The sequence below is a fragment of the Podarcis liolepis genome, assembly GCF_965112155.1.
Source record: "Podarcis liolepis genome assembly, chromosome: 3".
Classification (NCBI taxonomy): domain Eukaryota; kingdom Metazoa; phylum Chordata; class Lepidosauria; order Squamata; family Lacertidae; genus Podarcis; species Podarcis liolepis.
Window position 1 is genome coordinate 124120351 of NC_139557.1, and position 118857 is coordinate 124239207.

The following is a 118857-nucleotide window of genomic DNA, read 5'->3' on the forward strand; positions in this document are numbered from 1 at the left end:
GGGTTTATTGTACCTTGACTCTGTGTCTCCAGGCTTGCCTTATCTGGTGGGATCATCTTCTGAGGCTTTCCTTCGTGTGCCTCCTCAAGAAGTCCGGAGGGTGGCAACACAAGAGCAGGGCCTTTTCTGCAGTGGCTCCCCGTCTGTGGAATGCTCTCCCCAGGGGAGTTTGCCTGGCGCCTTCATTATACACCTTTAGGCACCAGCAAAAATGTTCCTTTCTAACCAGGCCTTTGGTTGATCTCATATATATCCTATGTCCTTTTAAAATGTGGGGTTTTGGGGGGGGCAGTTATTGGGGTGTTGTTTTTTATTCTGATTACATATATTGTGGTTTTTATGTTGATATTTTCTGTGAACCGCCTTGAGACCTCTGGGTATAGGGCGGTAGATAAACCCAATTAATAAATAATAATAATAATAATAACAATAATTTATGATTTATACCCTCGCATCTAGCTAGGTTTCCCCAGCCACTCTGGGCACGGCTCCCAACAGAATATTAAAAATGCAATAAAAGATCAAACATTAAAAACTTCCCCAAACAGGGCTCCCAACCTGTTAAGAAAGAAAACCCACATCTGTCAGTTTCAGTTTCTTGTCTTTCCAGTTTTAAATTCTTTAACTGCCTATCAACCTCGTTCAGAGCTCTGTTCATCCACATTTTGCAGACGCCATACATTACTCATCTTATTCTATTATCCGTTTATAACTCCCATTAATGCAATTGTGGGCAGGGTTAGGGGTGTGAATCCTCTGTTGTCATGAGTTTGAAGGGGAAAATGCAAATGTTGGAATTAAACAGCAATGGAACGTGGCAAGTATGTCTGTAACAATTCAACTTAGAGCTTAAATGTATGCAAAACAACCCTTCACAGCAGCAGCAATTAGTGATAGCACAATTAGTGATAGCACAATTTATGCAGCTTTGCACTTGTAATAGGACAGGAAACCGTTGCCGCCAGTGCTGTGACCCTGGAAGGTCTCTGTTCAGACTTTCATTGCTTTCAAAGCACAGAATCATAGAAGTGTCGAGTTGGAAGGGTTCTCTAGTCCAACCCCCTGCAATGGAGGAATCTGTCAGGAGCTCGTCCTACTCTCGAGTAGGACCCTGGCAAAGACACATGCCCGACTGGCATGTTCCCTCCCTCCTGGTCGATCGTTCGGGAGCTTCAAAAGCTTTCTTCTGCCTGAACATCACAGCGTCCGATGCCAACAGACATCGGCACACTTAGGGATCCGCAGAGTTTGCGCATCATGCGCAACAGACCTCAGCAACTCAGCATTTTGGCTAATCTACTTTAAAGGTAAAGGGACCCCTGACCATTCGGTCCCATCGTGGCCGACTCTGGGGTTGCGGCGCTCATCTCGCTTTATTGGCCAAGGGAGCCGGCGTACAACTTCCAGGTCATGTGGCCAGCAGGACTAAGCCGCTTCTGGCGAACCAGAGCAGCACACGGAAACGCCGTTTACCTTCCCGCCGGAGCGGTACCTATTTATCTACTTGCACTTTGTGCTTTCAAACTGCTAGGTTGGCAGGAGCTGGGACCGAGCAACGGGAGCTCACCGCGTCATTGCGGGGATTCGAACCGCCGACCTTCTGATCGGCAAGTCCTAGGCCCTGTGGTTTAATCCACAGCGCCACTCGCAAATACATGCCTGTAAATAATGCTTACACATGTCTCTGTCCGCCACTTCCCTTGTAAGAAGATTTATTCACTCTGCTGATAGAGAATGCCAAGTCTGTAAAGGTATCTGAGATTTGTGTCTCTGTTTGATGCTGCTCCAAGGGAGAGCGGCTGCCGGCCAGCGGCTGGAGCCAACTGGGGGCCTGCCTGATGCCCCCATCTCCCGGGCAGTATCCCAACACATCCTTCTCCTTCTCTCTCCCCCCAGAGTGTGACGCCCGGCAGTGGGAGATGATGGCGTTTGGCTACAGCCGGACTTGCCGCTGTCTCCCTGGCTACCAGTACAGCGACAGAGACTGCTCTCGCTTCCAGGGGTGTGGGGGTTTCTTCCAGGCTGCGGCCTCCCTGGTCTTCACACCCCCTTGCGACTGCCTCCGCTGGACCTCCGAAGACCCCGGCTACTGCCTGCCGCTGCTGGAGGCAGCCACAGGTACGCAAAAGCCCACCTGCTGTGGCATCGGCACACTGCAATGCGCCCTGGCTGGGGCAACCCTCGGGTCTGGGACAGGGAACATAGGACCCCATTGTTTTAGATATATATAATTTTATTAGTTTTTTAACATACCATTTCCAACAATAATTAAATATACTTTTATATCTTATTCAATTTTTTGACTTCCATCAGTCTGAAAATTTTCCAATCTAATCTCATCGTAAGCATTTCTTACTTTCCCTATTACATTTAAAACTCATAACCAATATCTCTACCTTTTTCTACTTTGTATATTTCTCCTTACAAAACCTCTTGTAGCCCTACTAGCGTAATTTGTTGGTTACAATTGCTCTTCAAATAGTTCATATACTTCTTCCAATCTTCTGTAAATCTCTGGTCCTGCAGGTTTCAAATCCTTCCTGTCATTTTGTCCAATTCTGCATAGTCCATTAATTTTGTCTGCTATTCTTCTTTCGTCGGAATTTCTTCTTGTTTCCATTTCTGGGCTAACAATACCCTTGCTGCGCAGGACCCCATTGTTAAAACAGCGGCACCAGCTTCCCCCTCACTACCTAGCCAGGTTCATGAAACAGACCCTTTGGTGTCAACGGCCTGGTCCGGTGGAACTCCCTGCCACTGAGAATTCAACAGGCACCTTCTGTGCCAGCTTTTAAATCCCTGCCGAGAACCTCTCTAGAGCCAGTGTGGTGTAGTGGTTAAGAGCGGTGGACTCGTAATCTGGGGAACCGGATTCGCTTCCCTGCTCCTCCACATGCAGCTGCTGGGTGACCTTGGGCCAGTCCCACTTTTCTGAAGTCTCTCAGCCCCACTCACCTCACAGAGTGTTTGTTGTGGGGGAGGAAGGGAAAGGAGAATGTTAGCCACTTTGAGACTCCTTTGGGTAGTGATAAAGCGGGATGTCAAATCCAAACTCCTCCTCTCTATTCCACCGGGGCCTCTGTGGGCAGTACATCCTTCCACAATGCTTAACCGATGTCCCTTCTTCACTTTTAAATGGTTTTAACTTTTTTAAAAACTTTTTTTTTATTCCACTGCCTGTTTTTTTATCGTTGTAAACCACTGTGATATATTTCTGTGATACAGTGGTACATAAACAACTTTATAAATAACTAAATAAGTGCCTCAGATATGGTTAGATTTTTTTCTTTGCTTTTGTTGTTAAGGCTGGTTTTAGCGTTATGCTTTGTGTTTATTTGTAAGCGGCTTTGAGTTGTTGTGGCAAGAAAAAAGGGACTAATAAAATGGATAATTAATAATAATAGTAATATATATATACACATGCACACACATTTTTATTGGTTTTTTTACATATCATTTCCAACAATCATTTAACATAACCTTATACAATACAATATTTTAGACTTCCATCAACCACCTCTGATGCTTTTCTGTTCTTTATTACTTATTCCACAGTTCTTAATTTCTCTATTACTCTTAATTACCATTAACTAATAGTTCTCTTCATAGTCTTTCTTGCAATACTTCAAATAGTCCTCCTTACAGAACTTCTTGCAGTCCCACTAGCGTAATCTGTTCTTTACAATTGCTTTTCAAATAGTTTGTATATTTACTCCAGTCTTCTAAGAATCTCTGGTCCAATAATAATGGTAATTAAAGGGGAGGGGGAAAGGGACAGAATGCTTCTTTCCCTCTCTTAACCCCCCCCATCCCTGGGAGGTGGGCTAGGCTGAGAGAGGCAGGGACTGGCCCAGCGTTGCCCAATGGAAGCTCCTTGGCCGAGTGGGAGGATTCGAACTCGGGTCTCTCCTAGTCCGACACTCTAACAGCCGCACCACACTGACATCCCATCCCTTCCAGTTGCAGACAGCCAGCAGCTGCCTCCGGAAGTGGCCTCTGGCGGGGCTGACCAAGACCTGACCCTCTCCTTCAGCCTGAAGGATGGAGCCACGGAGGTGAAGTTCTACCTTCTCAGCTCTCAGGGAGCCAAGGAAATCTTCAACGGGACGCAAGTGACTCTGATGCAGAACGGATCTGAGGTGGAGCTGAGGCTCTCCTCCGTCTCCCCGGACTGGGCTGGTGCAGTATTGCTCTCTCTAAGGAAGGAATGATTTCGGTCTAAATATGTGTCTGTGCATGGGCGTAGCCGGGGGGGCAAGGGGGCAGCTCCCCCCCCCCCCATAATCAATAAAAAATCAATACAGTGGTACCTTGGTTCTAAACATAATCCGTTCCGGAAGTCCATTCCAAAACCAAGGCGCGCTTTCCCATAGAAAGTACAGTGGTACCTCTAGTTAGGAACGCAATCCGTTTCCGGGTGCGAACAGTCCGTAAGTAGAGTGCGCTACTGCGCGTGTGTGAAGTGTGATGCAGCGCTTCTGCGCATGTGCGCAGAGGAAAGAGCTGATCATTGTCCTTTGTTCCAGTCCGTGCTGAATCCACTCCCATATGCAAGTTCTTTGTGATCTTGATGGTCTTCGGTCTAGGACCATCAGGGTTGGCATAGCAACTGGGCAGGGCTCCTGTGGATGTGCTGGTATGCTCAAGGGATTATGGCCGTTGAAATATACTCAGAGTCGCAAAGTGATTTCATGCTCTTTATTCAGCTCATAGTGGTGAGGAGGAATGAAAGTCCCCTCAAAGTATCTGCTTTATATACATTATTTACACAATGGGCTGCACATGATTGGCTAATTCCGGTCTTCTCCTGTAGGCCAATCAGGTTGTGGGTTCACTTCCATCTAGAGCTGGATTGGGTGGTTCCTGCCAACCAATCATACTGCTGCATTGTTCTAGGACCAATCAGACTGCTGCATTCTGAATCCTATTGTTCTAGGACCAATCAGACTGCTGCATTCTGAATCCTATTGTTCTAGGACCAATCAGACTGCTGCAATTTGGATCCTATTGTTCTAGGACCAATCAGACTGCTGCAATTTGGATCCTATTGTTCTAGGACCAATCAGACTGCTGCATTCTGAATCCTATTGTTCTAGGACCAATCAGACTGCTGCAATTTGGATCCTATTCAACTCAGTACATAACACTTGTCCTGTATCCGATGTATGGTTGATTTTCTATGAATTTATAACAGAAGCGTAGCGTATGTCGTGTGTGAGTGTGTGTGTTGAGTTTGTACAAACGGAATGATTGGGGGGGGTGTTTCCTGCAACACAAGAGCTGCAGTTCCTGCACTGCCTGGGGTTGGACTAGATGCCCTTTGGGGAGCCCCCCTTCCAACTCTGCAGTTCTCGGATTCTGGCTCCCAGTTCTGACACGTGTCTCCTACAGGAAAATACATCTGCCGCTACTTGTATGAAAACGCCATGCACGAGCTGACCAAGGAGGTGATTGTTCCCCTCGGGGCGACAGACCTCGTCCAGACGCGGTCACAGCTCTCCATGAACTGCAGCTCCCCGGAGGGACTGACTCTGCAGTGCTGCGTCCGGAACAGAGGAGGAGAGCTGAGAGCGTCCTGGAACCCGGGTGCCCCAGACCCAGGTGGGCGAGGGGAGGGCAGGGAGCGGCTGGTGAGGCCCATCAGCCTGGGATGGGCATTCTGCGCAGCCGTTTTATTTAAATTTCAATTCAAATTAAACTGCATTTTAAATTGGGTTTTTTCCCCCTCCCTCTCCCCCCCCATTATGTTTTTACTGTGATTTTATTTTATTGGTGTTAGCCGCCCTGAGCCCAGCTCTGGCTGGGGAGGGTGGGGTATAAATAAAATAATAATAATAATAATAATAATAATAATAATAATAATAATAATAATAATATATTAATATTATTATAATTATTATTATTTCATAAAATTAATGCGCAGCTTGATGGTAAACAAACAACGACAAAAACTCAAAGTGGTTTCCAAAAGCATAAAACAAGAAAAAATATGCAATGCTTGTAAACATACAAAAATGAAAAGACTAAAACGGATTAAGATGAACAACTTTCTCAGCGTCTGGGAAGGCTAGCTGAAACAAAGATCTTTTCAGACCCCTGCTTGAACTCTATAGGCAAGGAGTTCCAAAGTGCAGGTGCTGCCACACTAAACAACTAAATTCTTGCGAGGGGGAAAGAGGTCTAAGGTGGCGCTGGAAGTAGCGCCAGTTCTGCTGATCGCAGGGGGTCTTGTGGGTGCGTGTAGGGTGAAGCAACCTCGCAAGGAGGGTGTTAAGATAGCAGAGGGGGCCCTCCTGGTAGTTCTTCCCCCCTCGTGCATTAATGTGTGTGGCCCAGATGAGGGCCTTCTCGGTGGTGGCCCCCAAATTGTGGAACTCACTCCCCACAGAGTTGCCAGCCAGCTGCCCAGCAAGCAGTACCTGAGCGCAGCAGAAACTTTCGCCACTTGGGATTGCCAGCATTTGTTGTTGTTGAGTCGTTTAGTCGTGTCCGCCTCTTCGTGACCCCCTGGACCAGAGCACACCAGGCCCTCCTGTCTTCCACTGCCTCCCGCAGTTTAGTCAGACTCATGCTGGTAGCTTCGAGAACAGTGGCGTAGCGTGGGGGGTGCAGGGGGGGCCGGCTGCACCGGGCGCAACATCTGGGGGTTAGGGTTAGGGGGCGCAAATCCACGGCTTAGGGGACGCAAATTACTTGCCTTGCCCCGGGTGCTGACAACCCACGCTACGCCACTGTTCGAGAACGCTGTCCCACCATCTCGTCCTCCGTCGTCCCCTTCTCCTTGTGCCCTCCATCTTTCCTAGCATCAGGGTCTTTTCCAGGGAGTCTTCTCTTCTCATGAGGTGGCCAAAGTCTTGGAGCCTCAGCTTCACGATCTGTCCTTCCAGTGAGCACTCAGGGCTGATTTCCTTCAGAAATGGAGAGGTTGGATCTTCTTGCAGTCCATGGGACTCTCAAGAGTCTCCTCCAGCACCAGAATTCAAAAGCATCCATTCTTGGGCGATCAGCCTTCTTTATGGTCCAGCTCTCACTTCCATACATCACTACTGGAAAAACCAGAGCTTTAACTATACGGACCTTTGTCGGCAAGGTGATGTCTCTGCTTTTTAAGATTCCTGGCCCTTAAGATCCATCTAAAGATTAAACTATATCAGAGTAACCTACTATCTTTATGTACCGAGGATGCCTGATGAAGCAACTGGCCTATGTTTCAGAAGGCTTATCCATGCCTGTCAGGTGTAGAGAACGCAAATGGCAGAGGTGCAGAGGTTTGTGGGATTCAATCAGAAACTATTGTCAATGAATCAAACCCAGTCAACACCATGCTTTCATAGTGGACACAGTGGCTTGCTCCATATTTCATAATTCCCCATAGCAATCCCACCTGACCCCCACACTCTGGATATTTGCACCCCTACATTCCCCGCCAGATCTTTCCCTTCCTTCTTCCCTCCTCCCTGCCCTGAGCATCTGACCCCTTCTCTCTCCGCAGTTCGCCTGGGGGGCAACGGAGACCCGCTCTGCCACTTCCTCGCCCTGAGTTCCTGCCCCAGCGGTGACACCGCCTACCAGTGCACTTTTGAAAGCGACCACCTGGGAACCGTGCAGACCACAGTGTCGGTGGGCCCGATTCAAGGTAACGGGGAGACAGGGGAACTGGTGGACACAGAGTCTGCGCATTTCTGGCACTCCTTTGAGAGCTGGACGTGTTCCATGAAGGCTGTTTCTGCCTGTGCATGTGTGCTTCTTGTGTCGCAGCCGGAGATCGCTTCTGCCCCGGCGAGAACTCTACAGGCAGGTGGGATGCCACGAAGGCAGGGCAGGTGGCTGAGCTCCTGTGTCCCGAGGGGACCAATGGAAAGATGCTCCGGTCGTGCTCTCCTGGAGGGACCTGGGAAAATGTCCAGGACAGCTGCACGGATCACCGACTGCTGTCTGGGTTGCACGAGGCCCAGGTAACGGGTGGGTTCTTCTGGGCTTCTCTCTCTCTCTCTCTCTCTCTCTCTCTCTCTCTCTCTCTCTCTCCACTCATACCTATATACAACCTATATACAGTCTATATACAGTTTATATACCATCATACCTTGGGTTTCAGCCGCTTCAGGTTGCGTTTTTTTGGGTTACGGACCACCGAAACCTGGAAGTACCAGAACGGGTTACTTCCGGGTTTTGGCGGTTGCACATGCGCAGAAGCTCTAAATTGCACTTTGTGCATGTGTAGAAGCGCCAAATTGCAACCCGTGCATGCACAGACGTGGGTTGCAAACACTGCGGAGCCCCGTTCGCATCTAGAAGCAAACGTAACCTGCGTCTGCGCGTGCGTGGGTCACGTTTTGGCGCTTCTGCGCATGTGCGTGGTGTCATTTTGAGCATCTGCGCATGCGCAAGCGGCGAAACCCAGAAGTAACGAGCTCCGTTACTTCCGGTTGCTACGGAGCGCAACTCGAATGCGCTCATCACGAAGCACATTCAACCCGAGGTATGACTGTACTTGATTTTCCTGGTTCCTGATCTTTCCCGTCAGTCTCGCCATCTCTGCATATTCCATAAATTTGGTCTGCCATCATTATGGGCCAAATTCTTGTACCTGTTCCCATGTTAATTCTGCTATCAATGGGAAATGATATCGATACAATACGATATCTTTATTGTCATTGTCCCATACAGAACAATGAAATTGAAAAATCTACATAAGACATTCAAAAACCCCTAAAAACTCTGAAACCCCATTTTAAAATACAATATACTCCTATAGAGACTCCTTATACTGCTTCCCAATGTTGAGCCTAAAGGGTTGGTTTTACGTTTTATGGCAGCCGTGAGACAAATAGTTGCTTCAAACTGGGGTGGAAACGCGCCCCCCCCCATGGGAACTTGGACCCAAAATATGTGGCATCTAGCACTTAAATGCTTAACTCAATAATAACAAAGAAAGACATGTTTCACTCTGTACGGTCTTGATCTATATCGTTCATCAACCCTAATCTCCTCTCTGTCTCAGTCACAACAGCAACTATGGAGAAATAATTTTAACACTGTAGACTGGAGTACACCCTGCGGACGTAAATTTAATTAACAATATTAAGAATGTGAGCTTAATCTGTAATGTAAAAGATTTCCCAAGTCTGTTTTGATGCCATGTGGATGATTAATTTTTTTATGCCTGATGTCTTAATTATGTTTTTTAGATATGCTGTAAGCCGCCCAGAGTGGCTGGGGAAACCCAGCCAGATGGGCGTTGTGTAAATATTATTATTATTATTATTATTATTATTATTATTATTATTATTATTATTATTATTATTACTACTGCATACAAGGCTTTAAACATCTGGATATGCATTTGTCCTGTTTGTCAACAGTTTATGGTTGGTAATTATTTTTTACATTTTTCAGTAGAGCTTGTAATAAAATGAAAAAATAAAACCTCAAAGTGATTTCCGTGTGATAGCCCATCAGATATTTAAAGATGTCTCTCATTATCTCCTGTCAGCCTTCTCTTCTCCAGGCAAAACATCCACAACTCCTTCAATAAGGCTCGGTTTGCAGAACTTTTATGTTCTTGACCGCCCAACTCTGCACATGTTCCATCATGTATTTTTTAACAGCCAGTGGGTAGATAGATAGATAATTTATTACAGTCGGAGACCAGCTCAGCCAGTGGGTATTGTGAATCCAGTGGCAATGAGTTCCCTAGGAAGCCACCTTCGGTCTAATATTCTCCCTGCTCTGTTTGTGTGCAGCTGCTCCAGGCAGGGCTGGGCAGCCCCCAAACCGAGGTTCCTTGGATGATAGACTGGCTGAAGGCGGAGTCGGAGTCCGGGAACATCCAGGGCAAAAACCCCCGGGACCTCCTGGCTGTGCTCGACACGATGGACATCATCTCGGAGGTGGCTCTGGGAGCCCAGATGCGCCTGGAGAGCAGCGTTGTGTCTGTGAGTAGCAGCACCCAGGGAGGGAAGGACTTCAGGGCGGGATTCCTTCAAAGCACTCTGCATGGGGCTTATCCTGGGGCTGGATCCGGAAGCTGGAATTAGTGCAGGATGCTTCAGCACAATTGCTGGCAGGAGGGAGGCCTTGTCGGCATCGCAACCCCTGTCCTCAGGGATCTGTCTCGCCGGAGTGGGGCATGCTCTGGTTATCTCCTGCTTGGACTACTGCCATGCGCTCTACGTGGGGCTACCTTGGAAGGTGACCTGGAAACTCCAATTAATCCAGAATGCGGCAGCTAGACTGGGGACTGGGAGCGGCCGCCGGGACCACATAACACCAGTCCTGAAAGACCTGCATTGGCTTCTCAATATTCTCTGGCTGGCCTCTGTTATTTTCTCCTATCAACAGGGAACCTATGCAAGGACTCTATATGGGCTCTTGGATACCCCATAAGGGAAAAGAGCAATTTTTGTTTACAACATGACCACCTCTCACTGCAAGACTTGGCCACCGGCCAGGGATTGTTTAGCTGCAACGCCTGCATTGCTGGGGTTGGGCTAGATGACCCTCAAGGGTCCCTTCCAACTCTTCTACAATTCTAACCATGACCCAGGTTAATGAGGAAATCCCTCCTTCTGCTTTCAGAATTTGCTGGCTGCTGCCAACACAATGCTTGACGTAGACCCGGGGCCGGAGTGGTCTGCAGTGGAAGCCCTGAGCCCGTCGGCCGCTTCCAGGCTCCTGCAGTCCATTGAGAACCTCGCCAGCCTCCTCCTGCCGCCCTCAGGCAGCCCCTACAACTTGACGCTCCCCAACCTTGAGCTCCAGAGCGTCCAGATGGGCCCTGAGTTTGAGGACTTCAACAAGGGCTTTGACACGGACCCCCCTCTCCGCGTCCACATTGAGGAGGAGGAGTTGTTGCGCTGCGGGCAGAATGTCACCGTCACCAGCCTGGTGCTGAAGAAGCTGGGCGGAATCCTGCCAGGCAGCCGTGGTGCCAAGGCCAGGCTGGGCAGCTTAGTGATGTCCAACTCCGTCACGGCTTCCAACGGGAGCGTCTCGCAGGTGGAGGTGGAGATGACCTTTGGCCACTGGAACGGCACCGGCGAAGGGCAGGAGGAGGAAGACGAGGAGGAGAGGGTGGCGCAGTGTGTGTTCTGGGACCACAGCCTGCACGGCAGGGTCGGCGGCTGGTCAGCCGAGGGGTGCCAGACCTCCGGCGCCGAAAGCGCCACCAAGTGCACCTGCCGCCACCTGACTTCCTTCTCCATTCTCATGTCTGCCCATCCTGTGCCAGACAGCTTCGCCCTGACTTTCCTGGGCACCTTCGGGGTCTGCGCCTCAATCCTGGCTCTCATCGCCACCCTCGCCATCTACTACCTCGTTTGGACTTCGGTGGTGAAGAACAAGGTGAGAGACAAGCAGGCTGTGCCGTTCCGAAATTTAGAGTTGGGGGGGAAAGGCAAGGCCGGACTTAGGTTTCATGTGGCCCCAAGCTCCTGAAGGTAATGGGGCCCTTTCTATGTCCAGCTGTCCTTTGCCAACAACAAATTGTCCCTGTTTTTTGTGCTGAATATATGCTCTATGGTTATTTATGGACCTCATAGGTATCTCAAGCCATTTGCACATGTCGCCCTGCAACCAGTCCATGCAGAATGTCGGCACCCTATATATAGAAAGGAGCAAACCAGGGATATTTTAGGGAGCAGGCGAGCAGGCGGGGCCCATGACTTGCATCAGGCTTAGGCAACCTTCGGCCCTCCAGATGTTTTGGACTACAATTCACATCATCCCTGACCACTGTTAGCTACAAAAATCTAAAAACATATCAAAGATAATCATTATAAACTCTAACAGAATTAAAACAATATAAAAAAACACACCTATTAAAATACAGACAATAAAAAACAGCACAGCACTATTAAAGTTTCCTTCATTGGAGGTTTTTAAACTGAGGTTGGAGGGCCACCTACCAGGGATTCTTCAGCTGTGTGGTTCCCGCGTTGTGGGGTTGGGCTACATGACCTTTGGGGTTCCCTCCCAACTTTACAAACCTGTGATTCTAGGGCCCCCTGAGGCCTGCCTGGCTGCCTCTCACCCTGACCAGCCTTCTCCCGTTCCCCAGGTGGCTTACTTCCGCTACACCACGCTGGTCAACATCGCCCTGTCTCTGCTGATGGCCAGCTTCTGGTTCCTGGGTGCCTCTCGCCTGGCGTCCGACCCCGAGAGCAAGCTGTGCGTGGCGGCCGCCTTCTTCACCCACTTCTGCTACCTGGCCATGTTCTTCTGGATGCTGGTCCAGGGCCTGATGCTCTTCCATCAGCTGGTCTTCGTCTTCCACCAGCTGAGCACCCGCTCCGCCCTGCCCACCATGGTCTCTTTGGGCTACCTGTGCCCCTTCGCCATCGCCGTGGCCACGGTGGCCGCCTTCCTGCCCCGGGGGGGCTACCTCCACCAGGCCGTCTGCTGGCTCTCCTCCCGCAGCAAAGCCATCTACGCCTTTTCCGTGCCCGTCCTGGCCGTCGTGTCGGCCAACGCGCTCATCCTCTTCGTGGTGCTGCTGAAACTCATGAGGCCCTCGGTGTCCGAGGGGCCGCAGGGAGAGGAGTGGAAGGCTCTGGTCAGCATCTTCAAGGCCCTGCTCATCCTCACGCCCGCCTTCGGGCTGACGTGGGGGCTGGGCGTCATCACCATGACCTCGGAGGCCTCGCAATTCACGCATTACATGTTTACCATCCTCAATTCGCTCCAGGTGGGTGTGGAGCAGGGCCAAGGTAATTGTGTGTGTGTGTGTGTTTGTGTAACTGGGAGTCAGAGAGCTGCCACACAGGTTGGCTCAGAAGCAAGGTAACTGGGAGGTAAAGGTAAAGGGACCCCTGACCGTTAGGTCCAGTCGCAGCCGATTCTGGCCAAACTAACAGAATTACCGTATTTTTTGCACCATAACACTCACTTTTTTCCTCCTAGAAAGTAAGGGGAAATGTCTGTGCGTGTTATGGAGGGAATGCCTACGGGTGGCATGCCTACGGATTTTCCTCCTCTAAAAACTACATGCGTGTTATGGTCAGGTGCGTGTTATAGAGCGAAAAATACGGTAATTTTAATAGGGACAAATGCAAGGTTCTGCAATTAGGCAAGAAGAACACCTGGCTTGACAACAGCACATGTGAAAAGAATCTCGGGGTGTTAGTAGACCACAAGCTGAACACAAGCCAACCGTGTGATGCAGCAGCAAAAAAGGAGAATGCTATTCTAGGCTACATCGAGTCTAGTCTCCAGATCAAGAGAAGTCATAGTCCCACTTTATTCTATCTTGGTCAGACCCCCACCTAGAATACTGTGTCCAGTTCTGGGTGCCACCATTTCAGAAGGATATTGACAAGCTGGAAGGTGGGCAGAGGAGGGAGACCAAGAGGATGAAGTCTCTGGAAACCAGGCCTGATGAGGAGCAGTTGAAGGAGCTGGGTAAATTTGGCCAGGGTAAGATGAGACTGAGATGAGACAGGACAGGGGTAGCCAATTCCCAAGAGACTGCGATCTACTCGCAGAGTTAAAAACTGGTTCACGTTAAAAAAAAAATTGGAATGAGGAAAGACTTGTTTTGGGGTGGGTGTATCTTCAAATATCCCAGAGGGCAGACTCTGAAGTACCATATTTTTCGCTCCATAAGATGCACTTTTTTCTTCCTTAAAAGTAAGGGGAAATGTCTGTGCGCCTTATGGAGCCGAATTGCCCAGGGGCGAAAAGCAGATCATGGTGTGTTTTTTTTGAAAGAGGGAAGTGGGTGTTGAAAGGAAGCAGCTGATCGGCAAGCAATCAGGAGGGAGATAAGGGATGCTAGCAGTAAAGTAGGATGCCTGGGAGGGGGGAGGTAAAGACAGCAAACTTGCAAGGAGAGGAGACAGGAAGACTAAAGAAATGAGGAGAGAAATTAGAACAAAAGGAGGAGCAGAAAACCAGCTCCAGCTAAGGAAAAGACACTAAGGCAAACAAGAGGGAAGGGGGTGTTGAAAGGAAGCAGCTTTCTTTTGGCAAGTGCCCATCGGCAAGTGATGGGGAGGGAGATAATGGACGCTAGAGATAAAGGAGGCTGCCTGAGAGCGGGGAGGTAAAAGCCCATGGATCCTCAGGATTTTTACATTTTACATTGGGTCACCCCAAATTCACCATCAGATCACATAGAATGTCCATGGCTACAGCCTGCACCCAAGAAACTACGCATCCACTGTTTCGTGGGGCCGCAATGGCGCAAAAACGTAGTTACAAAGCACGGATCCACATGGATCCTCAGGATTTTTGCATTGGTCTACCCCAAACTCACCGTCAAATCACATGTCTGTGGCCACAGCATGAACCACAAAAATCATACATCCACAGTTTCGTTCAGAATATTTTTTTTCTTGTTTTCCTTCTCTAAAAACTAGGTGCGTCTTATGGAGCGAAAAGTACGGTATTTTGTTCAAGACCGCTGTAGGGTCTTCACTAAGCAACATTTTTCTCTGTTACAGGGGGTCTTCATTCTGATTTTTGGCTGCCTCATGGACAAGAAGGTAAGCAGCACCCCCTCCCCAAATTGGCAGTGTTTTGCTTTGTTTCTTTCCAACCAGGAGGGTCTCAGGGACCTGGAGTGGGGGGTGATGTGGAGGCTGTTCCAAGCACAAAGGTATGAGGGGCTTTTCACTGCATCGCCCACAGGAGAGAAGGATCTTTGCCAGTCCAAGCACCGGTCATTGAGACCCACAATGGGGGTGGGAGATGCACTTAGGGGGAAAAGCTTCTTCTACATCAGGCATAGGCAAACTCGGCCCTCCAGATGTTTTGGGACTACAACTCCCATCATCCCTAGCTAACAGGACCAGTGGTCAGGGATGATGAGAGTTGTAGTCCCAAAACATCTGGAGGGCCGAGTTTGCCTATGCCTGGTCTACATCTCTGGGGCAGGGGCTGCGACCCACAAGTGGTTTCTTCAGGCCGCTTGAACACCACCTTTGAACACCACCCAGCTGACTTTGCTCCTTTTTTAAAGAACATTGTGGCTGATCATTCACTCCCCAGGGCAGGTGAGAACTTACAATCACAAAAAAGGTGATGGAAACTGTCGCTTCGGACCGATGACCCCCCAGGACAGGACATGCAAATGGAGAGGTGAAAGGGATGCTGGTTCATGCTGCAAAAACACCCTAGCAGAGGGTGTTCATGGCCAGGACTGTCACATGTTACTCCGATGGCCGCAGGTGTCACTGTCTGTTTCTTGCAGGTGAGGGGAGCGCTTTGCAAGCGTCTGTGCAAGTCACCTGCAGCTCAGGTAAGCAAGGTCCCAGCTGTTCCTCCATTTCCCTGCCTTCGCACCACCGGCTTTGCTGGGAATGAACTGCCTTTCACCTGGTGTCCAAGCTTGGAGGCCATGGATCCTTTGCTGAGGCCCTTTGCTTTGGCCTCCTATTTATCCAGAATCTGCTTACCTGCCCCTTGCAGCCGGCTCCCCCTCTGGAGAAGCCTCAAGGGCTTCTTCTCACCACAACCCTTTCCTACAGCTTTTCCAGAGGCCCAGCTCCATCAAAAACCTTGCCAGCACGGAAAGAGCTTCTTCACGCAGTTCATAAACTGTGGAACTCCCTGCCACAGGAGACAGGGACACCCACCAACTTGGATGGCTTGAAAAGAGGATGAGACAAATTCATGGAGGAGGACAGGGCTATTGATGGCTAATAATAATAATAATAATAATAATAATAATAATAATAATAATAATTTATTTATATCCCGCCCTCCCCAGCCAAAGCCGGGCTCAGAGCAGCTAACAACAATAAAAGTAACACAGCATTCTAAAATCAATTCATTCTAAAATCAATTCAGAATCAAATTAATGGCAACCATTGGGCTAGAGTTCTGTGAGGATTGCCGAAGGAGGGGGTCAAACTGTGCCCTGGCCAAAGGCCTGGTGGAACAGCTCTGTCTTGCAGGCCCTGCAGAAAGATGTCAAGTCCCGCAGGGCCCTAGTCTCTTGGGACAGAGTGTTCCACCAGATCGGGGCCACAGCCGAAAAAGCCCTGGCTCTGGTTGAGGCCAGCCTAACCTCCCTGTGGCCCGGGACCTCCAAAATGTTTTTGTTTGAAGACCATAAGGTCCTCCGCAGGGCATACCAGGAGAGGCGGTCCCGTAGGTACGAGGGTCCTAGGCCGCATAGGGCTTTAAAGGTTAAAACCAGCACCTTAAACCTGATCCTGTACTCCACCGGGAGCCAGTGCAGCTGGTATAGCACTGGGTGAATGTGATCTCGCAGCGAAGACCCCGTAAGGAGTCTCGTCGCGGCATTCTGCACCCGCTGGAGTTTCTGGGTCAGTCTCAAGGGCAGCTCCATGTAGAGCGAGTTACAGTAGTCAAGGTGGAGGTGACCGTCGCATGGATCACAGTGGCCAGATGGCTCTGCTCTGCCTCCATAACCAGAGGCAGCGATGCTTCTGAAACCGTTTCTGGAAGCCACGGGAAGGGAGAGCGATGCTCTTGTGCTCGGATCCTGCTTCCCATATGGTCAGCCACCAGGATACTGGACTAGAGGGGCCATTGGCCGGATGTATCAGGCTCTTCCTATGCTCTTACAGAACCTCCAAGTCCAGATGCAGTCTATCCGTCTTCATTTTTTTACGGGAATTTGGCTGGACTAGATGGCCCCATGGCCCGAGCCATCAGGTTCTTCTTCGGTCCTTAGGCTATGCTCCTTGCTGCTGGGTGAAGCGGCTTCTCTCTCCCCTGGGCTTGGGGGGGGGGTGAGGGAAGGCAGGGGAGCCAGAGCAGGGTCTCCCCACTGCTTCCTGGGATGCTGCCAGGTGGAATCCAGGGGCAACAGTAAAATGGTAGGGCCGGTTTACTCACCCTCCTGTCTCTCCCAATTGGGTCCACAGACCAAGAGCGAAACACTGGACTCCAAACTCAGCAACTGAGAGGCTGGAAGTCGCACAGGTAAGCAAGAAAGTGGGGGGGGGGGGATCTCCTCTGGCCAACCAAAACGTTAAGGGTGGCCGATTAGGTCCAGTCATGACCGACTCTGGGGTTGCGGCGCTCATCTCGCTTTACTGGCCGAGGGAGCCGGCGTACAGCTTCCGGGTCATGTGGCCAGCAGGACTAAGCCGCTTCTGGCGAACCTGAGCAGCGCACGGAAACGCCATTTACCTTCCCGCCGGAGTGGTACCTATTTATCTACTTGCACTTTGACGTGCTTTTGAACTGCTAGGTTGGCAGGAGCAGGGACCGGGCAACGGGAGCTCACCCCGTCGCGGGGATTTGAACCGCTGACCTTCTGATCGGCAAGCCCTAGGCTCTGTGGTTTAACCCACAGCACCACACATAACTTGCAAATCACAAATCTCAATAGTTGTCGTCCCTCGAGTTTGGGGGCCCAGTACAAAGCTTTGGGGGCCCTTTTTGTATTGTAAACAAGATGCCTGGCTTTGGGTGTAGGGTGGAAAGTTAGAGAGCAAAGCTGGCTTGGAGGACAGAAGAGGGTTGTGTATTGTGTGTGTTTTGAAATTAAGATAAATTCTTGTCATTTTCCAGCCCCACAGCTTTGGGCAGTAGAAACTGGCTCTCGGCTTGCCACCCTCCTCCTCCCTGCCCAGTCAAAAACATATTGCAGCTTTTGAAAACCAGCAGCAAAAGTTCCTTTTATGAAATGTGGGAAGCCAGTTTTGCCACCCACTTTTGCCTTCAGCCATGAGCACCATGCCAGCAGCGGGACTTCAGAAGGACAACACAGGATCAGGCCTTTTCTGCAGTTTGTGGAGCGCTCTGCCCCAGGAGGCTCGCTTGGCCTCTTCATTATACACCTTCAGGTGCCAGGTGAAAATGTTCTCTTTCAACCAGGCCTTGGGGTGACTGACATCCGATATCCTTTTAAATGTGTTTTGTGCATGGAGGGGGAGTTATTCTTATATATTTTGTATTTTTTATCATGCATTTTTACGTTGTGAACCTGAGATCTACGGAGGAAGGCAGTGTATAAGTTTAATAACTTTAAAGAGCAAGCTGGTGTTAAAAGCAGGTGCTGTATAGTGGTTAGCGTGTTGGACTTGGGCTGTGAAGCTCATGGGGTGACCTTGGGCTGGTCACTGCCTCGCAGGGTTGTTGTGGGGATTAAATTAGGAGGGGGGAACCTGCCATGTGCGCCACCTTCAGCTCCTTGGAGAAAAAATAGGGGGATAGAAATGTAATGAATGAATGAATGAATGAATGAATAAAGGAATAACACTGTAAGCGCTTACAAGAATCATAGAGTTGGAAGAGACCACAAGGGCCACCGAGTCCAACCCCCTGCCAAGCAGGAAACACCATCAGAGCACTCCTGACATATGGTTGTCAAGCCTCTGCTTAAAGACCTCCAAAGTAGGAGACTCCACCACACTCCTTGGCAGCAAATTCCACTGTTGAACAGCTCTCACTGTCAGGAAGTTCTTCCTAATGTTGAGGTGGAATCTTCTTTCTTGTAGTTTGGATCCATTGCTCTGTGTCCGCTTCTCTGGAGCAGCAGAAAACAACCTTTCTCCCTCCTCTATGTGACATCCTTTTCTATATTTGAACATGGCTATCATATCACCCCTTAACCTCCTCTTCTCCAGGCTAAACATGCCCAGCTCCCTTAGCCGTTCCTCATAAGGCATCGTTTCCAGGCCTTTGACCATTTTGGTTGCCCTCCTCTGGACACGTTCCAGTTTGCCAGTGTCCTTCTTGAACTGTGGTGCCCAGAACTGGACACAGTACTCCAGGTGAGGTCTGACCAGAGCAGAATACAGTGGCACTATTACTTCCCTTGATCTAGATGCTATACTCCTATTGATGCAGCCCAGAATTGCATTGGCTTTTTTAGCTGCCGCGTCACACTGTTGGCTCATGTTAAATGATGGTAGAGAACAGCTGAACCCCCGTGGATGGAATGGTGGGGTATAATAATGGCTGAAGCAAACAGACCCCCCCCCCCGTGAGCCGATATCACCCTGCAGGAGCCAAGAGACCTGATCTCTGAGGAATCCCCATTGTAATGTTGGTAGTGGTAGTGGTGGTGGTGGGGGGTCTGTTGCAGGCTGCCTGCCCCCTCAAGGACTGTGGAAAGAACTGGAGAGAATAAGAGACACACTCGCCATCCCCACCTTGTATCTCTCATTTATTAAGGCACAGGTGTGGAGACACAAACGCTCCACCTTTGTTAACAGTCCACTTCCTTCGTGCTGAGCCCTCGCCCCTTGGGGAAAATTAAATATCCCAGTTGACTGCAGTTCAGATCGAAACACTATTGAAAAACGGCAACAGGCTTAACTTTAAAAACCGAACCATTCATTTCTGGACTTACTGCTGCTTTCGGAAGTCAGAGCACTCCAAATCTTTAAGGTGTTCTCATGCAAGAATGCAAGAGGGAGGTGTCCTGCATTTCAGAAGATAAAGTGCAGAAGGCCCCTCTATGGACTAGGCAGAACTTCCAAGGGTCCAACTGCTACTAGAAAATATGTACAAAGGCCATTGGGCGTCCTTTCGAGGAAGGACCAGGGAGGGATTCTGGCATGAGCGCATTGAAGCGGGACGGCTGTGTCACAAAGGGCGAGAGGAAGACAGCCCTGGATGGGGTTACTGTGGGTAACGCTCCACGATCATCGCGTGGCCCTGCAGGCAGAAGAGGAACAGGAAAGGGTTTATTCATTAAGGGACCTGCAGGTGGGGGAACAAACTTCTCCCCTCCCACAGAGAGGCAGGAAGGAGGAAGGGGATGGGATTTCTGGGAAAGGAGGACAGCAAAGGCTGCTATTTAGCAAGACCCTGCAAGGGCTGAGATGCCAACGGCAAGGCAGGCAGGTGGCAGTCCCACTGGGAGGGCGTGGTGGTGCTCCTTGGGCTTACCTGTCCTCCAGCGGCGCATGCGGCCACTAGGCCGTACTGCCCTCCTTCCTTCTTCAGCCTGTGGGCAGCGGTCATGACCAAGCGGCAGCCGGTGGCCCCAAAGGGGTGTCCCAGGGACAGCGACCCGCCCCAGTTGTTGAACTTCTCCAGAGGGGGAGCGCCGACCTGCAAGCAGAAGGCAAGAGAAAAGTAGGGCCCTGAGTGCGAGTTACCAAACTCACCACCAATGTGGGGAAGGATCAAGGGGGGTCCTTCCAGGTCAGCCACATCAAGACCGCCAAAGGAGCAAACGGACCCAGATCTGGCAAGCCGTGGGGGCAGTGAGAAGGGAGAGAAAGCCCTGGCCTTGAAAACCGGGGATTGAGTTCAGGGGTTCCCCAAACTGTGGTCTTCAGGCCCCCAGTGGCCTGCCAGTTTCGTTCAGGGGGTGCACGGGGTGACAGTGAAGCGCATGTTCAATTTGAATTCCATTGAATTCACTGCGTAATACAATGAAATAAATAAAAGAAGCAAAAAAACTACATTAAAAATCACACAGCTTTGAGCACTGTGCATTTCCAACTGGTCCTTGGGGAAAGATTTGGGAGCCACTGATCCAGCTCCAATCATCGTCTCCTCAATAATATTAATAATAATAATAATTTTTTATTTATACCCCACCCATCTGGCTGGGTTTCCCCAGCCACTCTTCAGCAATGTTGCCTCTGCCCTAGGCCCTTTCTATTTTGCAGGCAAGGCAAAAAGGTAAAAGGTAAAGGGACCCCTGACCATTAGGTCCAGTCGTGGCCGACTCTGGGGTTGCGACGCTCATCTCGCTTTACTGGCTGAGGGAGCCAGCGTAAAGCTTATGGGTCATGTGGCCAGCAGGACTAAGCCGCTTCTGGTGAACCAGAGCAGCGCACGGAAACGCTGTTTACCTTCCCGCCGGAGTGGTGCCTATTTATCTACTTGCACTTTGACGTGCTTTCGAACTGCTAGGTAGGCAGGAGCAGGGACCGAGGAACGGGAGCTCACCCCATCGCGGGGATTCGAACCGCCAACCTTCCGATCGGCAAGTCCTAGGCTCTGTGGTTTAACCCACAGGCAAGGCAAAGGGGAGGCTATAAAGGAGGAGGACGCACATTCACAGCAACTGCCAACATCGGCCCCTTACCTTAGACTTCCTGCCCATGTAGTTCTGGGCAAACCAATCCGAATCCATCGCTTTCATATTAGCTAGAATCTGCCCCTGGGAGGGAAAAGGGAGAGGAAGGATGATGCTCTGGGGCAGCAACAGCAGATAGAGTCCTAGAACTGCAGAAGTGTTAAAATCGAGATGTGGAAAATATGGATACAAGGAGAAGCATGGCTAAGATGTGGAGATATGCTTCAGAGATACAGACCATGGGGAGCTCCAAAAAATTAATAATTATAATTTGGACTATAATTTGGTCTTTTTTTAGTTTTTTATTTTAATTGGAGTATTATGATTGGACATATTAATTGGATGTTTTTTATTGGAAAATCAATAAAAATGATTTTTTTAAAAAAAAGAACCCTAGAACTGTAGGCTCGGAAGGGACCCCCAAGGGCCATCTAGTCCAGCCCCCTGCAAGGTAGGAATCCCTGTCACGCAACCTCTATTTAAAAGCCTCAAAGGAAGGAGGGTCCAACATTGGAGACCACTGGTCCAGGTCCCACCCTTTGAATCTGGAGACAGCAAGCTTGTTCAGTCTTGTACACGGCAGCCCATGGCTATCCTATGGCCTCTCAGCCTCCCCTCTCCAGAAATACTTACTGCAAAGGCCTCGTGGAATTCAAACACATCGATGTCTGCCATTGTTAAGCCGGCCCTCTCCAGGACTTTGGGCGTCGCATAGGTTGGCCTGGGAGGGGAGCAGAACGGAGAGCGGCGTTCAGAGTGGCTGTGTATGCAGAAAGAGCTGCCTGCCTGGGGAGGCGGCTTGCAGGGGCCAGCCCGGGGGGCTGCTGCCTGTCTCACCAGCACCCAGAAAGCCCTTCTGGGTTGAATTTGCACCCCATCCTCTGATAAGATGCTCAGGGCTATTTTTAGTTGCTTAAGGCCTACAAGACACAATACAGTCATACCTCGGGTTGAAGTAGCTTCAGGTTGAGCGTTTTCGGGTTGCGCTCCATGGAGACCCGGAAGTAACAGAGCGCGTTACTTCCAGGTTTCGCCACTTGAGCATGCGCTCAAAATGACGCCGTGCGCATGCGCGGAAGCGGCAAATCGCAACCCACGCATGCGCAGACACGGGTTGCGTTTGTTTCAGGATGCGAACGGGGCTCTGGAATGGATCCCGTTCGCATCCAGAGGTACCACTGTACGGAGATGGGGGCAGGTGGGCAGGAGGAATCGTGACACCCTAACCAGAACCACTCCAAAGTGCAATAAGGTTTTATGCAGTTCCTCTGAGCTGCCAGGACTCAGGCTTGGCCCCCTCTCTCAAGGCCTCGGTTCCAAAATCCAGGCACCCAAACTGGGGCGCGGGTGTTGCTGGCAAACTGGTATTTCTTGCAACTAATCAGAATTCACCTGTTCCAACTTGGCCGCCTCCCCTGAATGACTCTGGGATGGGGCTGATGTCAACCACACGAGTCCCACCCCACAGAAAGAGTAGACGGGGCTTGGCATGCATGCCCAAGAGTCAAAGAGATGGGTGGCCCCTGCCTTGCCTGCCTCGGGCCCCTGCTACTTGCAGGACCTGAAAACTGCCCAACCCCAATCACCCCAGGAATATCAGAACTGCCCACTGAGAGCCAGCGTGGCCTAATGGTTAGAGGAGGCACCCCAAACTCAGCCCTCCAGCTGTTTCAGGACTACAAGCCCCATCATTCCTAGCTGACAAGACCTGTGGTCAGGGATGATGGGAATTGTACAGGTGAAACTCGGAAAATTAGAATATTGTGATGACATGGCTCCCCAAATCAACACAGACTGTGGAAACTTCACACTGGACTTCAAGCATCTGGCATTGTGTGCCTCCCCATTCTTCCTCCAGACTCTGGGTCCTTGGTTTCCAAATGAGATGCAAAAGCTGCTCTCATCAGAAACGAGATTTGGGGAGCCACGCCACGCCGCATTGAGGCAGTAATGAATGCAAAAGGAGCCCAAACCAAGTACTGAGTACATATGCATGCTTCTCAGAGCTCCAATATTGCTCTATTTGCAGTCCTTGTTTTGCTGATTTCATTTAATATTCTAATTTTCTGAGATTGTGAATTTGGGGTTTTCACCAGCTGTACGCTATAATATCACAATTATAACAGATAAAGGCTTGACATATCTCGCTTTGCATGTCATGAGCCTATCTCATATATTAGTTTCACCTTTTAAGTTGAAGTACTGAAATAAATGAACTTTTCCACAATATTCTAATTTTCCGAGTTTCACCTGTAGTCCCAAAACAGCTGGAGGGCAGAGTTTGGGGGTGGCTGGGTTAGAGTGTTGGACTAGGACCTGGGAGATCTGGGTTCAAATCTGCACTCAGCCATGAGGCTCACAGGGTGACCTGGGTCCAGTCGCTGCCTTCTCTCAGCCTAACCCGCCTCACAGGGCTGTTGTGGTGCATTAAACGAGGAAGAGGAGAACCATGCACATCGCCTTTAGCTCCTTGGAGAAAAAAGTTGGAATATAGGTATAGGTAAAGGGACCCCTGACCATTAGGTCCAGTCGTGGCCGACTCTGGGGTTGTGGCGCTCATCTCGCTTTATTGGCCAAGGGAGCCGGCGTACAGCTTCTGGGTCATGTGGCCAGCAGGACTAAGCCGTTTCTGGCGAACCAGAGCAGTGCACGGAAACGTCGTTGACCTTCCCGCCAGAGCGGTACCTATTTATCTACTTGCATTTTGACGTGCTTTGAAACTGCTAGGTGGGCAGGAGCAGGGACCGAGCAACGGGAGCTCACCCCGTCGCGGGGATTCGAACCGCTAACCTTCTGATTGGCAAGCCCTAGGTTCTGTGGTTTAACCCACAGCGCCACCTGCGTCCCATAAACACAACAAATAAACAGGAAGCTTTGGGAGAGGGCAGTAGTGCCTGCGTGTGGATGGAAAGGCAGCCTCAGGTCTTTCGAGAAAGAGGAAGAACCATTTGCAACATACCCCAGCAGGAGCTGGTCCTTTGGGTCCTGGGAGACGTACACAAAATCCCTGCGGGAGAAAAGCAAATAAGTTGGGGGTTCTTGGAGGGAGGAGACAGAGGAGGGAAAGGCCTGCCACAATTTCAAAAGGGATGGTGTGGAAAAGCAGAAGATGGATTCCCACGTAGTACCTGAGGTAGGCCTTTGGTTTGTACCCCATCGCTAAAGCCTTCTCTTCGGACATCAGCAGCACCGCCGAGGCCCCGTCAGTCTGGGGGAAAGGAGCCAAGAATATTCTGTCAGCAGAGAGCAGGGACCGCCCCCCCCCCACAATCTGCTGTCTCTGTATTCAGCTGCACTACAAATGAATTGTAGAATTGGAAGGGAGCCCTAAGGGTCATCCAGCCCCACCCCCTGCAATGCAGGAATCACAATCGGGAAAAGGACGTTGCATTTGAGTGAGTTTCAACCTCAGGAATTCAAAAGGAAGGCTTAAAATTCACTATCATTCTATGACATGTCGAGATCAAAGCCTCCTTCTCCAAGAGGCAGCCAGCCTGCATCTGTGGTGCCAGGGAAGGGGAGAGACAGCTGTTTATTTGGGAGGGGGGTATTGATACATAGGGCCTAATGCAGGAGGGGTGGGGGGGGGGAGAAAGCGGAGGTGGTCTTTCTGCTGTTGTTGGGCCATAACTCCCATCCCCCTTAACCACTGGCCATCCCGGCCGGAGCTGATGAGAGATTACGCTCCGTTCATGTTCAATGCCAAGCAATGGGCTGGCAGCAGGCAAGTGAGCGCCAGGCACTGGCAGTCTCTCCTCCCATCCCACTGGCCCCCTGGGGACAGGCCAAAAGAGGGACGCTGTATGTCTGTACAGAGCCAATTGTAGTTTGCTGGCAAACCAGAAGTAAGACCTCTCTCTCTCTTTGCAAAGTCAAATTCCTTTACCTCTTTTAGCCCTATCTATCTATCGATCGATCGATCTAAAAGGGACGTGGGTGGCGCTGTGGTCTAAACAACTGAGCCTAGGGCTTACTGATCAGAAGGTCATCGATTCGAATCCCCACGACGGGGTGAGCTCCCGTTGCTCAGTCCCTGGTCCTGCCAACCTTAGTCCTGCTGGCCACATGACCCAGAAGCTGTCTGTGGACAAACGCCGGGTCCCTTGGCCTACAGAGTGAGATGAGTGCGCAACCCCAGAGTCGTCCGTGACTGACTGGACCTAACGGTCAGGGGTACCTCTATCTATCTATCTATCTATCTATCTATCTATCTATCTATCTATCTATCATCTATTTTAAATCATATAAATACAGATCAGCTAAAACTTGGGCCACAGAGTGCTCTAAGGATGCAAGAAGAGCCTTTAGCTGGATCAGGCCCAGGGGGCCCCATCCTGCCCAACAACCTGTTCGCAGAGGAGCTGACCAGATGCCTGTGGGAAACCTGCGGGCAGGATTCAAACGCAAGACCGCTCTTGCCTCTGGGTATTCAGAAGCATCGCTGCCTCCAACTCTGGTCGATGATTCCAGTGATTCTAGCACAGCTGAAAATCCCTTGTTCAAATCATGCTGCGTGTGGTGCCTTACCAGGAAAGAAGAGTTGGCGGCTGTGACTGTCCCGTAGGGCTTGACAAAGGCAGCTTTCAGCCTCCCCATCTGCTCCATCGATGACGGGCGGACTCCGTTGTCCCGCACAACCGTGTCCCTGCCTGGCAGAACCAAGAAGAAGAAGAGTTTGGATTTGATATCCTGCTTTATCACTACCCTAAGGAGTCTCAAAGCGGCTCACATTCTCCTTTCCCTTCCTCCCCCACAACAAACACTCTGTGAGGTGAGTGAGGCTGAGAGACTTCAAAGAAGTGTGACTGGCCCAAGGTCACCCAGCAGCTGCAGGTGGAAGAGCAGAGACGCGAACCCGGTTCACCAGATTACGAGTCTACCGCTCTTAACCACTACACCACACTGGCTCTCAAGGATTTTTAGAGCCCTGCAGCGTCCCAAGATTTGGCTAGCTATTTTCAAACCAGTATATAAGCTTCAGGCTTCCTCATTTAAGCCCAAGGATTCCCCCACCTCAGCAACCTTTCCCATACCTACAGGCCCTCTCTTCCCTATCCCCACCCCACCCAATTTGCTCCTAGAAGCCCTTCCTTTCGCTAGGAATTTCTGCCTTTTCCTGGGGTCACAGCAGCCAAAGTGGTACACCCAGATTCAGGATCAAAGTTGGCCAAATGATAGAAGCCCCCCTCCTGTGACAACCAAGCAGCCAAGCCAATCACTGTCAGAGGTGTCAACCCCATCACTGAAAACCTCTTAAGGTAAAGGTAAAGGGACAACTGACCATTAGGTCCAGTTGTGGCCGACTCTGGGGTTGCGGCGCTCATCTCGCTTCCAGGTCATGTGGCCAGCATGACTAAGCTGCTTCTGGCGAACCAGAGCAGCGCACGGAAACGCCGTTTACCTTCCCGCCGGAGCGGTACCTATTTATCTACTTGCACTTTGACGTGCTTTCGAACTGCTAGGTTGGCAGGAGCAGGGACCGAGTAACAGGCACTCACCCCGTTGTGGGGATTCGAACTGCTGACCTTCTGATCGGCAAGTCCTAGGCTCAGTGGTTTAGACCACAGCGCCACCCGCGTCCCTAGAAAACCTCTTAGCTCGCTGCTATATGGACATGAGCCCAGATACAAAGGGTAACGCTTTCTTTTAAAGCAAATAAACCCAAATTTCTTTAAGAAGGTGGCAGGAGTGAGGGGGAAACAGGAAGCTTCTGTCCAGGGATGAGGCTATTTGGCTTGTGACACTGAGAAACAAGCTGGTGCCCAAAAGCTTTCGCCAAAGGCTGCAGGCTAGTTTGGGGTCTGCTGAACTGACTTGCTACGACCTTCCCAGGAGAAATCATCCTGTGGGTTTGCTTATATTACCTCATCAGGTTAAAACGCAAAATTTAAAAAGAACTTTTAAGCAAAAAGAAAAAGGGGGAATCAAGCTACCCATGTGATAGTAGTTTTTGAACAAATTAATGCTAGGCATTGGTGTGGTGCTTGAGGTTCAGCTTCAAGACTGCGATTTTATGTTGCAGCAGCTCACAAGTAGATGAATAAAAGCTGCCCGTTGATTCACATCAGGGAATTGGGTGTACTCTGGTGAGAGCTACTGTGGCCTAGTGGTTAAAGTGTAGGACCAGGGCGAGGGAGAACAGGGTTCAAGTCTCAACTCAGCCATGAAGCTCCCTGGATGGCTTGGAAGCCCGTCCCTGCCTCTCTGCCTAAGCTACCTCACAGGCTTGCTGTGGGGATGGAATAGGGAGAACTTTGCATGAGCTTCTTGGAGAAAAAGGTGGAAAGCACATGGAATAAATGCGATGCCTCGCTCCATCACAACACCCACCACGTCAAAACGTCTGTGGCTCTCTGAGCAGGTTTGGAGGGGGCACTGCTCTTGCTGTGGTCCTTAAACGTCCCTGCCCAGGGCAAGAGAATGGCAAAAGTGCTTCTTCCCATTTGGGGGCAGCTGAGCAAGGGAGAGATATTTAAGATCCAGGTTTTCGGTTGTTGACGGGAAGACGACACGGACCTAGAGAACCAAGGAAGGCTGGAGAGGAAGGGAGGGAAGTCTCCAGCACAGTGGCTCCCATAGTGGGTGGAACAGCGCCCCAGGGCGGGGGTTTCCTAAGGGACACCAAGAGTCAAGGGCTTGGCAGGGGGCAGGAGGTGTAAATGACTCTCAGACTCTGAAAGGCTGGTATCACTAGATCAAGTTGATCCATTTTGTTGAATAAATCAAACTAAATAGTGTTAAGGGCCTTCTCAGTAGTGGCACCCACCCTGTGGAACGCCCTCCCACCAGATGCCAAAGAGAAAAATAACTACCAAACTTTTGGAAGACATCTGAAGGCAGCCCTGATTAGGGAAGCTTTTAATGTTTAACAGATCACTGTATTTTAATATTTTGTTGGAAGCCGCCCAGAGTAGCTGGGGAAACCAGATGGGCGGGGTATAAATAATAAATATATTATTATTATTATTATTATTATTATTATTATTATTATTACTACTACTACTACTACTACTACTACTACTACTATTATTATTATTAGGGTTTTAAATAAATGATGCAATTCATTGTTATTGTTTTGAATGTTATTGTGTTATCTTCCTTAGTGGGCCATGCAAACCACGATTCTTACTAATGTTTTTTATGGGGTAGGGGGCAGTGGGGATGAGTCTATGGAGCCAAGGGGGCAGTGGCCCCCAAACGTTTGGGAAACGCTGCTCTAGCGCCTGGGTGTGGCTGGAAAGGAGCTGGGCTTCCCCCTCCTGCAGCAGATAATTCTTCCCCCCTCCCTGTCCACAAGTTCCCAAGCGACGCCCCACGAATTGCCCAGGGGTTCCTCCCAACAGGACCCCCACCGCAGTACCTGGCACTTTGAAGGACACGAGGTCAGTGAGGAGCCCTTCGTCCTGGGCCTTCTTGGCCAGGCTGTGGGAGCGCAGGGCATACTCGTCCTGCTCCAAGCGCGTGATGGCAAAGGCGGCTGCCAGGCGGTCTGCTGAGTGGCCCATCGTCTCGCTGGTGGAGAACTCGGCCACGGCTGGGAGCTGGTGGGAGCCAGAGAGGGCTGGGTGAAAATCAGGAACTGCTATTCAGAAGCATCACTGCCTCTGACGGTGGACACTGTCGAAAGCCCTCTCCTCTATGAATGTATAACCCTCTTTTAAAGGCAAGTTGGTGGCCATCACTGCCCCCTGTAGTTCCATGGTTTAACTACAGTATTTTTCGCTCTATAACACGCACCTGACCATAACACGCACATCATTTTTAGAGGAAGAAAACAAGGGAAAAAACATTCTGAATGAAACAGTGGATGTATCATTTTTGTGCTTCATGCTGTGGCCACAGACATGTGATCTGATGGTGAATTTGGGCTGACCCAATGCAAAGATCCTGAGGATCCATGCTTTGTAACCACGTTTTTGCACCATTGCAGCCCCAGACAACAGTGGGTGCGTGATTTTTTTTGGGGGGGGCAGGCTGTAGCCATGGACATGCTATGTTCTCTGGTGGTGAATTTGGGGGTGACCCAATGCAAAGATCCTGAGGATCCATGTGGATCCATGCTTTTTAACCACATTCTTGCACCATTGCAGCCCCAGGCAACAGTGGGTGCATGATTTTGGGGGGGCAGGCTGTAGCCATGGACATGCTATGTGCTCTGATGGTGAATTTGGGGTGACCCAATGCAAAGATCCTGAGGATCCATGTGGATCCATGCTTTTTAACCACATTTTAAGTGGGGAGGGAAGGAAAAACACAGAAGGGACAAGGAGCACGAGAGGGGTGTGCAGAGAAGCAGCTGGCTAAGAATGCAGGAGAGGGGTATAACGGGAGGGAGGAAAGGAAGGCAAAAGTCCCCCCCCCCAGCCAGCCAGCTCTCTCTCTCTCTCTCTCTCTCTCTCCCACCTGCATGTTTTCAGCAACACCGGAGCACAGAGAGGAAGGAACGACACTCTGCTTTCCCCTCTGCTTGCCTGGAGGGGAGGGGCTTTCCCTGCTCTTTGTTCTGTTTGAGCAAACACAGCAACGAAACAGAAAGGGGTGGGCAGTAAGACCCTGAGGCAGAATGCAGGAAAGCAGCAGCTTCCTCTTTTCAGGTTTCCCTTCTCTGTGAAGCGCGATTTGATTTTTGCCTGATTTTTCGGCTCCAGGGACCACACATTCGCTCAATAACACGCACAGACATTTCCCCTTCCTTTTTAGGAGAAAAAAATCTGCATGTTATAGAGAGAAAAATATGGTATATGTGAAGAAGGACTTGGTCTGCCCTGAATTCTCCAACACTCAGCTTCTTTTGCAGCTTCTTGGTTTCCTTGAGTGCTGGGAACTGAACACGAGACTAACGGTTGTTTTAGGAGCTGAATACATGAAGAACACAGGACAGAGACACTCAACTGTCCCACCGTACGAGCCACCAGCCAGCCTGATGTCACTTGGTTTGTCCTCTTTTTCTCCTCACCGAACAAGCAAGAGGAGAGAGAAATGGGGTTAGCCTTGTTCATTGTTTTTACCTCTGGAGCAAAGTAATCAGGACGGATCCTGGAGATCAGGGACAGCCTCTGGCCCAAGCTTTTTGCCCTGGTGAGTCCAAGCATCGTCTTCCTCATTTTCCGGCTGTGTCTGATGGGGACGTCGGACATCAGCTCAACGCCACCAGCCACCACCGCGTCCATCTGGCCAGATGCAATGAGACCGACTCCTGCAGAGATTGGGAAGGAGGCGCCCAGGAGTTACACTTCCCAGGGGAGAAAAGGCAGCATCGCCTCCTGCGTGAGGAATGCCCTCCTTGCCACTGCCCTTGGGTGCCTGCCCAGGGGGAGCTCCCACTCGCCAAGGAATGGCCAGGCGCTCCGTTTAAGCTCCTGAGTGTCCTTTGCACCCCTATGTTACCACAGCAGGGCAGCAGGTGGCCGTGGTCTGAGGGAAATGGCCTCATGGCCTCTTTACGCAGACTCTAGCCCAATCCGTCTAGAACAGCGGTTCTCAACCTGTGGGTCCCCAGATGTTGTTGGACTAATAATAATAATAATAATAATAATAATTTATTATTTATACCCCACCCATCTGGCTGGGCCTCCCCAGCCACTCTGGGCGGCTTCCATAAAAACCAAAAATACAGTAAAATATCACACGTTAAAAACTTCCCTGAACAGGGCTGCCTTCAGATGTCTTCTGAATGTCAGGTAGTTGTTTATCGCTTTGACATCTGCTGGAAGGGCGTTCCACAGGGCGGGCGCCACCACCGAGAAGGCCCTCTGCCTGGTTCCCTGTAGCTTTGCTTCTCGCAATGAGGGAACCGCCAGAAGGCCCTCGGCGCTGGACCTCAGCGTTCGGGCAAAATGATGGGGGTGGAGACTGAGCTAGCTAGGGGTGATGGGAGTTGTAGTTCAACAACATCTGGGGACCCACAGGTTGAGAAAGGCTGGTCTAGAGCATTTACAGAAAGGTTATCAGCCTTCCAGATTTAGAACACCTGAAGCAACACATTCGCCAATTCTTACTTGAAATCTTTGCTCAACGGCCACCATTTCCATCCATTTTTACCGAGCGCAGTGTCTACTGCAACTGCGAAAATTTATTGCCCTCTAGCTGCTCCCATTGTAAGTGGAGGGGGGTGTTTCTATGGGCTGTTTCGAACCTTCTTCCTTCCGTGCTCACCCTCCTTGGTCAACCTGCTCCTTTGTCTTGCTTAGATCTCACCCATTTGCTGTCCTAAGTGGGACAGCAGCAAGAACCTGCCAGACACCCCTTCTGCATAGGACCAGGCACAGTGGTCCCCAAACTTTTTCAGACTGCTGCCCCCTTGGCTCCATAAACTCACTCCAGTGCACCTACCCTACCCTATGAAAAGCATACAGTGGTACCTCGCAGGACGAATGCATCGGAAGACGAAAAACTCACAAGACGAAAGAGTTTTTCGTTTTTTGAGTTGCTTCGCAAGACGAATTTCCCTATGGGCTTGCTTCGCAAGATGAAAACGTCTTGCAAGTTTGTTTCCTTTTTCTTAAAAGCGCTTGAAGAGGTGCAGTTGCAACTTGACCGTGCTTCGCAAGCCGAAAAATTCGCAAGACGAAAAAACTCGCAGCACGAATTAATTTCGTCTTCCGAGGCACCACTGTAATTCAGAACTCTGCTCTGCACAACCCTCTGATGAAGATGATAAAACAAGAAAATTCATAACATTAACCATCCATTGCACAATTACTCAAAATCCAATGAAAACTATTTAGTTTAATTGATTCAACAAAAGGGAAGACCTTGATCCAGTGAAACCCACCATTGCCAACAGCTGGCCGTCTTGTGATGACTCAGAATCGTAAATACAAACGAACGTGACCAAAGGAAATAAAATTGAAAGCGATAAGAACGGTAAAACTTAAACTACGAAGCAAGGAAGCTGTTCCGCTCTGGGCTCCAGCCTGGTCAGTTGTAAATAAGAGATCAAGGCGCTAAGAGGGGTCCACTCCAGTGCCCCCCTGCCCCCCGCTTGCCTCTTAGCCTTCCCCTAGGTAATCCTACTGGCCCCAGGGGGTGGTACCACCCACCTGGGAACCACTGACCAGGCACGTGTCCAGTCATCAATCCACAAGAAGGTACAGTGCTGCTTACCAGAGAGAGGGGAATTTTTGGCTTTTGCCAACATGTGTTCAAACATTAACAGTTTTTTAAAAATAAAAAATGTGCTTCCGGGTGGCGCCATTGGTAATGGCCGCTCCCCTCTGATCTGGAGGGAAGATCTACCCACCCTGGAAGAATGGCAGATGAAGGTGATTGACTACATGGAATTGGCAGAAATGACTGGCAGAATCCGAGACCAGGGAGAAGAGTCGGTGAAAGAAGATTGGAAGAAATTTAAAGACTATTTACAGAAATATTGTAAAATTAATGAATGTTAGAAGGATGTTGGATAGAAACTAAGTGGTTTCCAGCTGTAATGCTTTAAGAGACATGGGGGAAAAAAAGGTTTTACAAATGGGTAAAAGTTTAATGGTAAGGATTTGCTGAACTAACAAATTGAACTGGAATACAAAGAAGGGAGGTATGAGGAGGTCCGGGGAAATAAGTGTAAGGAAGTTATGTTATCGAAAATTAATGTGTGTTTTTAACTGTTTTTTATTTTGTATGTTTATTTTTATTTTTTTGTTATACCTTAAAAACTTTCAATAATTATCTTTTTTTAAAAAAAATGTGCTTTTTGAAAGAAGAGGCTGCTGTTTCTGGACAGAGCAGAGAGCAATGAACTCCCGCTTAGGAGACCCGGGGCAATGCCTTGCTTCCTGCTGGAGAAGCGTGCTACAGGTTCTTTGCAACTCTACAGCCAGTTGCTGCATGCCCCCTTGTTCTTCAACCGTGCCCCCCCCCCGACAATGCTGGTACCTGTTGTCATCGCCTGGTTTGAAGAGATGCATGCCATGGTGACCGTGTGGGCAGGTGTCTTGTCAGAGAAGCCAGCTCCCAGGGCAGCCTACAGAGAGGAACACAATGCAGAAAGCTTATCAAACAGAGTGCTGAGAAAGAGCTTTATCTTTACAACACTTCCTGCGGTGGGAAGCAGGCTGTGACTTGTGTATCAGATGACTTTGCAGAAATCTCGTGAGGGGCAGCTGGGTCTTGCCAAAGGCCACTTGACATAGTATGTGGCTGTGGAATTGGCAGAAATGACTGGCAGAATCCGAGACCAGGGAGAAGAGTCGGTGGAAGAAGATTGGAGGAAATTTAAAGACTACTTACAGAAATATTGCAAAATTAAGGAATGTTAGAATGATGTTGGATTGAAGTTAAGTGGTTTCTAGCTGTAATGGTTTAAAAGAATATGGAAAAACTGGATTTTTAATAGGTAAAAATTTAATGTTATAATATATTAAGATTAAACATCAGGATAATAAGGAGGGAAAAGAATTGCTGAACTAATAAATTGAACTGGAACACAAAAAAGGGAGGTATGAGGAGGTCCGGGAAACAAGTAAATGAAAGATAAGTGATGTAAAGATGGAATTATTTTTAACTGTTTTTTATTTCCTATTTTTTCTTTTTTCTTTTTCATTATGTAATATTGTGAAAACTTTAATAAATATTTATTTTTTAAAAAAAGACATAGTATGTGGCTGAGCAGGGAGGCGAATCTGCTCTTTGGGTCTGTACAGACAACCACTTGCTAGCACAAGAAGCCTGCAGAAACTATGATTCTGTTGCTATTCAAAAGTAGGGTAGTGGCCAATGAAAACATTTGTCCCCTTAGCACACATTCTGGAGTCTCTGCTTGTTCACTGGGAGCACTCACCTAATTGCGCTTTAAGATTTAAGCATTTCAGAAGAGACTGGTCTGAGGGTGAAGACAAAATATCCACAAAATGTGACAAGTTATGTACGCTGAGATCCAGTGGCGCAGGACTAGGACCTGGGAGACGAAGGTTCAAATCCTTGCTTGGCCATGAAGGTCACTGGCTGACCCTTTGGAGCCAGACACTGCCTCCCAGCCTAACCGACCTCTCAGACCTGCTGTGGGGATTGAATGAGGAGGGGAAGAACCATGGATGCCACTTTGAGCTCCTGGGAGTAAAAGATGGGGTACAAACGCAATAAAATGAATAAGATAACATGTAATTGCCACCCTGGGCTCCTTCAAGAGGAAGGGCAGGGTATAAAGTGAATAAATAAATCCTGTTTTTACTCCATACATTTAAATCAAGCTGACAGAAGGGGAAACTCAACATTTGTCAGGAGAAAAATATTAAGATTGACTGTATCAAGTTGATGGACAATGCCAAAATGGCAAAAAATGACCAGAAGAATCAGAAATCAGGAAGACCAAAACTTTAATAAGGAATGGGGGAAATTTATAATTTGTCTTAAAAACAATTGTAAACAGTTAAAGCCGTTAGGACTGGAATAACACTTTTATTTTAATGGTGAATTTTGGACATAATGGAGAGGTAAAATATTTGAATTGTTATAAAAGATACAGGAGGAAATAATTAATAATAGGACCCAGAAAGTGGATCCTTGGAATCTTGTTTTTATGTTGCATGTTGGATATGTGACTGTATGATTTGAAAACCACATAAACAAATTTACAAAAAACAAAAAAGATTGACTGCATCACCAATGTTTGCATTTCTCTTGAAAAAGAAGTTGCATGAATGGTTAATACGTCATGGCGCTCAGCCTAATGACAATTATGACCAGGGCTTCATAATCTCTGGATAAAGGATAACTTGGGGACGAGGGCTGGGGAAAGCCCATCTCTAATGTTTGATGTATTACAGTATTTTAATATTTTTTTGGAAGCCGCCCAGAGTGGCTGGGGAAGCCCAGCCAGATGGGCGTGGTATAAATAATAAATTATTATTATTATTATTATCTACCAGAGAGGAGGAGAAGAAGAAGAAGAGGAGGAGTTTGGACTTGATACCCTCCCTTTCAGGAGTCTCAAAGCGGCTAACAATCTCCTTTTCCCTTCCTCCCCCACAACAAACACTTTGTGAGGTGAGTGGGGCTGAGAGACTTCAGAAAAGTGTGACGAGCCCAAGGTCACCCAGCAGCTGCATGTGGAGGAGCGGAGACACGAACCCCATTCACCAGATTACGAGTCCACCGCTCTTAACCACTACACCATGCTGGCTGGTCTAGTGGGAAACTGTTGCTAGCCAGAGTCCGTAGAGCCCTTGGCTAGGTGAGCCAATGGCCTGGCTGAGGATTTCCACGGGGCTGGACCCGATGACCCTTTGGCTCCCTTCCAACACTACAAATTCTGTGATGCTACAGGATAAGACAGCCCCCGCCATGTGTCCATGACACAGGAGGAAAACACCTGAGTCATGGAGGCTTGGATACACATTGCCACAGAATGCTGCTCCTGAGACACAGCCAAGTGGGTGAAAGTTCAGGACAGAGCTGGAAGTTAAAATTAAAAACAAGGGCTGGACTGAGCAGAACGTGAGATGGGAGCCAGCAGACTGCGGCAAACGAAGCAGGATCCTGGAGAAGCACTGCCAGGCTACACAGCGTCCGATGGCACTGGGCTTTCCCTGCCAGACAGCCGCACAAAGTGTTGCTTGGCCTTAGAGAGCAGGTGCAGATACTGCAAGACGTTCTGGCCACGGTCAGAAACCAGGGATCATTTGCACGCAAAACAAAGTCATTGGTGGAGGATTGCCAAGGGTTGCTGATAAATAAATACTGACAATTTCCAATGTTTGCAATCTACACGTACGCAGACAGGCGCACTGGCAACATCAAATATTTTGTAAAATGAACAGGGATCTCAGCTGGCAAGTTCAAAGTCTGCTGATACGGGCTCTCTTTTAGGGGAGGGGTCATGGCTCAGTGGCAGAGGGTCTGCCTTGCAAGCAAAAGGTCCCAGCCTCTCCAGGTAAGGTGGGGAGAGACTCTAGCCTGAAACCCTGGAGAGCCACTGCTGCCTGTCCGTGTAGACAATACTGAGGCAGATGGAGCAAGGACTTGTTATTAGGCAGCTTCCAGGGAATGAACAGGTTGACACCCACCATAGAATCCTAGAGTTGGAAGAGACCACAAGGGCCATCGAGTCCAACCCCCTGCCAAGCAGGAAACACCATCAGAGCACTCCTGACATATGGTTGTCAAGCCTCTGCTTAAAGACCTCCAAAGTCGGAGACTCCACCACACTCCTTGGCAGCAAATTCCACTGTCAAACTGCTCTTACTGTCAGGAAGTTCTTCCTAATGTTTAGGTGGAATCTTCTTTCTTGTAGTTTGGATCCATTGCTCCGTGTCCGCTTCTCTGGAGCAGCAGAAAACAACCTTTCTCCCTCCTCCCGTTCCTCATAAGGCATCGTTTCCAGGCCTTTGACCATTTTGGTTGCCCTCCTCTGGACACGTTCCAGAGAACCATGTTCCAGAGAACGTGTTCCAGAGAACCATGATTTGCCCATTCATAAAACACACAACTGGTATTCAAGCGACCGCAGAGAGATGTTCTGCTGTGTAGCTGCCTAGCGCGTCTTTCAATAATTTAACATACCTCTCTAGCTACATTGCTGGTTTTCACCTCCTGGATAACGGTGCCAAACACAATGTAGTCCACAACGTCCTTGGGCACATCAGTCCGGTTCAGCAAGCCTCTGCGGGAAAAAGTCAGAGAGGGGAAAAATCAGTGGTAGGCAGGCCAAACCAAGAGCATTTCCCTCTGGGTGGTTATTTCACATTAGCTGGGAAGCAGCTGGGTTTAGAAGATGAACCTGCTTTAGGGTTGCTATACGTTTGAATTTTCCGGACATATCCAGCATCTGGCCAGAAATCAGTAAAATGTCTGGGGAAATCCAGATGTATGGCTGCCCATGTTGGCAGTGCCATTTTCCATAAAAAGATCTCAAAAACGGCAATTTGCAATTTTGCCGAAAAAGCTCAACAGCTTTGCACTGTTTGAAATATGGACTGCAAGAAGATCCAACCTATCCATTCTTAAGGAAATCAGCCCTGAGTGCTCCCTGGAAGGACAGATCCTGAAGCTGAGGCTCCAAGACTTTGGCCACCTCAGGAGAAGAGAAGACTCCCTGGAAAAGACCCTGATGTTGGGAAAGAGGGAGGGCACAAGGAGAAGGGGACGACAGAGGACAAAATGGTGGGACAGTGTTCTTGAAGCTACCAGCATGAGTTTGACCAAGCTGCGGGAGGCAGTGGAAGACAGGAGGGCCTGGTGTGCTCTGGTCCAGGGGGTCACGAAGAGGAGGACACAACTAAACGACTAAACAACAACAACAACCTGTTTGCTCAGCAACAACACAGCAGCAGAGATCCAGATGCTGTGTACACTCAGATCCACAGCTTTCATAGCAGCCATGTTGCCCCACTAGAATATTTGTTTTATCACTCCAAGTAAATCTAGAGTGTAACTCCTGCCATTCAGGGGGAAAAAACTATCCAATTGTTGTTGTTGTTTTACCCATTAACTCACTACTTACTTTAGTGCCGCTCTGGCCAAGTCATGTGGCATCAAGTCTGCATACCTGACGATTAGAGAGGAAAGGAAAACATTAAGGTCTGAGCAATGCAATGATTTTATTTTATTTTATTTTGCTCAGTGCAGGGTGAACAGATCAATCAAATCTTTATTACGGTCACAGACCAGCATAAGTAGGGTGGGGTACAATCATTTAAAATGTGCAAAACATTCTGGAAAGCTAAAATTATTAAAACAGAAGGTATATATAAAAGACTATAAGAATCTAAAAGAAGCTAAAAGATTCTAACAGAAGGGTTAGGAACGGATGTGGAAGGGCATGAAAGGTTTGTATACAAAAGGATATGACTATCAATTTACAAAGCACTCTAATATGGGTGTTAGTTAAATCTAGTTTGTGGCACAGGTCATGAACAGAGAAAAATGATGTGACCAGCAACCTTTTAATGTTGACTTTTAATCGGCAAAATAATATAACCAATCAATAACTAATTATAAGTAATTCTACATTGCTACGAGTGCTGCTTTGGATCATAAGGCTGGCCCATGAAAATATACTGAATTACTTAATGGAAGAAAAGTCCACTGCAAAAGTGGACATTGCCTGGTAAATCTCGGCAATGCCGCATAACTTTTCAGCCACTCACTGCTCTATGGATGGGCACAGGACAATGGTATCTGCCTCCTCGAGTCTCTTATTTAGATGCCAGGATAGTAAGCACATCATCTGCAGTTAACTTTAAATTAATTTTATTAACCATAAGCTGTACAGGCATTTTCTCCGTCAACACCAGGTTTCCCCTGAGACTTTATAAGTTCTTTACAAGTCCCCAGACTTTACAAGGAAGGATTTAATGCTTACGAGGTTCCTGACTGCAGAAATGGAATGCGAACCCCGTCCACCACCACAATATTCTTCACCCCATTTTTAGCCAAGGTTTTTTTAGTCTTGGGCTGAGCTGTGGAAAGAGAATGATAAATGACTACTGACTGAGGCAATGCAGATCAAGAGCAACATTTCTGTTATTAAAAGGCAAGGAAGAATGCATGGATTTTTGAGTGAGAGTCCTTTTTGAGTTTAAGCCAGGAAGGGGGAACTGTGGGCACTTCAGAGACTGCTGGCTTCTAGTTCCCACCATCCCTGACCACTGCCCGTGCCTGCTGGGGCGGATTGAAGCCCAATCCAACAAGACCTGGAGGCCGACTAGTTCTCCATCCCTGATTTCAGTCAAAACCTGAGTTTAATTCCCCATCACAGTCACCATTCAGTCTGAGAAGCATTCAAGAGTGTGTGTTCAGCTATGCCCAATCTATTGGCAAAACATACTCCTGAAACAACATACACAAAGTTTCATGAACACTGAAAAGTGCTAATCCTTATAACCTACTCCCAAATGCTGAAAAGTTGAAGGAATTGAGTATAAAGAAAGAAATAACTTTTACGGACAAGGTTGCTAACATAACAATAAATGGCCTATTAGATATTGGGGCAATCTTGGATCCCCAAACAGCAAATGCAATTTAAAGCCAGGCAAACAGGGACACCCAGTTTCTATTGCATAAAGAGGGTCTCACTTCGCAAGGTGACGTTCTGTGCCAGAACACCAGCTTTTGTGAATTCCGCACAGGTATGTTTTGCAGTGAGCAGAAAATGTTCGCAGAAACAAGACAAAATCAAAGTCTAAAGTGCACCTCGGGTGTGGGTAGTGCATGCCTAACCCAATTCAGTGGAAGAAGACACTAAGTAAAGAGACTTGGAGACCTGGTTGTAAAGAGGACCCAAGGTTATCTTATTGAGAGCCTTGAGACTCTCTTCCCAAGAACCTGCAATCAGTCTCATTAAACTGTTATTCCAGTTTGACCACTCCCTTACAAGATTCCTGTACATCACTGGGAGTGCCGGCCTGAGATCACGGAGAGTTGCAACTAGATCCCTAACAATTTTGTAATAATGTAAAAGGCAAAACAAGAAACTATTGCTGGAGCTAGAAAGGATTTCTCTCTGAGTTTGTTGCTGTTGTTTTAAGAAGACAAATCAGAATCAACTGAGAGCTGCAATGCACTTACAGTCATACCTCGGGTTACAGCCGCTTCAGGTTGCATTTTTTCGGGTTACAGACCGCCGAAACTCGGAAGTACCAGAACGGATTACTTCCGGGTTTTGGCAGTCACACATGCACAAAATCGTGCTTTGCGCATGCTGAATCGCAATCCGTGCATGCGCAGATTCACTGACGCGGGCTGCGAACGCTGCGGGTTGCGAACGTGCATCCCGCACGGATCACGTTCGCAGCCTGAGCATCCACTGTACTTGAAATCAACCAGTGGAATTTCTTTCCAAGTTTGACAGGGGATCTGTATAATCCTAAGCCTCCAACACACTCCCAAGCTAGTTGCAAGACTACACCAGCCCTGAAGTTGATGTACTTTATTCCCCAGCCACTGCCTGCCATCCATGGGTGGGAATTAAAAACCAAACCCCAGACCACAGCAGGAAAAGAAGAAAATGTCCCTTCTCTGGCCAGCATGAGCTGGCAGGGCTTACGAAGGACAATTTCTCCAACAGAGCATCTTCACCTCCACCTTAGGGTTGCTCTACTGGTGATGTTATTGGTTTACCTGCTGTCTGTAACTGGGGCGAACAGCTGAGGGATCTTACAGCTGGAAGAAAAGCAGAACAAAATCCAAGTTAGGAACAAAGCAACAGCACCAGAGATTATCTCAATTACCAAAGATCAAAGAGACTCTAATGTTTAGGATGAACAGTGGCAGGAATACAGCTGCAGCTTGTCTTTGGACTCCATTTGGATGACAGCGCTTTCAAGTTCAGATCACTTCCAAATGTGCAACTGGCCTATTGTGCAATTGATTGTCCTGGTTTACAGACAAAGCAATCTGGCACAGATGTTCAGATGATGAGGCATTAACACAAAAGGAATCATTTAGGCAGGGCCACTGGCATCCTAGTTTACTTATAGTGCAAGTTTTCTATGGCAGATTGTGCCCAAAGCAGCTTGAAATAAACATGAAGTATAAAAACAGAGCGACATATTTAGACACAATTGCAAGACGCTGCAAAAGTTTCAAATAAGATAAATGATTCATGCTGTCAATGTTACAGTTAGTTACAATCCACTATGACTAATCTTTTAATATTTGTACAAATTTGGTGCCTAACCGGAAGCAGCTGAACTTACCTAATCGAGCAGCCCATGGTGAGATAGCAGGAAGCGTTCTGGCAGAGCAGGTCAGCATGGATGTCATTTTGGAATCTGAAATGGGGGGGGGGGGGGTTAGACAGCCAGTGATTTATCTTGCTTGGCTTGTTAGAAACATTCATGTTGGTCAGCCAATTCAGCTCACATGCCCAGTCCAGGAAAGTCAAGGTCATCACTCCCCACCCCCCACCCCACTTGCTTTCCAAAGCCACTGCCAAGTCTTCGGAAAGATCACTGGGCAAGCAGAAACCACAACCTGAGACACAATGATGTGGTTCTTTCTCTACAGTGCAAAGATGCAAAACCGATTAAATGACTGCAGATTCCCCCCCCCCCCGTATTTTATGGAAACTTTTTGCAGCAATGTTGCCCAAGGGGCAAAGTAGCCCTATGTCTTTGGTAAAACCAGAGAGTTTGCAACCCCAGTAAACAGAGTTTTCTACTGCTGTGTCTCTGTCTTTATTTGTTTTGAATCTCTGCCTGAACAGGCACTTAGCATGTTTAAGAAATGACAAAGGATAGCTTTACACATCAGGTTAAGACTGTAAAGAGCCTATGTTGTTTAACACTGTGCTCAAAGCATTCTCTCTCCATTCCAAGACAAGAAATTCAGCTTTATTAAAAGTCAAATACCTCAACAAAGAATTCTTACACGTGTTCGGCTCATAACCATGTTGCTCAACCCATTCATTTCCCTAATCTTTCATTCCAGGAACCAACCTCCCCAGCTCCATGTTACAAACAAGTTAGCCTTCGGAGGCGGGAGGGCAGGTCTGTTTTTTTAGAATCATAGAATCATAGAGTTGGAAGAGACCACAAGGGCCGTCGAGTCCAACCCCCTGCCAAGCAGGAAACACCATCAGAGCACTCCTGACATATGGTTGTCAAGCCTCTGCTTAAAGACCTCCAAAGTAGGAGACTCCACCACACTCCTTGGCAGCAAATTCCACTGTCGAACAGCTCTTACTGTCAAATTCCACTGTCAGCTCTTACTGGCAAATTCCACTGTCGAACAGCTCTTACTGTCGAACAGCTTTTGGAGACCAGCATGACTCCTATTTAGGAAGTATATGCTGCACTGAAGAATTTAGGGGCCTGTTTTCACTAAGGCGAATATTGGTCCACAATACATCCGATATTAAAGGTTTTGTAAAGGAACAGGTTCCTCTCAATGCTGCACCAAGCTCCCTCCTTGCAGGTGGGTCCCTAAAATGGTTCTGGGACCACACCATCCCTCTGAACCAAATCCCACCCCACACTAGGTAATACCTAAACCTAGACTACCCCCATTAAGGTCTTCGGGAAAAGGCTATCGCTTAGTGGTAGAGCATATTCTTTGGATGTATAAGGGCCCAGCATAATATTAACAAAATGAACAGCTTCTTCTTGGCCTCCAGCATCTGCCATCAGCACAAAGCCCTCCCTTGCTCTCCATAAGAGCCATAGTATCCACCAAGTTTCAAAACTGGAAAATATACTACCTGTAAAGAAAATATGCAACCAAATAACAACAACCACACACAGCACACCACAAGCCCAGGTAGTTTCATAACATGTGAGGCTGGAGCAGTGTAGAGACTGGACTACAAATTACAAAATTACAAATTACAAATCCCTGGTCTGAATTTCATCCGGCCATGGGGCCGTAGTTAAGTAAGCCACTCCCTCTCCCAAGAGTGTAACATGGGGAAAACAACAATTGCTACCTCACAGGGCTGTTGTAAGTATGGCAATAGGACCATGTACATTAAGCACTTTGAATGTTCTAAAGAGGCTATGAAGTATTATGCACTGTAGTAATGATAGGACACTCTCTGTCCTTTCCTCGTTGTCAAAGTTTGTAATAATAATTTTATTATCTATACCCCTCCCACCTGGCTGGGGTTCCACTTTCCTCGGCCACTCTGGGTGGCTTCCAGCACATAAAAAAACATAATAAAGGATCATATATCAAAAAATTCCTGATACAGGGCTGCCTTCAGAAGCCTTTGGAAAGTTGAGTATCTCTTTGACATCTGGTGGGAGGGCGTTCCACAGGGCAGGTGCCACTACCGAGAAGGCCTTCTGCCTGGTTCCCTGTAACTTGGCTTCTCGCAGGAAGGAAACCGCCAGAAGGCCCTCAGCGCTGGACCTCAGTGTCCGGGCTGAGTGATGGGGGTGGAGACGCTCCTTCAGATATACAGGACCGAGGCCATTTAGGGCTTTAAAGGTCAGCAGCAACACTTTGAATTGTGCTCGGAAATGTACTGGGAGCCAATGCAGGTCTTTCAGGACTGGTGTAGTGGAAGCTTTTAAGGAACCAGGGCAGGGCTTTGTCAACCAGAATATAAATACAGTGGTACCTCTGGTTACATACTTAATTCATTCCAGAGGTCTGTTCTTAACCTGAAACTGTTCTTAACCTGAAGTACCACTTTAGCTAATGGGGCCTCCTGCTGCTGACGCGCCGCCAGAGCACAATTTCTGTTCTCATCCTGAAGGAAAGTTCTTAACCTGAAGCACTATTTCTGGTTACAGATAGGTAGCCGTGTTGGTCTGCCATAGTCAAAATAAAAAAATTTCCTTCCAGTAGCACCTTAAAGACCAACTAAGTCAGTTCTTGGTATGAGCTTTCGTGTGCATGCACACTTCTTCAGATACACAGAACTAACTTAGTTGGTCTTTAAGGTGCTACTGGAAGGAAATTTTTTTATTTTCACTAATTCTGGGTTAGCGGAGTCTGTAACCTGAAGCGTCTGTAACCCGAGGTATCACTGTACTAAAAAAAAAAAGGATCTTAAAGGCTACCAAGGCATGCCTCTGGTATCCCCGGTCAGCAGAGGGCTACTGCCCCCAGGCCCTGCTTGTGGGCTTGCCATGAGGGAACCTGGCCGGCCACGGCAAGAACAAGAGGCTTGCCTGGATGAGCCCCCGGGGTTTGGCCTGATCCAGCAGCTGCAGGGTCTCTTCTTAGGGCCTCCATTCTGACGCCAGGAGTTTTCGTACTGCTCTGACTGAGCTCACTTCCCTTCCATCTTCCATACAAAACCCCCCACCCCACTTCCTTCAGCCCAACAACACAGGGTGTGTGTGTGTGTGTGTGTGTGTGTGTGTGGTTGCGTCAGTCATGTGACTGCCGCCCCTGGTAATCCCTGGGGAGCCATAAATCCTCCCCGATCCCCTTGATCTCATCCCGCCTTTCATTCCAAAGGAGCTCCAGGGTCCGAACACGGCTCTCTCTCTCCTCCCCCCCACTACAACAGCCCTGTGAGGTATCCTGGAGCTGTAGAGTCGGAAGGGGCACCCAGGGGTCATCTAGTCCGACCCCCTGCGGTGCAATGCATGGGGCTGAAGCTAAGGGAGGCAGAGGGCGGCTCAATGTCACCCCCCCCCCCAGAGAGCGGCCTCCAGGCCTGGTCCCCCTCCCCCCTCCATCCCACCAAGGCCCATGGCTCTAACCACTGGGTCACACAGCCACCGCCCCCCCCCACCGCCCTCCAACCCCAGTCAGGACTCGAACCCGGCGCCCCACGGAGCTCGGAGAGCGAGGGGGACAACCGGCGGCCCTTCTCCTCCTCCTCCTCACCTGACGCGGCCGGCAGCCTCCTTCGCCCCTCCGACTCTCTCCCTCAGGCGTCGCCACGCCCCCTCCGAGCGCGCCCCGGCCAGGAAAGCCCCTTCCGCCCTCCGCCGTCGCCCCTGGGGCTGTCCCAGCTCCGCCTGACGCCGCGCGACGCTTCCCCCGGCCCATTCCGCGGAGGAAAAAAACCCCGCGAGGAAAGGGCGAAGCGTATCTTCGCGGGAGGCAAATATCCATGTGAGGAGGAGGGTCGGGGGCGGCCGCGAGGGTGGCGTTTTCCATCAGGCATCGCCGAGGGCACCCCTTGTCGTAGTCAAGAAGCGCCGGGGCGTCGCGGGAGGCCCCTCCCCGCCCCCTGGGCTCCCGTCCTCGCGCCCGCCTCGCTCGCTCTCGCTCGACCTCCGCGCTCGGCCAAGATGGCGGCTGCTGTCCGGGCCATCGGGAGCCTCACGCGCTTCACGCCCGCCCTCAAGTACTGCCGGGCCCGGGGCTGCCGCTCAGGTGAGGCGGGGGGGGAGGGGAGAAGGGGGCGCCCGGACCTCGTTTCCCGGGGGGGGGAGGGGAAGGGGACCCCCCCGGGCCCCGCTCCCCTCCGGACCCCGTTCTCGGCCCCTGCTGCTGCTGAGAGGAAGGGGGTCCCCTGAAGGTCATCTGCACCTCCCCAGCCCTTCCAGGGCCATAGCTGCCAACTTCCCCCCCTTTCTAAGGGAAATTCCCTTATTCCGAATAGGATTCCTCGCAAGAAAAGGGGAAAGTAAAGGTACTTAGAAAATATATTAATAAAGAATATATCCTCTCCTGCCACCCTGAACACCCCCACATTGGGGTCTGTCCCCACTCTAGAATCTTATGATGCTATCCCAGGGCATAGCTGTCAACTTTCCTCCTTTCTTAAGGGAAATTCCCTTATTCCGAGTAGGATTCCTCGCAAGAAAAGGGAAAAGTTGACAGCTATGATTGTGGCCTCTTTACTCTTTTAAGAGGGATTCAAGGGAACTTACCAGGAACTATACAATTCAATCAGAGACAGACTGAATTGTGTAATAGTGAGAGGCTCACACGAGCCTGCAGCCAGCTATCTGCTGTGCATGCAAAAAGGGGAATGTAGACTCTGCTAAGAAAAGGAACTTGCTAGCGCAAGTTAGGAAGGATATTAATAAAGAATATATCCTCTCCTGCCACCCTGAACACCCCCACATTGGGGTCTGTCCCCACTCTAGAATCTTATGATGCTATCCCAGGGCATAGCTGCCAACTTTCCCCCCTTTTTAAAGGGAAATGCCCTTATTCTGAATAGGATTCCTCGCAAGAAAAGGGAAAGGTTGACAGCTATGCTTGTGGCGTCTTTATTCTTTTAACAGGAATTCAAGAGAACTTACCAGGAACTATACAGACTGAATTGTATAATAGTGAGAGGCTCGCACGAGCCTGCAACCAGCTATCTGCTGTGCATGTCAAAAGGGGAATGTAAACTCTGCTCAGTAAAGGGACTTGCTAATGCAAGTTAGGAAAGATATTAATAAAGGATATATATCCTCTCCTGCCACCCTGAACACCCCCACATTGGGGTCTGTCCCCACTCTAGAATCTTATGATGCTATCCCAGGGCATAGCTGTCAACATTTACCTTTTTTAAGGGGAAATTCCCTTATTCCAAATAGGGTTCCTCACAAGAAAAGGGAAAAGTTGATAGCTAGACCTTCCACCCTCTTCCCTCCCCCCCCCCCGGGGCCTTGTCTGGGCTCCTCGCTTCCGCAACCACTGGCCGCCCAAAGGTCTCTCCAGCTGCCCCTTCTCTTTTTCCCCTTGCACTTCCCTTAATGGAATCCTTTTAAAAAAAATATTAAAGATTTTGTTGATTTACAGAAATATGTGCAATGTCTCTCCCCCCCCCCCCCGTAACATTTTTTACAGATCAGTTTCATTTGTTGAGACAGTAGGAAGAGAAGGGGGAAAGGGGGGGGAGATGGGTGGGGGTGGGGTCAGGTGGCGATGTTTCCATTTTACTTAATATATGTGGGATTTGGTGTCACCGTTGCTTGTGCAGGTTCTTTGCTGTTCGCTTGTGTTCCTTTGGTGGTGAGAGAGGTTGGGGTTGGCCCAGGGTGTGGTTGTTCATTTGTGGTTGGCTGTGGTGATCTTTGTTTTCATGTGTGAGTGGGGTGGGTGGGTGTTTTGGATCAGGTTAGCCATATTGATTTGTATGCCATTGGTGGATTTTTGTTATTGTCTTGTTGGGCTGTGTATGTGATAAAGGGGAGACATACCGGGGTGAAGGCGTCGTCTTCTATTTGTCCCCGTGTCAGTTTCAGTTTATTGGTTAATTTTTCTAGTAGGGCTGTTTCCCATACTACTTGGTACCATTGGTCCATGCTTACTCCCCCCTATGGAATCCTTGAACGGTAGAGTTGGAAGGGACCCCCCCTCAAACGTCATCTGGTCCAAACCCCCCCCCCCCCGTGATGGGTCAGTGCACCTGGCTGCTAACCAGAAATTTGCTGGTTCTGGCCCACCAGGATGCTTGCCTTGCAAGGGGTTGGACTAGATGACCCTCGAGGTGCCCTTCTAACTCTGCAATTCTGTGAATGCAGGAATCTCAGCTCAAGCCCCCGTGGCAGATGGCCACCCAACCTCTGCTTTAAAACGTCCAAGGAAAGAGAGCCCTCCGCTTTTCAAGGTAGACCATTCCAATGTCAAAACAGCTCTGACTGTCAGAAGGTTCTTCCTAAGGTTTAGTCGGAATCTCCTTTCTTGCAGCTGGAATTTGAGTCCTACCCTCCAGAGCAGGAGAAAGCAAGCTTGCTCCCATCTTCCATGGAACAGCCCTTGAGCTATTTGGAGATGTCTATCCTATATCTCAGTCTCCTCTTTTGATTATTTTACAAAAGTTATACACCGCTTGATTGTAAAAAAACCAAACAAACAGCTCAGAGTGGTTTACAAAAAGATAAAACAGTAAAATCAAGGAAAATATTACAACCCAGCTTTAAAAAATAGAAAAGCTAAAATACTATAACAGATTAGGATGACCTCAACTTTCTAAGCATCTGGATAGGCTTGCGAAAACAGTACAGGGAGGGTGTCTGCTTGATCTCAATCGGCAGGGAGTTCCTAAGAGTGACTGTTCCAAAAGCAGAGGTGGTGAGCCTGTCAGCTGTGGGCAAAACTGGGCACCCTAATATGTTGCTGAGCTGAGAGGTTGAAACCTCTCAGCTCAGCACCGTGATGTGGTGACTGACTTTGCCAGGCCTTGCATATGTGCGTGAGAGTGACCTTTGGCCATTGGAGGATTGGCCAACCCTTAAGTAGTAATAATAATAATTTATTATTTATACCCCGCCCATCTGGTTTGTCCTGTGGGTCAAAATCCTTGGCTTCTCCCATTCTAAAGAATTTGGGGACTCAGAGGGAACTGGGAGACCCTGAATTTATGCTAGCGCTGCAGGATTATGGGACATGTAGAAGTGCCTCACTGTTGTATCAGACTAGAGTGCATTCTGGTCCAGCATCCTGTTTCTAATAACAGCCAGCCAGATGCTTTTGGGGAGCCCATAAGCAGTTGTGTAGCTTGGTCAGGCAAAGCAGGTATATAATCCAGCTTTCCATACCCAGCTGTGATCAGCCAGATTCTACTGGAGAAAAGCATGAAGACAACAACTCCCTTCTCTGCCAGTCGAGTAGCTGATACTTGGAACTGCACTTTCTCTTGACAAAAAAGATTAAATTCAGTTACAGCAGAGTGTTTCCCTGACAGACATTCCTTCGCACCCTGCTTGTGAACACCCCCATGGCACTTAAGGGGAGTGCATAGTGTTCTTGGACCAGAGGGAGCTTTTGGCTTGATTCCCAAAAGTGCATGTTTTAGGATTGCTTCTTTTGGGAAAATGAAATAGACAGTATTTGCCTTGCATCAGAAAAACAGCATAGTGGGTGCCTGTCTAGGCTTCCGGGGGAGATCATTTCATCACTGAGACACCTCCATGTGTCCTTCAAAATTGGTCTTGATTGTATGGGCAGGGTCAGGTTGCTTCCTTTCTAAATTTCATCCTTTTGTTATCTGAACATGCTGGGCATCTTCCAGGCCTTGGTTAACTGCAAATTGAAGGACATTTTTTAATCCTGTTAAATGTGTGCTGTCTCCCAGGTTTCCTCTGTACCCAGGCCTGTATGTTTTTTTGTTGCAGTTGGATTTAAAGCCATCTCCTCCTAAAGTGCAACTTTAAAAACACACAAAAACCCCAACCTTCTGCAGAGTTTCTTCTAAATGGCAGTACAGTCGTACTTTGCATCTCGAACGACTTGCAAGACGAATGTTTTGGCTCCCAAATGCAGCAAATCCGGAAGTGATTGTTCCGGTTTGCAAATGTTCTTTCAAACCCGAACATCCGTCACGGTTTCCGATTGGCTGCAGGAGCTTCCTGCAGCCAATCGGAAGCCACACCTTGGTTTCTGAACTGTTTTGGAAGTTGAACGAACTTCCGGAACGGATTCCGTTCAACTTCCAGGGTACCACTGTACAAGAAATATTTGGTCCTGCATGGGGAAGGCCCTTGTTCTCCAGGGTTTGTATTTCTGGGAGAGGGAAGTTTCTGGAAAACAAGGTGGGGAGGAGGGTTGATGTAGTCATACCGAACGCTGTGTTGCAACATAACATTTGGCGATTGCCATGAAATGGCCTGCAGTCTGGAGCCTCTTAGTTCATTGTCAGGTTGTGGCAAGCTCAGAAGCTGCTCTGGGCTTGAGCTGAATGGCGTTTGCTCGTATGAGATGACTGATCCTCTTTCCTGCTATCTCGCATGTTGATAAGCAACCAGAGAAGCAGTAAGCGTTAGGAACCCTAAAAACAGTATAAGGCTTCTTTGTATTGTGTCACGGAAAAGGTCTGATTTTAAAATATTCACTTTAAGGGTGGCAAGGGCACTTACCATTATTGGGCCTGCCTAAAGGCTCACCCCCACTGTTGCTTGACCTGTATTTTGACCATATTGTGTCCCGAAAAGTTCCCCAGGGTCCGACAGCTTTTCTCAGTGTTGCCCAGCTCTGCCTTACGGAAATCCGAAATTGCTTGCTGAATTGAAGATCTGTTAAACAAAATCTATCTTTGGATTTTCTGTGTATCTGAGAAGATCCACTTCAGTGGGCAAGACTGTCCAGGGACACAACAAAGAGGAAAGTTTTTGGACCCCGGGGGAATTAATCTGTACAGAAAATATGATTAAATATTATCAAAATTTGGGTCGAGCAAAAGTGTGGATGAGGCCTTTGCTTGGTTTTTGTGATGCTCGCTCGAGCGCCTGGGCAAGAAAGGGGCAGGTCTTTCACATCCCAATAAGCATTTGTGAGCAGTGCATTTTCATCTGCACAGAATATGTGAAACATAACTCCGACAGATAACTCTGGCATCTTTCTGAGCTGGCTCTGCTCTCAAGATAGCAGGAGCCCTCCAGCCCCCCCAGAAGAGACTCCCTCGCAATTTCATCAGGTGCCGTGTCCAACCTACAAAGTGCCTGCATTTATGGGCATGGCAGGATGTGGGTGAAAGGTCCTTTCCCTTCCACTCTGGAAATGTGGGCCAAAGGACATGGCGCACCTCCAGCTTTGGGGCTGGGTCACGAGACCGGCTTGCGCAAGGCAGCATATTTGGCCTCTGATGTGGTGGCTCCCCCTCCCCTCAGATGGACTTGGGACCCTCTGGAACGGGCTGCCGTGTCTTGTTAACACAATGGATAGATCAGATCAAGTTTCAGAGTTTCACTTAATAATTAGCAATGCTCAGACTTCCAGGTGTATGTTGGGAAGCCATGCTTGGAAAAGGCTCATAGCAGACACTGTGAAACGCCAAACGTTCCATGCTGGCTTGTGTAAACACGTGCAAAGCGATGTTAAGTTTTCAAGTTTTCTGAAGAAGTGTGCATGCACACGAAAGCTCATACCAAGAACTAACTTAGTTGGTCTTTAAGGTGCTACTGGAAGGAATTTTTTTATTTTAAGTTTTCAAGTCCTTTAAACCAGGGTGGATAAAAATCCATTGGATTTTTTAAAATTTAAACCAGAGTTTTAAAAAAATAAAATGCTTTTGGAGGAAAAATCTTTCTAAAGATAGTTTTCTACTTAAGTTACATTATAGTCCAAAGGCTATTCATCAGGAAATAAGGGTTTGTTTTAAGTTTTTCACATGTGCTAAAACTCATTCTAAGTTTTTTTAAAAAAAACCTTTAACCACATCAGTTAACAAACATGGATACATATGCTATAATGTTATAGTTTTAGTTAGAGAAATTGTTTAAATTGTTACTAAGGAAATTATTATTTTTCTCCTTCTAATAAAGTACAGCTGAAAAGTTGTCCAAATATAAACAATAATTTCACAATTATCTGTTGATATATTTCTAATAGTATAACCAAATCAGTCATTTTTGATATAACTGTAAAAGCTACTCTGAAAATTTATTATTCCAGAAATGAAACCTTCATCTGGTTGTAAATATTAAGATGATACCAGCAAGAATGAGTCTTTCTGTAAAAAAAATGATTTAAATCAAGTCTTACTGACCAGTGATTTAAATCGAGTCTTACTGACTAGTGATGTACATTGATTTGATTTACAGTGGTGCCTCGCAAGACGAAAAGAATCCGTTCTGTGATTCTCTTCGTCCAGCGGTTTTTTCGTCTTGCGAAGTAAGCCCATTGACGGATTAGCGCTATTAGCGGCTTTTAGCGGCTTATCTGCTGATCGGATCAGCTGATAAGCGGTTTAGCGGCTTAGAAAAAAGGGGGGGAACCCGCAGGAACTCGCAAGACATTGTCATCTTGCGAAGCAAGCCCATAGGAAATTCGTCTAGCGAAGCGCCTCCAAAACGGAAAACTCTTTCGTCTAGCGAGTTTTCCGTCTTGCGAGGCATTCGTCTTGCGGGGCACCACTGTAAATCAAATCCACCCTGCTTTCAACTGAGCCTCATCACTCAGAAAGAGACTTTGCCTGAAGGCACCCGCAGGGATGGCAAATGTTCTGATTTATTTGCTGGTCCAAATTAACTCTGGAAATCTCTCTCTGTCTCAGGTTACGCCTGCCGAAACCTCAGCACATCCTCCCCTGTTAAGTGTAAGTCACTTCTTGGGTCTGGTGGGGGTTGGTGGCGATGGCGGGGGTTCTGCCCTGGTTGAAAGAAATCTGGCAGAGAAGGCAAATTTGCTGGGGGGCGGTGTTTCCACCCTGGTAGTAAAAACAAAGAGACCGTAGTGACTTCAGTGTATTGGTGGGGGGGGGGACCTTTTTGCCTCCAGGATCAACCTTGCAGGCCTAATTTGACAGGTGGATGGGGGCACCCACATGTCGTCACACAACGCTGTCATGGTGTCACATGATTGACAGGTGGGTGCAGCCCCCCACCTCTCAAAATCCCCTCCATGGCCTTGCAAAGCACCCTTTGGAGCAATCGCCACCTCTCCTATTTTAAATAGCGCTTTGCTCTGCTTCTCCATTAAGTGGGTTTGTGCCAGCAGTGACACATGATGATCTTTCCCTCTTCTGTCTCTCTGGGGAGCTGGGTGGCAGCAGCAACAGTGAGGTCCAAAGGAGGTGATAACGAGAGAGGCTGGCACCCATGACATCCAGATTTGCCCATGAGCCTAAAATGGTTGGTGGCCCCTGTCCTAAGTTTTGCTGAAGTCCTGCATGGAGAAATAATAAATATAGAATCACAGAATCTTAGAGTAGGGAGGGACCCCGAGGGTCATCTAGTCCAACCCCCTGCAATACAGGAATCTCAGCTAAAGCATCCAAGACAGATGGCCATCCAACCTCTGTTTAAAAACCTCCAAGGAAGGAGAGTCCATCACCTCCCAAGGGAGTCCGTTCCACTGCCAAACAGCTCTTACAATCAGAAGGTTTTTCCGAATGTTTAGTCGGAATCTCCTTTCTTGCAACTTGAAGCCATTGTTTCAAGGAGAAAACAAGCATGCTCCATCCTCTATGGGACAGTCCTTGAGATATTTGAAGATGGCTCTCATATCTCCTCTCAGTCTCCTCTTTCCCAGGCTAAGCATACCCAGCTCCTTCAACCACTCCTCATAAGGCTTGATCCCCTTGGTTGCCCTCTTCTGCACACCTTCCAGCTTGTCAACATCTTAAACTGTGGTGCCCAGAATTGGACACAGTATTCCATGTGTGGTCTGACCAAGGCAGAATAGGTTGGGACTATTCCTTCATTTGACCTGGACACTAGACTTCTGTTGATGCAGCCTAGAATAGCATTAGCTTTTTTTGCTGCTGCATCACACGGTTGACTCATTGCTCAGCTCGTGGTCCACCAAGACCCCTAGATCAGCCTTACTCAACCTGTGGGTCCCCAGATGTTGTGGAACTACAACTCCCATCACCCCTACCTAGCAAGGCCAGAACTCAGGGATGATGGGAGTTGTAGTCCAACAACATCTGGGGACCCACAGGTTGAGAACTGCTGCCTTAGATCCTTTTCACATGTCCTGCTAGTAGGCCAGGTTTCCCCTCATCCTATATTTGTGCATCTGGTTCTTCCTGCCTAAGTACAGAACCTGACATTTTGACATTTGCCCCTATTGAAATGTCCCTATAAATCTCTCTTTTCCCCCGCTCCAGCAAGAAGCCATGTTAACTATGACATCAAAGGAGATGTTGCTGTCGTGCGCTTTAACTCTCCAAATTCCAAGGTAGGTGTTCCTGTCGCTTCCCTGTGGGCTGAAGCGGTTTAAACTGTGCAGAGAGGTTTAAAGGGGTGCCTGGGAGTCATGGAGATAGAAAGGAGGGAGATGGTATGCCAGACCAAATAGAAGGGTGTGCTGCCGGCTGCTTACGAGTACATTTCAAATCTTCAAGATATTTGGCATGCCACCGCCCTCCCGATGCTGTTCCATGTTGGCGAGGACTAGCAAGGGTCGTTCTCCTTCCAGAGTGGGAGCTTTCCCTTTGCCCGCCTTGGCTTCAGCTTGCCTGTTCATTTCCCACAGGTCAACACCCTCTCCAGGCAGCTGCAAGATGACTTTTCCGCCGTAATGAACGAAATCTGGGCCAACGAGGCCGTCAGTAGCGCCGTCCTGATCTCGTCGAAACCCGGCTGCTTCATTGCTGGCGCAGACATCAAGTAAGTTCCACCGGGGCGGGAAGAGGGGTCCTGTTGGGTGAAGAAATGGGCAAACCGGTCGCGTGCTTCGGGGCAGCCTTTGCCCGCTTGCTGCCCTCCAGATGTGCTGGGCTCCCATCAGCCACAGCCTCCCCTAGTGGGAGATGTGGTCCAGAACATTGGAGGTGCACCAAGTGGGCAAAGGCTGCTTTAGGGAATGGCTTTCCAATCTTTTCGGGTCTGTGGGCACGTTTGCCAATGGGGCTGGCTGTTGTGGACACCACACACACACACACACACACACACACATTGCAACCTGCTCTGTTGGCTTTCAAACCTCGTTTTGGTGGAGGGGACCCTGTGGGTGTTGAGTTGTGGAAGTCAGTTGGTAGTTCACCACACCTCAACCTGTGCGATGCATCAGCAGAGTAAGCGGAGGCCCAGCAGAGGCCTCAGAGATTTCCTATTCCCAGCAGCTTCTTCCAGAGTTCCCGGTTAAGGGGAAAGCTCCTCTCCCATACAGTAACACAGTGTTTATTGCTAACACTGTCACCACCCTAGTTGACACCATCAGCCACAGCCCCTTCCCCTGACTCTCACAGATTCAGAGTCAGACCCCCAACAGCAAACAGGACATGCAAGACCAGACAAGCAACAGGACATAATGAATGCAATGCCCTAGATGGGAGCCTTCTCGGTAGTGGCGCCTGTCCTGTGGAACGCCTTCCCTTCAGATGTGAAGGAAATAAGCAGCTATCCTATCTTTAAAAGACATCTGAAGGCAGCCCTGTTGAGGGAAGTTTTTAATATTTAATGCTGCATTTTTTTAACACTCGATTGGGAGCCGCCCAGAGTGGCTGGGGAAACTCAGCCAGATGGGCGGGGTATAAATAGTAAATTATTATTATGATATTATTATCCCTGCCTGCCACTACTTCAGATTGGAGCAGCTGCTGCCCTCGCCATAGTTGGCTGGTGAAAGGTGCCTGTTTTGCAGAGCCTTGGTTACACAGAGGTCTACTTGGGACCCAGAGCAGTAGCCTAGCTGGTGACAGGTAGTCCAGAAGTAGCTATCTCTTCAGAAGTGAGATGTTAGGACCCTGCAGGAACAAAAGCCGACTCTTGGGGAAATACCTCCAGAAAGGAAGTCCCCTGAGAGGTTGGGCCAGTTCACACTGTTAAAGTTTGTGGGTCGTAAATCCTTTGACCCACGGAGTCTGCTGCAACGGCACTGCAATAAATTAGATTTATTTCCACTCCGACAAATTTCAGTGGCGCCCACACACTTCCACTCGCGCGCTGCCACTCTTCTCAGTTGTCGGACGTTAGCAGAGTTTACACGCAGCGTAAGAGGGCTTTGTCTGTGTGGTGTCTTCAATAACTCAGCTCAACACCAGTGCTTCTAATCTAACACTCTTTATTTAGAAGCATACAAAAACGGAAATGAAAAACCTACAGAATCTAGCTGCATGCCTGCAGCTTTCTGCCTCTAACAAAACGAAACTACCTTGCTCACATTCTCGGACAGACTGCTCTCTGCAGCCCTCAGAGAGCATGGGTCATAGGAAAATGCCCGGATCATGTGGGCAGTGCACCCAGTTAATAAGAACGCTTCCTGGAGTGTTAACTCTTAACTGTCCAGAACCACAACACACACACACACACTCCCTCACATGCCCCAGGGTCTGGGGCAGCAGATCTGTGTTGCAGCAGAGAGTCTGATAAAGCGAGGAGACGGTTGCGCCCAGTTGCAGCACACACCTGCTTCCCTAGCAGCAGTCACACAGAGTTGGGCGAAGGAGGAGCCCTGTTTCACTGGGCAGGCATCTTGAATTGCTTCTCTGCAGAGGTAGGATGAATTTGTAAGGTGGGCAGCGGTGCGCCTCGTTCACAGCCACGAAACTCTCTCTTTGTCCTGCCCGTAGCATGATTGAGGCCTGCCAGTCCAGCCAAGAAATAACTCTACTTTCTCAGGAAGGACAGAAGATGCTGGAGAAGCTGGAGAAATCGCCAAAGCCCATCGTTGCTGCGATCAGCGGCTCCTGCCTTGGGGGAGGACTAGAGGTAGGGAGCAGCCGGGAAAGCCTGTGCTCCATAATGAAAGGGAGAATGCTGTGCGTGTGACTGTGTTCTCTGCATTTGCCATAAGGGAAGGATCCTGGCTCGCCTCCAGACCAGCTGCTCTGCGTCCAAAAGGCCCTGGTCTCAGTCCCCAGCATCTCCAGTGTGGGAGAGCCAGTGTGGTGTAGTGGTTAAGAGTGGTGTTACTCGTAATCTGGTGAACCAGGTTCGCTTCCTGTAGCATCACAGAATTGTAGTGTTGGAAGGGAGCCAAAGGGTCATCGGGTCCAGCCCCATGGAAATCCTCGGCCAGGCCGTTGGCTCACCTAGCTTAGGGCTCTGCAAACTCTGGCTAGCAACAGTTTCCCACTAGACCAGCCAGCATGGTGTAGTGGTTAAGAGCGGTGGACTCGTAATCTGGTGAACGGGGTTCGCTTCCCCATTCCTCCACCTGCAGCTGCGGCTGCTGGGTGACCTTGGGCCAGTCACACTTCTTTGAAGTCTCTCAGCCCCACTCACCTCACAGAGTGTTTGTTGTGGGGGAGGAAGGGAAAGGAGAATGTTAGCCGCTTTGAGACTCCTTCGGTAGTGATAAAGTGGGATATCAAATCCAAACTCCTCCTCTTCTTCTTCTCTTCTTCCATGGAGGGCTGGGAATGCCCAGCCCTGTCCAAACCTCCTGAGAGCCCTTGACCATTCTAAGCCAGATGAACGCAACCGCCTGACTGTGCATTCAGGAAGCTCCCTGTTTTTCCTTTCCAGGTTGCCATTGCTTGCCAGTACAGAATAGCAACCAAGGACAAGAAGACTGTCCTGGGAACCCCAGAGGTGCTGCTGGGGCTGCTGCCGGGGGCAGGAGGCACCCAGAGGCTGCCCAAGATGGTGAGTGGGTGAACACCCCACCCATAGAGGGAGGGAATCTGCCTTTCCAGCATCCCTGCTCTTCTGGCAGGTAAAACTCATTTTCCTTCCGCGTTTCAGGTGGGGCTCCCTGCTGCCTTTGACATGATGCTGACCGGAAGAAACATCCGTGCTGACAGAGCGAAGAAGATGGGGCTGGTGGACCAGCTGGTGGATCCTCTAGGTTAGCTGGAGACGCTTCTAGTTGCACACACCTGTTCCGTGGCCTTGCACCTGGCTTGGCGTGGTCTGTGACGTTGCAGGCCCCAAGGCAGGGGCGGGGAACCATCGCTGAGCTGCAACTCCCGTTAGTCGCAGCAAATACAGCCAGCGGCCAGGGATGGTGACGGGACTTGTAGGGCCGCAACACCTGCAGGGACAAAAGCCCCTGAGGCTGGAGGGGGGAAGCATATCCTGCAGCCGCTGCCGCAAGCAATCTCGCTGCCACATTCTGTCTCTGGGCCAACCATTGCAGTAATTCAGCCATGTGGTCAAGCTGTTGCAGCCTAGGAACGTCTGTGGCTGCCTTAAACAGTCGACCAGAGGCTCCAGTGAGAGAGCTGGATGCAGGATTCTCCCTTAGAAAGTCTGTCTCCTTTGAATGCACTTTCGCTTCTTGCTAAAACAGCACCTCTGCCTTCGCAGGGCCAGGGATCAAGAGCCCCGAGGAGCGAACGCTGGAGTACCTGGAGGAAGTGGCCATCACCTTTGCCCGAGGCCTCGCCAAGAAGACGATTTCTCAGAAAAGGAACAAGGGGCTGATGCAGAGTGAGTGGTCTGGCCTGGCCTGGCTCCGGGGGCAAGCTGCCCTGGCCCTTGGCCTCCCTGGAGTCGGCCCCCTGGGTCGTTTCCTCCCTTGAACCTGCTTTGCGTTGCCTTGCAGAGATGATGGACTATGCCATGGGCATTGCCTTCGTGCGGCAGCAAGTCTACAAAACGGTGGAGGGCAAAGTGCGGAAGCAAACGAAAGGCCTCTACCCGGCTCCCCTTAAGATCATCAAGGTGAGGGCCATCTGTGCGCATGAGGGAGGGCAGGGGGACGTCTGTGCCAGGGTGTGAGTGTTGGGATGCTGCCGGGGAGACGGGGGCATTTGGCAGGCCCCCAGCTGGCTCCAGCCACTGGCCAGCAGCTCGGTGATCTCCGGTTCCCGGAACAGCATCAATCAGCGGACAGAGACATGTGTAAGCGTATTTACAGCATTTATTCAGCATAGTTTAGGAACAAAGGAAAAAACATGTCTGCTTCCCTTCGTGTCCAGCAAAACGGCAGGCAAACAAAAGCAATATACAAACGGAAGTTCCCAGCAAGTTTGTGCTGGAAGTAAACAGGCGTGTGACACACAGCAGTCATGCCTGCTCCTTTTAAGGTGGAACGGAACTATATTCTAACAGTGAGCACACTTGGTTTCTGCCCTGCGTGTGGCAAAACACTGGCATCTCTAGTTCTGCCCGTCTTTAGGTGGGGTTGGACGAGTTGACCTTGGACCCACCCAACTTGGGTGGCCAGTAGCCAAGATGGCTGTCCTCTGCCGGCACAGTTGACAGGGGATTGAATTAACTTGGGGTCTCTTCCAACTCAGCAATTCTATGAGGCAGGATACCAGCAGCTGGTGATTGCAGAGTGCTATGGTGCCCCCACAGACTCCACCATCCCTGCCTCAGAGTTTCCATTTGTCTAGTACTATTCCGTTTGATTCCTGTGGCATTTAAGAAGTCTGGCCATATAGGCAGCCGGCCCTCCTGCCAGCTTCCATCGTGATTTTTTATCATGATTCCCACCATCCTGAAGCGCAGGCAGGAAGGGATCAGCGAGGGCTGGGCTGCAGGGTCTGTCTTCATCAGCACCAGCTGAAGGGGGAGGCCTGCCAGTGTATGTGGGTGCCTCTTTGGCACTGGCTGGAAGGGTCTCTGGTGCATTCCTGCCCCTACCCACCCACTTGCCTCCCCACCTTCCTTGCACTGCCTTTCGCCGTTCCTTTCCTGCTGTTTTTAATCTTCCCTTGTAAACCATCAAGATCGCCTTACCGCAGATAGGCCCACTCAAGCCACTCCTACCCTTTGGAACTCCCTGCCTCTTGATACCAGGCAGACGCCTTCACTGTACTCTTTTCGGTGCCTGCTAAAAACAGTCTTGTTTAGACAAGCCTACCGATATATTTAAGGGACACGGGTGGCGCTGTGGGTAAAACCTCAGTGCCTAGGACTTGCCGATCGTATGGTCAGCGGTTCAAATCCCCGCGGCGGGGTGAGCTCCCATCCTTCGGTCCCAGCTCCTGCCCACCTAGCAGTTTGAAAGCACCCCTAAGTGCAAGTAGATAAATAGGTACCACTTTATAGCGGGAAGGTAAACGGCGTTTCCGTGCGTTGCGCTGGTGCAGGCTCGCCAGAGCAGCTTCGTCACACTGGCCATGTGACCCGGAAGTGTCTCCGGACAGCGCTGGCCCCCGGCCTCTTAAGTGAGATGGGCGCACAACCCTAGAGTCGGACACGACTGGCCCGTACGGGCAGGGGTACCTTTACCTTTACCAAGATATTTAGAAAACTGATGTGAGTTTTTAATTTTCTTTGAGTCTGTTGTTATTTTATCTTTTTGAAAGTTTTAAGTTGTTGTTCTTACTGATAATTTTGTTGTCCCCGTCCCCCCCCGTAAGCCGCTTTGAGGCTTGTTTGTTTTGCAATCAAGCAGCGCATACGTTGTAGGAAATAAATAAACGTTAAACCACCCTGTGCGTTTCAAACTGAAGGGCGGTATAGAAATGTTTCAAATAACCCAAGATGTTGTTCCTCTTTACTTTAGGTTGTGAAGACAGGCTTGGAACAAGGAAACGAAGCCGGCTACCTTGCAGAATCCCAGGTAAGCCTTTTATTGCCTGTCACTTTGGACATTGAACTTCGTAGTCTGTGCTTAAAGGGAGACGGACAGACGGACTCCGTTGAGAGATGTAGAAGGTCCCCCCGCCCTCGCCAGCAATCTGTACGAAATAATCACCTCCGAATGCCTCAAACAAGTCACCTTATTTTTTGCTCCATAAGACGCACCTAGTTTTTAGAGGGGGAAAGCAAGGGAAAAAATATTCTTTAAAGGGAGCGCTGAGCAGAGTCTGTATGCATCCCAGGCTCTGCTCATCACTCCCTTTCACGAGCTGCGTGGAGCGTGTGTGGCTTTTCCCGAGGAGGGAGAAGGGACTGACGGGCTGCCCTCCTCACTCCTCGGGGAAAAGCCACGAAGAGCCGCACACACGCTCCACACGGCTCTTTAAAGGGAGCGCTGAGCAGAGTCTCCCACCTGCATTCGCTCCATAAGACGCAAACACATTTCCCCATACTTTTTAGGAGAAGAAATGTGTGTCTTATGGAGCGAAAAATACGGTAAACCACAAACGACAAAAAATGAAGTCCTGATCTGCCTGGCTCAGTTTTCTCGTGGTGGGGTGAAGGCTGAGAAAAAGACTTGATTCCCCCCTTAGCAACCCTCCCTTAGGACTTCACCAGGGGGAAGCCCACCTCACGGTTGCAAGAGCTTCTCGGCAAGAGGCACCCCGTTCGAATCACAGCAAGGCCCACATTGTTCACATGGTGTCTGATCACAAGATCTGGGTGCTCAGAGGCCCCATTGAGGTTTCCGGTGGGTCCCTGGGCATCCCATTAAGCCACAGCATTGTCTCGGTGCAAAATGCCACACCGAAGTCCCATGCTTTTTGCTGGGGGGCGTGTAGAAGAGGGTGAGGAGGAGGACCAGGCGGCCGGGAGAAGGAGGGGGCTTGGGAAGACTGGCAAGGCCACTGTGATGGTTCAAGGAGGGGCAGGGTTTGTAGGAAAAGGAAAGGGAGCCCAGGAGTGCTCCTGTGGCCTGGGAGATGACGGCAGCATCTAGGGCTGTGGTAGCTAAATAACTCACTTAAGCTCCCATTTGGAGTGACTTAAGGGAAGCATGGGACGCGGGTGGCGCTGTGGGTTAAAGCACAGAGCCTAGGGCTTGCCGATCAGAAGGTCGGCGGTTCGAATCCCTGCGACAGGGTGAGCTCCAGTTGCTCAGTCCCTGCTCCTGCTAACCTAGCAGTTTGAAAGCACGTCAAAGTGCAAGTAGATAAATAGGTACCGCTCCGGCGGGAAGGTAAACGGCATTTCCGTGCGCTGCTCTGGTTCGCCAGAAGCGGCTTAGTCATGCTGGCCACAAGACCCAGAAGCTGTACGCTGGCTCCCTCAGCCAATAAAGCGAGATGAGTGCTGCAACCCCAGAGTCGGTCACGACTGGACCTAATGGTCAAGGGTCCCTTTACCTTTACCTTTTAAGGGAAGCAGCTGCTGCTGGAGGGGAGCAGAGAATTGTTACGTTTCCTTACATTTTATTTATATGCCACCTTTCAGCCGAAAAAGACACCCCAAACAGCACAAATGCAAGCAGACCAATGGAAATGCAATACAATAAAAACAAAACAAAACCTTAACACTACAAAAGTCCAGGCGACTACCCACTTATGCGGGGGTTAGGTTCCAGGCTCCCACGCACATAAGCGGAATTGTGTAAATTGGGGACGCCTTCTAAACTAAGGTTGCCAGATTTTTTCCAATGAATCCGGGGACACTTCTCAACTTCCTACTGAATAGGTGGATTTTGTCAGGGGACTCATTTGTAAATCTGGGGACTGTTCCCGGGAAATGGGGACGTCTGGTAACCTTATTCTAAACCCCCTTCAAACGCCCTCTCTGCCATTCTCTCTGCCATCCGTACCAAAAATACCATATCCCACAATATCTGCAACTAGAGTTGAAGCTGGAGGGATGCGTGGAAAAGCAGCTGCTGCCTGCATTGGCTCTTAGGCAGGGAGGCTGAGCAGCCGAAACAAAGCGCTTCTGCGAATCAGGTCTCTTCGAGGTTTCTTTTGCCCTCACTGACACCCTCTTTGGGCTGGCTCTTCATGAGAGGGTCTCTCTCCCACTATTTCTGTGCTTGAATTGAATTGTTTAATTATTTCCTGCTGCTGCACATATATTCGGTCAGGTGTGAGTAAAAGTAAAGGGACCCCTGACCATTAGGTCCAGTCGTGGCCGACTCTGGGGTTGCGGCGCTCATCTCGCTTTACTGGCTGAGGGAGCCGGCGTACAGCTTCCAGGTCATGTGGCCAGCATGACTAAGCCGCTTCTGGCGAACCAGAGCAGCGAATGGAAATGCTGTTTGCCTTCCCACCGGAGTGGTACCTATTGATCTACTTGCACTTTGACGTGCTTTCGAACTGCTAGGTTGGCAGGAGCTGGGACCAAGCAACGGGAGCTCACCCCGTCGCAGGGATTCGAACCTCCAACCTTCTGATCGGCAAGTCCTAGGCTCTGTGCTTTAACCCACAGCGCCCAGGTATGAATAGAATGCACTAATATGCATTCATTTTGCTGCCATAAAGGCAGCAGATTACTCCCCACAAAAACATTAAGGGGAATGCCAGAACCAGTCTTTTAAACGACGCTTCTTCCTTTGAACGGTACCAGAGAAGAGGTGGGGCAAAGCTGGTGGAATAGCTTTGCCCCCAAGTTCTGGCCCCTGTAGCAAATCGTGTCTGGCATCCTCGGTGACCCCTTGGCATGAATGCAGAAGCCGTTGGCCCTGGTCGCTGTGCCCTGCACTTTAGTGAGCTGTTCTCACCGCTGCTTAGCAGCTCCTGGGCTGAAAAAAATAATAACAGTGGGGATTGGGGTCCGCCTCTGCCGGTCCAAGTACAGTTTGCCACGGGCAGACATTGGGCTGGGCTGGCCAGCTGGCACCCTCTTACACAGACCCACGCAGACTTTGTAGCCTCCTTTTCTTTGGGGGTCCTAATTTGCGGCTGGCTTCTCTTGACTACTTGACATATGCTGGACAGACGTTCCTCCTGAGTCACTGGCCTCCAGATACGGAAAGGTAACGTTATGGGGGAAAGGCACCCCGTGTTTTTTCCAGTCTCCTTTCCCATCCACCTTGTCAGTTCTCCATTTCCTCCGCTGTTGTTCTTGTTCTGGGTGGCTGATGTGGGAGATTTGCAGTCACCTCTTGCCACTTCCCGGCTTTCCCACCGTTCATCCACTTGTCACTTTACTTTCCCCTGTTTCGTTTGTCTTGGGAGACGCAGGGTTGGACCCAGAAAGCCGCCTTTCTTTATTCGTACGCCCGGGCTGCTCAGTTCCCTTTCGCGAGGGACCTGGGGTGCGAAAGCAGCTTATTATAAACTGTGCATATTGTGTGCACTTGAAAGTTTGCTGTATCGATGAAGCCTGTGTTATAATAATAATAATAATAATAATAATAATAATAATAATAATAATAATAATAATAATAATACAACAACAACAATAATAATAATAATAAATAGTATTAATAATTTATTATTCCACCCTGTGGAACACCCTCCCTTCAGATGTGAAGGAAATAAGCAGTTATCCTATCTTTAAAAGACATCTGAAGGCAGCCCTGTTTAGGGAAGTTTTTAATATTTAATGCTGTACTGTTTTTAACATTTGATTGGGCTTCCAACAGAATAGTAAAATACAATAACCTATTAAACATTAAAAGCTTCCCTAAACAGGGCTGCCTTCGGATGTCTTCTAAAAGCTGGTAGTTGTTTTTTCTCTTTGACATCTGGTGGGAGGGCGTTCCACAGGGCGGGTGCCACCACCAAGAAGGCCCTCTGCCTGGTTCCCTGTAGCTTCACTTCTCACAGGGAGGGAACTGCTAGAAGGCCTTCAGCGCTGGACCTCAGTGTCTGGGCAGAACGATGGGGGTGGAGACGCTTCTTCAGGTATACAGGACTGAGGCCATTTAGGGCTTTCAAGGTCAGCACCAACACTTTGTATTGTGCTCGGAAATGTACTGGGAGCCAATGTAGGTCTTTCAAGACCGGTGTTATATGGTCTGGAAATCTGTGTTTGCAGATTTCCAGATAGCTGGGGACATACAGAGAGGCCTCTTCTTTTGAGCTCCCGCCCTGGGTCTTTAATGTCAACATCCCACTGGAGACAGGATTGTCCTGCATCCCTGGTCCCTCTCCGAGCCCTTGACTTTCCCAGCCATTGTCGCCCTCCAGCCTCCGCTGCCGCCGATGCCTCGGGGGCCTGTCCGTTTCTCCCTCGTTGCTTTCCTTGGGGCATGATGCAGAGATGGGCAGGTCCTCTGACCGCAGCCTTCTCTTCTCCCTTCCTCTGCAGAATTTCGGGGAGCTCGGGATGACTTCTGAGTCCAGGGCGCTGATCGGGCTGTACCACGGGCAGGTACAGTGCAAGAAGAACAAGTTTGGGCAGCCAAAGCAACCTGTCCAGTAAGTCCAGCTACAGGTGGGGTAGATCTGTGGCAACCCGTTTGCCTCTGCAGGACGGGGGAGAGACTCGGGTTCAGTGATTAGTCACTCTTGATCCTCCCCCCAAAAACCTTCCTTCTTGAGAGCCAGTGTGGTGTAGTGGTTAAGAGCGGTAGTCTCGTAATCTGGTGAACCGGGTTCGCTTTCCCGCTCCTCCACATGCAGCTGCTGGGTGACCTTGGGCCAGTCACACTTCTCTGAAGTCTCTCAGCCCCACTCACCTCACAGAGTGTTTGTTGTGGGGCAGGAAGGGAAAGGAGAATGTTAGCCGCTTTGAGACTCCTTCAGGTATTGATAAAGCGGGATATCAAATCCCAACTCCTCTTCTTCTCCTCTCTGCAGGAACCTTGCCATCCTGGGGGCAGGCCTGATGGGCGCTGGAATCGCCCAGGTCTCCGTGGACAAGGGGATGAAGACCATTCTGAAAGACACGGCCCTGGAGGGCTTGAGCAGAGGACAGCAGCAAGTCTACAAAGGGTAGGCTCATTGGCAGCCCTGTTCTACGTGGGGTCCAGGAGGGATTGAAATCTGAGCCTCAGCAGGGGCCTAGAAGTGGTGCGGTGCAGCTAAGCAGTGCAGAAGGCATCTCCCTCGTTGCTGAGGACAATTCAGTGCTTCTCCATGTCTAAAATGTAGCACTGTGGAGAGGGACAGGGGAGTTCCAGGCTAGGCAGAGCTGCGCATTTCTTGCTTTGGGCTTTAAGAACTTGGCCTGTGTGTGGCTTCTTCCTTCCTTCCTTCCTTCCTTCCTTCCCTCCCTCCCAGATTGGGCTCTCCCTGCTCCCCACAAAAGAGGGGCTGGTTTTTGTTTTTCAAAAAATAATCTTTATTAATTTAAATTACACACTTAGACATAGAATTTACAATCTCATACTACAAAAAGAAAATTAAAGAAAAAAGAAAAGAAAAAATACAGAAAAAAGAAAGAGGAGAAAGCAAATGTACGTACATAAAAAATTAATCTTCCTAATTAATATTTAATCAAACACTTAAATAAAAAAGACTTCTAACAAAATGGGTCTTCCAATCATTCTCACTGTACGGTTTATACTGTCGTTTTTTCCGCGCAGTTTTATATTCTTTAATATTGTTCCCGTCTACTCCACAAACAGTATTTGTTGTGTTTGCCCCCTCCTGCAAAGGGGCTGGGGGGTCAGCTCTGATGCATGGAGGGTCCTCTCTTCCACTATTCTGGCTTGAGCTTGCAGAGGAGGTCCCAATGTGCCCTCACAGAGGTCGTTCGCCCACTGACAAAATATCCTGGCAGCTGCAAAGCTAAGAAGTGAAATAAGAGGAGGGAGAATTAGGATGCCGCTTAGCTTACTGTTTTTCCTTAACACCAGGAGTTCCTCTCTCAGTCTTGCTTTGGCTTGGCTCCCCCTTCTCTCCCCATCCTTTCTCTCATCCCCCCACTGGGAGGACACAGGAGTGTGTGGCGCTACAGCCACAAACTGACCCCAAACAGAAAGACTAAAAGCGGAGCTCAAAATCAGAGCCTGGGGAAAGGGAAAAGTCTTTGCCTAGAGTTGTGAACACCTGGAAGGAGGGTGACCAGGCCACCCGCCTTCATTATAAGAATTATAGAATTGTGGAGTTGGAAGGGAACTCTAAGGGTCATCCAGCCCAACCCCCTGCAATGCAGAGGGGTCGCAGCACTTGGCCGGCTCCTTCCCCAGCCAGGCTTTTGCTCAAGGCTCCTGTTTAGGGAAGCTTTGAATGTTTGATGCATTACTGCATTTTGATATTGTTGGAAGCCGCCCAGAGTGGCTGGGGAAGTCCAGCCAGATGGGCGGAGTATAAATAATATATTATTATTATTATTATTATTTTTTATTCCGCCTCCCTCTCCTTTCCCAGCTTGAACGACAAAGTGAAGAAGAAGAGCCTGACGTCATTCGAGAGGGACATGATCCTCAGCAACCTGACGGGGCAACTGGATTACAAGAACTTTGGGGCGGCGGACATGGTGATCGAGGCCGTCTTTGAGGACATCAGCATCAAACACAAAGTGGTGAAGGAAGTGGAGGCGGTGAGTAGAAGGCTAGGCTGGGGGGCCACTTGCGTGAGAGACTGGGGCTGTCTTCCAGAGGCTGCCCTTAAGCGCTCCCGTGGCCCCACTGCCTCCCCACCCGCAGGGGGCAGCCTCCTTCCTTTGCAGAGGCTGGAGGTGCCCTCAGGGTCCTCCTCTGGTTTACCTGGTCCCTGTCCAGTCAGCATGGTGGGTGCTGGGAATTATGGGCTGCCCCGAAGGCTGGGCAGTTAGTCCGGTGGCGGGGGGGGGGGGGGAGAGGTGAGCATGTGACTGCTTGCACCTCCTCCCCTGTAGACCTCTGCTCGTGGGCCACCAAAGTCAGGAACAGCAGTTCCCAGCTTTGGGGTGTTTCAGTCGTCCTGGTCTTCCAGCATTTTGCAGTAGAGCCCATGGCTGTGTGAAGGTTATCAGGGGGTGTATGTGTTATTTATTTCCGGTCTTGAAAGACCTACACTGGCTACCAGGACGTTTCCGAGCACAATTCAAAGTGTTGGTGCTGACCTTGAAAGCCCTAAACGGCCTCAAAGGCCCAGTATACCTGAAGGAGCATCTCCATCCCAATTGTTCTGCCCCGTACACTGAGGTCCAGCTCCGAGGGCCTTCTGGCGGTTCCCTCCCTGCGAGAAGCCAAGTTACAGGGAACCAGGCCGAGGGCCTTCTCAGTGGTGGCACCCACCCTGTGGAACGCCCTCCCACCAGATGTCAAAGAGAAAAATAATTACCAGACTTTTAGAAGACATCTGAAGGCAGCCCTGTTTAGGGAAGCTTTTAATGTTTAATAGGTTATTGTATTTTAGTGTTTTGTTGGAAGCCGCCCAGAGTGGCTGGGGGGGACCCAGCCAGATGGGCGGGGTATAAATTATTCTTATTCTTATTCTTACCGTATTTTTTGCTCTATAACACGCACCCGACCATAACACGCACATAGTTTTTAGAGGAGGAAAATCCGTAGGCATGCCACCCGTAGGCATTCCCTCCATAACACGCACAGACATTTCCCCTTACTTTTTAGGAGGGAAAAAGTGAGTGTTATGGTGCAAAAAATACGGTATTTCATAAAATTCCTGCACTGCTTGATTGCAAAAAAGAAGCTCAAAGCAATTTACATGAACGATTAAGAAAGATTTAAGACTTACAAAAAGCTAAAATAGCAGCAGGCTAAAAAGAGATTAGAACTCGCATCATCTTTCTAAACATCTGGGTGATTTTTAGCAGGCGCTGAAAACTGCACAGTGAAGGTGCCTTACTTGATATCAACCGGCAGGGAGTTCCAAAGTGTAGCCACACAAAATAATTGTGTTATTACAGACGCAGAACAGGTTGTTATGTGACACTCACAGCAGTGCCAGTTCTGCCAATTGAAGCCGCCAGGTGGGTGCATGTGGGGCAAGATGACCTGTGGAATTATCCCAGAGTGGCATGTTCCTCACTGAAGAAGAGCGGTTATTGTCAAAACATTGCTAATGGGTGTGAAACAGGAGCAGAGGTGAGGGCTGGGGTTTTCCGCAAACAGCTGGGTGATCTAGGCATTAATGCCCCGTAAAGACTGCAGTTAGACAGAGAGCGCCAACCTCCTGGATCCCTGTCCTGCCCCATAGCAACACCCTCCATGCCCCCAGCTGCAGCCTTCATGGGGACCTGTGGATTCAGTGGCCACCAAAAACCCGCTGCCAATACCAACAAGGGACTGCAGGTATCCGGTGTGCTTCCCCTACGCAGCGGAGATGGAGTGAATTGGCTGCACGTCCTCACAGAGCCTGTATGGACCTTGAGGCGTCTGCTGGTGGCAATCCAAGCTCTTCAGTTGTAGGGGGAACCTCTGCCCCTGCCCCCCTCTCCAGAACTCTCCAGGTTATATTTTCTGAGAATCCTCCAGAAAAGCAATCTCTCAAAGGACCTGTTGATGGCATTTTACCATTGTACTGTGGAGAGTGTATTCACTTACGGTCTGTGTGTGTGGTTTGGGAGCTGCACGGTCAGGGGAAAAACAATGCTGTCTAGGGTTGTCAAGACTGCGGAGAGAATAATTGGGTGCACTCTTCCCACCTTGGGTCAAATCTATGCTTCCAGGTGCCATAAGAAAGGGGCAGAGATAGCACAGGATAGTGCGCACCCTGGAAATGATATCTTTCAGCTTCTGCCTTCTGGAAGAAGGTACAGGGTTATGAAGACCAGGACTAGCTGCCTGAGAAACAGTTTCTATCCAGATGCGATTTTGGTTTAAAACACAATGTAAGGTAGTCTCTATGGGAGTATATTGTATTTAATTATGGGGTATCAGAGTTTTTAGGGGGCTAACCAGGTTGGAATAGCTTGGATAGCAGGCGTGTTGGTTTTTGAATGTCTGATGTATATTTTTTCAATTCCGTTGTTCTGTATGAGACAATGAGAATAAAGATTATCGTATTGTAACCTAACCTGTGTGTTATCTCCCCCAGGTGGTCCCCCCTCACTGCATCTTCGCCAGCAACACATCGGCGCTCCCCATCAATCAGATCGCCTCCGCCAGCAAAAGGCCGGAAAAGGTGAGTCCTGGATCTGGCCGCCATCTTCTGTCTTCATCCATTCATCATACATCAGGAGTCCTCAAACTTTTTCAGCATGGGGCGGGCGGACTATACACTGGTACCTCGGGTTACATACGCTTCAGGTTACATACACTTCAGGTTACAGACTCCGCTAACCTAGAAATAGTGCTTCAGGTTAAGAACTTTGTTTCAGGATGAGAACAGAAATTGTGGTCCAGCGCCGCGGCAGCAGCAGGAGCCCCCATTAGCTAAAGTGGTGCTTCAGGTTAAGAACAGTTTCAGGTTAAGAATGGACCTCCGGAACACATTAAGTACTTAACCTGAGGTACCACTGTATTTTGCAACAGCAAAAAAGAACAAGGGACAATGAGCGGTGCCTGAAAGGGCTCCAGAGAAGGGCTGCTTTAAATGGCAGCCGCTCGAGAAGGGCACTCAGCCATCTGTGGCTACTGTGTCTTGCGAGTGGCAGGGGCTGGTGGTGGCGGTGGCGGTGGGAAGATGAGCAGCGCCCAAAGGACTCCGGAGAAGGGCTGGCACCAACAAAGCCCAGCCCCCTTCCTTCTCTAGGCAGGGCAGGAAGCCAGGAGGAGGGAGGGAGGAGGCGCCGCTGCCAGGAGAGGGAGGGAGAGAGAAAAAACCCGCGCACTGGCGATGCACGCGCTGGCAATTCCTGGACCGTCCACGGGCCAGATTTAGAAGGCAATTGGGCCTGATCCGGCCCGCGGGTCTTAGTTTGCCGACCAACGCCATACATCATCCATCCACCCATTGCATTTTTATCCCACCTTTCCTCCAAGGAGCTCCAGGTGGTGTACGTTCGTCTCCTCCCCATTTTATTCTCACCACAATCCTGTGAGGTAGGCTAGGCTGAGAGAGAGTGATCGTCCCAAGGTCACGCCCAGTGAGCCTCGTGGCTGAGTAGGAGGATCTGAACCCTGGTCCCTGCCAGCTCTCCAACATGGCCTAGGACCCTTGTACCTACGGGACTGTCTCTCCCTGTATGCCCCGCAGAGGAGCTTAAGGTCCATAAATAGCAACACCCTAGAGGTCCCGGGCCCTAAGGAAGTCAGATTAGCCTCAACCAGAGCCAGGGTCTTCTCAACACTGGCCCCGGCCTGGTGGAACGCTCTGTCTCATGAGACCAGGGCCCTGCAGGATCTGATTTCTTTCCACAGGGCCTGTAAGATAGAGTTGTTCCGCCTGGCCTTCGGCTTGGAGCCAATTTGATTCCCTCCCTCTCTTTTTTCCTTTCTCCTCCTGTGATGGAACTCCTGTTTGGGGCCTTCCCTGGCTTTTTTCTGGCCCATGTAGGACCAGTCTGGATAGTTGGCCTTGGTGAAGACTTGACGTTTTCATCCCCAAAAAAGTTTTTGATTTGAGTTCCTACTGAAATGAGGCTGCATTTTAATGTTGTATTTTAATCTTGTTTTTAAGTTGTATTTTAATCAATTGTTTTTATACCTGGTGTTAGCCGCCCTGAGCCCGGTCTTGGCTGGGGAGGGCAGTGTATAAATTATTATTATTATTATTATTATTATTATTATTATTATTATTATTTATTACACCACACTGGTTTGCATCCCGCCCTGACCTTACCTGTCTTGGTCCTCCAGGTGATTGGGATGCACTATTTTTCCCCCGTCGACAAGATGCAGCTCCTTGAGATCATCACCACAGACAAAACGTCCCCGGACACGGCAGCCGCTGCAGTCGCCGTGGGCCTCAAGCAAGGGAAGGTCATCATTGTCGTGAAGGTGAGCTCTGTTTTGGTTTTCCGGGAACAGTTTCCAGCTGGGTCACGAAGGGCAGAGGCTAGACCAGCGATTCCAGAAGGGGGTGGTAGTGTCTCCTTCCAATTCCGAGGGGGCTTGCTAGGAGGCACTTGAGGTGTAAAGGACAATCAGACCTTGAAAAGCTGGTATTGCCAGATCTAGTTCGTCTATTTTGTGGAATTACCCGGGAAGGCAGCCCATCTAGGAGAAGGAAGACCCTGACCCTAAACCTCCGCTGCCTTGTGGGACATCTTTGCAAGAAGAAAAGGCCGCTAGAATACTGGTGGCCAAAAATGGGAAGAGTCAGGAGACTCCTTCAATCTCAGAGTGGCAAATCAAATTTTGCAAATATATTGAACTAGCCAAGATGACAGCATCAATCAGATTGCAACAAAAACAAAAATTAAGAAAGGAATGGAAACGTGTTGAAGAATATATTGTACATCAACCTTCTGATCAGCAAGTCCTAGGCTCTGTGGTTTAACCCAAGGCGCCACCTGCGTCCCTATAATCCCCATGTTACACCCCCCCAACTACACCACTCGTACGTCAAGGTTACATCATGAAAGGGGAGGTCTGGTGGCAGGAATCTGAGCATCCTGGACCCTGCCCCATGGTTCCTCTTGCCCTCCACCAAACATCCATCAAGTGGAACAAAAGAGATCTTTACATTTCCCTGTTTCCCAGCCAAGTTCATTGCACCCTTTTGTCTTCATCTGGGTTTGTTATTTCTGGAATGGCTACCTGTCTGGCACTCAGGTATCAGGATGCCAGGGATTATCCCTCAGGCATAGGGGCTGCTGAGGAGCTGAGCTCACAGGTCTAGACGAGTTTCTGAAGTTTTCCCTGTGAGCCAGTACATAGATACATTTAGCAGTGAATTCTTACATTTGGTATCGTGCAGCAGAGGCCCTTTGAATAGATAGGAAGAAACTGTGATGAAGTGTTTTGTGGGGACAAATCACAAAAGTCACAAAAGTGACTTTTGGTAGTGGGCTGCATGTGGGCTGCATGTGCATGACATCTGCTGGAGGGGCAACCCCCCCCCAAAAAAAACCTATACATAAATCCCTGCAACAAAGCTGAATAACAAATGTGTTTAAGATAATTCTTTTATTGTTAATATTGATTGCCACTGTCAATAGCTGACAGTCCCGTCCCCCCCATGTGTCGGGAGCAGATGGTTCTGCATCTAGCAAGACTAGTGTCCTGCAGGTGGGCAGAGTCTCTGCTGCCCTGCCCTCCTTGGCAGACTTGGCCATCAGCATTGCTCCATCTAGCTCCATCCATCTACACTGACTGGCAGCAGCTATCCGGTGTTTTAGGCGGGGCACCTGGGGATTGGGCCTGGCGCTTTCTTCTTGCTACAACCCTTCCTGGCTTCATCTTCCTGCTTCCCCCCTACAGGACGGCCCGGGCTTCTACACAACCAGGTGTCTCGCACCCATGTTGGCCGAAATCGTCCGAGTCCTCCAGGTGGGTGTTGCTTGCCAAGGGTGGGGTTTCTGGAGCATCTTCCTAAGGGTGCTCTTGGGGAGATATGGTGGATGGGGGGAGCCTCTGCACTTCAAGACTTGCAAACAGCTGGGCTCAGCACAGCCACTGGGGCTGTTGCATTTGGTTTCCTTTTTTCTTTTTTATTCAAAATTATAACAAGACACATTATCCAAAAACATATCATCCTTGTTTTCCCCCCATTTTTCCTCACTTCCCCCTCCCACACAAAACCCACCCACCCCAACCCCCCGACTTCCCTCAGTTCCGGTCTTTGGTTTCTCTGAGACTGCTGTTTTCTGCATGTTACAAAGTTGTATAGATCCTCAAAACTTTTTAGCTAATTATTATCAATAAAAGGTTTGTGAATGTTTATTCAAAACCTGCCAAGGAGTCCAGTTCGCTTTGTTGCGTCTTCAAATACTTTGTAAAGGGTTCCCATTCATCTTTAAAGTCACAGTTATCCTTGTCCCGTAGCTTATATGTCAGTTTTGCCAGTTCTGCATAGTCCATCAATTTTTCTTGCCATGATTCTTTAGTTGGGGTTTCTTCAGTCTTCCATCCTTGTGCTACCAGAACTCTCACGGCCGTTGTCGCATACATGAAGATGTTTTTCAAATTTTGGTTTCCTTGGCCCATTCCTCCGCCCCCAGCCTTCACTGCCCCGAGAAGCTCTGAATCCAGGCAGAGGAGACCCCTCCCGGAGAGCCCCCACTTGGCCCTGTGGGCCTGTGAGGTGTCTTTCGTGGATGAAGCGGTTAAACGATGCTAGTTAACCTGCGGAACTCACTTCCACAGGAGTTAGGGACGGCCGCCAACTTTGTGGTTGAGAGGAAAGGCAAATGAGAGGGGAAACAATAGAAGTTATTTTATTATTATTTATTAGGTTTACATACCGCCCCTATCGCAAGATCTCAGGGCGGTTCACGGGACAAAATTATGCCTGACATGGAGAAAGTGGATGCAGAAAGGTTTATCTTTCGTTCGGCCCAGACACTGAGGTCCAGTGCCAAGGGCCTTCTGGCGGTTCCCTCATTGCAAGAAGCAAAGCTACAGGGAACCAGGCAGAGGGCCTTCTCGGTGGTGGCGCCCGCCCTGTGGAACGCCCTCCCACAAGATGTCGAAGAGAAAAATAAATACCAAACTTTTAGAAGACATCTGAAGGCAGCCCTGTTTAGGGAAGCTTTTAATGTTTGATGCATTACTTTATTTTAATATTGTGTTGGAAGCCGCCCAGAGTGGCTGGGGAAGCCCAGCCAGATGGGCGGGGTATAAATAATAAATTTTTATTTTATGATTATTATATCTCCCTCTCTCATAAGACCAAACATCACAGACATCCACTGATGTTGAAGGTTAAGGACAGGTTTCCCTCTGGGGCGTCAGGGTGGCCAGTGTGGGAATAGACCCCCGGACTAGATGGGCCCCTGGCCTGATCCAGCTGCAAACTCCTCTTTTGTCCTTATGGGACGGGCCCTTCCTGGCCCTCCTCTCGCCCTTCCCCGGTCGTTCCCCCACCCCTCCGCCCCGTCACCGGCAGCAGTGCCTCCCCAAGCGCCCCCTGCTTTCCACCCGCCGCTGACCCACCTCTCTCTCCCTTGCAGGAAGGCAACGACGCCAAGAAGGTGGACGCCATGTCCACTGGCTTTGGCTTCCCCGTCGGAGCTGCCACGCTGATCGACGAGGTGGGCGTTGACGTGGCCACGCACGTGGCAGAGGACCTGGGCAAGGCCTTTGGCGAGCGCTTCAAAGGGGGCAACGTGGAGCTGATGAAGGCCATGGTGGACAAGGGCTTTCTGGGTGAGTGTCTGAGCGACGGCCTCTTTCTGGAGGCGCAGGTCAATTCTGTGTCCAGGGCAGCTGTTTACCAGCTCCATCTGGTATGCAGGATGAGACCCTACCTGCCCGCAGACTGTCTTGCCAGAGTGGTGCATGCTCTAGTTATCTCCCGCTTGGACTACTGCAATGCGCTTTACGTGGGGCTACCTTTGAAGGTGACCCAGAAACTACAACTAATCCAGAATGCGGCAGCTAGACTGGTGACTGGGAGCGGCCACAGAGACCACATAACACTGGTCTTGAAAGACCTACATTGGCTCCCAGTACGTTTCCGAGCACAATTCAAAGTGCTGGTGTTGACCTTTAAAGCCCTAAACGGCCTCGGCCCAGTATACCTGAAGGAGCGTCTCCACCCCCATCGTTCTGCCCGGACGCTGAGGTCCAGCGCTGAGGGCCTTCTGGCGGTTCCCTCATTGCGAGAAGCAAAGCTACAGGGAACCAGGCAGAGGGCCTTTTCGGTAGTGGCGCCCGCCATGTGGAACACCCTCCCATCAGATGTCAAAACGATAAACAACTACCTGACATTCAGAAGACATCTTAAGGCAGCCCTGTTCAGGGAAGTTTTTAATGTATGATATTTTAGTGTTTTTTGGTTTCTATGGAAGCCGCCCAGAGTGGCTGGGGAAACCCAGCCAGATGGGCAGGGTACAAATAATAAATTATTATTATTATTGTTATTTCTGGAAACTTGCGTATCGACAGCAGGCGAGGAACCAGCACACCCTCCTTGCTTCCGTTTGGGGAACAAACTTCTTCCGGGCAAACGGGGCAGAACAAATCCTGGGCACCTGGGTGTCGTGACCACATCGGTCTCACCCAGTCGCCACACTGGGCAACCGTCGAGCGGCTGTTGGGATACTGCCGGGAAGACGGGGGCATCAGTCAGGCCCCCAGCTGGCTCCAGCCACCGGCTGGCAGCCGGTCTCCCTTGGAACAGCATCAGTCAGCGACACGAGCCTCAGATACGTTTAGAGACCCGTGCACGCTCTGTCAGCAGAGAGTGTAAATCATCACACAGCAGAAGAGGCGGACAGAGAAATGTGCAAGCATATTTACAGCATTTATTCAGCATAGTTCAGGAACAAAGGGAAAAACATGTCTGCTTGCCTTCATGTCCAGCAAAACAGCAATACAGTGGTGCCTTGCAAGACGAAATTAATTCGTTCCGCGAGTTTTTTCGTCTTGCGAATTTTTCGCCTTGCGAAGCACGGTTTCCCATAGGGTATTAACGGTTTTAAGAAAAAGGAAACAAACTTGCAAGACGTTTTCGTTTTTCGTCTTGCGAAGCAAGCCCATAGGGAAATTCGTCTTGCAAAGCAACTCAAAAAACGAAAAACCCTTTCGTCTTGCGCGTTTTTCGTCTTGCGCGTTTTTCGTCTTGCGAGGTACCACTGCATAGCAAAAGCAACGTACAATGGAAGTTCCCAGCAAACCTGTGCTGGAAGTAAACAGGCGTGTGACACACAACAGTCATGCCTGTACCCTTTTAAGGTAGACTGGAACTATATCCTAACAGCGGCAAAGGGCCATTAGGGTGTTGAACTGGGACCTGGGAGAGACCCGGGTTCAAATCTCCACACAGCCGTGAAGCTCCCTGGGTGTGTTTGGGAGCTAGTCGCTGCCTCTCATTCGTTTTGTTTGTATGCCGCTTTTCCACCAAAAAAAATCATGCTCAAAGTGACTTACAGCAAAGAAACAGAGATGCATTTCAAACACACAATACGAAAGCTTCTGAACTGGCTCCCAGTCTCTGGGTTCAGTCTTTCATTCTGCAAACAAGCCTGGAATCAATGGCTGTGGGAGGAGGTCCCCAGACTCTCACCTCCTCCTTCCTCTGCCACACACTTCTTCATTCATTCATTCATTTATTGAATTGGTATACCACCCCATACCCAGAGGTCTCGGGGCAGTTCACAATAAAAACCACATATATAACATCAAAAATAAAAATAATCCAATACACCCCCAAAAGCCGCCTTTTAAAGGGTATAGGATGTTGATTAACATTTTTGCCTGGTGCCCAAAGGTGTATAATGAAGGCGCCAGGTGAACTTCCCTGGGGAGAGCATTCCATAGATGGGGAGCCACTTCAGAGAAGGCCCTGCTCTCGTGTTGCCACCCTCCGAACCCCTCGAGGAGGAGGCACACAAAGGAGAGCCTCAGAAGATGATTTCAGGGTCCAGGTAGGTTCATAAGGGGAGAGGAAGTCCTTGAGATTTTGCGGTCCTGAGCCATTTCACTTCTTTCCATTCCGGAGCAGAGGGGGCTGCCCAACTGCTCCTCACCCCTTTACACCTCTGTGCAACTTCTTTCGCAGGCCGCAAAGCAGGGAAGGGCTTCTACCTTTACCAGGAAGGCGTGAAGAACCGGAACGTCAACACCGGCATGGACGAAATCTTGGAGAGGTTCAAAGTGGCCGCCAAGCCAGAAGTGTAAGTTCAAAAAAAGGAAGGCCTTCCTGAGTGAGGAAGAGGCCAGAGCTGCGGAATGAAGGCCCAGGATGCTGGTCTGCCCTAGTTCCCCAACTGCAAACCAACAGGCGCAGCTGGCTTAATTCTGAGTTGGGCAGCAGTCTATCTTGGCTAGTTCTGTCCACTCTGGCTGGCAGCAGCTCTCCAAACTGTCGGGTCAAGAAGGCACCTCTCCCAGTCCCGCCCTGTCCTATCGGAGGTCTTCCAGACATATATATTTAAAGGTAAAGGGACCCCTGACCATTAGGTCCAGTTGTGGCCGACTCTGGGGTTGCGGCGCTCATCTCGCTTTGCTGGCCGAGGGAGCCAGCGTTTGTCCGCAGACAGCTTCCGGGTCATGTGGCCAGCATGACTAAGCCGCTCCTGGAGAACCAGAGCAGCGCACGGAAACGCGTTTACCTTCCCGCCGGAGCGGTACCTATTTATCTACTTGCGCTGGTGTGCTTTTGAACGGCTAGGTTGGCAGGAGCAGGGACCGAGCAAAGGGAGCTCACCCCGTTGCAGGGATTCGAACCGCCAACCTTCTGATCGGCAAGTCCTAGGCTCTGTGGTTTAACCCACAGCGCCACCCACACATATATATTTACTTGGTGCTAAATCACTTGAAGACTTCCTTGAAGAAAGCAAAACGGTGCAATCACATCTTCATGTGTGTTTGACATGCGCGATTTCAGCCATACACGGTCAGAGGCAGACTGGTTGGGACTGTGCAAGTTAAATCCAGGCAAGGTTGAGAGCTTGAGAGCTTTCTTCGCACCAGGTCCCCTCGGGGTTACCTGGTGCAAAAAAGAGCTTTTAAGCTGCCTGCTTTACTTAATGGGCAAGGCTTCCTCAAGGCTTGAGATCCGGGAGTGCACTCCACCTCACCCACAAGCCATGGGGCAGTTCTGAGCATCCAGTTATGTGCTTTTCCCGTGTCTGTGCGAAACCCTTGCGACCGAACCGCTGCCTGAGATGCGATTGCACTGCACATGGATGTCACCTAAAACCTTAGTTTACTAAAATGCTAGAGTGATTAGAGTGTGATTAAATGATTAGAGCCAGTGTGGTGTATTGGTTAAGAGCGGTGGACTCGTAATCTGGGGAACCGAGTTCCCGTCTCCGCTCCTCCACATTCTCTCAGCCCCACTCACCTCACAGAGTGTTTGTTGTGGGGGAGGAAGGGAAAAGGAGATTGTGAGCCGCTTTGAGACTCCTTCGGGTAGTGATAAAGCGGGATATCAAATCCAAACTCTTCTTCTTCTACCTCCCCGGAGTTCTCTAACTGGACCCAGGTGCAGAAGTGGGTAGGATTCAGTATCGTGGTTCAGGACTAGAGTAGCACTGCTCAGCCCAGGGTCTTTGTTTCCAGGACCATCTTGACAGTCTTCTCTCACACAAATCCATTTCTGGTCCCCACCCTTCATTTTGGAAAACGAATTTGGGGGTGGGAGAGGAGAGCTCTTTGGTTGTCCTTGTTTAAACCACCAGGAGTTGGACATTTATTCCTGCATTGACGGCCGTCTCTGCGCTCCCTCTCTCTCTCCAGCTCCTCGGAGGAAGACATCCAGATGCGCCTGGTGTCCAGGTTTGTGAACGAGGCGGTCCTGACCCTGCAAGAGGGCATCCTCAGCAACCCCGTGGAGGGGGACATCGGGGCTGTCTTCGGGCTGGGCTTCCCCCCCTGCCTGGGAGGTAAGAAGGCCCAGGATCGCCTTCGTGCTTCTGCTAAATGCGTATCGTCAGTCAGCTCCCTCGTCCTCAGCTAGGCTGTCTACCATTCAGAGGGAAACTGGCCGGCTTAAGAAGAGCCTGCTGGGTCAGGACAACAGGCCATTTGGTCCCTCATCCTGTTCTCACAGTGGCTGACCAGGTGCCCATTCTGGGACGCCAGCAAGGAGGATTTGAGTGCAAGAATGCAGCTTTGATGAAGAAACATTGCTGATTCTGACCATGGAGCCAAAACAGCCTTCCTGGCTAGTGGCCATCAATAGCCCTTTCTTCCTCCTTGAATTTGTCCAGTCTTCTTTTAAAGCCATCCAGGTTGGTGGCCACCAGAGCTTCCTGTGGGAGGGAGTTCCATAGGTTAACTCTGCGCTGCAAAAATGAGTCAATATATCTTTGACCAGGGCCTGAGAGCAGCAGCCTTGGCGCTAACAGGGTTGCCTTATCTCAGCTGCTAGCTTGGGGTTGGCTGCAGAGGTTGCCTTCTGCCCACTCCCAATAATAATAATAATAATTTATTTGTAGCCCATCCATCTGGCTGGGTTTCCCCAGCCACTCTGGGCATGGCTCCCAACAGAATATTGTTGTTTAGTCGTGTCCGACTCTTCGTGACCCCCTGGACCAGAGCACGCCAGGCCCTCCTGTCTTCCACTGCCTCCCGCAGGTTCTTCAAACTGGTAGCTTCCAGAACACTGTCTCACCATCTTGTCCTCTGTCATCCCCTTCTCCTTGTGCCCTCCATCTTTCCCAACATCAGGGTCTTTTCCAGGGAGTCTTCTCTTCTCATGAGGTGGCCAAAGTACTGGAGCCTCAGCTTCAGGATCTGTCCTTCCAGTGAGCACTCAGGGCTGATTTCTTTCAGAATGGAGAGGTTTGATCTCCTTTCAGTCCATGGGACTCTCAAGAGTCTCCTCCAGCACCAGAATTCAAAAAACAGAATATTAAAAAGTCGATAAAAGATCAAACATTAAAAGCTTCCCTAAACGGGTCTCCCAAAAAGGGCAGTCCTTTTTGCTGGCATGAAGGATTTTTGAAGCAGCCACATGGAAATGCCTTGATCCCTGGGGAGAAACTGGGGGTGGGGGGAGGCCGGCTGTCTAGTTGCCCAGTTGTTCCAGTGACCAAGATGGGGAGTCTCCCCTGCCCCCCTTCCCCTGTTCCCCTATGGGAGAGGAGGTCTTGCACCTTGTAGCCGTTGGCTCTGCAAGGACATTTGCAGTTCTGGGGAGAGCCCTCTGCGGGCGGCGGGGGTCCCCACTTGCTCAGGAGACCTTGCTTAACCCCCCCCCAAATCTTTCTTTAATAATAATTTATTTTAAGTTTTCCATTTTAACAATCCAATCCAATCACATTGAATATTCCAAATTGTACAAATACATATCATAAAGTCCAAATATTTTGCCAAATTATAATTTTTTGTTGGGGGTTCCCATGCTTCAAGTTCAGTGGGGTCCAATCATCTCATATTTCTGCTGCTTTGAGTGTCCACTAGTCCTTTCTTTAAACCTTCTTGTTACTATCCTTCTTCTTTCATAGCCTCTGAGTTGTTTCCACAGGCGAGCTGAAATGAGCAATAATATGCTTCTGTGTGAACTTTGTATGACTCTCCCTTTTTTCTTTTTCTTTTGCAACTGGTAAGTCTTTTATTTGTCATATGTCCTCACACGCTGGTATTTATGCTGAATCCACCCAAAAGTCCTTCTCGGGTGGCAGACGCCATCTTCTCTCAGTTCCGGCGAAATAGAATCTCGGTGTTTGCTCATTAATTTTCTCAGACAGGTTGCACCAAACATTAGTCTTTCCAGGGGAGGTTTGCCAAATCGAACTTGAAATACAGATATAAGAACAAAGTAGGAGCTCGCCTCCCCCTATGACTATTAATCCCCCCCCCAATCTTTCACTGCAGGTCCCTTCCGGTACGCAGACTACTACGGGGCCCAGCGGCTGGTAGACCGCATGAGGAAGTATGAGGACGTCTACGGGATCCAGTTCACGCCCTGCCAATTGCTGCTGGACCACGCCAAGGACTCCGGCAAGAAGTTCCACAAGTGAACGTGCCTCTGGCGCCACCGTCCGTCCGACCCCCGGGAAAGGCGGGGGGAGGCAGGAGGCCTGCAGGAGAGTCTCCCGCCTGTAGCTCAGGGGGTTGTGGGTCTTAACCCTACAAGTGCCTTAGCCGCGCAGGCACTGTCTCCCCAACCGCAGCTCCAACCCCCTCGTCAGGCCGAAGGTCAGCCTCCGATTAATCCAGGGTCTTCTCTGCCCGGCCTCAGCCTGGCGCCCCACCAAGCCTGCCACCGGCTTTGGGTCTCGGGCCAACGGCAGCTGATTGTGGGCCCAGGACTGGCCTGCCCAAAGAACCCTTAACAATAAAACCCCAGTGTCTTGTTCTGTGGGTGAGCTCTGGTCATTTATTTGTGGCTGAATTTATTTATTTGTGGTTTATTTGTGGCTGAATTTTCACCTCCAAACGGGAGCTGCAGAGAAGTCCCATCAGCATACAGGTGAAACTCAAAAAATTAGAATATCATGGAAAAGTTCATTTATTTCAGTAATTCAACTTGAAAGGTGAAACTCATACATGAGATCGACTCATGACATGCAAAGCGAGATATGCTTCGACTTCTCAGAGGCCCAATCTTGCTCAATTTGCAATCCTTGTTTTGCTGATTTCCTTGAATATTCTAATTTTCTGAGATTGTTAATTTGGGGTTTTCATAAGCTGTACACCATGATCATTGCAATGATAACAAATCAAGGCTTGACATATCTCGCTTGGCATGTCACAAGTCTATCTCATATATTACTTTCACCTTTCAAGTTAGATTATGGAAATAAGGGAACTTTTCCACGATAATTCTAATTTTTTGAATTTCTCCTTTTGACCAGAGTGCTTTGATTTGGTGAGCGTCCCTGGAATTAGAGGGGGGGTGACCCAGAGTGTCATCTAGGCCACCCGCCCTGCCCTGCAGGAACGCCGTCTTCAGTGGGGAGCGCCAGGGGTTCCCCAAGGGGTCTGCCTAAACCTCCCAGGGAGTCCATGGCACCATTCACATTACGATACGATACAATATCTTTATTGTCATTGTCCCACAACGAAATCTGCATAAGACATTCTAAAACCCCTAAAAACTCTGAAACCCCATTTTAAAATACAGTATACTCCTATAGAGACTCCTTATACTTCGTTTAAAACCAGAATTGCATTTGGTAGACACCGTTTCTCTGGCGGCTAGTCCTGGTCTTTATAACCCTGGACCTTCTTCTAGGAGGCAGAAGCTGAAAGAGATCATTTCCGGGGTGCGCACTATTCTGCGCTATCTCTGCAGCTTTCTTATGGCACCTGGAAGTGTAGGTTTGATCCAGGGTGGGAAGAGTGCACCCAGTTATTCTCTCCGCAGTCTTTACAACCCTGGACAGCATTGTTTTCCCCCTGACCGTGCAGCCCCCAAACCACACACACAGACCATAAGTTAATACACTCTCCACAGTACAATGGTAAAATGCCATCAGCAGGTCTTTTGAGAGATTGTTTTTCCGGAGGATTCTCAGAAAATATAACCTCTTCATCAGGTCTGACAAAAACTGCCATAGATATATCAATATTTTCAAAAGCAAGGGGGTTCATGTCTTGGCTTTTGAAAAACAGGAGGTCTGCAGTACTTGGGAACTAGGGGGGTAGACAAAGCAGATCCGAGTGCGAATTGCGCTGTGCTCTTGTGGGGAGGGTGCGGATGGCTGCCCTTTCTCCCTCGCCCCCCCCCCGCTTGGCTGCAACACATCATAATGGCAATGGGGGGGGGCTATGGCAAGATGGTTGCTGTGACTCCTTACCCAACTCATAGGGTTCCTCCCCACCTAGGGTCACCACGCTGGCCAGGCAGCTCTGCGTCCTGTTTTCCCACCGCTATGGGGCCCCATCCACTTCTGCCAGCCTCCAGCTGTCCCTGGGCTCCTGCAGATCTCCAGCTGCCAAGGCTTAAATGGCCAGGGGGGAACTCAGAAGTCTTTGCCATCAGGATATGTGTCCAAGGTGCCGCCTCTATCAACGCTCTACCCCATCTCTGTTCAGCTTCGCACTGTGGACTCCCCCTTGCAGCAGCTCTCCAGGAGGTCTCTGCCCCCCACATCCGATGCAGATCCTGCTGGCGGGGACCAGTGGTGTAGCGTTGATTGCCAGTGCCCCGGGACAGGCAGGGGGGTCACACATGTACCAGGGAGGCTCCAGCCCAGCGCCCACTGCCAATGGTGCCAGGGCGAAGCCATTCCTACCAGAGCAAGGGGGACGACGACGTGCTGAGCCGCCTTCATGTGGGAGACTGGCCACCCGACATGGCCCTTCGTGGATGGAGAGGAGCCATACTGCCTTGGCACCTGGTTTGTGCCCCCTCAAAAATTGTGCAGCCCCCCTGACACCCCCCACACTATGCCCCTGGCAGGGACTGTACCTGGGCTGCCCCACTGCCAGTCCCCATTTCTCCTTCACACACACCCCCCCAACCCTCGCAAATATAGCTGGTGCGGCACCCGGTATTCTAAAGCAATCTGATTAAACAATCACATCCCGAGCACAACATGGTTTCTTAAATAAACTGATTTATTTGACTACGGCAGTGGCTAAAGTCGAAATGAAGACGAGCGTTCTGCAGGCCTCCAGGCTTGAACCCCGAAGTCGTCCTCTACTAAAAAGTTACAGGAATAAGTCACGGCACTCTTGGGGGAGCGATGTGGAGAGTGTCTGCTGGGAGGCAGCAGAGCTGAACCACAGGGCTGGATTAGTGAAACATACCAGCTCACAAGAGGCGCTTGGGATGAAAACAACCCAGCTGCCCACAGGTTGTGCTAAAGTGCCATTAGTGAGCTGCCCCCTTCCCAGGGCGGGGCGTGCTGGACTCTGGCTGCCTCGTGGCAGGAGCAAATAGAATCATAGAATCATAGAGTTGGAAGAGACCACAAGGGCCATTGAGTCCAACCCCCTGCCAAGCAGGAAACACCATCAGAGCACTCCTGACATATGGTTGTCAAGCCTCTGCTTAAAGACCTCCAAAGGAGGAGACTCCACCACACTCCTTGGCAGCAAATTCCACTGTCAAACAGCTCTTACTGTCAGGAAGTTCTTCCTAATGTTTAGGTGGAATCTTCTTTCTTGTAGTTTGGATCCATTGCTCCGTGTCCGCTTCTCTGGAGCAGCAGAAAACAACCTTTCTCCCTCCTCTATGTGACATCCTTTTATATATTTGAACATGGCTATCATATCACCCCTTAACCTCCTCTTCTCCAGGCTAAACATGCCCAGCTCCCTTAGCCGTTCCTCATAAGGCAGCGTTTCCAGGCCTTTGACCATTTTGGTTGCCCTCCTCTGGACACGTTCCAGTTTGTCAGTGTCCTTCTTGAACTGTGGTGCCCAGAACTGGACACAGTACTCCAGGTGAGGTCTGACCAGAGCAGAATACAGTGGCACTATTACTTCCCTTGATCTAGATGCTATACTCCTATTGATGAGGCCCAGAATTGCATTGGCTTTTTTAGCTGCCGCGTCACACTGTTGGCTCATGTCAAGTTTGTGGTCAACCAAGACTCCTAGATCCTTTTCACATGTACTGCTCTCAAGCCAGGTGTCCCCCATCTTGTATTTGTGCCTCTCATTTTTTTTGCCCAAGTGCAAAACTTTACATTTCTCCCTGTTAAAATTCATCTTGTTTGTTTTTGCCCAGTTCTCTAATCTGTCAAGGTCGTTTTGAAGTGTGATCCTGTCCTCTGGGGTGTTAGCCACCCCTCCCAGTTTGGTGTCATCTGCAAATTTGATCAGGATGCCCTTGAGTCCATCATCCAAGTCGTTGATAAAGATGTATAAAAATAAATTAACGTTAAATAAAATGGAGTTCTTGTTATTAAATATACCAAGAAAAAAGCACACCAAGAACTCTGGCCAGTATAAGTTTCAATAGTGGGAGTGGTCCCTACTCACAAATCAATACTCAATTGTAACAAAAACTATTCCGTTCAAAAGTATGTATTCTGACAAGGATTACAAACTCAAATAGAGATTACAAACTCAAACTCACAAGGATATGTATAACACAATAATTCGTTACAGAATTAGAGAGAAGAGTTTATGAGTAGAGATAAGTTCATGCTAGTCCGTAGATTTGATGTGAAGGTCTTAGTTTCAATCATTGAGCAGAAGTCAGTTATGGATCAGAAGCCAGGACAGGGCCCTGTTTCGATGTATTCACCTTCATCAGCTGGAAGCATCAAACATTACATGAAAATACATTCAAATTCTAAATTATCATAAATTATAAAACAGTCATAAAACAGTATTATACAACATTTGGTTCCTTACCTAATTTTTAAGGGGTCGTGTAAGTTTGAAAAATTCGTATAAATATATCCTGTTATTTTCCACATTTGATTTGTGAGTAGGGACCACTCCCACTACTGAAACTTATACCGGCCAGAGTTCTTGGTGTGCTTTTTTCTTGGTATAGGAGAAAATAAATTGACGCAGTCAGCAAATACCCCCAAACCTCTCCGTGGGCAAATGAAGGAGTTGCTGAGGAATTCTTGAACTGTGTGCATCTGCAGTTGCACTGCCCAAGCGTAGAGTTTGTAGCTGAGAATTTGCCACTCATACTTTCTTTAAGCTTCTAGAGCTCACGGCAATGGAGACATGCTTTAAAAGGTGGGGGGGGCAGTGGCTGTGTGGTGAAGGCACGAGAGGGGCAGCTTCAGTGTTCCGTGCAATGCAGCCAAATCCACGAGGGCAGTTTTTGCTGAATCCCCCATCAAACGTCAAGCAAAGGCACCTCTTTCAAGACAGGAACTTTCTAAGCTTGCTGCCCTTCCATAGGCAACAAGATTCCCCCATACATTGCATTCAGGCAGGTAAGTGCTCACCTTGCCAGCATTCCAAAATGGAATACTCAGAAAAAGCTGTAGGAAAAAGCAATTGTCCTCTGAGGTCCTTCTTTGTGTTCCTCCTCCGCTAGAACTGTCCGGAGAGCAGCAACACGAGAACGGAGCCTTTTCTGCAGTGGCTCCCCATCAGGACTGCTCTCCCCAGGGAAGCTCGCCTGGTGCTTTCACTACAGATCTTTAGGTGCCAGGCAAAAACATTACTCTTCTCCCAGGCTGTTAAATCTATGGCCTTTTCAGTTGTGGGAAGGTATTGCTCTCTTTTTTTTTACTATTACGTATTTAGTGTTCTAGGCTGAATACTGCCCTGTGGTCTCTTGCTGAAGCATAGTGTGCTAATTTCATAAATAATGATGACAGGGGCCCTAGACGAACCACAAGAAGCTCCCACCGCTATACCAGCTGGGGTGGAGAGGCTCTGGCTCCGTGGGGCAGCGGATGCTGGAGGGCAGGCCCCTCGCGCTGTAGACCTAAAGCACTGCCTCCCACAAGACCCCTCGCTTGGGGAGGGGGCCAGCACCACAGTCGCCGGCTGCCTCGGTTTCCCATGCGCAGAAAAGCTCCCTGGCTCCCGTCTGCCTCATCTTTCAAACTGGCAGCCTCACAGCAATGAGACAGATCTAAGAGGGGCCTGTTTGCTGGAATAAAAATGGGAGCTGTGCGGCTCAGAGGGGCTTCCGTTGGTGAGAAATGGGGGTGGCATCACGACTCTCCTCCCAGCCCACTTTTGCACTGCTTTCTTTTCCTCCACACTGGACAACCGGACACCACATGCAGGAATGGCCAATGCGCTAGCGCTGGGCCAGGGCAGACAGAGTCGCCCAAAACACTCGTAGGTCTCCTTCAGACCCTTCGTCATCAACAGAAGAGCCTGCTGGATCAGGCCGATCACCCAGCCAGTCCAGCAACCTCTTCTCCCAGTGGCCAGCCTGATGCCCTCATGGGAGCCCCATACGCAGGATTCGAACACAAGCCCTCTTCCCGCCTGTGGCTCCCAGCAACTTGCATTCAGAAGCATTGCTGCCTCTTAAGCATGGGGGCAGAGCAGAGCCCTCCCATCGATTGCCTTCTCCTCCCTGGATTTGTCTAATCCTCTTTGAAAGCCATCCTGCAGCAGTGAGTTCCACCGTTTAACCTCCTGGCTCCTTCCTTCCTTTTCCACTGGGTTTATGCTTCAGGCTCACCCATCCAGCCCTCCCTCCAGCTACTCTCTGCCCACCAGCGCTCTTGGGGGTGGGGGAGACCCTCTCGCAAAGTGCTCCAGCACCACTGCCCTCTTGCGACAGATCCAGAGGCCTCTCCCCACATTGCCAGGCAAAGCGACCCCCTTCGCCTGCAGGTCCAGCCCCTGCGGACCTCCCAGGCTCCTCCTCCCACCCCACCCGGTTCTAGATCTTGGGGCGCCAGCCCTTGATGAACTGCATGATCTTCTTGACCTGGAGCTTGGTGAGGCGGAAGTCCTCGCTCAGAATCTCCTCCGTCAGCTGCACGAAGATGCTGCCATCAATGCGCTCCCGCGCAAAGAAGCTCACCACGTCCTCCGAGAGCCCGATGAAACGCAGGCAGCGAGAGACCTCTTCCAGAGACAGGGCGGACAAGTCGGCTGGGGGCTGCCAGGGAGAGCCGTCCCCGCTGAGCCGGGCGGGGGGCACCTCGATGACCCCCGGGGCCAGGTAGAGGCGGGTGGCGGCACCCAATTCTGTGCCACAGGTGACGGAGGGCGGCAGGGGCGTCCGGAGGGGGACATGCTCGGGGGGCTCGAAGGCCTGCTTGGCAGGGCGGGGCGGGGGCACGGGGCTGTAGCGGGGCTCGCCCTCCGGGGAGGAGGAGGAGGAAGCAGCGGTGCCCTCAAAGGGGTCAAAGGTCTCGGGGGAAGAGGTCTTCTGCCACTCGAGGGGCTCCAGCCACTCGGAGGAGGCTGGGTTTGAGAAAGGGTTGAGCGCCCCAAAGGGGGCAAAGCGTTTCTGGGGCGCCTGGGGAGGCTTCAGGCGAGGGCAGCTGCGGTAGCTCTTGAGGGCGCTGGTGTCGCTGCCCGCCAGCAGCGGAGTGGGCCTCCCTGTGGCCACGCTCAGGTCGCTGTACGGCCACGGATCCGACCACGAGGAGCCCTGGGCTTGAGACTGGGCCGGGGGGCTGGCCAGCGGGCGGCCGGAGGACTCCCCCGCTTTGCAGTCTCCCCAGGTGCAGGGGTAGCAGTACAAGGAGTAGGAGTCGGGAGATGGAGAACAGCTGCCACTCTGCGGCCTCGACCTGGGAGAGGAGAGGAGAAGGGAGTGCAGAAGTCAGAGGCGGAGCAAACTCAGGGATCTCTGCAGGGGTCAGAGGGTGTGTGGTTTGCACACACACCCCACAATTCTGCACCCAGAGCCCCCCGGCAACCCCCACGCTATGCCACTGTTCTAGACTGCCTTTACACACTCACTCCAAAATGTTAGCCAGTCAGAAGTTCCCTTTGCAGAAGGCACAGGAAGCCACAAGACTTGTTTTAATAATAATAATAATAGTAATAATAATAATAATAATAATAATAATAATAATAATAATAATAATAATAATAATTTATTATTTATACCCCGCCCATCTGGCTGGGCCTCCCCAGCCACTCTGGGCAGCTTCCATAGAAACCAAAAATACAATAAAATATCACACATTAAAAACTTCCCTGAACAGGGCTGCCTTAAGATGTCTTCTGAATGTCAGGTAGTTGTTTATCGCTTTGACATCTGCTGGAAGGGCGTTCCACAGGGCGGGCGCCACTACCGAGAAGGCCCTCTGCCTGGTTCCCTGTAACTTCTCTTCACGCAGGGATGGAACTGCCAGAAGGCCCTCGGCGCTGGATCTCAGTGTCCAGGCTGAACGATGGGGGTGGAGACGCTCCTTCAGATATACTGGACCAAGGCCGTTTAGGGCTTTAAAGGTCAGCACCAACACTTTGAATTGTGCTCGGAAACAATTCCAGGAGTCTATGATTCTATGAACTAGCAGGCACCCAGAACCAAAAGTATGCTTCCCTCATCAAGTAAAACAATTGAAATACTTAACTGACTGACCAATCATGTCAGTTCTGCTAACAAAAGTCCTGCGCCCCCCACAAAATAATTCCTGGCTACGCCTTGTCTTCAAGGCCCAGCAGGATAGACAGGCTCACTTACAGAACTGAAGGTCTCAGGAATTCTTCCAGGGTCACCTGCTGCTGTTTCCCCTTTTTGCAAAGCTTGAAAGCCAGCACAGTTTTCCAACATCCAGACAGAAAAAGTCCAGCATCTTTCCAAACCCTGCAGCAATATTTTTAGCACCGGGATTTTTGCACCTCCAGAAGCAAACTTAGTGGCAACTTTCCGGCAGAGAAAGTTCTCAGGAGCCCAAGTCTGTGGCCACGTGGGGGCGCTTTTGTGCCAAGGACTAACTTAGCCAGCTAGCCCGGGTGACCATCTAATGTTTATTGGATGGATCTTCCCCCTAAATTGATTCTTGAATTCTGAATTTATTGTTATTCACGTCTTATACTGTATTTTATACTGTTTTTTTTGTTGCATCAATTAAGTGTTTTAAATTTGTTGTTAGTCGCCCTGAGCCCGGTTTTCTGAACCGGGAAGGGTGGGGTATAAATAAATAAAAATATTATTATTATTTATTAAGGTGAACAAGAGGAGAACCAGCTTTCCTGGCAGTCAGCTTTCACCAATCCTAGATCGTGCCCTCAGCAGCCTGATGACCCAGGACCAGGTGACTCTCCCCACATGCCCATGAAGTCCCAACACCTGACTCAGTGCTTCATTTAAAGCAGCCGGCACCAACCTGCTGCCCATCATAGAGTTGGAAGGGACCCCCGAGGGTCATGTAGTCCAGCCCCCTGCAATGCAGGAACCACAGATGAAGAACGCTCAACAGGTGGCCAGCCAACCTCTGCTTACAAACCTCCAAGGAAGGAGAGCCCTACCAGCTCCCAAGGGAGACTGTTCCAGTGTTGAAAAGCTCTTGCCGTCAGAAAGTTCTTCCTGATGTTCACTCAGAATCTCCTGCGTTGTAACTTGTAGTCATTAGATTGGAGCAGGAGAATACAAGCTTGCTCCCTCTTCCCTTGAGATACCGTATTTTTCTGTCTATAAGACACCCCCATGTATAAGACTCCTCCTGTTTTTGGGGACTCCGATTTAAGAAAATGGGGGGAAGATACTATCCGTGTATAAGATGAGCCCCAATTTTGAACCTTATTTTAGAGTAAAAAAAACACGGAAAAGTACGGTATTTGAAGATGGCTCTCATATCCTCTTCTCCAGGCTAAGCATTCCCAACTCCTTCCACCGTTCCTCATAAGGCTTAGTTTCCAGACCCTTGATCCCCTTGGTCTCCCTCCTCTGCACACCTTCCAGCTTGTCAACATCCTTCTTAAATTGTGCTGCCCAGAATTGGACACAGTATTCCAGGTGTGGTCTCTCCAAGGCAGAATAAAGTGGGATTATTCCTTCCCTTGATCTGGACATGAGACTTCTATTGATTCAGCCGAAAATAGCATTAGCCTTTTTTGGGGGGACTACAACTCCCAGCATTCCTGAGCACTGGCCATGTCAGCTGTTGCTCATGGGCATTGTAGTCCAGAACCTCTGGCAGGTGGCTGGTTCAAGACCTTGTTGGGTTCATAACCAGGCTTTCCTTCGTGTCGAAAACTTACACGAAGGAAGACAGAGAATGAGAGCACTCTGGAGCATGGAGCACTTGCGTGGCTTCAACTGAGAAGCCACGGCCTCTGGGAGGAGGGGAGAAGCCCAGGGTCCTCAGCCCGCCCCCCCCCCCTTGGGAAGCAACTTACCCATCACGCAGTCCAGGCGAGTAGTAGGAGAGGCTGGAGCTGGGAGAAGCAGCTCCCTGGAGCTTTGGGAAACGCAGGGGCACCGGAGGGCTGGAAGAGGCTGGCGCATGGCCACCCCGGGGTGGAACTGGGGGCGCGACAAGAAGGCGGCACTCCTCCCTCACCTGGAAAAGATGGAGAGAAAGAGATTCATCCATTTTCTGCAGTGGTGATAGACAGCTGGAAGCCAAGACCATAGCGATTGGAAGGGCAGAACACACACCTCTAAATGGGGGCACAGAAAGAGTCCCAATGGGAGGGGCAACTTTAAGAAAGAGGCATGCCCCCAAAGATGAATGCCAGTGGCGGCTGGGTGGGCAGAAAGGGGCATTTGCAGAAGAGGCTTAGCAGATGTGGCCAGTTTTCCTCTGCAAGTCTCCACACAAACCCACCCTCCGGCTGGGTTTACTGTCACTGTCGGAGCTCAGTTTGGGGGGGAACTGATTAAATACACATTCAGCCACTCATCCCTAAAAGCCCCTCGCTGCATTTGCCTTGGGAGGGAAACTCAGGGGTCACCCACCCCTTCGCCCGATCATATTGTGTTCTGATTAATTCCCCCAAATCCAAGAGGATTTCTGGTTGTTCTGCATCTCTGCCTTGCAAAAACCTAATCTTACGCACTGAACTGAAGTGCAGGTAAGCAAAACCCCTCTTTGGGTTTTCCGCACAACTGCTAAGATCTTGGACCAGTAGCAGCCAGGGATGGGAGGCAGGGAAGCAGCCGGCCAGGGGCTGGGGCTCCGCCATTTTCACTGCAGGGAGGCAAATTCTGTGCAATCTGTCATTTCATCCTAAAACTTGACTCTCCAGATATGGAACCTTCTCTAGCCAAAAACCCCAATGCTAGCCATAAGCAAAGCTTAGCAGGACAGCTGGGGGGGGGGGGAGACTCCAGAGCTGCCCCAACCCAAAATCTTACAGCCTAACACTTTTGCAGGCAGACCTCAAATCGGTCAATCTCAAAAAGGCGCCGCAACCACACGGAGCAGGCAGCCCGAACTTCTGAACTGCTCCCCTTTCTTGGTATGTTTAGGGTTGCCATATTTCGAAATGCGAAAATCCAGACACAAAAATCGCTGATAATAATAATAATAATAATAGTAAAAAATTATCGATGTTTTTGAATTATTTTTAAGAGAGATCAGCAAAAACAACACTGTCTGGATGGGTTGCCACACGTCTGGATTTTCCCAGACATTTTGCCAAATTCCGCCTGGACACTCCTTCCGAAAGCAGTACAGTCATACCTCGGGTTACAGACGCTTCAGGTTGTGCGTTTTCAGGTTGCACACTGCACCAAGCCCAGAAGCACCGGAACCGGTTACTCCTGGGTTTTGGCGCTCGTGCATGCGCAGAACCGCTAAAATCGTGCTTTGCGTATGCGCAGAAGCGCTGAATCACAACCTGCAAGTGCACAGATGCAGCAATGCGGGTTGTGAACGCTGCAAGTTGCGAATGTGCATCCCGCACAGATCACGTTTGGGACCCAAGCGTCCACTGTATTCCAGATATGTCCCCGCGGGTCGTCAACGCCCCCCGCGCCTGTGTCCCCAAACCGATCCAATCAAGCTCCTCCACATCCCCTTTCCCGGTCGCCTGAGGCATCCCTCACCGCTTCAGACTTGGGCGGGACCGGGGGCGGAGCATCTCCCGCAGGCTCCTCCCCTAGCAGGCCCTGGCGGCACGGCGGCGGGGACCCCAGGGGCGAGGCGAGTCCGGCGAAGGAGATGAGGTCTCTCTGGCCCGGGTTGGCGCTCTCAAAGCCGGCCGGCTTTCCGCTGGGCTCGGCGTAGCTCCCGCGGTTCTGGTTGGTCCACAGCTCCTCGTAGGGCAGTTCCGGAGCCCGGAAGGCTGGCTCGGTCCAGTCGGGGGTTGTGTATTCCCGCTCGGCGTCCGGGGCGTCCGGGAAGAGGGCCTCGTGGTGGTCCTGGCGGGAAGGGAGGAGCGTCCTCTGGCTCCTCCCCCCAGAGGCGGGGTCCTGGCGGGTACCCCCGGAGGTGCTATAGAGGCAGAGCGAGAGGCGCTGGAAGGAATGCGCCAGTTCGTCGCGGGCATAGCCCTGGAGGCAGAGGCGGACGCGCCGGGGACTGGCGCACTCCTCCGCCAGGTCCGCCTTGGCCTCGCGCACCGCCTTGGAGTATTCGTTGGGGTCGAAGCACTCCTGGCAGAGGGCGGCACTCTCGCGGAGGAGTTTCTCCAGGCGGGCGTCCCCTCCGCCCCACAGCGCCCCCTCGGGGAGGAGGAAGCGGGGCATGTCCGTCAGCAGGAGGAAGTGGAAGGGCGCCACGGCATCCCTGCGCAGTATGCAGCAGAGGACCACCGTCTTGGAGATGATGCTGAGCAGCTTGTAGCAGTGGCCCTCGCGGATGGCGTGGAGGTCGTAGGGGTTGCGCGGGGGCCGGGTGGGTACCGTCACGTTGACGGGCAGCCGCACCTTCTCGATGATGCTGCGGATGGTGTGCTCGCCCTCCTGCATCTGAATCTCCAGCGGGGAGCGGGTACTGAAGCGCCCCTTGCACTGGAAGGGCAAACTGAGGCTCTCGTTGGTGCGGTGGTTCATGCAGATCAGGCAGGGCATCTTGCCCTTCAGCGGGCGGCTGCCCCCGCCGCCGGCACCACTGCTGGCGCCACCACCGGCCGCGGTGCCTCCGCCAGCGACACCCGCCTTGCCCAGCTTCCGCAGCAACGTGTTAAAGCGCGACTTCTCCTTGGCGGCTTTCGCACACAGGATCTCGGCCTGGCCCATGAGCGTCAGCTCGTCCCCAGCGTGCAGAGTGAAGTTGTACACCTCGCTGTCCTCGCTGAACTCCCCCGAGACCACCTGGGAGGAAGAAGAGGGTCAGCCAGGAGATGGAAGAAGAAGGGGCACAAATATAGAACAGGGGGGAACTTTGCTTGCCAGTAAGGTAAAGGTAAAGGGACCCCTGACCATTAGGTCCAGTCATGGCCGACTCTGGGGTTGCGGCGCTCATCTTGCTTCACTGGCCAAGGGAGCCGGCGCACAGCTTCCGGGTCATGTGACCAGCATGACTAAGCCGCTTCTGGTGAACCAGAGCAGTGCACAGAAATGTTGTTTACCTTCCCGCCGGAGTGGTACCTATTTATCTACTTGCACTTTGACATGCTTTCGAACTGCTAGATTGGCAGGAGCAGGGACTGAGCAATGGGAGCTCACCCTGTCATGGGGATTCGAACCACCGACCTTCTGAACGGCAAGTACCTGGAGTAATGTGTCCAGTTCTGGGCACCACAGTTCAAGAAGGACACTGACAAACTGGAACGTGTCCAGAGGAGGGCAACCAAAATGGTCAAAGGCCTGGAAACGATGCCTTATGAGGAACGGCTAAGGGAGCTGGGCATGTTTAGCCTGGAGAAGAGGAGGTTAAGGGGTGATATGATAGCCATGTTCAAATATATAAAAGGATGTCACATAGAGGAGGGAGAAAGGTTGTTTTCTGCTGCTCCAGAGAAGCGGACACGGAGCAATGGATCCAAACTACAAGAAAGAAGATTTCACCTAAACATTCGGAAGAACTTCCTGACAGTAAGAGCTGTTTGACAGTGGAATTTGCTGCCAAGGAGTGTGGTGGAGTCTCCTACTTTGGAGGTCTTTAAGCAGAGGCTTGACAACCATATGTCAGGAGTGCTCTGGTGGTGTTTCCTGCTTGGCAGGGGGTTGGACTCGATGGCCCTTGGGGTCTCTTCCAACTCTATGATTCTATGATTCTATGATTCTAAGTCCTAGCCTCTGTGGTTTAACCCACAGCTCCACCCGTGTCCCTTGCTTGCCAGTAGCACATGTGAAAAGGATCTAGGGGTGTTGGTGGACCACAAGCCTAACCAAAAAAACCTGATGCTATTCTAGGCTGCATCCACAGAAGTCTAGTGTCCAGTTCAAGGGAAGGAATAGTCCCACTCTATTCTGCCTTGGTCAGACCACACCTGGAATACTGTGTCCAGTTCTGGGCACCACAATTTAAGAAGGTTGTTGACAAGCTAGAAGGTGTGCAGAGGAGGGCGACCCAGAGGATCAAGGGTCTGGAAACCAAGCCTGATGAGGAACGGTTGAAGGAACTGGGTATGTTTAGCTTGGAAATTAGGAGATTGAGATGAGATAGGACAGCCATCTTCAAATATCTCATGGGTTGTCCCATGGATGAGGGAACAATCTTGTTTTCACCTGCTCTGGGAGGTAAGACTCGAACCCATGGCTTCAGGTTAGAAGAAGGGAGATTCTGACTAAAGATCAGGAAGAACCTTCTGACACTAAGAGCTGTTAGACAGTGGGAAGCAGAGGCTGGATGGTCATCTGTCAAGGATCCTGCAGCTGCAATTGCTGCATTGCAGGGGGTTGGACTAGATGACCCTCGGGGGGCCCTTCCAATTTTAGAATTCTGCAATCCAGCAGCTCAGGTTTTGCGGTGCTTTCCCCACCTTATTATGGGGCAGGAAGGATCCCCAACACGGCTCAGCTCTTTGCCAGGTGAGCGGAAGGAAGCCAAGCGAAGAGGCGGGATTTCAAGTCGAGATGGAGAGACCTGACTCCCTCTCAATGTGGAAATGGCTGCCCTTCCATCCCTTTTGCACTTGAACCCTGAGCCGAGATCTCCCCACCTGGGTCCCCTTGAAGCGCCACTGACCTTGACGCTGAAGGTGATGGCCTCCATGACGAAGACCCTGTCTGGGAAGATACTGGCCACCTCTTCCACGCTGTTGAAGTACTGCACAGGCTCCCGGACATCCCTGTCCTGGTCAAGCAGCTTGAATTTCCCTGCAGGGTGCAAAACACACACCGGATCGGTTAAGGGAGACCTGCTGCTCCAGGGGTCAGCTCAGGGGGTCTGCATCTCCCCCGCTTTCCTGAGCCCGGCCAAACCCAGATTGGCCTAGCCCAGATCGCTGCCTCCAACGGTGCTCAGCGCCCAAGGGAGGAGACTCCTCAGCCTGACACAACGGGCACCGGATCCCCTTGTTGATAAGAAGTATCCTGCCCTTGAACATGGAATAATAATAATAATAATTTATTATTTATACCCCGCCCATCTGGCTGGGCTTCCCCAGCCACTCTGGGCGCCTTCCAACAGAACAGTAAAATACAATAACCTATTAAACATTAAAAGCTTCCCTAAACAGGGCTGCCTTCAGATGTCTTCTAAAAGTTTGGTAGTTGTTTTTCTCTTTGACATCTGGTGGGAGGGCGTTCCACAGGGTGGGTGCCACTACTGAGAAGGCCCTCTGCCTGGTTCCTTATAACTTGGCTTCTCGCAGCAAGGAAACCGCCAGAAGGCCCTCGGAGCTGGATCTTAGTGTCTGGGCTGAACAATGGGAGTAGAGACGCTCCTTCAGGTATACTGGACCGAGGCCGTTTAGGGCTTTAAAGGTCAGCACCAACACTTTGAATTGTGCTCAGAAACGTACTGGGAGCCAATGTAGGTCTTTCAAGACCGGTGTTATGTGGTCTCAGCAGCCGCTCCCAGTCACCAATCTAGCAGCTGCATTAGTTGTAGTTTCTGGGTCACCTTCAAAGGTAGCCCCACGTAGAGCACATTGCAGTAGTCCAAGTGGGAGATAACCAGAGCATGCACCACTCTGGTGAGACAGTCTGCGGGCAGTGAGGGTCTCATCCTGCGTACCAGGTGGAGCTGGTAAACAGCTGCCCGGGACACAGAATTGACCTGCACCTCCATGGACAGCAGTGAATCCAGAATGACCCCCAGGCTGTGCACCTGGTCCTTCAGGGGCACAGTTACCCCATTCAGGACCAGGGAATCCTCTACACCTGCCCACCCCCTGTCCCCCAAAAGCAGTACTTCTGTCTTGTTAGGATTCAACCTCAATCTGTTAGCCGCCATCCATCCTCTAACCGCCTCCAGGCACTCACACAGGACCTTCACCACCTTCACTGGTTCTGATTTGAAAGAGAGGTAGAGCTCAGCTTCATAGAATTGTAGAAGTTCCAAACAGGGCCGTCTTAAGCATAAGTCATTCTGCGCTGGCACTCCACGTTGGGCAGTGCTGGGAGTGTGCGCCAACAGCGGAAAAGGCAGCAAAGGCGCACAAAACAGGATGCGTCACGCAGCACCCACAATGTTACACGACCCTCCAGGCGTGGAGCGTGCAACCGAAACAGCTGCCATGCAGCTGCGGCAAGAGCCGACAGCCGAGTGGTGGCTTGGCAAGAGTTCGGGGGCCAGCGTTGGAGTCCGGGGAAAAGCTGCCCACGGTGCTTCAACAGGCTCTGCTCTGCTCAGCTGTCGGCGCCTTTCCCCTGGACTCCAACGCTCAGCCCCGGACTCTCAGCCTGGTGCCCCTGAGAACCAGGCGCCCGGGTGCCATGCACCCCTAGTGCCAATGGTTAAGACGACCCAGGTTCCAACCCCCTGCAATGCTGGAATATGCGGCTGGTTATGGCTGATAACCATTGAGGGAGAGCTCCTTGTCCAATTCTTGGGGGGGGGGTACGTAAGGGGAGCCTGGCTGGGTCAGACCAAAGATTGCTCTATTCAGCATTCCTGATTCCTACCCCCTAAAAAATGCCAGGAGTGTGTTAGCCCCCAGCAACTCCTCTCCAGAGGCCTGATGCCTCTGACTCGGGCAGGCAGCCTACAGCCACTGTGATCCATCTATTTATTGTTTGTTTGTTTCATACATTTTATAAACAAACGTGTGTGTGTGTGTGTGTGTGTGTGTGTGTGTGTGTTTTAAAAAAAAAAGAACCACAAAGCGGTTTACAGAGAGCACAAAACAATAACATGACAGTGGTACCTTGGTTTTTGAATGTAATCCGTTCCGGAAGACCTTTCGAGTTCCAAAACGTTTGGAAACCGAAAACTCAATACGGAAGCCTCAAAATGGAAAACTCAATAGGGAAGCCGCGAGGCATGTTTGACTTCTGAAAAGTGTTTGAAAACCAAAGCATTTACTTCCGGGTTTACAGCATTCGAAAACCAAAATGTTCGTCTACAGAGACGTTCAAAAACCAAGGTACTGCTGTATCAGTAAAAAATAATAATCGTTGAAGCGTTCAAAGAATAAAACCATCAATAAACCAAAAATGGATCAAAACATGCATCCACATTCTACATGCCTGAGCAGGCTGTTCTAAACAAAAATCTTTTTTTGCAGGCACTGAAATGAGTACAGTGAAAGCCTGATATCAATAGGCAGGGAGTTCCAAAGGGCAGGTGCTGCCACATTCAACGATCAAGATATTGCAAAGGTGGGGAGGGTCTTAGGTGGTACCTGCAACGCTGCCAGTGCTGCCGATGGATGCAGCCAAGTGGGCGCATGTGGGGCAAGAGAATCACGCAACTAAACTGCTTCCACATTGCACTGATAGTTAGCAGCAATTAGACAAACTGATGGTGGAGAAAGGCTACCAATGACTGCTAGCCCTGATAATTATTAATAATATTTATTGAGTTTATATACCATCCTATAGCCGGAGGTCTCAGGGCAGTTCACAGAAAATATCAAAACATATAATCAGAATGAAAACAACCACCCAATAACATGCCCCCCCCAAGAGCCACAGTTTAAAAGGGTAGAGGATGGCTAGTGATGGCGGTCATTACACGTGTATTGAAAGTGGGGCAGAGTCCCTCTGCGCATGCTCTGTAGCCCCCTTGGCGCTGAAGACAAGGCTCTTCTGTGGGGTTATCCCCATGGAACGTGGCCACCACATTGCACCTATTTTGCAGAGAGTCAATATAGTGAATTAAATCAGCCCCCTCCTTCTCCCCCAGGGGCAGCAGAGGCAAACAGCTGCGTTTATCGGAAGGGGCTCCCTTCTGCCCACCCCACCCCCCGCCTCCAGAAGGTTCCCTGAAGACAGAGAGAGAGACACGGACATCCCAGAACAGAGAGGAAGCGAGCAAGAGATGTCCCGATCAATGAGTCAATTGCTTTCCAATCAATCAGAGCTGGCAGCTAAGCTTGCTGACATAGGGCTGTGTCCCCCGCCTTGGCAAATGGCCTCCGAAAGCTGGTAAGCCCGACAGACATGCCACGCGGGGGTCTGGTGGGCCTTGAAATCATCTCACATGGAAATTCTTTAACTTGCAGACATCCAAGGAAGCTGGGAGATTCGGGGCAAATCAATTAAAGTCTTTCTTCACTCAGCGCATTGTTAAACTGTGTAACTCCCTGCAACAATAGGCGGCGATGGCCACCAACTTGGATGGCATTTAAAGAGGATTAGACAAATTTGTGGAGAAGGAGAGGGCTCTCAATGGCTTCCAGCCACAAGAGGCTCAGGTCCGGATTTAGGTTTGATGAGGCCCTAACCTCCTGAAGGTAATGGGTCCAGCTGTCCTTTGTCAACAACAAATTGCCGCTGTTTTTTGTGTTGTGTATATACTGCAGATGGTGACAGCAGTCAAGAAATTAAAAGACGCCTGCTTCTTGGGAGAAAAGCGATGGCAAACCTAGACAGCATCTTAAAAAGAAGAGACATCACCTTGCCAACAAAGGTTCCTATGGTTCAATCTATGGTTTTCCCAGTAGTGATGTATGGAAGTGAGAGCTGGACCATCAAGAAGGCTGATCGTCCAAGAATGGATGCTTTTGAATTCTGGTGCTGGAGGAGACTCTTGAGAGTCCCATGGACTGCAAGAAGATCAGACCTCTCCATTCTGAAGGAAATCAGCCCTGAGTGCTCACTGGAAGGACAGATCCTGAAGCTGAGGCCCCAAGACTTTGGCCACCTCATGAGAAGAGAAGACTCCCTGGAAAAGACCCTGATGTTGGGAAAGATGGAGGGCACAAGGAGAAGGGGACGACGGAGGACGAGATGGCGGGACAGTGTTCTCAAAGCTACCAGCATGAGTTTGACCCAACTGCAGGAGGCAGTGGAAGACAGGAGTGCCTGGCGTGCTCTGGTCCAGGGGGTCACAAAGAGGCGGACATAACTAAACGACTAAACAACAATATGCTATATAGTAATTTATGGACCTAATAGCTCTCTAAAGCCATTTGCGCATGTTGCCCTGCAACTAGTCCATGCAGAATGTCGGCACCCTATATATAGAAAGGAGCAAACCAGGGATATTTTAGGGAGCAGGCTAGCAGGCGGAGCGCATGACTTACATCCTAGGAGCCTATACAACACAAAACACTGTTGCTGTAGGTAGGCTTTATTTTATTTGGTTTTTATCTTATATTTTGGAAATGTACACCCAGAAGAGGCGAGAAAAGGACGCTGTGTCAGGAGCAAATTGTGCCCTCCTCCCATGAGATTCTTGCCTCCTCTGGATTCCTAAAAGTGGGACTCCCTAGGAACAAAGCTCTTTGCCTCAAAGATGTGGGAACTGGCTACGGTTTACTCAGCCGTGCAGGGAAACGGGGACTGGCTATATTTGCTGAGAAGCCCCCTTCCCTCCCATCACTCGCTCATGGCCCTAGGTTGCCTCGACTCCCCGATTCCAAGCATCTCGCACCCGCTTCCCAGGGCCAAAAGCCTTCTTTACTTTCACTGCCCCCGCCAAAAAAAGATTGCACCTTAAGGCAGGCAAAGACCCCCTCCGCTCCGCAAACATGTCTGTCTCCAGAGCCCACCCCCCTCCTGCAACAGCCCACCCCAACTCCAGCAAACAAGGGGGATGATCGAAGACAGGATACACAGATGGGGAAAAGCTGCTATGAGGATTGGGGGGGGGAGAAGCAGAGTGAGGCAGAGAAGCTGCCCCCCTCCCCACATTCTGGAGACAGCTGTGTCCATCTTCTCTCCAAGGAAGCAGAGATGTGGGAACAGGCTGTAGCAAGGCGGGGTGTGTGTGGGGGTGTGTGTTGTGGCACCAGCTGGAAGAGGAGCAAAGGCAGGATGTGGGGGGGGGGGAAGACTTGTGACTGTTGCAGGAATTTAAGTATAGGTTTTTTTTGGGGGGTTGCCCCTCCAGCAGATATCATGCACATGCAGCCCACTACCAAAACCAGCACAGTCACTTTTGTGACTTTTGTGATTTGTCCCCACAAAACACTTCATCACAGTTTCTTCCTATCTATTCAAAGGGCCTCTGCTGCACGATACCAAATGTAAGAATTCACTGATCAATGTATCTCTGTACTGGCTCACTGGGAAAACTTCAGAAATTCCTATAGACCTGTGAGCTCAGCTACTCAGCAGCCCCTCTGCCTGAGGGATAATTCCTGGTATCCTGATACCTGAGTGCCAGACAGGTAGCCATTCCAGAAATAACAAACCCAGATGAAGACAAAAGGGTGTGATTAACTTGGCTGGGAAACAGGGAAACATCTCTTTTGTTCCACTTGATGGGTGTTTGGTGGAGGGCAAGGGGAACCATGGGGCAGGGTCCAGGATGCTCAGATTCCTGCCACCAGACCTCCCTTTCATGATGTAACCGTGATGTATTAGTGATGTAGTTGGGGGGGTTACAGATAGGTAGCCGTGTTGGTCTGCCATAGTCAAAACAAAAAAATTCCTTCCAGTAGCACCTTAAAGACCAACTAAGTTAGTTCTTGGTATGAGCTTTCGTGTGCAAGCACACTTCTTCAGATACACTTCTTCAGATACTTCTTCAGGTATCTGAAGAAGTGTGCTTGCACACGAAAGCTCATACCAAGAACTAACTTAGTTGGTCTTTAAGGTGCTACTGGAAGGAATTTTTTGTAGTTGGGGGGGCTGTAACATGGGGATTAGCAGCTAATAAAAGTTTGGGTTCTCTTTTGTTCTGGGCTTCCATCCTGTTTCACCTGGTGGCAGGTGGGAGTCCTGTCGCGACAGTCTTCAATCAAGACCAAGCCTCCTGGCTGCTGTTTTGCTCTGGTGTTCCTGGCTGGTGTCCTTGTTTTTGTCCAAGGGAGCCCTCAGATTTCTCCGTTAACGCCACTCAGTCCGTCCCCATTTGCCCTGCTTTGTCCCAGCCAGACCCTGGGAGGCCAAACAGCTAAGGAGTCAGAGCAAGGCAGGAATGAGGTTCCTCGTGCGTTTAGACACAGGTTGGGTGATATTGGCCCATAGGTGGGGAGAGACACACCTCCCAGCTCTGCCAGAATAAAGTGTTGGTCTGCAGGAGCCACTCCCTTGGAGCGGTGGGGGCCTGCTTAGGGGGGCTCAGATTACTGTGGGGTGCAAGACTCCAGTCCCACAAATCTTGCCCGGTATTGTCATCCCACATTAATGCAAGAACAACTAAGAGCCTGTGATGGATCAGGCCATGGCCGTCTGGCCCAGGATCCTGTTCTCACAGGGGTGAACCTGATGCCTGTGGGAAGCCAGCAGTCAGGATCAGGGCCAGATTTAGGCTGGATGAGGCCCTCAGCTACTGGAGGTAACAGGGCCCTTGATATGTCCAGCTGTCCTTTGTCCACAGCAAATTGTCGCTGTTTTTTTGTGTTGAATATATGCTATATGTTAATTTATGGACCTAATAGGTACCTAAAGTCATTTGCACATAACAAAATATGTATTTGATCAAAGTAATTGTTGAACTGAAATAGAATTAAGAAGAAGTGTATTAATAGTGAAATACAACTAAGAAGAAGTTGCTGTTTTAGAGGTTGTTTTTAAAAGTGTGGAACATATTAATCCGTTTTGCATTACGGTACTTTCTATGGGAAAGAGCGCCTTGGTTCTGGAACGCTTTGGTTTTGGAATGGACTTCCGAAACAGATTAAGTTTGAGAACCAAGGTACCACTGTATATAGAAAGGAGCAAACCAGGGATATTTTAGGGAACAGGCTAGCAGGCGGGGCCCATGACTTACATCATAGGACCCTGTACAACACAAAGCACTATTGCTATGCATAGGTTTTATTTTATTTGTCTTTATTTTATATTTTGAAAATGTACATCCAGGTTTTTTTCCCCTTTAATTTTTTTGGGGGGGCCCCAAAGAGACTGGGGCCTTAAGCTAGAGCTTATTTAGCTTATACGTAAATCTGGCACTGATCAGGATCCAAACACAGGAGCAACTGGGCTGTCCAGCAAGGAGCATCCAGGACAGGGGTGGGCAACCTAAGGCCCGGGGGCCGGATCCTGCCCAATCACCTTCTCAATCCGGCTCGCGGACGGTCCGGGAATCAGCGTGTTTTTACATGAGTAGAATGTGTGCTTTTATTTCAAATGCATCTCTGGGTTATTTGTGGGGCATAGGAATTCGTTCCTTCCCCCCACAAATATATATATATATACTCCAGCCCACCACATGGCGTGAGGGATACGGCTGAAAAAGGCTGCTGATCCAGGAGCATTGCAGAGCCATCCATAGCCCTCTTGTCCTCTTTTAAAGTTGGTGCCATCACCGCCTCCTGTGGCAGAGAGTTCCACAGTCTGCACTGCCCTGAATCTTCCAACATTCAGCTTCATGGGATGTGTACTGGTTCTAGTGAGAGACGGCCATTTGCACACCTCTGAGCCAAAACTGACTCTGTGTGTGTATGTGTGTGTTTCAGACAGAAACCTCTTCTCTTTGCCCCCCCCCCCCTTGCCGCCGCACCATCTGCTCCGATTTTATGAATGGGCCAGCCCAGCAGGTTAACACGCTTCCCTGCTCCGCTCCCCTCCTCTCCTGTCCCATTGCCTTCCCCAAGGAACAGCGATTAGCTGGGGCTCCCATGATTTATTCATCCTTGCGCATCATTACCAGAGATGGGAAGCACTTAGCGGGCTCATTAAGGGCCGGGGATGATCTCAACCCTGCTAATTCCCAACTCCCACTTGGGTCACTCTCCTCCTCCTCCTCCTCAGTTCAGGGCCTTCCAGACCGGCGCCAACACTTCCACCCCCCACCACCTCGCTGGCCTTCCACACCAGGCACCTCTTTCCAAGCTCTTGCAAGCCCAGGATTAGGCCTGGCGTGTCCTTAATTCTGCAATCAACCGTGGGTATTATTTTTACACCTGCAGGACCAGGGAGGAGAGGGAGCAAGCTTTGAATGCCAACCCACCCAGAGCCCCCCCTGCGTGCGATGCTGCCAATATTATTATTATTATTATTATTATTATTATTATTTACTTATACCTGGCCCATCTGACTGGGTTACCCCAGCCTTTCTGGGGGGCTTCCAACAAAATACGGAGGTGGGAGAGGGACCTGGAATATTTTGTGGCCAAATTTTGGGCCACCCATACCCAACTGGGTACCTCCAGATAGAATTGCAGAGTTGGAAGGGACCCTAAGGGCTGTCTAGACCAGTGTTTCCCAACCTTGGGCCTCCAGCTGTTTTTGGACTACAACTCCCATCATCCCTAGCTAGCAAGACCAGTGGTCAGGGATGATGGGAATTGTAGTTCAAAAACAGCTGGAGGCCCAAGGTTGGGAAACACTGGTCTAGACCAACCCCCTGCATCACAGGATTCACAGGTGTTTTGAGACACAACTCAATTGCTAATACAATTCTAGGCTGCATCAACAGAGATCTAGTGTCCAGATCAAGCAAAGTCATAGTCCCTCTCTATTCTGCCTTGGTCAGTCCTCAACCTGGAATACTGTGTCCAGTTCTGGGCACCACAATTTAGGAAGGATGTTGACAAGCTGGAAGGTGTGCAGAAGAAGGCAACCAAGAGGATCAAGGGTCTGGAAACTAAGCCATATGATGAACGGTTGAAGGAGTTGGGTATGTTCAGCCTGGAAAAGAGGAGACTGAGAGGAGATAGGATGTTGTTGTTGTTTAGTCATTTAGTCGTGTCCGCCTCTTCGTGACCCCCTGGACCAGAGCACGCCAGGCCCTCCTGTCTTCCACTGCCTCCCGCAGTTTGGTCAGACTCATGCTGGTAGCTTCAAGAACACTGTCCCACCATCTCGTCCTCCGTCGTCCCCTTCTCCTTGTGCCCTCCATCTTTCCCAGCATCAGGGTCTTTTCCAGGGAGTCTTCTCTTCTCATGAGGTGGCCAAAGTCTTGGAGCCTCAGCTTCAGGATCTGTCCTTCCAGTGAGCACTCAGGGCTGATTTCCTTCAGAATGGAGAGGTTTGATCTTCTTGCAGTCCATGGGACTCTCAAGAATCTCCTCCAGCACCATCATTCAAAAGCATCCATTCTTCGGCGATCAGCCTTCTTTATGGTCCAGCTCGCACTTCCATACATCACTACTGGGAAAACCATAGCTTTAACTATACGGACCTTTGTTGGCAAGGTGATGTCTCTGCTTTTTAAGATGCTGTCCAGGTTTGCCATCACCTTTCTCCCAAGAAGCAGGCGTCTTTTAATTTCGTGGCTTCTGTCACCATCTGCAGTGATCATGGAGCCCAAGAAAGTAAAATCTCTCACTGCCTCCATTTCTTCCCCTTCTATTTGACTGGAGGTGATGGGACCAGTGGCCATGATCTTGGGGTTTTTTGATGTTGAGCTTCAGACCATATTTTGCGCTCTCCTCTTTCACCCTCATTAAGAGGTTCTTTAATTCCTCCTCTGACATCAGGAGATAGGATAGCCATCTTCAAATATCTCAAGGGCTGTCACGCAGAAGAGGGAACAATCTTATTTTCTCCTGCTCTGGGGGGCAAGACTTGAACTCATGGCTTCAAATTATAAGAAAGGAGATTCAGACTAAAAACATCAGGAAGAACTTTCTGATGGAAAGAGCTGTTCATCAGTGGAATGGTCTCCCTCAGGAGGTGGTGGCCTCTCCTTCCTTGGAGGTTATTAAGCAGAAGTTGGGTGGCCATCTGTCTCAGATGCTTTAGCTGAGATTCCTGCATTTCTGGGGGTTGGACTAGATGACCCCAAGATCCCTTCCAACTCTACAATTCTAAGATTTTATGATATCCCATCAGTTCAGCTGGCGGAGACTTAATGGCTTATCATTGTGATTCCTGAGGCTGCTGACTAAAAGGTAACTGAAATGATGGATCGCGGAGGAGACCAATTAAAATATATATAACACTCAGTGATCCGTGGCAACCTTGATATTATCAGCACCATGGTCTAACCAACCAAGCTATTCGGGCTGACAAAGTTGGAAGGTACCCCGGCAGTCGTCTAGTCCAACCCCCTGCAATTCAGGAAATCTCAACTCACGGTCTCCCATCCAAGCTGAAATCATAACGGATCCTGCTTAGCTTCGCAAATGTGCTAACAGTTTCACTGCTGCACCATTGTCCTGCAACTAGTGGATCTATGGAGGAATGGCTGGGGACACCCAGCCAGATGGGCAGGGTATAAATTATTATTGTCATTGTTATCCCTCGTATTTACGGGACTTCCTCTCCTAGTCTGCCCCTTAAGGTCCATGAATAACCATAGTTTAGAGGTCCCGGGCCCTAAGGAAGTCAGACTATCCTCCACCACGGCCAGGGCCTTCTCAGTGATGGCTCCAACCTGGTGGAATGCTCTGTCCCATGAGACCAGGGCCCTGCAGGATTTAACCTCCTGCCGTTGGGCCTGTAAGACAGAGCTATTCCGCCTGGCATCGAATAGGTGTTTTAAATTTGTTGTTAGCTGCCCTGAGCCCGGTTTCCTGAACCGGGAAGGGTGGGGTATAAATAAAATATTATTATTATTATTTATTGTTATTGTTATTATTATTATTTATGAGGCCTGCACCACATTCTGGGTCCCTGGGGCTTCCTGGCCCCTCCCCCATCTGACACAGGCTGTGCCCCCTCCCCTGACCCATTACCTGGGTACTGGAGGGGGATGTCAATCTTGGGGCCGATGACGTAGTGTCCCTCCTCCAGGCTATGGGCTGTCACTGTGGTCCACTGGCGGCAGGAGTGGATGAGGAGCACGTCTTGGTCGCTGACCCCTTCCACGTACTCTCCTGCGGCAGGAACAGAGGGAGACATCAGCACAGGGTCCCAGCGATGGTGCCCTCCCCAAGGGTCTCCCTGCCCACCGTTCCCCCCCCCCCCCCGGAGGTGGGTCAGTCTACAAATCTCAGAAAGACAGAGCTGCAAGGGCCATCTAGTCTGACCCATTTGCAATGCAGGAACTGCAGTGGAATCCTTTCGGGATTCTGGAAGCAGCTTTCACTGCCTGCGTGGGGGCAGGTCTGCTTTACACAAAAGATGAGGTTCCCACATTGCAGGGGGTTGGATTTAGTGACCCCTGGAGTCTGACCCAACTCTATGGCTCTGTGGAAATGAAGAGGAGTCTCCATGAACCCTGCAGGGGTTCAAAGAAGGCAGCAACTTCCTTCCCCAGTTGGCTAGCCATGCAGTATTACGACGATGATGATTAATTAATATAATAAATCATAAAGGTAAAGGGACCCCTGACAATTAGGTCCAGTCGTGGCCGACTCTGGGGTTGCGGCGCTCATCTCGCTTTATTGGCCGAGGGAGCCGGTGTACAGCTTCTGGGTCATGTGGCCAGCATGACGAAACCACTTCTGGCGAACCAGAGCAGCACACGGAAACGCCGTTTCCCTTCCCGCCGGAGTGGTACCTATTTATCTACTTGCACTTTGACGTGCTTTCGAACTGCTAGCTTGGCAGGATCAGGGACTGAGCAACGGGAGCTCACCCCGTCGCGGGGAATCGAACTGCCAACCTTCTGATCGGCAAGTCCTAGGCTCTGTGGTTTAACCCGCAGCGCCACCCGTGTCCCTCATAATAATAAATCATATTATTACATTAATATCCCACCTTTCTTCCAAGGAGCTGAAGGCGGCTCACGTATTCTCCTTCTCATTTTATCACAACAGCCCTGTGAGGGAGGCTGGGCTGAGAGGCAGGGATTGGCCCAATGTCACCCGGGGAGCTCCATGGCTGAGCGGGGATTCGAACCCTGGTCTCTCTCCTGTTCTGGGACACCGAGCACTAGGCAACAGAACCCCTCTGTGCAAGATCAGAAAAACATCTTAAAGGCCATTTCGGGAACCACAGCTCACTTCACCCGATGCCAAAAGCCCTTATAGTATTACCAGCTGCAGGTAAAAAGACGTATTGACAACTCCACGTTCCTTACCAACCAAGTTTTACAAGCCCATCTCCCCAAAGACATTAATAGTGGCACATTAAGGATGCAATTTTGAATTCTGGTGCTGGAGGAGACTCTTGAGAGTCCCATGGACTGCAAGAAGATCAAACCTCTCCATTCTGAAAGAAATCAGCCCTGAGTGCTCACGGAAAGGACAGATCGTGAAGTTGAGGTTCCAAGGCTTTGGCCACCTCATGAGAAGAGAAGACTCCCTGGAAAAGACCCAGATGTTGGGAAAGATGGAGGGCACAAGGAGAAGGGGACGGCAGAGGACGAGATGGTTGGACAGTGTTCTCGAAGCTACCAGCATGAGGGAGGCAGTGGAAGACAGGAGGGCCTGGCGTGCTCTGGTCCAGGGGGTCACGAAGAGGCGGACACGACTAAACAACTAAACAACAACAAGGATGCAATAAGAGGCAAAGGCCCATCCAGTCCAGTGTCCTGTTTTCACAGGGGCCAACCAGATGCCCATTATGGGAAACCCACAAGCCGGAGGTTCTCTTCTCCTGGCATTCAGAAATATTGCTGCCTCCATCTGTGGAGACAGAGCCATCCTGGCCAAGAGCCATCAATAGCCCTCTCCTCCTCCATGAATTTGACTGGTCCTCTTTTAAAGCCACCTCAGTTGGTGGCCTTCACTGCCTCCTGTGGCAAGGAGTTCCACAGTTCAACTCTGCACTGAGTGAACACAAAGATTTGATGGACTATGAAAGAACTCAAGGAAAGGAAGCGACTGAAGAACGGATGTACAGGTGAACCAAAAACCAAGAGACGTGTGGTGAATGCTGTGGAAGTCTTTTAGAATATTTTAACTAGGATTTATATATTGTAATGTTTGAAGTATAAATTTGGTATTATTGATTATGAAAAGTATTTTTTTTTTCCTTTCGTCTCTTTTATTTTCTAGTCTGCGTGTTGGAAAATGCGTAGACAAATGTGTTTACAGTGTTATGTATTGATTTTTGTTTCTATTTCTTTTTTCTTTTTATCTTCTTGTAATGTTTAATAAAAAACTAATTAAAAAATCCTTACATAGCGATTCTTTTGAAAAATGACACATCTTTGGTTTTGGGTTTTTAAAATGCTGTATTGCTTTTGTGTAACAAATAAATAGAAGAAAAAGAAGAGTTTGGATTTGATATCCCGCTTTCTCACTGCCCGAAGGAGTCTCAAAGCGGGTAACATTCTCCTTTCCCCTCCTCCCCCACAACAAACACTCTGTGAGGTGAGTGGGGCTGAGAGACTTCAGAGAAGTGTGACTGGCCCAAGGTCACCCAGCAGCTGCATGTGGAGGAGCAGGGAATTGAACCCTGTTCACCAGATTACAAGACTACCGCTCTTAACCACTACACTACACTGGCTCTCAAATAACTATATAAAGTCAAAACCGAAACCCAAAAAACTCTGCACTGCATGAAGAAGTCTTTTCTTTCCTGAATCCTCCAACAAGGACTTTCACACCACAACAGCCAGCTGATAAAAAGACCTAGCGCTTCCCCACCAAGCCAGTTTTGCAAGCCCTGCTCCCCCAACCATTAAGCGAAGCAGACTGATGCCACACAGAAGATCTATTCCACGCCCGAAGTCTGTGGGGCTGCCTGGTTGCAGGACAGCTGCATGGCTGGCTGAAGGGGGCATTTGCAAGGGACTGCCAGCTATGAAAACTCTGAATGCCACAACCCATATGCATGAGGTCCAGGACATTCGCAGGGAAACCAAAATGCTTGTTTGCAAAGCTATTGTACCACCAACCTTACTGTATGCTTGTGAAATGCGGACCACCTATAAACACCATCTCCAACTCCTCAAAAGATTCAGTGTGTCCGAAAAAAATTACATATCACTTGGGCAGACAGGCGAACTAATGCCAGTGTAGAAGAAAAGATCACCAGTGTTGAAGCAATGATTCTTCAACGTCAACTTCGTTGGACTGGTCATGTTGTTCGGATGCCTGATTATCGTCTTCCAAAGCAACTACTCTATTCCAAACTTAAAAATGGAAAGCGTAATGCTGGTGGCCAACAAAAGAGGTTTAAAGACTCTCTCAAGGCAAAACTTTTAAAAATGTAGTATAAACACCGACAACTGGGAAACACTGGCCTGCGAGAGCTCTAATTGGAGAACAGCCTTTTCCAAAGGTGTCATGGGCTTTGAAGACACTCGAACTCAGGACGCAAGGGAGAACCGTGCTAAGAGGAAGGCACGCTTGGCAAATCCACACCATGATCAACTCCTGCCCGGAAACCAATGTCCCCACTGTGGAAGGATGTGTGGATCCAGAATTGGCCTCCACAGTCACTTACGGACTCATTGTTAAAACCGTGTTCATGGAAGACAATCTTCCTCGGCTCTTGAGTGATCACCAAAGAAGATTAGAATAAGAATACATTTTATTAAAACTCCAAATGCCACAACCCACATGCATGCAAAAGCACCAGTCTCCCTGTCTTGAGGTCAGCATCCCAGGAAAGCACAGGGAGAATTTGGACGGCAGGACAGGTAGCCAAGCCAGCAGCCTCTCTGGCCTCCCCTCCGGCCCTCCGAATTGCTCTTCCGACTGCGGGGCTCATCCTCCGCCTCACCCCCCCCCCAGCCAAGCCCAAGGGAGCAGGCCTCTGGCTCTGCCTGCCAAGAGAGAGGCAGGTTGCCCTGGAAACATTTTGCTCTTTGTTCGTGCTCAATGGCCAGAGCTCCAGCCCAAAGGCCTGCCTGCAACAGCCGCCTTATTGGCACCAAATCCGGGACGGAGGCCTCCTGGAGAGGAGGCAGAGTGGGCAAACATTTCGGCGGTACCCCCCCCCCACCGTCCAAAGGCCACAGCTGAGGAAACAGAGGCACCACCCTCTCTGCAAGAGCCCTGGCCCCTGGGAAGGGAAGGCAAGGCCAGGCCAGCTTCAGGTTCAGCCGAGAAACAAAGAATTGCCGAGTTGGAAGGGACACCCGAAGGTCATCCAGTCCAACCCCCTGCAGCAGAAATCACAGCTAAAGAATTCCTGCTTTTAGTTTTCCATTTCAGGCCTAGTTCAAGGGCTGCAAGTGGCCCCCAGTGCCCTTCGTTCGGTTGGTCAATAACCTTTCAGAGGCTCACAAAACATTAGGGCATCATCACCGCCAGTCGACAAACTGTTTTAGAATGTTCAAGACACGGCTAAGTATTGGAAAGGGAATCAGTTACCCTCTAGGGGATAGTGATTGTGTAAGCTTTCAGAATATTTAGAATTAGCCAAACTGACAGATCTAATAAGACGAAAACCAAAAAGTGAAGTGAAGAAGGAATGGGAGTGTCTAAATAAATACCTTAAAAGCCAGGGTTCGAGCACAGAAATCTGGCTGAGTCTGGAATAACCTGGTGATTAGGGTAAGAAAGGATAAGAAAGAGGGATTTATATCTGGAAGCTAGGATAGAAATGTGCTGGAGGTGCTGGGAGAGACTCTTGAGAGTCCCATGGACTGCAAGAAGATCAAACCTCTCCATTCTGAAAGAAATCAGCCCTGAGCGCTCACTGGAAGGACAGATCCTGAAGCTGAGGCTCCGATACTTTGGCCACCTCATGAGAAGAGAAGACTCCCTGGAAAAGACCCTGATGTTGGGGAAGATGGAGGGCACAAGGAGACGTGAACGACAGAGGACGAGATGGTGGGACAGTGTTCTCGAAGCTACCAGCATGAGTTTGACCAAACTGGGGGAGGCAGTGGAAGACAGGAGTGCCTGGCGTGCTCTGGTCCAGGGGGTCACGAAGAGTCGGACACAACTAAACGACTAAACAACAGGATAGAAATGATAAGGTAAACAGGAAGACACAATGAGAGGTAAAGGAGGTGCTGTGGGATTGGTGGAAGTCAATGTTTGTTTTCCTTTTTAGTTTTATATTATTAACTTGTAAGATATGGAATTTTTTTTTGTTTATTTGAATATCAGTTTTTGTGTTTTGCGTATTGTTATTTTTCCGATATTTTTCGTGTTGTTGCTGTGTGGAAAATACCAAGAAAATTTATAATAAAATTAAAAAACAAATAAGAATAAAAATAAAATGTTTGAGACACTTCGTTTACAACATCCCTGCAAGGTTGGCCAATAATGTCACCTCTGGATCGCAGTGGGGAGACAAGGTTTGAGAGAATGGTTTGCTAAAAACCACTCCCAGTGACCATAGGGGCACTTTAAGCTGCTGGTGGGGGGGGAATTCCTTGTGGCTTTCAGATGCTGGCTCCCTTAGCCACAGAATGGCCCATCCAGGAAGGATCTCAGCCCCGCCTCCCTTGAGCCCCTTTGGGTTGGGCTGGATGACCCTTTGGCTCCCTTCCAGCCCCATAATTCTATGATCCCAGGGCTTTCTCTGTGGGAGAAGTAAGGCGGCCAGTCTCTGGGGCTGGGGGCTGGGCCAAGGGGTGCTGGGAGGCCAGCTGTGGCCTCTGCGCTTCCCCAAATGGACCCCCCCCGGCATGCCAGCCACGGTAACCAGGGAAATCTGCTTTGCTTGAAAGCCTTGGCAGCCCTCACCCTGAGGAGAGGAGCCCTTTGTAGGGCTGCAAAGGGGTGGAAAGAGGCTGTGCAAAGGCAAAGAGAGAGAAACAAACGCACACTGCTTATTTTGAAAGTTTAAAAAGCCAGCGCGCCTCACATTCAGAACAACAGAGGTGCAAAACCCTTCGCTGAGCAAAAACAAAGAAAGCGAATTCCCGGAGGCGGCAGCAACCATGGAGACCTGCACACTCAACACCTCCATCCCAATTCAAATCCGGGCCAGGATCCCACCATGCTAACCTTTAGCTGAGATTCCTGCACTGCAGGGGGTTGGACTAGAGGACCGCAGGGGGTCCCTGGGCACCTGGGAAGGGCCCATCTAGTCAGGAAGCTTCTGCCCAAGAGTGGCTGGCAAGATGCTTGCAGGGAATGAAGGCATTCGGGGGTAGACTGTCTTGGAACCTGGAGGTTCAATTCCGCAATCATTGGTTTGAAAGGGAAATGACATGCATTAAGGGCGAGAGGTCTGGTGTTGACTAAGTCAGTGGTCATCCCTCCATCATGGGGCGGTGAGTTCCACCAGTTAACCCTGTGCTGTGTGAAGAAGCATTTTACTTGGTCAGTGTGGCTACCAAGTTCAATGGCTTTGAAAGAGGACAGAACAAATTATTTTCATTATTCTCTGTGTAGATTAGCTAGTATTTATTGCATTGTGAAAAGTGTTAATAAAACTTTATATAAAAAAGGAGCAAGTCAGTGACAAGGAAACTGGAAATCCGGCAGCTGGATGGGAGAAAGGAGCTGGAATGAAATTTCCTCTCCTGCCAACCTGGGAAGTTTTAAATTTTGATATACCCGTATTTTTCGCTCTATAACACGCACCCGACCATAACACACACGTAGTTTTTAGAGGAGGAAAACAAGAAAAAAAATATTCTAAACAAAACAGTGGATGTATGATTTTTGTGGTTCATGCTGTGGCCACAGACATGTGATCTGACGGTGAGTTTGGGGTAGCCCAATGCAAAAATCCTGAGGATCCATGTGGATCCATGCTTTGTAACCACTTTTTTGCACCACTGCGGCCACAGGCAACAGTGGGTGCGTGATTTTTTGGGTGCAAGCTGTAGCCATGGACATGCTATGTGATCTGATGGTGAATTTGGGGTGACCCGGTGCAAAAATCCTGAGGATCCATGTGGATCCGTGCTTTGTAACCACGTTTTAAGTGGGGAAGGAAGGAAAAGCACTCAAGGGACAAGGAACACGCGTGGGGTGGGGTGGAGAAGGATGCTGTTAATAATGCAGAAGAGGGGTATAAGAGGAGAAGGCTCCTCTCCTCTCCCGCTTTGCTTCTTTAAAGCAAGCAGGCTCTCTGTCCCTCTCTCCTCCCCACTCAGCGGCTCTTCTCCCGCTTTGCTGTTTCAAAGCGAGCCACGGAGGAGGGAAGGAAGGGGAATCATGGATCCTCTGCTCACGACTGCAGCAGATCCCCCCCGCCACCCGTAGGCATTCGCTCCATAACACGCACAGACATTTCCCCTTAGTTTCTAGGAGGAAAAAAGTGAGTGTTATGGTGCAAAAAATACAGTATTTTTTTTAGGGGACATGTTAGAAAGGCCCCTACACCAGTAGTCTCAAGCCTCAAACCTTTGTACACAAAACCATTAACCACAGGATCCGCTGGGTGCATTTCTCCACAGCCTTTGCACATATGTCATGAAAGAGACACCTATCAATCCGACAGATGGAAAGGAAGCCTGAGGACATCTAGCCCACCCTCCTCCTGCCAGCAGTGGCCTTCCTCACCTAAAACCCTTTTCCCAAGCGAAGGAGGGGAAACCACCTGTGCTGGGAACAAACTCCAGCCGTAGGCACCCAATATCTGAGGAGCTGCTACATGGAAAATGGAGCAAGCCTGTTTTCTGCTGCTCCAGAGGGGAGGCCCCAATCCAGCGGATTCAAAAGACAGGGAAATTCCAAATGAACATCAGGAATAACTTTCCGACAAGGAGAGCAGTTCATCCGTGGAGCAGTCTCTCTCTGGAGGTTGTGGACTCACCTTGCTTGAAGGTTTTCAAGCAGAGGTTGGAGGGCCACCTTTCAGGGATGCTTGAGCAGAGATTCCTGCATTGCAGGGGGTTGGACTGCATGACCTTTGGGGTCCCTTCCAGCTCCCCAGTTCTATGATCCTTGGATACCTGGGGGGGGGGGAGCTCCCTTCCGGCAGAGGTCTCAAGCATCAGAAGCTGCCCATGAATCACTGAGCAGAGCTTCCCCCTTCCGCTCTCCGCGTCACCAAAGCCCTCCGGTGCCACAGACCCAAGTTGATCCAAACTAACCCTGGCAATTAAGGCTTTCTGGGAAATGATCTATAATGAATTGAAAAAGGTATTTAAATATACCTTCCCTAAGAAACCAGAGGCCTTCCTGTTGGGCATTGTTGGCCAAATGGTGCCAAAGAAGGATAGAACTTTCTTTATGTATGCGGCAACAGCAGCAAGAATACTCATTGCAAAGCACTGGAAGACTCAAGATTTACCCACCCTGGAAGAATGGCAGATGCAACTGATAGATTATATGGAATTGGCAGAAATGACTGGCAGAATCCGAGACCTGGGAAAAGAGTTGGTGGAAGAGGATTGGAAGAAATTTAAAGACTACTTGCAAAAGTATTGCAAATTGTATGAATGTTAGAATGATGCGGGATATAAAGATAATATGGTATTAGTGACATAGTTGAAAGGAGTATGTAAAAATGGTTAACAGAACAAAGGTGAAGTCAGGACAATATTATGTCAAACTCAAACCAAATGAAAAACTGGGGAAAAACTGGAGACATAATAGTGGAAATGTATAATATGAAATAAGATTTGAAAGAAGGTGAGGTATTGCTGAACTAGATTCTGTAAAATGGAACACAGAAAAGGGAGATGCGAGGGAGTCTGAAAAGAAGATTATGAGAATAATATCTAAGAAAGTGGTTTTTTCTTTTTTATGTCTTTTTATGTATTCTTTCTTTTGGTTTTTTTCTTGATGGGCTTTTCACTGTGTGTTTTTTTCTGATTTTTGAGTGGTGTTTTTTCTTTTTCCTATTTTGTATTGTGAAGTTTGCTTTATTGTTTGAAACTTTAATAAATATCTTTAAAAAAACACACACAAACTAACCCTGGCAAAACTTTGTTGGCGCCACTGTGCAGATGCCGACTATCCTAATTTGTCTAGTCCTTTTCCAAAGCCATCTAGGTTGCTGGGTGTCACTGAATCATAGAATCATAGAATCATTGGAATAGACCACAAGGGCCATCGAGTCCAACCCCCTGCCAAGCAGGAAACACCATCAGAGCACTCCTGACATATGGTTGTCAAGCCTCTGCTTAAAGACCTCCAAAGGAGGAGACTCCACCACACTCCCAGGCAGCAAATTCCACTGTCGAACAGCTCTTACTGTCAGGAAGTTCTTCCTAATGTTTAGGTGGCCTACTGCGGGAGGGAGTTCCAGAGTTTAACTGTGTGCCAATGGATTTAATAAACTCAGCAGAAACCCACAATGCCAGCTTGGCCGGAAAGAAACAAGAGGTTGGGAATTCTGTGGTCGCAAGAGGACCGCAACTGCAGCTTACCAGGCTGGCAAAGAGGAGAGTCCCTCGCCTCTCCCCCCCCCCCCAAGCAAACAGGCCTGAAGGCTGGACAGAGGCAGAAAGCGACATCTGTCTGTCTCCCCTGATCTTGGGGGCGGAGGGGGACAGGGCCTAATCCTGCTGTGTCCTTTTTCAGCAATCAGACAGCTTGGGAAAGAAAGGGGTGGGGGGGGGGAGGTTGTATCGTCTGCTGCTGTTTTCCCATCCTTCCCCCGCTCCTGAAATTCATTCCCTGGCAAAGGGGGGGGGGCAGAAAAGAGACAAGCCGGTTCCCCCACCGCATTAGTATGCAAGACGCCACCGACGGCTCAACTCCCCATTCTTCTCACGGTGTACAAAACCCGAAGCCAGCCGGGCAGCCTGCCACGGAAAGCGCCCCCCCCTTTCCCTCTGAAGGGCGGACATCTGCGGGCAAATCCTCCCCAGCAATCACAAGGGAGAGAAAGTGGGGCAGCGGGAGGGAGTAGGGTGACTCTAGGGCGTGGGGAGAGAAAGAGAGTTACCAGGAGACACGACAAAACCACACGTTCCCCCCCGCACCGCACCCAACAGACAAAAACGCACCAGTTTCCAAAGTTCCCCATTGGCACAGGGACCCCCCACAAAAGGGTTAGAAAAAAGCAGATTACAGAAGCCCCCCACCAAAGGCGCTCCCCCACCCCAAGAGCGCGGCAGAAGGAACTGACAGGTCGCCTTGTCCCAATGTGAAATATACGCGGGGACGGGACTCTTTGGCGCCTGGCGCAAAACCAAGAAGGGAGACGAGGGCGCGTAAAGATGGTGATCTTCCAGGTAGGACGAGGACCTGGGGGAGACCCAGCTTCAAATCCCCACTCGGCCATAAAACTCACGGCTCGTCCGCTGCCTCTCCGCCTCACCTGCCTGCCTCGCGGGGTTGTTTTGCTGCGGGGATTAAATGAGGAGGGGGAGCGCCTTTCACGCCCCCTCCAGCTCCTTGGAGATAAAGGCGAGATGCGAATGCAATACAATAAATACACAAGCCGCCCGCCGAGAGCGCGCTGCTACGCTGCTGGTCGGTCCGCGCCCGTCCGAGGCGCCCCGAGGTCCGGCGTGCGCCTGGCTTTGGGTCGGGGACCGCGCGTAACCAAGCAGCCTCGCCGGTAGGAGAAGCGAGGCAGGCGCCTCCGAGCACCGGGATGGGGGGCGGCCCCGAGGGGCTACGCAGGAGAAGGTCCTGGACCAGTCCCCTTGCAGGGGAAACTCCGTCGAAGCGCCCTCCCCGTGCCAAGCGCGCGCAGCCCGCGGAGACGCACCGGGCCCGGGGCGCACAAGAGCCGGGAGGCGGCACTTGGCCACGATGAGGTCCAGCGGCAGCGGCGGCCCGGAGCTCCACGCCACGCGGCCCAGCGCCGCCGCCAGTCGCTCCATGCTGCCCTCCGCCGCCGCCGCCGAGGCATCGCCTTCCCTCCGCCGGAGACGCGCCCGAGCAGCCGCCGCCTCGTCCGCCCCGTCGGGGAAGCAGCCGGCGAGCTCCTTTCGCGCTCCGGACGCCGCTGCTGCCGCCGCCGCCGGGCTGGCTGCTCCCCGGGATGGGATGGGCCAGGCACGCCCCCGGGAGGGGCCGCTTCGACGCCCGCCCCTGCCCCTTACTCCGGGGGAGACCTCTTTGCGCCTGCAAAGGGCCGCAGCATCGGCAAGTTCCTCTTGGGGTGCCCTGCCTGCGTTGCTTACATCATCATTAATCAATCAATTAATTCAAATTACTAGTCGTTTTATTTTGCCCAGGGCAGCTCAAAAAGACTTGCAAACAAAACCCCACAGAGAGGGAGGGGGGCTGTTGGTTTGTGAGAAGGGGTCGTTCTTGTTTTTATTATGCGTTTTGTGCTTTTCTCTTGTCAACCGCCCTGAGATCAAGAGAGGAAGGATATTATTCAGATTTAATAATAATAAAAATAAGCCCAAGCCTGGGTGGGAACTACATCAGAAACATCCCACCCACTTCCAAAGCCCCCCCCCCCCCCCATTAAAGGCCACAGACCTGGCAAGAGAGGAAGGTTTATTGGCTTGTCCTTTGCAGCATTTGTATGGAGATTTTTTTATTGTTCTAGAGTTTGTGGAATTGATTTCCTTCTTCTCAGAGTTGGTGTTTCCCTGTCTGTTTTATGCCATAAGGTGGTCTATGACTGTGTTTAATATAGGCGCATTTCCCCTTTATTTCTGCTTCCTGTCTTTAACCAATTCCTGATCTGACCTTTATTTATTCTTGCCTTTGTCTCCCCCTTTTCCTCAAAGGAGCTTGAGTTGGTGGGCCTGGCTCCCCCCCCCCTTCAATCCCTACAACAACCCTGTGAGGCGGGTCAGGCTGAGAGGCCACTCAGTGAGCTCCATGATGGCCGAGTGGCCATTCAAACCCTGGTCTCTTCCAGGTCATGTCTGATACTCTCCTTGCTACACTGGGACCTTTCCTTTGAGGCAGAGTTCTGTGCCCTTAAGAACCTTAAATCCTGCGGCTTCTGCCTCTTAAAACCCACATAAAGTTATCTGATTAATATTTGTTCCAACTTTATTGTATGATCCTTTTTCATAGAATCCCAGAGTTTGAAGAGACCACAAGGGCCATCGAGTCCAACCCCCTGCCAAGCAGGAAACACCATCAGAGCACTCCTGACATATGGTTGTCAAGCCTCTGCTTAAAGACCTCCAAAGCAGGAGACTCCACCACACTCCTTGGCAGCAAATTCCACTGTCAAACAGCTCTTGCTGTCAGGAAGTTCTTCCTAATGTTGAGGTGGAATCTTCTTTCTTGTAGTTTGGCTCCATTGCTCCGTGTCCGCTTCTCTGGAGCAGCAGAAAACAACCTTTCTCCCTCCTCTATGTGACATCCTTTTATATATTTGAACATGGCTCTCATATCACCCCTTAACCTCCTCTTCTCCAGGCTAAACATGCCCAGCTCCCTTAGCCATTCCTCATAAGGCATCGTTTCCAGGCCTTGGACCATTTTGGTTGCCCTCCTCTGGACACGTTCCAGTTTGTCCAGTTTGTCAGTGTCCTTCTTGAACTGTGGTGCCCAGAACTGGACACAGTACTCCAGGTGAGGTCTGACCAGAGCAGAATACAGTGGCACTATTACTTCCCTTGATCTAGATGCTATGCTCCTATTGATGCAGCCCAGAATTGCATTGGCACTGTTGGCTCATGTCAAGTTTTTCTCCCCTCTCAGTTTATTGCTATCAGAAAACAGGCTTCCGTAGTAACCCTGCCCCAGCAGTGGTATTTTGGGGAGCTGGGATAGTCACCCTCCTCTAGACATAGGCCTAGGGAAACATTTTGCAAGACAGCAGGAGCAGCTTTGCAGAGCCTGAAGCATCTGAGGAACACCCCCCCCCCACTTTCTCTTGAGCCTGCTCCTTCCAAACTCATTTTTTTACACAGACCACATGGCAGAATGCCTCCCGTGTCAACCAGCAAAGGAGGAAAGGCTGAGGCAGGAATTTACGCAGGAGAAAAGTCACATTAACTCTGCTGTTCTTCATTAGATAGGTCTTCTTTCTGTGTATATTTTGACGTGTTCCCCTCCCCTCCGTTATGTCAAGAAAAGCAATTCTCTGTTGGAGGATGAATTATTGCATTCTTCAAAGCAAAATTGCAACCAAACAGGTTATAAACAAAGATGTGTCACAGAACTGGGTCACCCTAGAGCAGCGCAAGGGGGCCTCTGAGCATGTACGGTGTGCATTAGCCCATCTGCAGACGTGAGTGGTGGGCTGGTGGCATTTCCAGCAGATACTTGGTGTGTGGCTGGGCAAGCTGTTTTTTTTTTGGGGGGGGGGTTGTAATTAATGCTTTTATTGAACAAGGTCTGAGTTGAGAGGTTTGCTGTGCGCAGATACCATTTGAGGAGAGAAAAAAAACAAAAGAAATGCAGTCCATCCTCCCGACCCATTTACTCCACAAGCCCCATAGGAATGAAAAAGACTCTGTCTGGCAGAGACATCAAGAACAAGCCCCGGCTGCAATCCTATGGGTGCTTACATGGGAGCCAGCCCCCCCCCCCCGTAAACATGCATATATGCCTTACCTCTACAAACTTGGGGGAGTCACTTGGGGCTCACTTTTGCATTAAATGTGGACTATTGGGGTTGTTAAATGCTTAACCAAGTGCCCCCATCTTGTTTTTTTAACCACCACTTTGGCCCTGCAAAGAGGGAGATGTGACCTCCCATATCAAAACCATGCTGGAGGCAACTAAAATGTAATCTAAGGTGCGTTTGAAGAATGAAATGCACACATTTCTGCCCTCAGCCAGCTGGATTGAGTGATACTGCTGCTCACAGTCATTCCTTCTCTACTCTTTTAGTGTTTGGGGGAGTGAACGCATGTAATACTTTTAAGGCCACAGTTAGAACTGCAAGCTGTTCACTTTTCAGCAGAAGCCCATGTAAAGCTGAATTACTTTTGCGAACATTTGCCTTGTGATTAATGGGAGAGGAGCACCCTCTACTGTCGGACTGAGATGCTGCAGAAAGAAAGGACAATTCTTTATCCCTGTAGCGCTGTTCACAGTGGTCAGGAATGACCAGAATGAAAAAGCCCATAAGGGCCAGACCATTAGAAGGAGCGGAAGGAATCCAGCAGCACAGCCAAGCTGGGAGTCATGGGGCACAAGGCAGCTTGTTTCAGATTGCTACTGCATTTAAGTTACAGATAGGTAGCCGTGTTGGTCTGCCATAGTCAAAATAAAAAAAT

At 49.9% G+C, this 118857-nt stretch overlaps 4 protein-coding genes across 6 annotated transcripts; 2 read left to right on the forward strand and 2 right to left on the reverse strand.

Moving 5' to 3' along the window:
• Positions 1-1919: 1919 nt before the first annotated feature.
• ADGRF3 (adhesion G protein-coupled receptor F3) lies at positions 1920-18191 on the forward strand (the record flags this gene model as incomplete). Its single annotated transcript, XM_083494290.1, has 12 exons — positions 1920-2118; positions 3961-4179; positions 5392-5601; positions 7493-7636; positions 7759-7955; positions 9744-9935; positions 10579-11343; positions 12059-12685; positions 14442-14483; positions 15191-15238; positions 16836-16893; positions 17488-18191. The coding sequence occupies 11 exons, from the start codon at positions 1920-1922 to the stop codon at positions 16872-16874; spliced, it is 2682 nt and encodes an 893-aa protein (XP_083350416.1). The 3' UTR covers positions 16875-16893; positions 17488-18191.
• An 879-nt stretch (positions 18192-19070) lies between these two features.
• Positions 19071-44319, reverse strand: HADHB (hydroxyacyl-CoA dehydrogenase trifunctional multienzyme complex subunit beta). Of its 2 annotated transcripts, none has more exons than XM_083494607.1 (16): positions 44180-44319; positions 40594-40668; positions 40016-40057; positions 38259-38355; positions 37398-37442; positions 36458-36557; positions 32834-32921; positions 29968-30155; positions 28320-28500; positions 25487-25608; positions 24088-24167; positions 23919-23966; positions 21593-21680; positions 20969-21043; positions 19816-19980; positions 19071-19581 (listed from the first exon to the last, which is right to left on the reverse strand). In XM_083494607.1, the coding sequence occupies exons 2-16, from the start codon at positions 40658-40660 to the stop codon at positions 19546-19548; spliced, it is 1422 nt and encodes a 473-aa protein (XP_083350733.1). In that variant the 5' UTR covers positions 40661-40668; positions 44180-44319; the 3' UTR covers positions 19071-19545. The 2 variants fall into 2 exon arrangements, with proteins under 2 accessions (XP_083350733.1, XP_083350734.1); XM_083494608.1 differs by having other exon boundaries at positions 44114-44181.
• A 184-nt stretch (positions 44320-44503) lies between these two features.
• HADHA (hydroxyacyl-CoA dehydrogenase trifunctional multienzyme complex subunit alpha) lies at positions 44504-79785 on the forward strand. Its single transcript, XM_083494427.1, has 20 exons — positions 44504-44674; positions 51234-51275; positions 52791-52861; positions 53159-53292; positions 55197-55335; positions 56095-56214; positions 56314-56416; positions 56878-57000; positions 57116-57234; positions 59030-59086; positions 63406-63515; positions 63897-64031; positions 65412-65583; positions 68025-68111; positions 69728-69868; positions 71294-71362; positions 72985-73180; positions 75537-75651; positions 77219-77364; positions 79301-79785. Exons 1-20 carry the CDS (start codon positions 44590-44592, stop codon positions 79444-79446), a joined length of 2310 nt encoding a protein of 769 aa, XP_083350553.1. The 5' UTR covers positions 44504-44589; the 3' UTR covers positions 79447-79785.
• A 5215-nt stretch (positions 79786-85000) lies between these two features.
• Positions 85001-115643, reverse strand: GAREM2 (GRB2 associated regulator of MAPK1 subtype 2). Of its 2 annotated transcripts, none has more exons than XM_083494303.1 (6): positions 115422-115643; positions 104741-104881; positions 93805-93935; positions 90777-91985; positions 89123-89286; positions 85001-86562 (listed from the first exon to the last, which is right to left on the reverse strand). In XM_083494303.1, exons 1-6 carry the CDS (start codon positions 115534-115536, stop codon positions 85701-85703), a joined length of 2622 nt encoding a protein of 873 aa, XP_083350429.1. In that variant the 5' UTR covers positions 115537-115643; the 3' UTR covers positions 85001-85700. The 2 variants fall into 2 exon arrangements, with proteins under 2 accessions (XP_083350429.1, XP_083350430.1); XM_083494304.1 differs by lacking the exon at positions 115422-115643 and adding an exon at positions 105708-106138.
• Positions 115644-118857: the final 3214 nt, after the last annotated feature.

Bases quoted from the DNA above. Each gene is read 5' to 3' on its own strand.
- HADHB (XM_083494607.1), bottom strand. From the start codon at position 40,660: ATGACATCCATGCTGACCTGCTCTGCCAGAACGCTTCCTGCTATCTCA. The intron at 24,168-25,486 runs GTAAGGCACCAC...CCTTTCCCCCAG, and splicing joins CCGCCAACTCTTCTTTCCTG to ACTGACGGGGCCTCGGCGGT. The intron at 23,967-24,087 runs GTACTACGTGGG...TTTCTCCCGCAG, and splicing joins AAACCAAAGGCCTACCTCAG to GGATTTTGTGTACGTCTCCC.
- HADHA (XM_083494427.1), top strand. From the start codon at position 44,590: ATGGCGGCTGCTGTCCGGGCCATCGGGAGCCTCACGCGCTTCACGCCC. The intron at 56,417-56,877 runs GTTAGCTGGAGA...CTGCCTTCGCAG, and splicing joins CCAGCTGGTGGATCCTCTAG to GGCCAGGGATCAAGAGCCCC. The intron at 64,032-65,411 runs GTAGGCTCATTG...CTCCTTTCCCAG, and splicing joins CAGCAGCAAGTCTACAAAGG to CTTGAACGACAAAGTGAAGA.
- GAREM2 (XM_083494303.1), bottom strand. From the start codon at position 115,536: ATGGAGCGACTGGCGGCGGCGCTGGGCCGCGTGGCGTGGAGCTCCGGG. The intron at 104,882-115,421 runs GTGCGTCTCCGC...TTCCTGCCGCAG, and splicing joins TCTTGTGCGCCCCGGGCCCG to GAGAGTACGTGGAAGGGGTC. The intron at 86,563-89,122 runs GTAAGTTGCTTC...CTCCTCTCCCAG, and splicing joins TCGCCTGGACTGCGTGATGG to GTCGAGGCCGCAGAGTGGCA.